We start from the raw sequence: 125,718 nt of genomic DNA, 5'->3' as shown, positions 1-125,718 counted from the left end.
TGGTGCATGCCTGTAATCCCAGCTCCTCAGGAGGCTGAAGCAGGAGAATTGCTTGAACCCGGGAGGAGAGGTTGTGGTGAGCCGACATCGTGCCATTGCCCTCCAGCCGGGGCAACAAGACCAAACTCCGTCTCAAAAAAAAAAAAAAAAAAGAAGAAGAAGAAAGAAAACACTTGGGAAAGATACTCTTATCAGCACCCTGTCACCAAGCAGAACTTTGGAGAAGCCTGGAAGGAGGAAAGTGTCATCTGATCTTGAGGAGTAGGTGGGTAATGTTCAAAGTCATTGGGATTGATAAGACATGTCTGGTTGGAGTAGTTTGAGAGTTATATATGGGTGGAAGCACTGGTCCTTGAGGGTGATGGCCTATTAATAACAGAAGTGCTGAAAAGGAAAATTGGCAGGGGAGGCAGCAGGGAAGTAACTGAATACAAATTATATGCTTCACACTGGTACTTGGGGCTCTCAAACTTATTATATGCCTAAATCCTATCCCTTTCCCACAACAGCAGGCTGGGAAGACCTCTGTCCTCAAAGCTTAAGAAAATATTAAGATTGGGGAAGGCTTGCCTGGCTCACCCAGACCTCACCCACCCTAAAGGTAGCACCATCCCTTTCTTTGCCTGGAGCCAGACACTGGTAGCAGGGGAGGAACAGAATAGTGGTGGGAGTGCGATGGGAGGATGGAGGCTTTATGGAAAAGGTCTATTCCTCAAGACATCTGTGGGATCTCTGGATGAGGCTTGGCATCCTGACAATGAAAAACCACACACCTGAAGTAGAGCTGATGCAGGGCCATCAGTTGTAAGAAGGATTAAGGTCATTACACTGCCCAGACGTTTATCCTTCATGTTTACTCAATGCCAAAGTCCAGAACTAGACTAGTGAGGGGGTCTCTGTTCAAACTAGAAGCACCTCATGTGCAAGCCTGAGGAGATCTGAGAGTAGAGGCACATGGGGCCCTCCAAGTTCAGGGCCCTTCAACCAGTGAAGTCCATACAGTCTACCAACAGGTGAGAAATACGGCTGATTTCAGGTTTAAACCCTTTAGAACTAGAGGAGGAAAGTCACGAAGCCCTCACACTCTGATGCCCAATTCATTTGGGCTCCCCCCCGTGGGGTATGATGGGAAGAAATAACCAGTGTGGAGTGGCACTAAGTTCCTCCATAACCTTACTCTCTATCAATCAAGTGTGCCTTTTACCCCTCTGCTGAAAGAAGGAGCACTATGGAGAGAGGGACCAGAAACAGGACTCCCCTCACCATGAAACTACTGTCCCACGGCTGCTGCACAGCAAAGATGAAGGTCGGCTCCAAAGCTGCATAAAACAAGTTTAATTTCCAACCAGGGTCACAGTCATCGCGTTATCCCACATTTTGAGCAAGGATAGAGAAGGTGAGTTATTAAACATATACAGTCTACATTCCAGAGGAGGAACTGCAGTTACCACTATAACACCACAGACAAACTTTGGGGTGGGGGGAGCGTGAGTCCTCAGGAAGCAGAAAGCTGGGATCAGGGAAAGCATAAAATTAAACCTACCAGAGAGGAGAGGAGAGGGAGTGGGCAGAAATGGAATGAAACACCCAATCCCAAAAGAGCTGTTAAGTGAATGGGAATGTAGAAAGGACCACCCCTGCCAAGGGCTTAGCAGCCAGGGATACTACCAAGATCACTTACTGCCCCCTGCTGGACAGATCTGGGGCAGCACCAAGGCAACCTCCTAACATTTCCAGCCCCAGATTGGTCCCTGGAGCCCCCCAAAAAACAAGGTGAGGGGTGAGGCCTGAAGTGAGGAAAACCTATTTAGGACTGACATCTAACTAGAGAAAGTCAGGGAATGAGGCAGGAGAAGAGGCAAAGTCCTCATGAACCACAAAGATAGAGTGGAAAATCCTAAGTAGGAAAAAATACATGGAAAAGGGCAAATGAGCAACAGCAGTGAATGAGTTGAGATTGAAAAGGAAAGAGTTCAAGGAAGGAGAGGCAATGGGGCAAGACAAAATAAATCTGAGGGAACAGAGCAAATAAAAAGTATGGAGGGAAGCATCTGTGGGGCCAGGGAAATGAATACATTTTTAAATGAAATAGAACCTCCAACACCCCCCCCCCCCACAACCACCACACACAAACACACCCACACCCATATACACACACACTCACACACACACACAGGCCTAGAGAGCAAGATACCTGCACACACCTGCTGCATCCCGGGTAACACATCACTAAGTAACTGGCACTGAGGGAGATACCCCTGGAACCTCTCTTTCACAGTTCAATCTTGGATGGGGTTACTAATATTGATCCACCTGCTATCAACAAAAGTGGCCAGGAAACCTGGCCCCATGGAGTGGGGCTTGGGACAGCCCTACTGGGAAGGGGTCCCTCAGCCATGCTGTGGGGGGCCCTGGGCCCTGACCTTAGCAGGTTATAGGCAGCTGTCTCGGAGCTCAGGGCGCAGCCAGCACACACAGGAGCCCATAGGACAGCCACGTCTTCACAGAAACTACAGAAGTCAGGACCCAGGCGAGGACCTCAGGGACAAGTGCCCCCTGCAGACAGAGAGACGCAGTAGCAACAGCTTCTGAACAACTACATAATAATGCGGGGAGAATCCTGAAGACCACTGCATCCCACAAGCACTGACAACCACTTCAGGATTTTATTTCCTCCACTCTAACCCCCAGATCCATTTATGAGAAGTGGGTGAGGATGGCAGGGGCATGGAGGGTGAAGGGACAGCAAGGATGGTCTGAGGGCCTGGAAACAATAGAAAATCTTCGTCCTTTAGCATATCCTGGACTAGAAAACAAGAGTTGGAGAAGAGGTGGGTTGATACTAAGGTCAGCTATGTCACCCCACTTCCCAGCTCCTCATTAGAATACCCAGTCAGCCCTGGTCAGGCCAGTAGGAGTACTAGGGTGAGAAAATTCTGACCAAGGACAGATGACCCATCCAACCCCTAAGATCAGAAGGGTGGTGGGGCACTGGAAGGCAGGAATGGGATTGGCCCATGCCTCACCTTCTCCTAATAACAAAAGAGAATGAAGATGGAAAACCTGAGGCCTTCGCCTCCCTTCCCCCAATGCCCTGGGTCCCTAACACACACCATGGACTTGCCGTCCCCACCCCCCAGTCAAGCTCCAGAGGAACAGATCTGAAGATGGTGGGGAAGGATCAGTTGAACACTCTAAGCTGGTAAGAGTGAGTGGGTTCCTCTCTCCTTCCCAACAGTAAGGCAGAGCAAAGTGGCATCTCCTTGGGAACAGTCATCTAGAGATAAATGCCACCCTCCAGCCCTAAGAAGGGTGGAGAGAAGAGTACAAGGAAAATGGTGGTGGAGAATCCATCATCTGTCCTATCATCCAGAAAAACCTACCTGCAGAGAGGAGGGTAACCAGTCAAAGACTGGGGCAGTCCGGCTTGACTAATGCCCTCCCACCTTCTTCCCTTAATCTCACCAACACGGAAGGGGCAGATGATAGGCTCCAGTGGGCAGTGTCCTGGCTGCAAGCCCTGAGCTTCACTCCACCCCCTCCCCGCTCCCCCCAGCCCCCACAAATATATCTCTCTATACATCTATATACAGGCGCACACATGCACGCAAACACAGAGAGGCCCGTGCAATTTCCATGTAGTACAGGGAGAGGGTGGCAAAGGAAAGGCAAACAGGGAGTAGAAGGGCTTGTGGGGACAGGGAAAGGACTCAGATGCCAAGAGGACAGCAACCACTGCCAAACAAAGAGAATACCCCACTCAACCTCCCAAAACCCAGAGGGTGAGAGAGAGAGGGGCCACCCCATGAAACCGTAACAACTTTGTTTTTGTTTTAAATCCAGTAAATTGGAATGACTCATCATCAGGACAGCAATTAGGGATTGGTCATATAGGTGGACAGGAAAAAGGAGGGGAGGCAGGGGAGGCAAGGCTCTTGCTGGGCATGCGGACATGATACCCAGGGCCCTGGCCACACTTGCAATGGAGAGGAAGGGGTAGGACTGGGGCAGGGTGACAGCAGGTATGTCAGGGGTGGGTGGGGTGCTTGGTTAGGGCTGTCTGGCTCTCACTTCTTGTTTTTGAGCTGATTGGCCAGCCAGTCCAGGCCTTCGTACAGCCCGTCCCCGCTGGTGGCACAGGTGGCCTGAATGTACCAGTTACGGTGACGAAGGGAATGCAGGCCCAGCTTGTCTGTGATCTCAGCAGCGTTCATAGCATTAGGCAGATCCTGGAGCACGTGGGAGACACATAAAAAGAAGCCTCAGGATTTTTTAAAGGCTTCTAGAACACCCATCTACCAAAGAAATGTGTACCAGCACCTTCCCCTCCTCCTTTATTTTAGGAAACCCAGAACAAGATCCTAAGGAGCTACTTTGGATTTAGTCACCTAGAACTCAAGATCCAAAGCACTAGAGGTCACTGTACTGAAGAATTGGAAACCAAATACGAGGATGGTGGGGAAGCAAGAGACGTGATTCAGACTGACCAAAGAATCAGGTCTGTCTCACAGCAGGAGTGAGGCCAATTCTCCTAAAGTAGATAACAGGCAAGATGAAAGAAAGATTTGAGACAATTCCTGAGGACTGAAATGTTGCTAAATAAAGCTTGGGGTGGGGCACAAGAAGAGGGGCATAAAGAAGCCAAGTGCTCAGTTTCCCACGCTTCTAACATTGAGAGCATACTAAAAGGGTTAACCATATAATAGGCCCAAGAGCCAACAATTTCCACAGCCAGTTTGCTGTCTCCCAGATTCAGGGGTGGGAAGAAGTCTCACCTGTTTGTTTGCAAAGACAAGGAGTACAGCATCCCGGAGCTCGTCCTCCGCCAGCATTCTCATCAGCTCTTCCCGGGCCTCATTTACTCGCTCCCGATCATTGCTGTCGACCACAAATATCAACCCTAGGAAGGCAGAGCATGGGCTGCACTAAGATGACAGGTAACCCCCTCCCCCCAACCAAAAGACCACACCTGCCTGACACCCTCCAAATATTTGCTCCCTTTCCTCCCTTTCTTCTGCCCCCAGGAGCTGCAGCAGGGTAACAGTTGGCCACCCATAAACAAGAAAGACAGCCACACTCTCTGCTCATACCCAACCAACCCACGCTAGGCCTGAGCATACCTTGGGTGTTCTGGAAGTAGTGTCTCCAGAGGGGTCGAATCTTGTCCTGGCCACCCACATCCCACACTGTAAAGCTGATGTTCTTATACTCCACTGTCTCCACATTGAACCCTTTGGAAAAAAAACAGGCAATGGCCACTTGGCCTCAAACACTAGCCCCGCAAACACCACCACAATGAGTTTGGTTCTGCTTTCCCCCAGTGGTGGCCATAACACCAACAATGGAACAAAAGCTAAGGCTTCCTCAGACCTGATAATCGTTAACCTAGCAGCCTGAAGGCCAAAAATGAAAACCTAAGAGAAGTCAAAGAGGATGAGGAAGTTGGTTGAGAGGTCCACAGTTGCCTGGGTAACGTGGGCCAACTTTCCTGACTTTTCCACTCAGTCTTTGGTGCTCCCTCCTACAAAATGACTCAGCCCTACTCTGGTACTTTGGCTACCAGAATCGGCCTCAGCTAAGATGTGGGGCCTGAGAGGCAGAGTGAAGAAAGGGAAATAAGCTGGCATCCTGGAGCCCCAAAGGCAGAGCCAGCTGACAATGCTGACTGGAGCCCCCATCTACATAGCAAATGTAGGGAGACCTCCCTTCAGCAAACTGTAACCAAGATTGGCCACCAAAGATCTAAACCCAAGTAATTCCAAGCCTTTGGCAGGAGCATCAAAGCCTTTTACCTGCTTTCCAAACAACACAGAGAAGAAACCAACTCCGTGCCTGAGGGCAACTGTTGAGTGCCAGGCCATGGAAGTTCCCGCATCAGAGAGAGCCAGGTTAGGTGGGCAAACAGCAGCCTCAGCACCTGGTAGTAAGCTAAACAACACCGCCCTCTTTTCTGAACCCCACAAATTGTATGGACTTGCCTGGGGAGAAGAGGCCAGGTTGGGGAACCAGGAATAGGTCCCTGCCCTGCCTCAGCTGCTGGCGTGAAAGCCCACATCCAAGCTGTGCTCTTACCAATGGTAGGGATGGTGGTGACGATCTCCCCCAGTTTCAGCTTATATAGGATGGTGGTCTTTCCTGCGGCATCCAGGCCCACCATCAGGATGCGCATCTCCTTCTTCCCAATCAGGCTCTTGAGAAGGTTTCCAAAGATATTGCCCATGATCACAGCAGCTGCTTTCTGGGGACAGTGGGGCCCAAGTAGGGGCAGTGGCAGTCTGGTTTTGGCCTGGTCCCTGGTATGGAAGACTTGATCCTAGACAAAGGAAATGTAAAATCATACCATCATTTGCTTGTCAGGACTTCCAAGTAAATAGAATTTCCCAAGGTCATGGCTAGAGTTCATTCATGACAAACGGAGAGCCTGAGGGGACTATAAATACCAAGGCCCACTCAGATACATACTGAGTCTTTGGGAACAGAGACAAAGCAGTAAACACTAAGGATCCCTGCTCTGCCAGTAATCTAACCATGTGACTCTGGGCAAGTTACTTCACTTTTCCATATCTGCACCTGTAAATGGAAGGGGGATTGAACTAGATGATTTCTGAAGTCCCTTCAGTTGTGACATTCTACCCTATACCCCAAGGCATTGCAAGAACATTAATGCCCCTCCCTCCCCTAACCTTACTTACCCTGAGACTTCTGGCAAGGGTGGGAGAGGAGGGAGTGGAATAAGGAGTGGCTCTCTGTGACTCCTGACAAGGTTCAGGCTTGCCAGTTTCCCAAGGTTTATGCTCTCTCCTTTAATCAAGAGACTCTGCCTCTTCCCTTCCTATATTTTTGCAACTCCATCTTTCTTCCACACCAAAATAAATGAGGAATAAGAAAGCCGCACTCTTAAAAGAGGCCGATCCTTTACACTCTGTGGAATGCCAGCTGCTAATGTTGTGCCCTGTTCAAACAACAGTGCACTGGCAGTAAAGAGGTGGGGTATGGCGGAGCTACCCCTTTACTCCTCAGCTAGGTGCATCCTTGGCTTACTGTGGCCCATCCAAGGAGGGGGCTGTCCCACATGGTCGCTGCAATGAGGCAGTCATCTCATTGGTTCTCTGCTTCTTCCCTAAGCCTTTCGGCCTATTCTCCATATAGCATTTAGGGTGGTTTTAAAACCAAACTCAGGTCATATGAGTCCTTTGTTCAAAACCCACCCGTGGCTTCATAGCTCCTTTTCAGTAAAACCCAAGGCCCAAACCATGGCTTACAAGGTCCTACATGACCTACACTCCCCTACTTCTCTCATGAGATCTACTACTCTCTCTTTGCTTACTCCACTCCAGTTCCCCAACACTTTCCTTTCCTGCCTCAAAGCTTTTTTTTTTTTTTTTTTTTTTAAAGAGGCGAGGTCTTACCGTGTTGCCCAGGCTGGTCTCAAACTCCTGGGTTCAAGCAATCCTCCTGCCTTAGCCTCCCAGGGCACTGGGATTACAAGCATGAGCCACCATGCCTGGCCCAAAGCTTTCATATTTGCTATCACCTCTGCCTGGAATGCTTCTCTTCCAGACAACCATCATAGATTACTCCTTCACCCCCTTCAGTTAGTTGTCTGTTTCAATGTCACCTACCAAACAGGCCTCCCACAACCACATGTATAACACACACACACAGATACACACCACTCCCTACCCCATTTATCCCACTTTATTTTCTTCACAACATTTATCACCATCTGATACATTATATATTTATTTCTTGCTGATTGTTTTATTCTGCCTAAGATATCAGCTCCTTATGTGTTTTGTTCACTGCTCTGTCTCCAGTACCAAGAATAGTGCCTAGCACACAGTACTTCAAAAACTGAACTAATCCCCAGGGTCTCTACTGACTTTACTGAAAGCTCACTCAGACTGGATGCTATGCCTGGCATATGGTAGGCACATAACAAATACCTGCTGAGGCCGAGCGCAGTGGCTCACGCCTGTAATCCCAGCACTTTGGGAGGCCCAGGTGGGTGGATCACCTGAGGTCAGGAGTTTGAGAACAGCCTAGCCAACATGGTAAAACCCCATCTCTACTAAAAATACAAAAACTAGCCGGGCATGGTGGCACACTCCTGTAGTCCCAGCTACTCGGAACGTTGAGGCAAGAGAATCGCTTGAACCTGGGAGGTGGAGGTTGCGTGAGCCGAGATCATGCCACTGCACTCCAGCCTGGGTGACAGGGCGAGAATCCATCTCAAAATAATAATAATAATAACAACAACAACAACAACAAATACCTGCTGAAAGGATGAACAGGACCAAAAGAATCATTATGAAGGTATAAAATGTCTATCTGCTCACCCCAGCCATTGCCCCAACAGACAGAATCAGATTCATTCATTCATTCCCTTTCTTCTTCCCTCTCTTCTCTATGGCACAGGATAGCCACAGAAATGCATCTTTGAAACAATAATAAAATGAGGATTCAGAATCACCCATACAAACCAGTTCTCTGTGCCTGCAGGAGGCATGTGTCAGCGGGCAGCTTATTCAGCAATCACCATATGCCAGCTGTTGGCATTCTCTAGAGTCTGGGAACCAGAGACACACACACACCCCAAACTCAGCAGCCAAAGGGACAGGTCAAGACAAAGTGCACCCAAACCCAAGAATGTGAAAGGTGGACGGGAAGGAATCCTATTTACAAGCTAAAGCATGGGGGTTTGGTGGGAATTTGGTTGTTTTTACAAAAACTTCTGACATTTCCCCCACCACCCTTCTCAGTTTGCAGCAAATTCCAGACTAGTGCAACTGAGCCAGATCAACAGTCCCTGAAGACCAAAGTACTAGTTTGTCCGAAAAAACAGAAACAATGAGTGCTTATGAAGTGTTTCATCTTCAAAAGGCCTCCCCAGACAGCCACTAATGAGCCAGGCGTGGCACTCTCAGTAGGTTCCCCAGATGAGCCCTACCCCTGACCTAGAGGGTTCACACACCAGGAAGAAGGGCTAGCTCAACCTTAGGGTTCAACTTCAGTCAAGCCACCCGCTAGCCTTCCTCCCTACTCTTCCTGCCTCAACCCACCCAGGTGGACAGACTCCTGAGGACTCCTGAGCGACCTACCCAGCTAAGAACAGCTCTCACCAACCTTGGCAATTTGTAGTAGTGACTTTTGGTCATACTACTAACACCTCATGAAATTTAAACCTTTCCCAAGTCTTCCTAGTCTTCTAGCCTTTATTCTGCCTCTTGCTCAGGCAGCCTTTCCTTCAGCTCCAGATGACACTTTGCTTTAAAGGTTTGGTATCAGGCTTTGGCCCAGATTCTGAATTAAATTTATGGCACACATTTATCTTGCTGTCCTTTATGACTGAAACTATTGCTGATTAAATGCTTACCAACTGTGAGTATAGTGGTGGCTGAAAAAGATATAAGTAGCCAATATGCCTTGCCCCAGAACACAGGTACACTGTCCTTTGATTTGCCTCTTTGCTCAGCTGTCATGCTGAAGTCCTGGTTCAAAAGCTGATCCCAGTGTTACACCTATTATTTCCTGGCATGCCACATCAAGGCCTTACTTTGAATGACCTTAACCACTCAATGTGGCACTTACTACCTTGTGGAGTTTTTCTTCTTTTATAAGTCTGTGTATTTACTACCTCCCACGTTAAACTGTGTATTCCCTATGTGCAAAGACTATGTCTACTTATTTTGAATCTGTCCTCCCTCTAGTGCCAAGTCGACTGTGGGAGTTCAATTAAGCACATTGGCTGATTTAAGCCTCATCTGAAGATGTCCTTATATTATTTCTTCTGTCCAGTAGGATTTGGTATCTCTATGTAATGCACAGAGAGTTGCTTAGCTATCCTGTCCATTCTCAGCCATTTTCCACACATATTTGACCCAGGACTGGTTTGGGAACAACATAAAAGGACTAGAAGACTAGAATTGGTGGGATTCTCTCTTGCCATTTAATATACAGTGGGACTGATGAATAACTGATAAAATATCTAAATAGCTGGCCAGGCATGGTGGCTCATGCCTGTAATCCCAGCACTTTGGGAGGCTGAGGTGGGCGTATCACCTGAGGCTGGGAGTTTGACACCAGCCTGGCCAACATGGTGAAGCCCCATCTCTATTAAAAATATAAAAATTAGCTGGGCATGGTGGTGCGCGCCTGTACTCAGGAAGCCGAGGCAGGAGAACCGCTTGAATCCAGGAGGCAGAGGTTACAGTGAGCTGAGATCATGCCGCTGGCACTCCAGCCTGGGTGACAGAGGAAGACTCTGTCTTAAAAAAAAAAAAAAAAAAAAAAGGCCGGGCACAGTGGCTCACGCCTGTAATCCCAGCACTTTGGGAGGCTGAGGTGGGTGGATCACCTGAGGTCAGGAATTCGAGACCAGCCTGGCCAACATGGTGAAACCCCGTCTCTATTAAAAACCCAAAAATTGGCCGGGTGCGGTGGCTCACACCTGTAATCCCAGCACTCTGGGAGGCCGAGGCGGGTGGATCCCGAGGTCAGGAGATCGAGACCATCCTGGCTAATACAGTGAAACCCTGTCTCTGCTAAAAATACAAAAAAATTAGCCGGGTGTGGTGGCTACTCAGGAGGCTGAGGCAGGAGAATTGCTGGAACCTGGGAGGTGGAGGTTGCAGTGAGTCGAGATCATGCCATCACACTCCAGCCCGGGCAGACAACAGCAAGACTCAGTCTCAAAAAAAAAAATTAGCTGGGCGTGGTGGTACATGCTTGTAGCACCAGCTACTCCAGAGGCTCAGGCAGGAGAATCGCTTGAACCCAGGAAGCAGAGGTTGCAGTGAGCCGAGATCACGCCACTGCACTCCAGCCTGTGTAACACTGAGACTCCATCTCAAAAAATAAATATCCAGTAGCTATCATGTGTCTCCCTGGCACAGCCCAGGACCTTGAAACTAATGGATGTTATGACTCCTCCTCTTTATTTATTTATTTTTTTTGAGACAGTCTTGCTCTGTCACCCAGGCTGGAGTGCAGAGGCAGAGGTTGCTCACTGCAACTTCTGCCTCCCAAGTTCAAGTGATTCTTGTGCCTCAGCCTCCTGAGTAGCTGGGATTACAGGCATGTGCCACCATGCCTTGCTAATTTTTATATTTTTAGTAGAGACGGGGTTTTGCCATGTTGGCCAGGCTGGTCTCAAACTCCTGGCCTCAAGCAATCCACCTGCCTCGGCCTCCTGAAGTGCTGGGATTACAGGCATGACCCACCACGTCTGGCCATGACTTTTCTTTAAGTATAATCTGGAGCTTGACTTAAATGAGCATTTCAAAGGGGATGCTGGCTTTCTTGTCTTGGTTTTCCCTGTCCCTTGCTAATACCAGAGAGCATGCTGCCCTACCACCAAGATGGTAGCAGCTTTCTGCTTTGTGCCATGAATACAAATCTTTGGCTATACAGCCTATTCTCACTTTCACAATACATTCCTAAAAAAGCACTAGGAAGCAGAATGGCAAAGCAAACAAACCATGAATTGTTTCTCCATGTATTATATAGCCTATAGTTACTCTCTTTCACCACAGATGGTACTCCTGTGTTTATAGGGCAAAATGCCAGGGTTCCATTGGCTGTTGGATACCAAGAATAAGCAGTTAAGACTGAAAGTGAGTGGCTCAAGATGAAAAATGGAATATACTAACATCTCTGTTAAAAAGAAGATATCTCCAGGTTCTGTTTTACAGTCAGAAACTTTATTATCACAGGTAAAAATAACAATAGGAACCCAAATATGTGCTCTAGTACAATCTGTGTGGGACACTGTAGGAATTCAGTTAAGCACATCAGTTGATTTAAGCCTCATCTAAGGATATCCTCACTTGAGGACAACTCACTGCTCCCACCTCATCCCCCCAGGAGAAGCAGGCTGTTGCTGTAACTGGCTACTCGGCCATCTTTCCTTACATATGTTGCAGGAACGTGCCTGCCTCAATCTCCAGGTGCTTTTGAGAGTCACACATCCCAGTCGGCCACACATACTCCCTCTACCTGATTCCAGTGAATGATCCAAGAATGTGCTATGAGACACCTCTGAGGGGACTCCTGATCTGGCACTACCTCCTCCTCTTCAGCATCCAGGGGAAGGAAGACCAGGGTCTCCCAAACCCTCTGCTGCCAGGCAGAGTGCAGTAAAAACAGCTTTGTTCTTAGATAATTTTCAAATTGAAATATCACTGAGATGCTATTTTTAGCACAGCTAACCAAACAGACCAATACAATTTAAGGAAACAAAAGCAGAGTACGCCTGTACTGAGTTTTCTTGGTGCAGCTGGCTCGTGACCTGTGTAAACTCCAAGTTTTTGTCTCAAGAGCACTGAAATCAGAACATAAGAACTCCTAGATTATATCTTAACTATTTCAACTAGACTTAAAGATTTCCCAAAGTTAAGAAATAGCTTCTGATACCAGCTTTCATCCATTCATCAAACTTTTTTTTTTTTTTTTTTTGAGACAACCTCGCTCTCTCGCCCGGGCTGGGGTGCAGTGGCGCAATCTCGGCTCACTGCAACCTCCACCTCCCAAGTTCAAGCGATTCTCCTGCCTCAGCCTCCCGAGTAGCTGGGACTACAGGCGCATGCCACCACACCTGGCTAATTTTTTGCATTTTTAGTAGAGACAGGATTTCACCATGTTAACCAGGATGGTCTTGATCTCCTGACCTTGTGATCTGCCCGCCTCTGCCCCCCATAGTGCTGGGATTACAGGCGTGGGCCACCGTGCCTGGCCTCATTCATCAAACATTTATTGGGCATACTGAACTAGGGATACAGAGAGGGAGACAGTTTCTGCCTTCATGAAACTCAGTCTTTAATGGAAAAGACTAGTGAAGACAGGACTACAAAACAGTGTGAGAGTAAGAGTAAAGCACATAGTATTATGTGGACAGAAAGCTGGAGCAGTAAATCAACACTGAAGGGTAAAGGGTGATTCTGAAACATAATTCTCAGGTCATACCTGAGCTGGCTCCTAAAGGAAGACGAGGAAGTAATCAGACAATAAAGAGGGAGTTGGGCAGGGGAAGTGTGTGCAAAGGCATAAAGACTGAGCCAGGCACAGCAGGACACACCTGTAATCCCAGCACTTTGGGAGGCCGAGGTGGGCGGATCACAAGGTCAGAAGATCAAGATCAGCCTGGCCAACATGGTAAAACCCCGTCTCTACTAAAAATAGAAAAATTAGCCGGGTGTGATGGTGTGGGCCTGCAATCCCAGCTACTCAGGGTGCTGAGGCAGGAGAATTGCTTGAACCCAGGAAGCAGGGGTTGCAGTGAGCCAAGATCACATCACTGCACTCCAGCTTAGGTGACAGAGTAAGACTCGGTCTCAAAAAAAAAGAAAGAAAGAAAATGATGAGGGACGGGGCTGGAGAGATAAGCAGGGACTGGATCATGAAGGGCTTTAAAGGCCATGCTGAGTAACGTGATCAGGTATGTGCTTTAGAAGTTTCAGGAGTAAATTAGAAAGGGGAAAGACTGGAGGCACAGAGACTGCTTAGGAGGTATAGTAATACAGGTGAGAAATCGCAAGTTCTCAACTAGAAGTGGAGATAGAGAGAAGAGGACAGATTTGAAACATCAAAATGGTAGAATCCACAGGATTTAATGAGTGCTTAAATGTAGGCAGAAGAGTAGAATAATCAAAGATGATTCCCAGGTTTCTGGCCTAGGGCTGGGTGGCATTTCTTCAGAAAGAAAATACAAGAGGAACAGATCTGAGGGTGAATATGTATGTTTGTTTGTTTGTTGTTGTTGTTGTTTGAAACGGAGTCTCGCTCTGTCACCCGGGCTGGAGTGCAGTGGCGCAATCTCGGCTCACTGCAAGCTCTGCCTCCTGGGTTCACACCATTCTCCTGCCTCAGCCTCCCAAGTAGCTGGGACTACAGGCGCCCGCCACTACACCCAGCTAATTTTTTGTATTTTTAGTAGAGACGGGGTTTCACCATGTTGGCCAGAATGGTCTTGATCTCTTGACCTCGTGATCCACCCACCTCGGCCTCCCAAAGTGCTGGGATTACAGGCATGAGCCACCGCACCTGGCCTGAACATGTTTGTTTTTATTATTACTGTTGTTTTTAGAAACAGAGTCTCACTCTACCACTCAGACTAGAGTGCAGTGGCATGATCATGGCTCACTGCAGCCTCCATCTCCTGGGCTCAAGAGATCCTCCCACCTCAACCTCCCAAGTAGCTAGAACTACAGGTGTGCATCACCATGCCTGGCTAATTTTTAAAGGTTTTTGTAGAGACGAGGTCTCTCTATGTTACCCAGGCTGGTCTCGAACTCCTGACCTCAAGCAGTCCTCCCACCTCAGCCTCCCAAAGTACTGAGATGACAGGCATGAGCCACTGTGCCTGGCCCCTCAATCTTAGAAAAGGACCTATGGCAATGTTCTCTTGTCCAGCCTTTGGATGATGATGTAGAAGGATGAGAAGCTAGAATAATCTGGAGACCACAAAGAGAGGGAGACAGACATTAAAAACTCCAGGATGTCAGAGCAGAAAAATGGGAAAAACTCAGTTGGGTCCTTAATTACAGTATCAAGCTGGTAAATTAAACTTTTTCTTTTTTAGAGATGGGGTCCCACTATGTTGCCCATGATGAAATACAATGGCTATTCACAGGTGCCCTCATGGTGCGCTACAGCCTCAAATTCTTGGGCTCACGCAATCCTGAGTAACTGGGACTACAGGCATGCACCACCACGCCTGGCATCTTTCGTTTTCTGAGATGGGTCTTGCTCTGTCACCCAAGCTGGAGTGCAGTGGTGTGATCATGGCTCACTGCAGCCTCCACCTCCCAGGCTCGAGCAATCCTCCCACTTCAGCCTCTGGAGTAGCTGGGACTACAGGCATGCACCACCACGCCTGGCTAATTTTTGTTTAACTGAAGTTTCGCCATGTTGCCCAGGCTAGTCTCGAATTTCTGGGCTCAAGTGATCCGCCCACTTCAGCCTCCCAAAGTTCTGGGATTACAGGCATGAGCCACTGTACCCGACTGGCTTTTTTTTAAAATCATAGTAAAATATACACAAAATTTACCATTCTAACCATTTTTTTAAGTATACAATTCAGTAGCGTTAAGTACATTCACACTGTAGTGTAACTATCACAACTATTCATCACCTGAACTTTTTAATCTTCCCAAACTGAAACTGTACCTGTTAAACAGAGGATCCCCAATCCCCCTGTCCCTCCAGCCCCTGGCAACCACCATTTTCCTGTCTCTATGAATTTGTTACTCTAGGTACTTCATAGAAGTAGAATTGTACAATATGTGTTCTTCTGTGTCTGCCTTTTTTTTTTTTTTTTTTGAGACGGAGTTTTTGCTCTTGTTGCCCAGGTTAGAGTGCAATGGCGCAATCTCGGCTCACTGCAACCTCCATCTCCTGGGTTCAAGCGATTCTCCTGCCTCAGCCTCTCAAGTAGCTGGGCGATTACAGGCACCTGCCACCACGCCCGGCTAATTTTTTGTATTTAGTAGAGACAGGGGCTCGCCATGTTGGTCAGGCTGGTCTCGAACTCCTGACCTCAAGTGATCCACCTGCCTCAGCCTCTCAAAGTGCTGGGATTACAGGCGTGAGCCACTGCACCCGGCCTATGTCTGCCTTTCTACTAGATGTCTTGCTATATGATTTAATAAATCCTCTCAGCCTTTTAGACACATGTGTGTTTTCTATTTTTGCAACTAATACATCCTAACTGATATATCTAGGGATAGTGTACACAGTGGGATAGAAGAAAAGGGCAAAGGCAGAAACCTGCCTGACATTTCAACATTTAAAGTAGTGGGAGCCAGGCGCGGTGGCTCATAGCTATAATCCCAGCACTTTGGGAGGCCAAGGTGGGCGGATCACCTGAGGTCAGGAGTTTGAGACCAGCCTGGCCAACATGGTGAGACCCCATCTCTACTAAAAATACAAAATTAGCTGGGCATGGTGGGGCATTCCTGTAATCCCGGCTACTCAGGAGGCAAGACTGGAGGACTGCTTGAAGCCAGGTGGTGGACGGAGGTTGCAGCGAGCTGAGATTGCACCATTGCACTCCAGCCTCGGTGACAAGAACGCAACTCCATCTAAAAAAAAAAAACAAATAAATAAAAAATAAATAGGCCAGGCGCGGTGGCTCATGCCTATAATCCCAGCACGTTGGAAGGCCAAGGCGGGCGGGTCACCTGAGGTCGGGAGTTCGAGACCAGCCTAACCAACATGGAGAAACCCTGTCTCTACTAAAAGTACTAAATTAGCCAGGCGTGGTGGCGCATGCCTGTAATCCCAGCTACTCCATAAGCTGAGGCAGGAGAATGGTTTGAACCTGTGAGGTGGAGGCTGCTGTGAGCCAAGATCGTGCCATTGCACTCCAGCCTGGGCAACAAGAGTGAAACTCCGTCTCAAAAAAAAATTAATTAAAATAAATAAATAAATAAATAAAATAGTGGGCAGAAAAGCAGGCCAGGAAAGAATAAGAAGCAACCAGAGGGGCAGAAGGGAAATCAAGAGAGCAAGACATCATAGACACCAATGGGGATAGAACATACAAAAGAAAAGAGGGAGGATCCAAAGCTAGAGTTTTGGTGTAAACTAAAACGTACCTAACTAAATAAGTTCCTATTAGCTCAATTAGTGGTGTTTAGGCTTAGGCCAGAATTGTTATGCCAGCTTCCCATCTAGGCAAAGAACAATCCTGGAAAAGACTCCAGGACACACAAACCTGAAGGACGCCACAGCTGTGAAGTGAAGAAGGATCCCGAACCGCCCTGTCTGATGGAGACCCAAAACGCCTGGGAAGGGTCTGGCTTTTACCACGGACAACCCTTAGCAAGTGAGTCAGAAAAGATGACAAGGTCTGTTTTAGAATCCTAGCCAGATAAAACAGTGACAAGATAAAAACTAGACTCATTTGTTTCTTTGGAACATTCTGTGGTACTGCCCTCTGCCCAAAAATTTCAGCTTGCCTTGTTCTTAGAATCTGACCAGCTTACAACCACTACAGCTCCTGATATTCTATGGCTGTACCAATCCAATGCCCACCTCTACAGTCTTGGATATCCAGAACACTATAAATTCCTAATCACAAAATCACTGAAAGTCCATCAATAGCCTAGACTCCTAATAATCTTCTGCCCCTAATCTGGTCCCATTGTGCAAGTCAAGATGGAGCTGACAGTAAACTGCTCAAACAGGAAGACATGATGTGGACAAGGCCAACCATTATACAGAGCAGCCTAAGGACACAGAGGAACAGAGAACTGCCTACTTAGGGAATAAGAGTTACCTGCGATCCCTCCGCATCCCAAACACACTTCTACTCTAGGACTTGCTGCAGTATTCACATTTGTCTGTTTTGCTTTCCAGAGCTGGAACTGCCCAATGTGCCTCTAGTGCATTACAGGTCAGCTGGAGATACTGATCCTATCAGCCACTGGATGGCTGGGCAGGGCTTGGGGTGGCTACAGCCCTTGGGCCAGCCATCTCAGATTTCAAGTCTCACTATTACCATTTTTTGTGTATACCATGATGAGAAAAAGGCTGGAAAGTACCTCACTAGACTGTGAGCTCTTTGCCAGCACAGACTATGCCTTATTCATATTTCACGTCTCCAGCATCCAGCACCAATGACTGACCTATAGCTAGTGACTGACATGCGTGTTGAGAACGGTTCTACTGAGGGTGGCAAAACACTTGTGGGGTTGAAGAAGACTGTATTCTATAGGTGGTCTCTGATCCTTTTCCCTGTATCTGACAAACTGAAGAAATGGTTTCCATGTCCTCAGAGCCCACAGGTTCTGCTTGAAGAGAGGAGAGATCATGTGAGGGGCTGTAATTACACCCCACCCCCATTTTCCACCACCAGTAGAGAGTAACTCCACTTTTGTCCATTTTATGTATTAGAATTCAAATAAAATTTTATTTAAGGTTTGACTTTTTTAAAAAAAAAAAGGACATAAACCATTGCAACAGAGAGCAAATGCTCTCCTACATCTTAAGCTCATGCTGAAGTTTAAGCATTCATGCTTGACACTCCTGTGCATAAACTAATAAAGGAAGGATTATGCCAGGCTTTCAGCAGTAATGGGAGAACTAAAAGGTACCAAGAGACCTGCCACACCCAGTCATCTCAACTTTCTTCAGGAATATGGTAATAATGGTGGATCTCTAACATTCTGAGCCATTTCCTTTCTGGTCCACATGGTGTGGCAGATCCTTTGCATAAGTCCATGGTAAAGCTCTAACACATTCATGAAATCCCTACTTTAGTCAGTTCTTTACCAGACTATAATATGAAACCTTCAAACATCTGTGGGACTCTTTCCAAACGCTCCTCATGTCTTTTCATTATCAAATAGTTTTATTAGCACTCTATCTATGTTTGCAACAGATGTTCGAGTGAAGAAGGTATGGTAGACAGATAATTATACAGATATCACAATTTCTAGGCCATGATATTCTGAAACAGATACTCAAAAGCAGACATTTTTTATTAAGATTGGACTAAATGAAAAGAGTGGACTAAATGAAGATCCCCAAATACTGACTGAGACCTAAAATAAGGGCATCTAGGAATCTAAATCCCTGACCCAGGTCATCAGGGTGCTCTTTTCTGGAAGAGTGAACCATTATCTCAGAGTCACACTGACTTTTCTAATATGAATACTATTCTTGTGCCCCCATATCTTCACCCTACATCCAAATTGATGGTTCAGGGCCCCTGCCTTGCTCCAGCTTCACCTCCCACTCAGGCAGCAGGAGCTATCTCTGCGATGCTGATGCTGAAGCTGAAAAAAGATTTCGCTGCTCATAAGCCTACGACCAGCATAGAAACTCATGGTAACAATCATCCCTCTATACAAGCACCTCAGGCAGCAAGTTGTTCTTCTGTAAACCTCTTTTCCTCTAAGGCAGCCCTGAGTGTTCATATTATTAAGATTATGATAATGGATTATTAATAGCAGCTAACAGTTATTTGGTACTTACTATATGCTTTGTACAATACCAGGTGCTTTACATTTATCTCATTTAATTCTACTGACAACCAAAAAAATAATAATTCTCTTGAAAACCATATGTCATTACCTTCTTTACAGATGAAGAAAATAGAGAAGACAAGCAATTTTACAAGAAACATGCAACTGGTAATTAGCAGAAGCAGGATTTGAATCTAATTTTGTCTGATTCCAAGATCCACTCTTAATTACTATACCATTCTGCCTCTAAATTTACCTCAACAAAAATGGTGAGGAGAGTTCAGGCATGGTGGTTCATGCCTGTAATCTCAGCACTTTGGGAGGCCAAGGTGGGAGGATATATTGGAGCCAGGAGTTCAAGACCAGCCCTAGCAACACAGTGAGATCTCTACAAAAAGTAAAAAAAAAAATTCGCTGGGCATGGTGGCACATGCATGTGGTCCCAGCTACTTGGGAAGCTGAAGTACAGGATGGCTTCAGGCCAGCTCAAGGCTGCAGTGAGTTATGATCACACCACTGCCCTCCAGCCTGGGTGGATAAAAATAAAGGTATATAGGGAAGCAGATTCTACAATTTCCTTCAGTTACATACTCAACTTTAACCAACCTGGTTTTAAAGAAGTTCCTCCTTCTAACCAATAAATCCCACCCTCTATCCTGAGTCCACTTCCTCTTATTATGACTCTAGTGTAAAAGAGTAGGGTGAACACACACTACAATATGACTCTTTGTCCACTTAGTATTTCACTCACTTCCACTCTTTCCAGTCTGCTCTCCTTTATACTTGCATTCAGTATAATAATAGCAGCTACCATTCACTGGTACCAATTCTGTACCCGATACCACACATATACATACATTGGTCCCTCCTCCAAACTCTCCAGGATCCCAATTCATATATAACACTTTGAAAGACTTAGGTCTGATGGAGAGACCCCTTTGCCCATAATGGGGAAGCAGGAAATCTGGGACTGCAGATAATGACTCTGTGTTCTAGTAATATTTTTCTTTTTGGGTCTTAAGTTTCCATTATCTATGCCTATTTTGTGCCTCTTAGGAAGGCAGAGACACAAAAACTTCTTAATTACAAAGGCTAAGGGTCTTTGTACCCTTGCTAAGCTATTTCCAGGCACTTTTGCTGACAGCCAAGCCATCTCTTGCCCTTTCCTTAAACTACAGTTAGAAAGCTTGTTGAGTTCTATCCATTTACATTCTAAATTCATCATGGGTACCTACTGTTTGCATGGGCACTGTGGAAGAGGAGATGAAATCCAGTTCCTGCAGTAGAAAAGCGTCTAGTCTCTTTGGAAAAGCAAGATAGACAACTATAAAAATTCTAACTATGCAAGGTAATAATTCTATGCTGGGAAACAGGACGCATGTGAATATGTGATACATGGGAGCCTTTCCTGGCTGAATCCAAGGTCAATCATTCATTCGGTGAAAAGCTGAACCTTAATGGATTAGTTTCTTTCTTAGAATGAACTTTTACAGACATGTTTTTCAAACTCAAGTTCAATGGGCTATGATAATCCACTGTCCCATAACACTGTCCCATGTCTCAAGTCACGGCAATGGGAGACACCTACCCCAACAACAAGCCCAAGACAAAATGGCAGCAAAGACTGTTACTACCTACCTGATTGAGGACAGGGAAGGAGGTATGCAGCGACTAGATTCTGTCCTGTTGCACTGACCCAAGCAATCAGACTCTTGCAGCAGATCTCCTCCCAATAAAACTTTCATGCCATAGACCAGGGGTGACCCAATCCAACAACAGCAGAGACAGGTTTTAGGTTACATTTCTCCCTCACCGGGATGGCCTTACTATTTCTTCTCACTCCTGACCACATACCACAATCCTCCACCTCCACCACCACATTCCTCCTGGCCTGGAAAGATGGAGACCCGCCTTAATGCAATCAAGACGGGAATTCCCCCAAAATAACAGCTACCACTTTGCTAATCAAGCGGCCCGTTTTAACAGGGAACTCCACCTCCCCAACTCCCGCCCCTTCCCTCAAACGATTCGCGTAAGCAATGGCTCCATTTTCTGTTCCGGGAATCCTGGTACTTCCTAAAGAAAGAAAGCGGATTGGAAGACACAAACTGAGGGCCAGTGACAAGATGCTCCCTCCTCCTGTGAGACCGCCCCCGCTCCGCCTGGGGAGGAAGGCCCCACCTCTCTTCTCCCAGGAAGATCAGATCCCCCTCCCCCTTCTCCTGCCTCCTCTCCACCTTCTCCCCACTTGCTGCCCTCTTCCCAACCTGCGGTTCCCTAGACTCGAAAGCGCAACCTCTACCAGAATAGCGCCCATGTGGTGCCCCAGCAGCCTGCCCTGTTGGCTAACCCCCAACCCCCCTACGCACCCCTGCCCTATGATGGGGGAGGGGGTGTAACCACAGCAAGGCTTCTCTCCCGTCTCCTATTGCTAAGGTGGGGGAGGGAGAGGGAGTAGAAGAAAGCAGCATTCCCTAGCCCTTTAACAGAAAAGATACGAACAGCCATCACCGCCCCCGCATCACCTCTCCTCGGACGGTTTTCCTCTCCCTCAACAGCACACCTCCTGCAGGCGACAACCTAACTGCAGCCCAGGTCGCCCCCTTGAGCGAGGCGGAGGACAAATCCGTGTGCGCCCCCCACCCCCACCCCAGCTCTGCGTCCTTCAAATGCGGGGGCAGGCGTGAAGCTGGCCCGACGCCCCCTCTCTGAGCTCTCGGGTGGGAAGGATCCCACCGCCCCACGCCAAGCAGTGCCGGGCGGGGCCCGGGAGGCGCTCTATCTCCTCAGCCCTCACCCTGACCGAGCCTCTTCTCTACCGGGATCCGCCTTCCCTTCCCAGCCTCTCACCTGTTCCTGCTATCAGCTGCGCCGCTGCGGCCGCCGCCTCTGCCCCGCAGGTTCCGCTCCGCTCCCTCTGGCTCCCCAAGCCGACTTCAGCCCGGCTGCTGCCCTGGCCCACTCCCCGGCTCCCTCCTTCCTTCCCTCCACCTAGCACCGGAAGCCGCGACGGCGACTGGAGCTGTGCGGCGTACCCCCACCCCCCAGCCCGGGATACTTCCCACCTCCCCGATCGCGCGAGAGCTGCGCGGTAGCTAGCGGCAGTTCTCGCGAGACCCATCACCATGGCAGCGGCTGCAGCACCGGCAGCCGGGCGCTGGAGCTGGAGTCAGGGCGGGGGCAGGTGTGGGGGCTGTGGGCGGCGGAGGCGGGAGCCGGGAATGGGGATGAGACAGTGAGGACTGAGGTGAGAATCCCAAGCTCCAGGGTTGTGCCTGGAATTTAAGGACTGAGGCGGCAAGTTGGCTGCGTAGGAGACGGGCTGGGCTGAGGGGCCCAGGGGCTCCTTGGGCAAAGCCAGCATCGGGATATGGGTGAACAGTCGTTGCTGTGGCATGCCTTACCCAGCCAGACTTCATCTTTATTTCTTAATCTGGGCTAGCTGCAATCCCCTGAGAGCCCTCACCGCACCATTGTTGTTGCTCACTATTCCTGAGACTAGATTACTGTGGGGTCTGAATCAAGAGATCCTTTCCCATAAGGAAGAGGAAGGAGAGTGATGAACTTAAGAGGCTAAAGGAAAACAGCTGGACTCTGAACCAGTTAAGTTGGAACTTGAAAGACGGAAAGGGGAAACCTAATATTCAGAAGTGTGGTTTCAGGAAGTGTGCCTAGATGAGTAGGGATTTTAGTATCCCAAGGAAAGGTGAAGGACTTTGCACCCATATTTCTTGCTTCCTACCCACTCCTACTTCCCTCACACTCCGTTTTGCACCTGGTCTAGACATGCAGAACTGCCTTGAAACAAAAATAGCTGTGATAGAAGGGCACTAGTAATGCTAAGAACAGAAGGTTCCTTTTTTTTTTTTTTTTTTTTTTTGAGACAGAGCCTCACTCTGTCGCCCAGGCTGGAGTGCAATGGCACCATCTTGGCTCACTGCAACCTCTGCCTCCCGGGTTCAAGCGATTCTCCTGCCTCAGCCTCCTGAGTAGCTGGGATTAGAGGCGTGAACCACCGCGCCTGGCCAACAGAAGGTTCTCTAAGTGCCCTCTCTCCTCATTTACAGCAGTATAAGGGAACGAACACATGGCTCTTCCCTAAGGCTTGAGCCAAAATTGTTGCTCTTATGAATTTATTGCCTTGGTTGGTTTTGTTTGTTTGTTTTCTTGCTCCAAGAAGAACTAAGCTGGGGCCAGGCCCTGTGTTCACACTTGTAATCCCAGCACTTTGGCAGGCTGAAGTGGGCAGATCACTTAAGGTCAGGAGTTTGAGACCATCCTGGCCAATATGGTGAAACCCTGTCTCTACCAGAAAATACAAAAATTAGCCGGGCATGGTGGCACATACCTGTAATCCCAGCTACTTGAACTGAGGCCAGAGAATCGCTTGAACCTGGGAGGCGGAAGTTGCAGTGAGCCAAGACCGTACCACTGCACTCCAGCCTGGGTGACAGAGCAAGACTCTGTCTCAAAGAAAAAAAAAAAAAAAAGCTGGTAGGTGCCATATATGTCGATCTCCTTGTCCTCATCAATCCCTGGTGTATGCACTTACAGTCCCTTAACCCAGTCTGTTTTCTCTCTTATGTTAACCTGATAACATGACCCTAGAATGTCAAGCTAAGGGGACCTTAATTTAAGATGGTAAGGGACGAAGATGGATGACAAGGAAGCTGTTTATTACAAGGAATTATATCTGTCCTGGGCACTGCTATTAAGGGCTGCTGCCCTGCTAATCTCTGTGGGTTGTTTTTTGTTTTTGTGTGTGTTTTTTGTTTGTTTGTTTGTTTGTTTTTGAGATGGAGTCTTGCTCTGTCACCCAGGCTGGAGTGCAGTGGTGCAATCTCAGCTCACTGCAACCTCCGCCTCCCAGGTTCAAGCGATTCTTCTGCCTCAGCCTCCCGAGTAGCTGGGACTACAGGCGTGTGCCACCATGCCCGGCCAATTTTTTGTTTTTTTAGTAGAGACAGGGTTTCCCTGTGTTAGCCAGGATGGTCTCAATCTCCTGACCTCGTGATCCGCCCGCCTCGGCCTCCCAAAGTGCTGGGATTACAGGCATGCGCCACATCTCTGTGTTTTTTTAAGATACGGGGTCTCACTATGTTGCCCAGGCTGGAGTGCAGTGGCTATTCACAGGAGCGATCATAGCACACTTCAGTCTTGAATTCCTGGGTTCAAGTGATCCTCCTGTCTCAGCCTCCTGAATAGCTGGGATTATAGACATGTGCCACTGTGCTGGGTAGTTCTGTCGGGTGTGTTTTTGTTGGTGGTTTTGTTTGTTTGTTTCTTTTTTTTTTTTTTTTCTGTTTTTGAAACTGGATCTTGGCCAGGCGCGGTGGCTCAAGCCTGTAATCCTAGCACTTTGGGAGGCCGAGGCAGGCGGATCACGAGTCACGAGGTCAGGAGATCGAGACCATCCTGGCTAACACGGTGAAACCCCGTCTCTACTAAAAATACAAAAAATTAGGCAGGCGTGGTGGCAGGCGCCTATAGTCCCAACTACTCCTGAGGCTGAGTCAGGAGAATGGCGTGAACCCGGGAGTTGGAGCTTGCAGTGAGCCGAGATCGCGCCACTGCACTCCAGCCAGGGCGATAGAGCAAGACTCTCTAAAAAAGAGAGAAAGAAAAAAAAAAGAAACTGGGTCTTGCTGTGTTGCTGAGGCTGGAGTGCAGTGGCACAATCGGCTTACTGCAGCCTCAACCTCCTGGGCTCAAGTGATCCTTACCACCTCAGCCTCCCAAGTAGCTGGGACTACAGGTGCACGCCACCATGTCTGGCTAATTTTTTTTTTTTTTTTGAGACAGTTTCGCTCTTGTTGCCCAGGCTGGAGTGCAATGGCACAATCTCCGCTCACTGCAACCTCTGCCTCCTGTGTTCAGGTGACTCTCCTGTCTTAGCCTCCCAAGTAGCTGGGATTATAGGCATGTGCCACCACACCCGGCTAATTTTTATATTTTTAGTAGAGACAGGGTTTCACTGTGTTGGTCAGGCTGGTCTTGAACTCCTGACCTCAGGTGATCCACCTGCCTCAGCCTCCCAAAGTGCTGGGATTACAGGCGTGAGCCACCATGCCCAGTCACCCAGCTAATTTTTATGCTATTTGTAGAGACAGGGTTTTGCCATGTTGCCCAGGCCAAACTCTTGAGCTCAAGCAGTCCTCCCATCTAGGCCTCCCAAAGTGTTGGGATTACAGGCATGAGCCACCACGCCTAGCCCAGCTCTGTGTTTTTAAGGGCAAAAGACACCTCCAGTATTTTGTTGTTGTTGTTCATGTCAAATGGATAGTGTGCCAATATAACAAGGTTTGAGGGTGGCACATCTCACATGTGTGTAAGCACCCAGTCATTATGCTTATGAACTACAAAAGGATCTTCCTCCAGTATTATTACTCCTAGAGTGGGTTTTTAGATATTTCCATGTGATTACTCTTTCATTTCTTTCTCTAGAAATTTCTAGTAACACTCCACCAGGTTATCCCACCATGCTGTCCACCAAAACTGTGATTTATAAAACCTCCCTAGTGCCCTTACCACGTGCACATGCCTGTGGAACTCAGACAAGGAGGTGGAACCTGTTGATATTCCTGCCCAGTGCTTCCGATCTTCTCAAGGTTGTATCCCCAGTGCAAAAGAAAGATGGAAATGGTGACAGTCTAATGTAGTAAGCAGCAGGTACCATGGTATGTTAGTCAGGACTGATTAATGGGACTAGAGAATCTCCCAGCGCTTCTGTCCTTCACCTGTCTGGAGTCTGAAGAAGAAAACGTCTGTTGCAGCATCAGAGTGGGCTGCCCATGGAGCAAACAGGAGCAGAGATAGGAGTAGTGCTGCCCAGCTGGCAATTAGCTGGCCACTGCCCCTCCCTAACTTCCCAGCCACTTGGTAAAGGCCAGCAGGAGTAGAACTCATCTGGAGCTGAAGAGGGACAAGAGGCCCGCCTTACAGTTCATCAGCCTTTCTCCCTCCCTCTGGCTGCCACTGGAGCCTAGTAAAAGCTGAAATTGTAGCCACCAGCTCTGTGGGTTGCATACTCCAACCCTGTCACTGACCCCAGTGCATGTGCTAGGAGCAGGGATAGGGAGTGGCGAAGGGGTGTGTTGGCCTTGCTGACAAAATCCATTTGGAATTTGTCAAGGTTGTGGTTTGGGGCTTAAGTTTGCCACACAGTGTGTCTGATGAAAGAAGAGGGAACGCTAGAAAGGAAAGAGGGACCCAAAGTACAGAGGAAGGAAACAGGAAAAAGCTGAAATAATCATGCTGTGACTCTGTTAGAGATTCTCCTTTCTCGTCCTGAGTGTGAGAAGTTCTGATTATAAATACTCTTTATCATTATTCTCTTATATCCTATGCCCATTCTAAGTGCATCCCCTCTTCCTTCCACATACACTAGGTTCAGTAAGTGCCTGAAGTAAGGATGGGATTTCTCCTGTCTCCATCAAATTTCCAAACCCAGAATTCTCAATGCTCAAGTGGAAATCCAGGACATAAAATTTGGCCATAAAGTTCTGCCCTAGAGCCCAGTGTGGTGACTCAAACCTGTAAATCCCAACACTCTGAGAGGCTGGGGCTGGAAGTTCACTTGAGTCAAGGAGTTCAGGGCTGCAGTGATCTTGCCACTGCACTCCAGCCTGAGTGACAGAGCAAGACACTGACTCTAAATTTAAAAAAAAAAAAAAAAAAAAAAAGTACTGGCTGAACACAGTGGCTCACACCTGTAATCCCAATACTTTGGGAGACCAAGGCAAGAGAATTGCTTGGGTCCAAGAGCTTGAGACCAGCCTGGGCAGCATAGCAAGACTCTGTCTCTTAAAAATAAGACAAAAAACAAACAAACAAAACTGTCCTATGGCCAGGCACAGTGGCTCATGCCTGTAACCGTAGCACTTTAGGAGGCAGAGGAGGGCAGATAGCTTGAGTCCAGGAGTTCAAGACCAGCCTGGACAACATAGCGAAACCCCATCTCTACTAAAAATACAAAAATTATCCGGGCCTGGTGGTGCACACCTGTATTCCCAGCTACTCAAGAGGTTGAGGCAGGACGATCGGTTGAGCCCAGGAGGTGGAGGTTGCAGTAAGCCGAGATTACGCTACTGCACTCCAGCCTGGGTGACAGAGACCCTAAGACCCTGTCTCAAAAAACAAAAAAAAGTACTGCCCTAACCTAATACTCCTCAAAATGTCCTCACTACCTTGGTACTACTCTCATTTCATCTGATTTTGAGGGTAGCGGAAGTGTCTACTGTCTAGAGAAGTGGAGAGAACTATTTCTACATTCTCTGGCCAAAGAAATAACCTGTTAGAGTCAGCATCTGGCAGCTGCGTAAGTGTGCAGTCATTTGTGAAGTTCTAAATGTGTGATGCATATTCCTTGTCTGCATTGAATCTTAGAAAGATAACAGCTTAGGCCAGGCTTGGTGGCTGATGCCTGTAATCCCAGCACTTTGGGAGGCCAAGGCGGATGGATTACCTGAGGTCAGGAGTTCAAGACCAGCCTGGCCAACATGGCGAAACCCTATCTCTATTAAAAAATACAAAAATTAGCTGGGTGTGGTGGCCAGCACCTGTAATCCCAGCTACTTGGGAGGCTGAGGCAGGAGAATCGCTTGAACCTGGGAGGCAGAAGTTGCATTGAGCCAAGATTGAGCCATTGCACTCAGCCTGGAAGACATAGCAAGACATTGTATATAAAAAAAAAAAGAAAGAAAAGAAAGAAGAAAGAAAGGAAAGGAAGAAAGAAAGAAAGAGAAAGAAAGAAAGGAAATAAAGAGAAAAGAAAGAAAAAGAAAGGAAGAAAGGAAGAAAACAGTTTATGTATGTATGTATGTATATATGTATTTATTGAGACGGAGTCTCACTCTGTCACCCAGGCTGGAGTGCAGTGGCACGACCTTGGCTCACTACAAGCTCCACCTGCCGGGTTCACGCCATTCTCCTGCCTCAGCCTCCCAAGTAGCTGGGACCGCAGGCGCCCGCCACCACGCCCGGCTAATTTTTTTTTGTATTTTTAGTAGAGACGGGGTTTCACCGTGTTACCAGGATGGTCTTGATCTCCTGACCTCATGATCTGCCCATCTCGGCCTCCCAAAGTGCTGGGATTACAAGCGTGAGCCACTGCGCCCAGCCCAATAAGAGTTTATTTTCAAAGATGTTGGGCTAGGGCCAGGCACAGTGGCTCATGCCTGTAATCCTAGAACTTTGGGAGACTGAGGCGGGTGGATCACCTGAGGTCAGGAGTTTGAGACCAGCCTGGCCAACATGGTGAAACCCCATCTCTACTAAAAATACAAAAATTAGCCAGGCGTGGTGGCACGCACCTGTAGTCCCAGCTACTTGGGAGGCTGAGGCAGGAGAATTGCTTGAATCAGAGAGGTGGAGGTTGCAGTGAGCCAAGATCACACCATTGCACTCCAGCCTGGGCAACAAGAGTGAAACTCCATCTCAAAAATAAATAAATAAAAATAAATCCTGTTCTGTTTAGTTGATGTTATCTCTTAAAAGATAAAGGAATTATTTTACTAAGATGACATACAAAAGAGCTCTAAATGAGGAAGGTCATGGGAGGCTTAGACAGGCATATCGCTTAAGGTCAGGAGTTCTAGACCAGCCTGGGCAACATGGTGAAACCCTATCTCTACAAAAAAATACACACACAAAAAAAAATTAGCCAGGTGTGGTGGCATGTGTCTGTAGTCCCAGCTACTCTTTGGCCCAGACTTGAGCCCAAGAAGTGGAGTTTGCAGTGAGCCAAGATCACGTCACTGCACTCCAGCCAAGGCAACAGAGCGAGATCCTGTCTCAAAAAAAAAAAATAATAAATAGGCCGGGCACAGTGGCTCACGCCTGTAATCCCAGCACTTTGGGAGACCAAGGCGTGTGGATCACTTGAGGCAAGGAGTTCGAGACCAGCCTGGCCAACCAACATGGCGAAAACCCATCTCTACTAAAAATACAAAACTTAGCCAGGTATGGTAATGCATACCTGTAATCCCAGCTACTCGGGAGACTAAGGCACAAGGATTGCTTGAACCCAGGAGGAGGAGGTTGCAATGAGCCAAGATCTCACCATTGTACTCCAGCCTGGGTGACAAAGTGAGACCCTGTCTCAATCAAATAAATAAGGACAAAAAACATGCAAATAATTCCATGAGAGAACATGCTGGTTTTGCTAGTTTCCAGAGGGAAAAACTCCCATTTCAAGCATATGAATCTCTTTTATACGTTTCCCATCAGTCTTGCATCTATATCCCAAGTTCACTCCTTTGGAACCAGAGAAAAAAGTACCTGTTCTTTTGGGTCCAAATTCAGTGTGAGATACATTTAGGACTGAAAAACTCCAGAACAAAGGCAACCTCGTGGTCTAGAATGAGGGTCAACAAACTGCAGCTAGGGGACCAGATTTGGTCTTGCAGCCCATTTCTGTGAATGAAGTTTTACTGGACACGGCCACGCTCATTCGTTTATGTGTGGTCTATGGCTGCTGTTGATCTATGACAGCAGAGTTGAGTAATTGTGGCAGAGTTGAATAGTTGGGACAAAGACCCAAGTCTAATGTATTTACTATCTAGCCCTTTACAGAAAAAAAAAACAAAAAAATTGCCAGCCCTTGTTCTAAGGCAGTGATCAAGGTGAAATCTGGAGTTGAGGCACATAGAGAGTCAATAGGGCCTACCTCTGGAACTCTAGCCCTTCCCACCTAGGAGTCCTTCCTGGTTTTACAAAGGAAAAGTTGCCAACAAAGTCACTGAGATTCATTTCAAATCCTTTGCGGAACTCAGCAGGATATACATAAAGTCATTGAGTGTAGGAAGGTAGGAGAATTCACCTAGAAAAGAAGCTATGGACTGGGATCCCAAGTGTGGGTACATACATCACCATCTGCATCCACCAGTCCAGTAACTTAATTTATTTTAGTTTCAAACAGGAACCAAGAACAAGTCTCAGTATGATAAATTATCCATTCCCACCCTTCCTGCTGAAGAAGGAAAAAGAGGCTCCAAGAGTCATGGGAAAACCCCTTCCTTTGGAGGGTCCCCATTAACATCTGAATGGAAGGAGACAACTTCCCTAAGGGCCTGGACAGACAACTCTCTGAGGATTCAGGGGAGAGTGCCCCTCAGCACTCTGTCCCTTTCCCAAGAAAAACCTCTCTACCACTGTCTCCCATTATCCCACAAGAGGGAGCCCAGGCTGCAGTAAAGGAGTTTGGGGATAGTACATAGGAGTGGGTGATCTCTTTCTAGATACAGATCTTATGGCTCCAAACAGTGCCTGGGGTTATCCCTCAAGGGAGAGGAGTGGTGAAACTATAGGGACTCCCCCGCCAAAAGGAGTATGAATCAGGGTTAAAGGGGCTCTGGAGTTGAGAAGTGGGAGGAGCAATACAGTGCATTTCATCTTAGTCCATTCAGGTGTCTATGGAGCAGAAGAGGGGTGGCAGCTTCCCCTCAAGACCCTCCAATTGTTGGGGAGAAGGCTACACATCCCAGTCCACCTGACCCCCACCACCCCTAAAGCTGTTTCCAGGTAGATACTTTAAGCTTCCAGGGACCAAGAGTGACCTTGGAAGGAAATCAGAGCAAAGGGCTGAAAAGGCGCCCCTCTCACACAGTCCTCTTCCCCAGCCCCAAGGTAAGGCTGACCCTCACTTACACACATTCACCCACTCTGTTACCTTGCACTCATCACACAGCACATAGCAGCACCAGTGGAAGCGGCAATGGCAGCGCTCAACTCGTGTCTGCCGGAGCACGTTGTGCCCACGGCCACAGCACAGGCTGCCACAGCCATCCAAGAGGCGGCTGGTCTTGTTGCAGGCCCGGCCCCTTGTCCCTGGGGAGCCCATAGTGGGGTCTCGCTCACAGAAGTCAGGAGACTTCTCAAAGTAGACCAGCTCTCCTGAGAGGCGACGGGGACGCAGACGGGGCTGGAAGGCTCCAGAATTGCGGTTGTGGGTATCAATGAAGATGGCCCGGCCCAGCCGCTCCCTCAACGCCGCCCCCACTGCCCGGAACTCTGGGGCCGCCCTCCAGCATGTCTTGAACTGGCAGCTGCCTGACGTGCCATGACACTTGCATTTCCGCTTCAGGTTTTCAGTTACCACCTAGAGCATCAGGGGGAAAAGAGGTGAAGCGGAGGGCAGCAAATGGACAGAACACAGAGGCACAGGAGAGGGAAGGGAACAGAGAACACAGGGAGGGACAAATGGAGGCAAGAATAACATGGCATATCAGAACAGAAAGGACATTGCAGTTAGCTAATAGCCAACTTCCTCATTTTATGATGGCAGAATTGAAGACAGAGCAGTGTGATTTGTCCATCTTCCATCAACAGCTGGTAATAGAGCCAAGACTCAACTCAAGTTGTCCTGACTCCCAATCCAGTGCTCTTTCCATTGTAAGCACTTATAAAATTGGGAGTCTGGCCCACAGCACGCCTAAATTCTGCAGGGAAGGTAGCTGTAATAAGAGCTACTATGCAGTCAGCCAACGATGAGGCACTATGCTGGGTATACTATTTGCTAGCTCAGTCTGTTTTTTTGTTTGTTTTTGTTTTTTGAGACAGAGCCTTGCTCTTGTCGCCCAGGCTGGAGTGCAGTGGCGCCATCTCGGCTCACTGCAACCTCCGCCTCCCAGGTTCAAGCGATTCTCCTGCCTTAGCCTACTGAGTAGCTGGGATTACAGGCGCAGGCCACCACGCCTGGCTAATTTTTGTCTTTTTTTTTTTTTTTTTGAGAGGGAGTCTCGCTCTGTCACCCAGGCTGGAGTGCAGTGGCACGATCTAGGCTCACTGCAACCTCTGCCTCCCAGGTTCAAGCGATTCTCCTGCCTCAGTCTCCCCAGTAGCTGGGACTCCAGGGACATGCCACCATGCCCGGCTAATTTTTTGTGTTTTTAATAGAGACAGGGTTTCCCATGTTAGCCAGGATGGTCTCGATCTCCTGACCTCTTGATCCACCCGCCTCGGCCTCCCGAAGTGCCCGGATTACAGGTGTGAGCCACTGCACCCGGCCTAATTTTTGTACTTTTAATAGAGATGGGGTTTCTCCACCTTGGCCAGGGTGGTCTCGAACTCTTGACCTCAGGTGATCTGCCTGCCTCAGCCTCCCAAAGTGCTGGGATTACAGGCATGAGCCACCGTGCCCGGCCCAGTCTGTTTTTATATATATAATGTTTTTAAATATAGAGATGGGGTCTCACAACGTTGCTCAGGCTGTTCTTGAACTCCTGGCCTCAAGCAATCCTCCCCCCTCAGCCTCCAAAAGTGCTGAAATTATAGGCGTGAGCCACCACACTGGCCTGCTAGCTCAGTCTTAATAACATTGTAAGATAAGTATCATTAGGTTCTTTACAGATACAAAACTGAGGCTGGGTGACTTGCTGATGGTGAGTGTCAGTCACTCATCACACTTTATCCTATCATTTCCCTATGCCTCTCAAACTCTAACCAGGCCTCAAAAGCTGGGGAGACCCAGGACAAGATGTACACACATACCTGGCGCCCCACCCTGTTGTTGTGGATTCGCATTCGTGCCTGGATGTCCCGGGGAGCTTCCCTGGAATCCAAGAAATCCCGAGAGAACTTCTCTCCAAAGTCCATGTCATGGTTACAGCCACCCCATTCCCATGTGTCCTGGGGGCCAGGGCTGGGGCTTGAGCCAGGGCCAGGGCTGGGCAGAGAGTGGGGGAAACTCTTGCCTCGGGACAGTGCCTGCAGCTGCAGCAGTTTGGCCCTCAGCCGATCCTGCTCACCACTGCCCTTCCAGCCACAGCCACAGCTCACCAGCTTGCCCAGGCTGCAGGCCGTGGCTACTGCGTGCATGACCCCAGCAGCCAGCATGGAGAAGGAAAAAGCACTTTCTCGGAAACCTGGGGATGAGAAGGGTGTGATGGTGGAGGTAAGGTTGACAGGCAGCTGAGAGTGTGGAGGCAGAAAGAAATAAACAGCCCCCCTCCAACTCCAGAAATTCCTAACTGAATCCTGACCCTGCCATTCACCAGCTGAGTGATTTGGAGGAAAGTCATGGGACAAGGAAGGGTACAAAAAGCACAGAGCCTCAGATTCTTCATTTCTAAAGGGAGGCAGGAGACGATGGGTCAAGATGATCTCTGAGGCCCATTCTCATTCTGTAAGTCTGTGATTTTCAGGTGTAGATGAAAGAGCTAGCCCAGAGGGAGAGACCCCTGGAGTCGGGAGATGACTAAGAGGGAGTCCCTGAGGTCTTTGAAGATGTGTACAACCGAGTTCTACATCTGAAAGCCTTAGAAATTCCCCCAACCCTGCAGGGAGCTTGGGTGGGTGAGGTGGGAGCAGAGCCTTTGTGGTTCTGGTTTTTTTTGTTTTGTTTTGTTTTGTTTAATTCACTTCAGGGTTAATCAGTCTTTTAACCAACCTACCTACCACCATCCTAGCACCCCCAAAGCACTGGAGCTATGGAGCTGCCCTTCCGCTTCCCAAGATGTAGTTTTATATTTGCCCTTCAAGACTGCCCTTTTTATGTTTATCCTAACCTGCTATTACCCTATAAAACACTGAGAGGAGGAGAGAGGTGGGGGAGTGATTTTCCCTAAGGCCCTCTTAAAAGCTTGGCTTCTTTGTTATGTTTTGGGGGTCACAGAAGCTCAGGCTGCCAAGCCTTTCCCAGACTTAAATAAACATGCTCACCATTTGGGTGTCCAAGCCTTCCCCTACACCAGGCCCTGTGGGGAAGGAGGGGGACCCTCACTTCATTTTAGGCAGGGGCTCTCCAGAGCCCTGAGAAGACGAGAGACAGCACCCCCTTAGAGACCAGGCCTCTGCTACCCCAGGATCTAGGGCTCCTGGGCCAGCCTTCTGATCCCCCTAACTCCAACCCTCCAGGGGTGAAGCTGTTTGCACAAGTCTTGGGAATTCCCCTGCAGATGGCAGCTGCCTATTAACCCCATAGTCCCCAGAGCACTGCCCCCATCTCTGGGCTGAGCCCCCATGGGTCTTTACACCTCAGGGAGTGAACTCCAGTGGGAAACCGGGAGAGGCAGCCATGCCTCCCAGACCAGGCCAGCAGTGACCTGTTCTCTGCCTCTCCAGCCGTTCTTCACCTGCTCAGGTGAGCAACACCTGGAGCCCCCACAGCACACAGGAGGGGACTGGCTCCCCAACTTCAAAGTCATCAGGGTCTTTGTTCCCAGCTTTGGCTCCTGGGAACCCCAGCAATTAGGGGAGCAGATTTAACCCTTAAACGGTTGGGGGCGTCACCCCACCCCCGCTGAGACACTGGGGACACCAGCCTGGGCTTGTCCAGCCAAGATGGGGGGAGAGAAAATGGTGGAGGGAATAGGGGGGCGTTTGAAGCTTCCAGGACTGGGGGCATCTCTTGTTCACAGGTGCAACCCAGATTAAGCTGAGCGGAGGCAGGAAAGGGGGGCCCTAGGGTAGGAGAGCAGGGACCCAGCTGCCTCGCTGGCAGCACGCAGGTGGAAGTTAGGCGCGCAGGGGCCCAGACGAGTGGCCAGACCTGGCTCAGAGCGGATCCGGGGGGGGCGGGGAATTCCAGGAGAGGCCCCTCCCGGAGCCGCGAAACCATCCCTTCCCGCCTCCGCGCGCCTCGCCCTGCCCCCCACCCCCTAGCCTCCGCGGCAGCGCCGACCCGCCCAGCCAGGCTCACCGCGCTTGAGGATGGCGCTGTGGTGCGGCAGGCGGCCGCCGCCCTCAAGCGCGGAGCAGTTCCAGCGCTGGTCGCGCAGCTGGTGCTGACACTCGTGGACCGCGATGTGCAGACCCTGAAGCGCGGACGCCGTCACGTCGGGGTTGCGCAGGCACAGGCCTAGCTGCCGCTTGCTCAGGCCGGACAGCGTCAAGCACACGGTGTTGGCCGTCAGCGGCGGCTCGCCAGGCAACTTCAGGCCCAGAATCTCATTGCTTAGAGCCCTGGGAACCAAGAAGGCGTCTGGGGTCTGCGGTCCAGACCCCTCCAACTCTCCCCACCCCGGGTCGGTGTTTCTATGGCCTGGGAGACAAGGGGAACTGCTCACCGACTGCACAACGCCAGGAACAGGAGACCCGCGAGGCCCGAGGGCGGAGGCCGCGGCCGGGGCTCCTCCAGCATGTCGAAGCCCGGAGGCTCCGGTGGACAGATCGATCAGGACCTGCGGGACGGGAGACTTGATGCGGGTTCAGGAATAGGGCGGCTCGCTTGGGGAACCAAGTGATACCCTTCTTCGGGCTCCTAACCCACCGGTGCCACCCTACTGACCCTTCTCATTCCTCCTCAAACAAAACAAGAAGAAACACCCCTTGATTCCCAGAGTCCCTGAGGCTTGGAGGTCTTAAAGAAGAAGAGTCAAGGCGTTGTCCCAGCTCAGGACTCAAGCGAGCACCCCTGGAACCCTGCCCAATCAGACACAACGCCCGGCACACAGACACACACTCACTTGCAAACTCAGACACACAGACTCACAAACACTTGCTCCACAACCTCGCCTGCTGCTCCCTTTTCCAGGGCCCCACGACTAGCTTCCCCGCCCTCACAGGGCTAGGGAGAGGGATAGGGAGGAGGTTCCCCACCACCTAAGGGGGTGTCACCTCCAGGTGTCATCAAGGGCAAGTAGGCTCCATGAGAAAGGTCTAAGAATGAGTTCCCCACTCACACTGCCCCCTCCCTGAGCAGCAAGGAAAGAGGAGAGGCTCCAGGTGCAGGAAAGATGGGGAGGAGAGCCTGGCTCCCTCCTAAAAGGGACCGTGGCACAGACTGAGTCCTCTTCCCTATCCCCCACCTTGCCTAACTACAAGCTCCCCTCCTCCATAGTCGCCCGTCTGGTCCTCACCCCTTGGCTCTCACATTCATTGCATTCTAAATCTGGGGGCACTCCTTTATTCTCTGTGTCTTTATCTCTAGCAATATCTCTGGCTCTCTATGCGTCTCTGTGCTTCTGTGGGTGGATGTGTGTCTGTCTGTCTGTCTGACTACACACGTGCCTGTCTCTTCCTCGTGTGCACGTCCCTGCCCTCCCTGCTTTCCCAGGTCTAATTACCTCCAGTGGTTTGGGTGCGGGGTCCGAGACAGGCACGGTTGGGTTGCCTGGGCTTCACTAGAGCTGCTTAAACCGTGGGGAGACTGCGTTGGGTTCTGTCCCCTTGTCAGAGCCGCATTCTTCCAGGGCCGGGCCACTCCTCTTCACCGCTTCCCCAGCGCCGCCGCGGCCGCCGGGAGGAAGGGAGGGAGGAAGGGAGGGAGTGATCGAGAGAGCTAGCAAGCCGGCGAGCAAAGGACTGGGGGCTCTGGCTTTGCTCTCACCGAGCTCAGGGTGGCTCTGCCGGGCTGACGGAGCTGCAGCCCCTCCCCAAGCCTGGGGCTTCCCCACCCTACCCTCCACTCCCAGCCTTGACCAGGCGAATGCAGCCTCCCCCTCCTCCCAGCGCGCGCGCGCCCGGGCGCGCGCGCATACACACACACACTCTCACACACCCTCTCCCCCGACGCCTGGGTTCAGGCTTGGCCCCACTGAAGAAGGAGGTGGCCAGAGTTCCTCTCACCTGATCTGGGGTCGCCAAGGCTGCAGGAAGGGTGTAGTAACCTTCCTAGGGAGCCAGAATGGGGCCCAAATGGCCACATCTTTCATCACTTCTCTTTGCGTCAGTTTCTCCACCAAGATCAGGGTGGCTGGAAGGTGCCTTTGACAAGATGAGGATGGAGCCGGACAGTCTTTGGGCTTCTCGGTGTGGGACAGTCACATGTGGCACCCACAGCCTGAGTGCACCCGGGGTACTCAGAGTGGGCAGGAGAAGCATACGTCTGGGCAGCTTGGTTCCCACCCTCCTCCAAGCCCTGCGCCTGCCCCTTTGGAGGGGACAGCTTTGGCCTCAGAGTTTGGCCCTAGCAGAGGTTCAGGTAGCACCAAAGATTGTCAGCCTGCCCCGATGCTTCCTTGCCTGGCAGGGATGCTTGCCAACAGAGGTATCCTACCCTTCTCGGGATTCCCCCGGTCTGCACTTTGGGTGGCCTGGATTCCTGCTCCAAGCTGTAGACTTGCTTCTTATGGGATGAGGAGGGCCTTGGGATCCAAAATTGAGCCAAGCCCAACAGCAGCCGGGAAAGAGCCTGGTCTTGGGGTGCACAGGCAAAGGCAAACCGCCTTAGGGAGATCCAGTGGCAGCGAACGGGTTAGGCGCCACCGTGCTCCCGCCTGACTCACCCTTGAAGCTCTAACCACTGTGGGCTATTTTTGCCAGAGAGGGGCCCCAGGCTTTCCAGCCGCCCCCCGCCCCTGCCAGACCGCAGCCCAAGGCACGGCTGGCCCCACGCGCCCCAGGCACATTGACTCAGACTGCCCCCAAGCAAGCAGAGGCACAGGGATGATACCCACAACCACAGTCACCTCTTCCTTGGTGGTGGCGTTGCAGCTCTGCTGGGCAGCCAGCCTCCAGTCTGTGCTGCTGGAGGTCCTGCCCGTGCTGCAGGGGTCACTGTTGGATAGCGGGCACAGCAGTCTGAGACAGGAGATCGAGCGAACTTACATCTGTTGGGATATTTACAGATCACCTTTATGTGCCAGGCTGTGAGCAGTCTGGGGAGGTGAAAGTGCCATGGTCCCTGACACTGGACAGCCTGGACCAGACTGCTTTTCTCTGATTCCCTACCTCTGGGATGGGGAAGAGGGAGCACTAGAGTTCCTGACCCTCCTTCCCATTTAGAGGACAAGAGCCAAACCATGTGTGGTTTTGGAGGTCACCAGAATCTGCAAGCCCCATCTCATAGTTTTCATCCTTACACCTGGATTCATGATCCCCGCCAGTGTCCTTATCCTTTTTCTTGCAGTCAGCCTGGGATTCCTGCCAGGTCCTTGGAAGAGGGGAATGAGGTTGCCTGAGCCTCTCTTCTCCATGGGGACCTCATGGACATTTGTATTTCTCCATGTGTCTCTGGGTCCCCCTTAGGTTTGGGATTATTTTTTGCCTTCTGATTCTACCCTTGTCAGGCTCCAGCATACAGCCAGGTGCCAAGAAGGGGGGAGGGGCAGAACTACTACAATAGGTTTCAACTTCCTAGTGACCCTAGGTCTCCCCAAGCAGGACTGTTCCAAATCCAAAGACCCAGAGTCCTGCTCCTTCTCTCTACTGAAGCCCAACTCTAGGACAAGAGGCCACAGGCCGGCAGACTGGGTGGCCTGAGCTGGCCCGCAGTGCCCTCAGCCCGACCGGCTGGCCTGAGCACTGACCCGCAGGCGGCTAGAGGGCGGTGGGGCAGGCGGGGCCTGGAGAGGGCTGTGGGTGCACACCCATTGCCTAATACCCCAAGCACGCGGCCAGCTCCAAGAAAGGGGAGGGACGGGAACCAGAGAGACCTTGACGTGGGTCAGGGCCAATGACAGGAGGGGGAAAGTGGGGGGCTTTCATCACTGCAGGGAGGGACTAGGAGCAAGCTGGTTCCCCTTCCCCTCAATGAGAAGAGTGGAGGGCTGCCCTTCCCATCCTAGGGATGGAGGGTGTAACGAGAGCAATGTGGGAAGAACACTGGGGCCCTGGAGGGCGGGGGTCAAAGAAAAGAGTGGGGGCCCCTGGAGATTGGGGGATGTCGAGCAACTGAGGCGGTGGCTAAAGCCTCAGAAGCCTCCTCCTCCTCCTCCCCCCATGTTTGCCTTGGCCCGGGGTCCCGGGTGACTCATCTGTTGCTGAGCCGCTGATAGGGGAGGCCAGACCCGGGGAACCCAAATTATAGGCCCAGGAGGGATGGATGCGCCCGTGGCGGTGAGCTCAGCTGCGCTGCCCACCCTCCGCTTAATGCGCCTTCTGCTGCAGCACCGTAGGCCACCACCTGGAGGCACCAAAGGGTCTGTGGGCCGACTGTATACTGGACTCTCAGGAAGGCCCCACTTTCAGCAGTCCACTCCAACAAATCCATGGGATTACCTTAGACAGAATTTTGCCCCCTTCTGTACTCAGGCCTAATGGATGGGCTGTGCCTTCCCAGCCCAAGGGGGCAGTGCTGCCTGCGGGTGCTTCAAAGGAGGGTAGGCTCCTCTGCCCACAAACTCTAAACCCTGGAGCCCTGCTTCCTCCCCAGATCCCAAAGTCAAGGCAAAGCCCCTCTCCCCTCTAACATCTCACCTCTAACCCTATTCCACGGGGGTGGTTTGCTACTGATTTTCAACTTCAAGCCTTTAAAGTCATCCACGGTCAAAATTGATACAGAGAAAAATGAAGCAGGGTAAAGGAGATTAGTAGTGGGATTCTATTTTATAAAGGGGGAGGGAAAACAAACTGAAGGAACAAATACATGGAGAGATCTGAGGAACAGCATTTTAGAAGACAGAAAAGCAGGTGCACAGACCCTTAGAAAGGAGCATGCTTGGTTCAAAGGATTAGAAAAGAGGCCAGTGGGGCTAGTGGGGAGAAATTCGCAAGGAAGAGAGTGGTAGGCAATGAAGCTGGAGGGCTAGGAAGGAGGCCCCTTTACTTTGAGTGACATGGGGTCTCACTGGAAAATTTTGAGCAGAGAAATGAACTAATCAGACTTCTGTTTTAGGAAAGATGGCTCTGGGCTGGGCGCAGTGGCTCATGCCTGTAATCCCAGTACTTTGGGAGGCCGAGGTGGGCAGATCACGAGGTCAGGAGTTGGAGACCAGCCTGGCCAACATGGTGAAACCCCGCCTCTACTAAAAATACAAAAATTAGGTGGGAGTGTTGGTGGGTGCCTGTAATCCCAGCTACTCAGTATTCTGAGGCAGGAGAATCGCTTGAAACCAGAAGGTGGAGGTTACAGTGAGCCGAGATCATACCACTCACTGCACTCCAGTCTGCACAACAAGAGCAAAACTCCGTCTCAAAAAAAAAAAGAAAGAAAAGAAAGAAAGAAATTGGCTCTAGTAATTAAATCAACCCTTTTGATTTTTGCAGTAAAATGGAGCACTGAAATGGAGCAATCTTGGGCAGTAACGTGGGGTCTAATGAAGTTTTTGGGTTTTTCAGATGGGTACTATTGCAGCATGTCTGCATGCTTATGTGTATGTTCCAGGAGAGAGATAAGTGGATGATGCAGGAAAGAAAGAGGGGACAGTTGATATCATGATTATTTGATCTAAATAGAAAGTTGGATGCTTGTTTTGGCAGCACATATACTAAAATTGGAATGATACAGAGATTAGCATGGCCGCTGCACAAGAATGACATGCAAATTTGTGAAGCATTTCATATTTAAAAAAAGAAAAGAAAAAGAAATGTCAGCCAGGTCAAAAACAATGTGACCCAGATCTAGGGGCCTTACCCTCTTGCCCCCTACTCCTGGTGGGTGGAATGTTGGAACAAAGCACAGTGGCTCCTTTCCTCTCTTCCCACCTCTGCTTGACAACAGTCGTCAAAGACAGGGCTTCCATATTTTCCAGCCAGCCTCCCACCCTCACGGTGTTGTATCAATCCACCAGGCCAAATGATGTGACCCAGGCCCCAGTGGGAAGAAACTCATAAGGGATAAAGGACAGGCTCCCCATGGTACATTGTCCATTTACTTGAGCTATCTATGCTGGGTGCTCTCTGCAGGGACTACTGGCCTTTGGGATCTACGGAGTGTGCTGGACCACTACACCTTTTCCCTCCGGGGTGGATCCTTGGAAGGGCCAGATATACTAGGCTGGGCAAAAGGGAAGAAAAAAGGGAAAGAAGGACATTTCTTTCTAAAATAACTTCCATCAGGCTTCATTTGGGTTAATATACATCTCATTTAAAACACAAGTGCCCGGAAATATTAATGAAACTTACCTGGCATTTATTCCTTAGAGTGATTTCCCTGCCTTAGAAGGGAATCCTAGTCATTTCTGGGACTTGAGACTTTAGGTTCAGGCCTGGGGAAATTTCTCAGTCAGAAGGCATCCTAAAAGACAAGGGAGATGAAAAAAATGAGAGCTAGAACTCAAAAGGGAGGCAGGAAGGCCCAAAAAATTATTTTTACCCATCAATTTTGAGAAGGGTTCCCAGCCTGTAATTGCTGCACACTGGCAAGCAGCTGGTAAGGTCGAAAGAGCATGGGCTTTGAGTCAAATTGGTCTGGGTTTTAATCTGGCTCTACCATTGATTCATTTATTAGACGTGGACCTTGGACAAGTGCCTGATCTATTTTTAATTCTGCAAAATGGGGAGACAGAAGAGATCTTCCCTCCTTCCAGGGGCCATGTGTGTGGTGGTGGGGCATGATAACCAGGCTGGCAGTGCCCCCTATTCCCCATATAGGGAAAAGCAGCCACTTCTTTTTTTTTTTTTTTTTCCTCCAGATGAAGTCTTGCTCTGTAGCCCAGACTGGAGTGCAATGGCGTGATCTCGGCTCACTGCAATCTCCACCTCCCGGGTTCAAGCCATTCTCCTGCCTCAGCCTCCTGAGTAGCTGGGACTACAGGTGTGTGCCACCACACTCAGCTAATTTTTGTATTTTTATTAGAGATGGGATTCCACTATGTTGGCCAGGATGGTCTCAATCTCCTGACCCCGTGATCCACCTGCCTCGGCCTCCCAAAGTGCAGGGATTACAGGCATGAGCCACCGTGCCCAGCCTGTCACTTCTTCAATAGGAGGCCTAAATGGCCTTGAAGCTGAGTAGGAGTCCCTGGGAGAGAAGAGAAAAGTGTACAATGGATGAGATGGTCACAGGCACTCTGGGTATCCCAGTGTGGTGGGAACTAGAGCTTTAGGGGAAGACAGAAACTTGGCAGAAACATCCAAAGAGAAGCAAACACATGGAGGCACAAGTTTCCTAATCTAGGTTCAATGCAGCCAGCAACCCTTGTCTTCCCAGTCCTCTCCATCACCGTACATACATTGGACATCTGCACCACTTCCCATCCTTTCTGAGCCTAGGCCTCAGAGACTTAGCCACTTCAGGCTGGGTTCACCTCAATACCATCTTGGTTGTAGGCTCGGCTCTCTCCCCCAATGACATGCACTGGTTGACACATACCACAGTGTGACACGCCATAGGATGCCACGAGGTACAAAGGGCAACAGAATGATGCATACACACATATTTAATCTTCCCATGCACATGCTCATCCACCCACTCCACACAGTCCAGACACTCTGCATCCCTCAATCATGCTTCTGAGTCTCCTGTCGACAGTTGCCACCTCCTTCCTGACACACTGCCCCAGGCGGTGACTGTGACAAGGTGACTACATGACCTTTTCTGACTTGAGCTAAATTCCAAAATTCTTTGGAAAGTTTCCTAACATCCTTCGCCAGAACAAGGAGTTTCTGCACGTACCAACACACAGGAGGATGCACCCTCAGAACACAGCACATTCTCACTCCCACCCATATTCACGTTGTTCCACTTCACACACACACACACACACACACACAGCCACTTGTGCGCTTCTTCTGGCGCACATGAGCAAACTGCCTGTTGCTTTAGGTTTCTCTCCACCGCTAGGCTCCTCTTGGTTAGCTCACCCCCACAACTCATCCCCGGGATTTCCCTGACCACAGCCGCACTCACGCCCCCGTCTCCCCTTTTTCCTTCTCTGTCCAGCCATCGGGGGTTCCTGGGCGGTTAAGCATCTCCCCGGAGTCGCTGCCCAGAACCACAGCTTTCCTTCCGACACTCAGGATGGGGGAGAGAGGGGACGACGGAGGGGCCCGGGGTGACGTCGAGGGGACAACCCCACCGCGGGCGGCGAGGCGGGCTGGGCCCCTGGAGGGCTCTCCCCGCAGCACACTCTCGCCGCGCCCCCTGGCGGATGCTAGTCCTCGACGGGCTCCGGACGCTCAGCTGAGTGAGGCGGGCGCGCGTGGGAGGGTGTCCCAAGGGGAGGGGTCCGCGGCCAGTGCAGGCCCGGAGGCGGGGGCCACCGGGTAGGGGGCGGGGGTGAGCCCCGACGGCCAACCCGTCAGCTCTCGGCTCAGACGGGCGGGAACCACAGCCCCGCTCGCTGCCCATTGTCTGCGCCCCTAACCGGTGCGCCCTGGTGCCACAGTGCGGCCCGGAGGGGCAGCCTCCTCCCGTCACTTCAGCCAGCGCCGCAACTATAAGAGGCGGTGCCGCCCGCCGTGGCCGCCTCAGCCCACCAGCCGGGACCGCGAGCCATGCTGTCCGCCGCCCGCCCCCAGGGTTGTTAAAGCCAGACTGCGAACTCTCGCCACTGCCGCCACCGCCGCGTCCCGTCCCACCGTCGCGGGCAACAGCCAAAGTCGCCGCAACTGCAGCACAGAGCGGGCAAAGCCAGGCAGGCCATGGGGCTCTGGGCGCTGTTGCCTGGCTGGGTTTCTGCTACGCTGCTGCTGGCGCTGGCCGCTCTGCCCGCAGCCCTGGCTGCCAACAGCAGTGGCCGATGGTGGTAAGTGAGCTGGTGCGGGGTCGCCACTTGTCCCGCGGCACAGAGCCAGGGGCCAACCCTACCCAGCTCCCACGCTCTGGGATCCGTCTGCCGACAGGCTCCCTCCCCGCTCTGACTTCCCTCCGCGACACCGAAGGGCGATCTGGCATGAAACTGCCCCAGACTCCAGTTCTGTACAAGTGGGGCGAATGATCCGCCCGCGGAGGCCTAAGATACCCCAGGCAGGGAGCCCACTCTCATCTAGCACCGCCCTTCCCCTTTGAGCGCCAACTCCAGCCTCACGGCGGTGGCCTCACCACAGGTTTCCCCACCTCGGGAAGTGAAGGGCCAGGAGTTCGCCTAGAAAGGAGGGGAGAAGAGGGTGGGACTCCTAAGCATTTCACGCCTTGGGTGGGCAAGAACTGCAGGCCATGATTATCTCGCTCAGGCTGACCGGAAGAGGCTCGGAGATCCAAGGTAGACACTCGGTCTCCGGGTACCTCCTCTGTCCAGTCTTCGGACCTAGGGCTCAGGCGAGCAGCCCTGGGACTACTGGGCACACACAAGTCTGGACGCCCAGTTCTTTCAAATTAGTGACCCTGGGAGAGCGGGGTCATTCGCGTATTATTAATCTCCCGCCATTCTCTCCAGCCACATACCCCCAGGAAGAGGACCGGGTGGCACAGTTTTTATGGTTAGGGTGCGGATCCCCTTCCTGAGCCTGAGCTATCATACGTCCCACCAGGGGTATTGTGAACGTAGCCTCCTCCACGAACCTGCTTACGGACTCCAAGAGTCTGCAACTGGTACTCGAGCCCAGTCTGCAGCTGTTGAGCCGCAAACAGCGGCGTCTGATACGCCAAAATCCGGGGATCCTGCACAGCGTGAGTGGGGGGCTGCAGAGTGCCGTGCGCGAGTGCAAGTGGCAGTTCCGGAATCGCCGCTGGAACTGTCCCACTGCTCCAGGGCCCCACCTCTTCGGCAAGATCGTCAACCGAGGTGGGTGCCCAGGAAGGCGACGCTTCCGGGAGCAGGGGAAACGCGGGGTCACCCCCAGGGCATGGGCGGGCGAGTTCAGAGAAGGTGTCCCAGACGCCTGGAGGGTCACACAGTCAACCTTGCCAAGTGCCTCGTGCCCAGCGCCAGCTCGGGGCCAGACTTCTACCAGGCGTTTTCCAGCCGTGCACCCTGGAAATGAAGCTTAACTTTTCTGAGCTACTGCCCCAGATAAAGAAAGTTTCGGGTCGCGGACGCCGGCTGACCGCCGCTTTCCCCCAGCCTCTCTCAAAAGCGCCTGGGAAGCTGCTCTCTGCAGGCGTGTGTCTGGCCTCTCGCCCAGCAAGGCTTGCATCGCCAAAATGGGCCGAAAGTTTTGGGCTGCGAAGAAGTCTTGGGGATGTATGGTTCTTCCGCTCCCCTCTCTTCGGTTTGTCTCTCTGGGGCTGCTCCACTTCCGCTATCGAGCCAAAATGCGCCCTAGAATCTCCCAGTAAGGTGTGATTACGCCCGTGGACTTGGCTGCGTGCCCACGCACCTGCTTTCTCTACTAGCCCTAGAGACCAGCTTTCCAGCACTGCCGGCCCTGGCTCTCAGGACTCAAAGTGCGGAGTCGGGGGTGGGATTCCGGTCCCAAGCCCTTCATGAGGGTGCTGGCCGCGTCCCGCGTACCCCCTCGCTGATCCCCGCTCCCTTCTCCCACAGGCTGTCGAGAAACGGCGTTTATCTTCGCTATCACCTCCGCCGGGGTCACCCATTCGGTGGCGCGCTCCTGCTCAGAAGGTTCCATCGAATCCTGCACGTGTGACTACCGGCGGCGCGGCCCCGGGGGCCCCGACTGGCACTGGGGGGGCTGCAGCGACAACATTGACTTCGGCCGCCTCTTCGGCCGGGAGTTCGTGGACTCCGGGGAGAAGGGGCGGGACCTGCGCTTCCTCATGAACCTTCACAACAACGAGGCAGGCCGTACGGTGAGCTTTGAGAGGCTCCGCACCCTAAGCGGAGCGGCAGGGGCCAACCTCGGGCTGGGGAAGTGACGGTCGGTGAGATAAGGCAAGGGGCACCAGGAGAGGGCGTCCTGGGAGAGCCGGAGGCTTGGAACGAAGACGGAGAATAGAGGAGACAGTGGCTGAGGGCAAAGGTATGTCTGGCCCGCGGACAGGTAGAAGAGGTTGCAAATCAAGCACAGTCTCTTCGCTGTACAGATTCGAAAAATAAGCCTGAGAGGCCGAGACTGACTCGCCGCTGCGGAGCAGGGTTGGGCAGGGTTTCCAAATCTCAGCGGAACATTTCGCGCCTCCCTTCCCCTGGGCTCAGCTAGGCCTGGGCCTTTGCTGAGGTCCGGCCCCCGTGGCGTCCGGGAGAGGACAGTGTCTGGGAGGGTGACTCTGGCCCGGTGCCCTGGGACACTCTTTCTTCCCCTATCCCCGCAGACCGTATTCTCCGAGATGCGCCAGGAGTGCAAGTGCCACGGGATGTCCGGCTCATGCACGGTGCGCACGTGCTGGATGCGGCTGCCCACGCTGCGCGCCGTGGGCGATGTGCTGCGCGACCGCTTCGACGGCGCCTCGCGCGTCCTCTACGGCAACCGCGGCAGCAACCGCGCTTCGCGGGCGGAGCTGCTGCGCCTGGAGCCGGAAGACCCGGCCCACAAACCGCCCTCCCCCCACGACCTCGTCTACTTCGAGAAATCGCCCAACTTCTGCACGTACAGCGGACGCCTGGGCACAGCAGGCACGGCAGGGCGCGCCTGTAACAGCTCGTCGCCCGCGCTGGACGGCTGCGAGCTGCTCTGCTGCGGCAGGGGCCACCGCACGCGCACGCAGCGCGTCACCGAGCGCTGCAACTGCACCTTCCACTGGTGCTGCCACGTCAGTTGCCGCAACTGCACGCACACGCGCGTACTGCACGAGTGTCTGTGAGGCGCTGCGCGGACTCGCCCCCAGGAACGCTCTCCTCGAGCCCTCCCCCAAACAGACTCGCTAGCACTCAAGACCCGGTTATTCGCCCACCCGAGTACCTCCAGTCACACTCCCCGCGGTTAATACGCATCCCATCTCTCCCACTTCCTCCTACCTGGGGACTCCTCAAACCACTTGCCTGGGGCGGCATGAACCCTCTTGCCATCCTGATGGACCTGCCCCGGACCTACCTCCCTCCCTCTCCGCGGGAGACCCCTTGTTGCACTGCCCCCTGCTTGGCCAGGAGGTGAGAGAAGGATGGGTCCCCTCCGCCATGGGGTCGGCTCCTGACGGTGTCATTCTGCCTGCTCCATGGCTCCAGCGACCTCTCTGCCTCTCTTCTTCCCCTTTGTCCTGCGTTTTCTCTGGGTCCTCCTAAGTCCCTTCCTATTCTCCTGCCATGGGTGCAGACCCTGAACCCACACCTGGGCATCAGGGCCTTTCTCCTCCCCACCTGTAGCTGAAGCAGGAGGTTATAGGGCAAAAGGGCAGCTGTGATGATGTGGAAATGAGGTTGGGGGAACCAGCAGAAATGCCCCCATCCTCCCAGTCTCTGTCGTGGAGCCATTGAACAGCTGTGAGCCATGCCTCCCTGGGCCACCTCCTACCCCTTCCTGTCCTGCCTCCTCATCAGTGTGTAAATAATTTGCACTGAAACGTGGATACAGAGCCACGAGTTTGGATGTTGTAAATAAAACTATTTATTGTGCTGGGTCCCAGCCTGGTTTGCAAAGACCACCTCCAACCCAACCCAGTCCCTCTCCACTGTTCTCTCCTTTCTCCCTGCAGCCTTTTCTGGTCCCTCTTCTCTCCTCAGTTTCTCAAAGATGCATTTGCCTCCTGGAATCAGTATTTCCTTCCGCTGTAGCTATTAGCGGCTCCTCGCCCCCACCAGTGGAGCATCTTCCTCTGCAGAATAAAATCTCTATTTTTATCGATGACTTGGTGGCTTTTCCTTGAATCCAGAACACAACCTTGTTTGTGGTGTCCCCTATCCTCTCCTTTTACCACTCCCAGGCTTGGAAGCTTACCTCTCTCAAACAAATAGAATATGCTGTTGGGGGACTGGTTTCCTAACCTTGCCAGAAGACCCTGAGATTCTGACCCTTGGATGACCCTAACGAGGCCACTGGGAATCCAGCTCTCCTGAGAGAGGAACCTGGTCAGTAGCCAAACAACCCTGCCGGGTTCTTTTTCCTCGTGGAACAGCAACTGGCTGTGTGATATGGACAAGTGCATATACTTGGTGAATGGGGGTTAAACAACCTCAGTGCCTGCTTTTCCTGCCTGGAACAGCTGTTGAGAAAATAGCTACTATTGAATGATAACTGTGACCATCTTCCAAAAAGTAGGAAGAGAAACTAAAGCAGAGTGCTGCTGCCCCTAATGTGGAGCTATTGGTCCCTGAAGCTTGGCTTCTTCAGCTGTGGTCAGGGCATTGGACAGGGGTGAAGCCCTTCCACCAACAGAAAAGTAAATACTAGCCTGGGGCAGTGGCTCATGCCTGTAATCCCAACACTTTGGGAGACCGAGGTGGGTAAATCAATTCAGCCCAGGAGTTTGAGACCAGCCTGGGCCACACAGGCAGCCGCACCTCTACAAAAAAAAAAAAAAAAAAAAAAATATATATATATATATATATATATATATATATATATATATATATATATGTGTGGGGGGGTGTATACACACTATTAGGTATTATATATGTATATCTACCTATCTATCTAATAAATACCTTATTAGGAGCCCCACTCCCAATCTTGGGCTCAGGGAGATCCAGATAATAGGTGATGAGCCTGGTGCTGGACCGAGAAGCTCAGAGATGCTGGTGGGAGAGAAGGGAGCAGGTAGGCTAGAATCCAAATGCAGGCTAGGCTTAAACCAATGTAACCAAAGGAAACCCTAATGTGGTCCATAACCAAACTACTAAGCTAGCCATTCCCATAAAGAACCAGAATGAGGATTTTGTTACTAACACCACCAATGTGATACCTCTGTGTGCACATTCACCAGAGTCAGTGGGAGTTCTAATCCTACCCACGGCCCTAAACCTATCTCTAACTCTAACCCTCTTCCTGTTCCTAGGTCTAGGTTGAACCTTAGCCTTAACCCTAACTTCAGACAAACACTAACCCCTTCTAAGCTCTAATGTCTGTCCCTAATCCTAACCCCTCCCACAGGGGAGGATCAGAAGGGCAAGGGGAGCTGTGAAACACCCAACCTATCCCCTAAGAGCAATAACTGCTCCCAGTCAGCTTGAGAATTTCCCCTTCTCCCCTATTCCCTCCTCTCCTGTTCAGGCCTCTTCTGCTGTTGGTGCCTCCCACCTCTCCCTGGATGTGTGACCTGCAGTGGGCCTTTGGGAAATGTGTAGGGGTAGGGGAATGGAGCCAGGAACTGCTCAATCCTGCAACGACATCCCTTTCCCTTTCTTTCCACCTGCCAAGCTAGCACCATCTCAGTTCTGATTCCTCACCCTAGGGGAAGAAATAAAAACCTATTGATCCTGGGGAAGAGGCACCTGAAAAGCTTTGGGTTTCCATAAAGAGCACCCTGCAGAGAATGCCCAGTCTATAAGCCAAAGGGCTATTAGATCCCTCAACTCCCCAAATAAGAAGTTAATAGGCTGCCAGAGGTGGGAAGGGGGGCTTGGGCCCCTGCTGGACAGTGCCCAGAGTTGGGACGAACCAGCAGGGTAGAGTCAAAGCATTGGCAGCTGTCTCCAACTACTTTTGCCTAAATTCAAACTCCAAGAATTGGAGTCAGTATCAGCTTTCAGGCTTGCAAGCTGGGGCACTCTGAACCAGGTTGACAAACAGGAGCTGGAGGAAGAGCAAGGGAAAGTGGTGAATTCTTTTCTGCCCCTACCCAGACTTTCTACAAATCTCATACTTTCTCAGACTCAGTTGCCTTGCCTATCAAACAGGGATGGTTACTGTTACTTAACCTTTCAGGGAGGTGATGAGGTTCAGATGAGATGATGTACATGAAAGCCTGGGTCATTTGAATACTCACTGACACCTCTTCTATACCAGGCATCTGGCAAATGCTGGCAATACAATGATTTATAAACCACAGTGCCTGCTTGGAGGAGGTTGACAGTCTGGCCAGGGGATCAAGCACATCCTCAGATATTGTTAGCATATGGAGGGAGTGCAATGAAGGCTCAATGAAGTGTAAAGCCTTCTGCACATAAATGAAGTTTAAGGGCAGACTCCCATACTCAAGCCCTCGGCATGGAGGCTCTTCTCTTCCAAGGGCTGGAATTTCAAAGGTGATGGTGCTGGGAAGTGCAGAATTAGGCTGGGCCCTCAATGGGCACTAATAAAACACACACACACATACACACACACACAAACAAGTAAAAGGGCAGAGGGATCTGCAAAGCACTACATAAAAGCTAACCATTTTGTTATTGTGATCATCTATGCTATCCTCACACAGGGCTGGAGCGGGTACATCCTGGGGAGAAGAACAATTGTGCATAGAAAGAAGACTCACAAAGGTCTCAGGGGCCACAGTAGGCTCAGGGTGGTGGCCATAGGATGGTGTCATCAGGACTGTGCTTGATGCGCCACCTCTCACCACCTCTGATCTTCAGGTGCCAGGACGCTGGATACAGGTTGGCCTGAGCAAGTGAGGGAAAGACTAGTCCTGAAATATCCTGGGGGGAGTGGAAAAGCTGAGAAGAAAGGCAGGCTGTGCACAGTCCCCAGGGGGTCAGCAAGCCAGCACCGCACACACCCTGCCATACGCACCCTGGAAAAACCCTGTCAGTGGGGCTGCAAATACCCTAGGGTCCAGCCTCCCCCAAAGCCTCCCCCCTCGCCCCAGGCTGGCTCAGTCCTCCTCTCCAGCGCAGAGGGAGAAAAATAACAAAACGAGGAGAAAATAAGCTGTTTGGCTGTGGTGTGAGCAGGAATATCCATGCAGGGCTGCCCACCACTCACCCTTACTCACTCTTTCCACACCCAGCCGGGGCGCCCAGCATGAGACAGACCACCCCCTTGCCCCCTCCCCCGTCTGGTCTAAAAGCAGACGCTGGTGAGCGAGCAGCAGGTTATAAATATGCCCAGGGAACTGCCGCCAACTCGCTCCCTTGTCATCCCCTGGGAGGGGCAGGGTGGGGTGGCTCCCAGGGAGGAGCCAGGGCTGCCCTGTTCCCTGAGGCCCAGGAGGAAGTGGGGCTTCCTAGAGGCTACCATATTTTTTCCCCCTTTTCAAGGTGAAGGAACCACTGCCACTCCATTTTCCCTGAACATTTGCTCATCTCTTCAGAGATGTGGTCCCTACCCTCCCTGGGCCCTGGCTGGAGGCTCAGAATGAAAGGGCCCAAAGTACTCTGTGTCATGGCGCAGCCCGGTGCTACTTCTCTTCTTCACATGCATTTGCTCTCAGCAAAACAGAAGTTCATTCATTCATTCAACAAGCATTAACTGAAAGCCAGCTGAATGCCAGACCCTGTGCACAGGCCCACCTGTGTGCACAGTGTCTGCACACACAGGTGCAAGCACACACAGCTGCCCCTACTCCATGTGCTCATATCACCTCCAGCCCCCACTAAGGACTTCCTGGCTTCAACCTGGCAGCCTCATCAGGAAAGCAAAGCTTCACGCTCCTGGTTGTGCCTCAGAGTAGGTTAGGGGGCATGGGGTAGGGGGTGGCTGAGAACAGGACCCCAAACACTTCTGCTTCCACTACTTCCCCTGTAAATGAGGGGGTCCTTTCTCTCCTTCCTGCCCAATCATCCTCCCTAAGTAGGTGCCATGTGACGAAGAAAGAGCCATTCTTGGGATGCTGAGGGTACCTGTCCACCAGGCCACCAGAGCCTCCCACCTCCCAGCAACTTGCCAACTAGGTGCCAAGCTGGGGCAAGAGGGGGCAATTCCACCCTGTGAAGCTCCCAGCTCTCCTCCCCCAGGGCTGAACCCCTCCCTTTTCCCTCCTCCCTATTAATCCTCGGAAGTTAAGGGGCCGTCCCTGGCGGCCCCTCAGCCCTATTGTGGCCCCTCACCCTCCTCGGCTGGCGTCTAATTAACTCCTCCTGCCCCTGGTTTTGTATGCCCCCCTTACCCCACCTTGTCGGCCCCGCCCCTCTGCTCGGCCAGCTCCCCCCCACGGACATTCCAGCCAGGCCGGGCCAGTGTGCCAGGGCAACCAGGGCCGGACCGAGGCCTAATCCTCCCGCCGCCTGGCCCGGCTGGGGGAGCCCCACTCACCTCCCCACTCTCTGGGGGCTGCCCGGCTCTGCTGTGTCGGAGACACACAATCGGGACAAAGGCACAGCCCCCAGGGGGCTAACTCAGCCTTCACGCCCAGGTTGTGCGGCATTTGGGGAGTTTAATGAATTGTCCATCACGCCTTTCAGGGCCCGCCCGTCAGCCTGGATTAATCTTCGGAGCCCTGGTGGGGTAGGAGACACTAAGCCTGTATTTATTACTCTCCCATTGTCACTAATTGAGGTAATTATCTGTGACTCTGGCCTGGCCAACAATGCGGCATTCACTCCTGGGACCTCGATGGGCCTGGCTCCCACTCTCAGCACCAGCCCTCCCTCCCCTCCTCTTCCAAACCCTCCAAGGACTACGATGGGCCCTGGAGCATGTTGGGAAAGTGGACAGCGTCCCACAATGCCTCACCTCCCCACCAGCGTCTCCCGTAGCCATCACTACAGAGCTGTCTCCTGGTCCCCCCAGAGAAGGTGAGAAAAGAAGGCAGCCTCTGCCAGGGGATGGATTTGGCTGGCAGAGCCCTCAGGCCAGAGAGGGACCTGTTTCTGAGGACTTTGGTTTTCTGGACTCTCCAACTCCTCATCTCCAGATGCATGACACCAGGGTCTCACAAGGTGCTTTTGCGGATCCATCCTCATGTCCTTATAGCCTCTAGGGTGTTAGGAGGCTCTAGCCTGTACCAGGCCTACTCTAGGGAGGTCCCTAAACCTACCAGTGCTGGCAGAGTGGCTGTGGATGTGATGGGAGATGTTAAGAGAGACAGCAGGAAAGGTTCTGTCAGGGGAAGAGCAAAAGGAGCCAAGTCAAGAAGGAGCAGTCAAGAGTCACAGCATTCCCGGGGGTCACACTAATGTGGCCATGCAGCAACTTTAGGGAGAAACTTGGATTTGGAGGGGCAAGAGTTCCAAAGAGCGGATTTCACGTGGAGACAGCTTTCTGGGTCGAGGTGGTTGGCCCTGGGGAGCAGGTATGTGTGTAAAAGAAAGACAGAGAGAGAGATAAGAAAGGAAGATTTAGGCAGAACTAGATTGTGAACTCCTTGAGGGCAAGAACTATGTCTTTGTGTCTTGGTCACTGTTGCTTTTATGAGAGCTTAACATTGTACCTTGCACGTAATAGGCACTGTCAAGTGAATGGATGAATACAGATGAAGCCGGCACTTGCTTTAAAACTGGGATCTGTGAGCTATTCTCTTCCACAGCTGCACTCAGGCTCCTCATTCTCTCAGGACTTGCTGGAAGGAGATGTCTAGACCATCCCTGGACGGTCAGCGGTGGGCACTTCACCAGCTGTTGACACGACAGACCCTGGCCGAACTCAGAGCGGTAGTGGGGATAGCGCCACCTTGTGGTGACTCTTGGGAGAGCTCCTGGAGAGACGCTGGCCAAGAAGGCAGGGTCATCTCTCAGGAGCAGGGGATCACCCCGTGCTGCAGCCATCCTTCTTCCTGTATGTCTGAACTGCATTGTTATGCCAGCGGTCCTGTGGCACAGTTTTATCATTTGTTCCTTCTTTATTCCAGCATTTTCTGAGAGCCTGCTCCACGCCAAACTTGCCGGGTATACAGAGCTAAATCAGCTAAATCACCTCCAGCAGCTCATGGTCCAGCAGGGGATTCCACAAGGTAACAAGACCAACGAGGTTACGATCAAGCCGCAGGAAAAAAAATTATCCAGGTGTTGAGGAGGCACTAGAACATTCCCAGCTCAAAAACTCCATCATTCACCTCTCCCTCAATTCCTCTCACCGAAGTGCAAATGGTTTATCTTCATTACCAAGAAACAGTCTGGGCATGGTGGCTCACAGCTGTAATCTCAGCACTTTGGGAGGCCGAGGCGGGCGGATCACTTGAGATCAGGAGTTCAAGACCAGCCTGGCCAACATGGTGAAACCCCTGTCTCTACTAAAAATACAAATAAAAAATTAGCCAAGCGTTATGGTGCCCACCTGTAATCCCAGCTACTCTGGAGGCTGAGGCAGGAGAATCGCTTGAACCCAGGAACTGGAGGTTGCGGTGAGCAGAGATCACACCACTGCACTCTAGTCTGGGTGACAGAGTGAGACTCCATATCAAAAAAAAAACAACAACAAAACCCAAAAAGCAAAAAAGACAAGAAATACTTCAAGTTCTGGCTCCCACACATCTTTCCAGGACTCACTCTTCTGCCCCTCTGCATTCCCTAATGCCTCTGCTCCCTGTGAAAGCCACGTGTTTTCCCACCTCTCTGCATTTTCCCACATCCTAGAATGTCCCCCTTCCCTGTCTCCCACTGTTGAAACCCATCTCAGATGTTCCTTCCTCCATGAAGACTCTTCTGATTTCCCTTGGTAGAGTGGTTTTGCCTGTTGTAGCTCCTGAAGCACCATGTTGGTAGGGCTTTCATTAGCAGCACATACTGGGTGTCCCATTGGTGGTTGTCTGTGTATATTACTCATCCTCCTACTAGGCTAACCCTTGCAGCACTGACCTGGGCATATCATATGCCTTTGTTAAATGGTGAATAGATGGATACATGAATAAATGGATGCACGGACAGAGGAATAAATCGATGGAAGTATAAATGGGGCCAGGCGCGGTGGCTCATGCCTGTAATCCCAGCACTTTGGGAGGCCAAGGCAGGCGGATCTCCTGAGGTCAGGAGTTCGAGACCAGCCTGGCCAACATGGTGAAACCGTGTCTCTACTAAAAATACAAAAATTAGCCAGGCATGTTGGTGGGCACCTGTAATCCCAGCTACTCAAGAGGCTGAGGCATGAGAATCGCTAGAACCCTGGAGGCGGCGGCTGCAGTGAGCAGAGATCTCACTAATGCACTCCAGCCTGAGTAACAGAGTGAGACTCTGTCTTAAAGAAGAAAAAAAAGTATAAATGGCCAGAGAGATGACAAATAGGTTGGTGGATGGGTGGATAAGTGGATGTGGAATGTATAGATGGATGGGTGGGTGGATGGATGAATAGATGGATGAATGGAAAGTCTATCCATAAAAGGACTCACAAAAGGCTATGTAGGCTGAGTGCAGTGGCTTACACCCGTAATCCCAACATTTGGGGAGGCCAGGATGGGAGAATCGTTTGAGCCCAGGAGTTTGAGATCAGCCTGGGCAACATAGGGAGACCCCGTCTCCACCAAAAAAAAAAAAAAAAAATTAGCCAGGCATGGTGACACGTGCTGTGGTTCCTACTATTCAGGAGGCTGAGGTGGAAGGATCACTTTTGCTGGGGAGGCTGAGGCTGCAGTAAGTTGTAATCGTGCCACTGCACTCCAGCCTGGGTGACATAGCAAGACCCTGTCTCAGAAAAAGAAAAAAGAAAAAAAAATGGCCAGATGTGGTGGCCCATGCCTGTAATCCCAGCACTTTGGAAGGGTGAGGCAGGCAGATCGCTTGAGGTCAGGAGTTCGAGACCACCCTGGCCAACATGGTGAAACCCTGTCTCTACTAAAAATACAAAAATTAGCTGGGCGTGGTGGTGCGTGGCTGTAATCCCATCCACTTGGGAGGCTGAGGCAGAAGAATCGTTTGAACCCGGGAGGTGGAGGTTGCAGTGAGCTGAGATCGCACCACTGCACTCCAGCCTGGGTAGCAGGAAAGAAAAGAAAATTTTTAAAAAGCCTAGGTAGCACCAGAGGCTTCAAGGGAGGGAGCACACCCCATGCTAGGATATGCAGAGGCAGAGGCAGTATCCAGGCCAAACTTTCCTTCACTAACATCTGCACCCTCAGCAACTTGTCTCCCAGAGGCCTAGATACATTCCGCTCCCCATAAGAAGTCATGGTCTGGGAGCTGCTCCTCTTTTCATCCTCCCTGGTCCCTCAGGAATGCTTTCATTAACATATATTATGCCATCTTCCTGCACTGCAATGACTGTGGGTTTCCTCTTCCACATCTCTTTCCCTATATCATACACACTCTAGCTTGAGAGCTCCCTGAAGGGAGGAAGCATGCCTGAGTCTCTTTTGTGTCCCTAGCACCTGGCATATATGTTTAATGAGAGTAAACAAATGAACAACTGAGTGAGTGCTGCCTCTTCCCCATAGACACATTTTACACACTTCCTGTGTCCTCATGTTCAGTTATCTCTCCTGGCCCTCTCCTCCTCACACACATCACGCTCACACTCCTGACCTTGACACTCTGAAATTCCAGAGTTATATGCTGGGGCTCGGTTTCCTTACCTATTTGTGGCTGATCTAGGGAAGTCCCAGCCCTCCCCTGAGAGTCTGAAAGAGACGGCTCTTGACTCCTCTAAAGCCATATTAACTGGGTCCCATGGAGGGCAGAAAGGGGCTTCCCTAGGAAGAAGCTCTCTATTGGGAGGGTAGCAGGATCCTGCACTAACCTGAGGTCTGCTGCCCCAAATTGACCACATCCTCCTGTGTCTGCTGTCCCTACTCCTGACCAGTGAGGCTGTCCCAAGGTAGGGGGTGGTTGTGGCCTCTGTCTCAAGGCTGGCTGGCAGACACAGCCAGATTTAGAAGTCATTTTCGCAGCAGGGAGCCTCCAGTGTCCCACCCACAGAGCCCTGGAAGGTCAGTCTGAGATATGGCTCACCAGGGGCTGGCCCCTAGACCTGGAGTCACTCCTCACCTTCTTGTCTCTCTCCTTTTTTTGCCCAGAATTTTGGCAGCTGGTGCTGACTCTATCCTTAGGCAAAGATGGAGTAACTTCTGGGGGAAGGGGTGTGCTGCACTGACACTCTAACCACCCAAGCACTGCCAGGGCATCATTCACCCAGGCACTATTCACCCAGGCACCATTCCCCCATTAAAAGGGCTGTCCGTACCCACCCCAGGTTTCCCCCCTCCTCTCTACTGACATCTGCTGCCTGGTTCTCCTCCTCCCCTACTTTTTTTTTTTTTTTTTTGAGACAGTGTCTTGCTCTGTGGCCCAGGCTGCAGTGCAGTGGTACGATCTTGGCTCACTGTAAACTCCGCCTCCCAGAGTCAAGTGATTCTCCTGCCTCAGCCTCCTGAATAGCTGGGATTACAGGCATGCATCACCACACCCAGCTAATTTTTGTATTTTTAGCAGAGACGAGGTTTCACCATGTTGGTCAGGCTGGTCTCGAACTCCTGACCTCGTGATCCACCCACCTTGGCCTCCCAAAGTGTTGGGATTACAGGAGTGAGCCATCACACCCGGCCTTTTTTTTTTTTCTTTTTTTTTAAGACGGAGTCTCGCTTTGTCGCCCAGGCTGGAGTGCAGTGGCCTGATCTCGGCTCACTGCAACCTCCGCCTCTTGGGTTCAAGTGATTCTCCTGCCTCAGCCTCCCGAGTAGCTGGGACTACAGGCATGCGCCACCACACCCGGCTAATTTTTGTATTTTTAGTAGAGATGGGGTTTCACCATATTGGCCAGGCTGGTCTCGAACTCCTGACATCATAATCCACCGGCCTTGGCCTTCCAAAGTGCTGGGATTACAGGCATGAGCCACCGCACCTGGCCGTCCTCCCCTACTTCTAATTCTCTCTGTCCCATCCTCCTGTTCTCATACCCCAACACTAATAAAATAGCCCTAGGGAGAAATAATAATCAAAGCTAACACTTAATCACCTACTATGTACCAGGTGTTGTTTTTTCTTTTCTTTTCATTTTTTTTCTTTTTAATTAAATAAATTTAAAAAAGAGAGAGAGAGAGACAGGGTCTTGCTATGTTGCCCAGGCTGGTCTCTAACTCCTGGGCTCAAGCAATCCTCCCACCTCAACCTCCCAAAATGCTGGTATTACAGGGGTGAGCTACTGTGCCTGGCCAATTGTTCTAAGTGTTTTACATATTGAATTATTTACTCCTCCCAACAACTCTAAGAGAAAAGCACATTGTTTGTTTGTTTGTTTATTTATTTATTTATTTATTTATAGAGACAGGGTCTTGCTCTGTTGCCCAGGCTGGAGTACAGTGGTGCAATCATAGCTCACTGCATCCTCAAACTCCCGGGCTCAAGCAATTCTCCCACCTCAGCCTCCTGAACAGCTGAGAGTGTTCAGGAGTGGGACCACAGGAGAGTGCCACCACACTCAGCTAATGAAAAGCACTTTTAATAACCTCAGTTTATAACTGAGGACACCAAGGCACAGAGAGGTTGAGTAACTTGCCCATACATAGCTAGTATGGGGTAGAAGCCCCAGAAACCATATTCTAAACACATTAGTCAAGTTGTTCAATTATGTTAGCAGTGTGGGTGAGATTTTAGAAACTGGCTTCCTGTGTATTCAACCTCAAAGGGGCTCAGGCAGCATGGTAAAGCCCACCCTCATAGGGCCAGCCCTTCCACTGTTGCATACAGCTCACCTCCTCTACCAGTCCCAGAGCTCTAGAGCCCTTTGGTTGTAGAAAAATCTAGGCAGATGCTTTCATCACTGCCCTGGTCTTTCTCAACTTTCTTTCTTTTTTTTTTTTGGTTTTTTTGTTTGTTTGTTTTTTTAAGACAGAGTCTCACTTTGTCACCCAGGCTAGAGTGCAGTGGTGCGATCTCGGCTTGCTGCAACCTCCGCTTCCCAGGTTCAAGTGATTCTTGTACCTCGGCCTCCCCAATAGCTGGGATCACAGGCATGCACCACTACACCCAGCTAATTTTTGTATTTTTAGTAGAGGTGGGGTTGGACCATGTTGGCCAGGCTTGTCCCGGTCTCAGGTGATCTGTTCACCTCAGCCTCCCAAAGTGCTAGGATTACAGGTGTGAGCCACCACACCCCGCCCTTCCTCAACTTTCCTCTTCACCTGAAGTCCAGCCTCTTCCCAAGCCTGAAGGTCCAAGGCACATACTCCTCAGCTGGACCAGGCTTACCCCAACCTGGCCTCAATTTTCACTCTTGCCTTATCTTCTACAACTGCCATAAATGTACTCTCAACTGCAGGCAAATCAGACCATTGAGCAATTTCCTAAACATACCCTGCTTACCTGCATCCATGCCTCTATTTCGGCTGATCCCTCTACTTGAAATGCCTCTTCACCAAATTCTACCGCTGAGGTCATCTCCTCCCCTCCATGGAGCCTTCCCTTATCTCACAAAATCCATACGATCTCCCTTGTTTGACTCATTGTAATACTTAACACATTGCTCACCTTCACCCCATTGTCGGAAAGGCCTTACTCATCCCTATCCTGGATCCAGCACAGTTTCTTGCTCCCAGTAGGTGCTCAGTACATGCTCATAGTTAGAATTGGTAGTAGGTAGATAGAATTGTAGGTGAAAGGGAGACAGGTCTCAATAACCTTTATTTGTTTGGTTTTTTGAGATGTGGTCTGGCTCTGTTGCCCAGGCTGGAGTGCAGAGGCCCAGTCTTGGCTAACTGCAACCTCCTCCTCCCAGGTTCAAGCAATTCAGCGATTCTTGTGCCTCAGCCTCCTGAGTAGCTAGAATTATAGGTGCACACCACCACACCTGGCTAATTTTTGTATTTCTGGTAGAGACGGAGTTTCACCATGTTGGAGGCTGGTCTGGAATTCCTGACCTCAAGGGCAGATCTCAGGAACCTTTGATCTCTGCCCAAGGTGACACTCCTCCAGCTAGAGCTAACTTGAAACCTGGCAGTCTGGGTTCCTGGAAGTCTCTGGGATGAATCTTCCTGGATAGCTCTGACCAGTGTCTTCCCTCCGGTTCAGAAACCCAAAGAGGAGACCTTCCTCCACTGAATCAAGGCCAGCGGCCCAGCTCCTGTCAGATCGTCGCCACCCCCCACCCCAGGCAGTCCTGCCCCACTCCGAGTTCCGCCCAGAGTCCCTCTGGGTGCGGGCGGGAGTGAGGTCGAGATAATTGGAGACTAAAGCCATAAGTGGTTTGAGAGCCGGGTTGGGGACCTGAACGCTGAGCGGGAGTTGGAGTTGAGGGGTCTGGGTTGGAGTGGGAGCAGAGGCGGGCAGGGGGCCGGGGGCCGGGGCAGGACCGGGCGACTGAGTCTGGGAGAAGCCCCCGCGCCCGCGGAGCCGGCAGCTAAATTTACCCCGGCTGACTCAGCCCTTGCCCGGAATGGGGGGTGGGGGGAGGGCGCCAGGGCAGTGGGAAGAGCCGACAGGGGTGGGCTGGGGGCAAGGAAGGGAGAGTCCCGGCTGGGGGAGAAAAGAGGTGGGCCAGGAGCTCCCAACGAAGAAAGCAGCCCCCTCCCCTCACACAGAGCGGGAAGTAGCAGAGGAGTCCCGGGGGAGGGCCACTGTGGGGAAAGGGTCAGTGAAAGGAAGACGATGCCAAGGCTGGATAAAGGGAAGCTTAGATTTATTGAGCGCCTACTGTGTGCCAGGCAGTGTGCAAGGCGCTTTACATACATTATCGCATTAAATCCTCACAACAACCTTGCGAGGTAGGTGCTTATAAACCCCCATTTGACAGATGAGGAAACTGATGCTCAGGGAGGTGAAGTGATGTGGCCAAGTTCACATGGCTAATAAATGGCAGACAGAGGAGGTGTCCAAGGATCGGAGAGAAAAAAAAAAAAGACTTCGGTGTCTGAGTCCCAAGCCGGCTGGGGTGGATGAGTACAAAGATGGGCCCGGCGGGCTCCAGAAGTCTGGGAAGCCGGAGGCCTGCTCCCGGCCCCGCACGGCTGGAGACTGCAAGGCGGGGGACCCGCGCTCGGGAACTAGGGATCGGATTGAGTGGCAGAGCCGGGATTAGCAACTGGGGAGATCCGCGACCTGCGCGCGCCCTGTAGTGGCTATAGAGAGTATCACACCCCACGCCTGCTGGCTTCTGGTGACCGGCCTCTTTCCTTGCCTGGCGGGTTTCTGGAAGAGGCCAAGATGGGAGAAATTCTCAGGATTTTTTCAGGTGGGCGATACCACCTGGGAGGGAAATCGTGGCCACGCCTCAGAGCATCACTAAGGAGCATTGGGGTGGAGGAAAAGGGGAAGGCCTAAAGAGGTCCCAAGCTGATTCATTGGTGTCCTTCCCTCCCCAGCTCAGACCACCACAGGCCAGGGTCAGTGACAGGGCCGCTATCTTGCCCTGCCTTGGGGAGCCCTCACCTAAACCTGGGAGACTGGGATAGGAGTGCCTCACTCCCTTACCTCTTCTGCAAGCCTTGGGCAGTCTCCTGAATTATCATGACTTCGGGTGACACGGAGGCCGCCCAGAAACACTCAAACTCTGTTCACTTATTCCCAATTCTCATTCTTGGCTTGTCGAGGGGAGGATGAGATAGAGTCCTTTCCAAAGATCTCAAAATGTCAGAGACGGAAGGATTGACCTTAGAATACCATCATTTTATATACCAGGAGGCCTGGAGGCCTGGAGAGGGAAAGTGACTGGCCTCAGTCAACCAGCAACTCAGTGGCAGAGTTGGGATTGAAATCCAAGACTTGTGACACCAAGGTGAGCCCTCCTTCTGCTTTGTTGGTTGTTGCTGGACCTATGCCTCTTCTGCCAAGAACCCCTCTGTCATCTGATCACTCTGTCACCAGGTCCAAAGCCTCTCCTTCACTTTTTCCCTCCTCCTCAGAGGCCCTGCCCTACCCTGCCCTCCTATGGCTGCCACCATCCCTGCCCTCCTGCCTGATCCTGGTTAGGCCTCTCTGCTCAGCTCCACACCCAGTGCATCAGCCCCTGCGAAGAGCTCACCCTTGTGCCCTGAACATAACAGACATTAATTAAATCTGCTCATTCTCACCTCTCCTGAAACAAAATCATTAATGGGCATATGCTTCCCTTCTTTTCATTTATATTTCAAGGATGAGAACAGGTATGGGTAAAGATACAAGGAAAAGAGAAGCAAAGGAAGTCTGTGGGGAAGAATGGGGACCAGTGGACCCAAGGATGGATGCGTTGGGGACACAAATACAAGAAGGGGCCTCTCACTGCCTCTTCCTATTTGCCTGTTGGGTCCCTCTGATGTCCCTCACCCCGAAGAGGACCTCCTCGGTTTGGCTTATGACATCTAGGATCTCCCCGACACTGTCGCTCAGTTCCGCTGTCTTCCCATCTTCCTCTGGCGAACTGTTTCCAACCCCGGGCAGGGTCCTCTCATTCCGCCAGGAGGCGCCCGGGGCTTCTGTGTCGCTTCCATCAGAGGAGCCGCTATGGACGCTGAGCTCCTCAGCTTCGTCCGTGTCCGAGTCAGGGGCTGTGTGGCGGCGGATACGGGACACGGCTTCTCGCAGGGCCCCGGCGTAGGGCCCTGGGGTCCGCGCCCAGCCCCGGCCGGCGCGCCGCTGGACCATCGCCACTTCCGAGCCCTCGGCTCTGCCCTGGGCTCCCGAAGCTGCTGGGCCTAAGGCTTGGTGCTCTGGGCTACCTGGCTGCGTGGGGGCGTCCCGCAGGTTTACTTCGGGGGCCGGGAGCCCCAAGATGCGGAAAGTGCGCTCCTCCAGTGAGGAGTCCCCCGGCCTCCCGCCCTCAGCTTCGCCCCCGCGGCCCCCGCCGGGCTGGTGTAAAAGGCGACTGCTCGACAGCCGCTTTTGGCAAGGGGAAGGAAAGACCGTGACCCCTTCACCCTCCTCCTTGCCGGGCTTCGATTGGCTGGGGGAATCCCCCACCACGCGTGTCACCCCAGAGGGCAAAAGCTGCACCTGCTGGGTTCGGGGGGTTGGAACATATTGGGATCTTATCACTACGCACGTGGCGTCAATGACAAAGACGCCTTCCCCACGGGACAGGCCCTGGGAACTGCGGGGCAAGGTGTGGGCACGGCGGGTCCCCTTCCAACCCTCCAGGGTCTCCGGTCCTGCCCCCTCTCCAAGACCCAGAGATTCTCTCCATCCGGTGCCTCCGGGAGCCCAGGGTCTGGGGAGTGTCTGGCTATGGCGGGGCGGCTGCTTTTTAGGGGAGGGAATCCAGCATTTGGGAAACCAGATCTGTTCTCTTCCTTCTTTCCCTTCCCTCGAGCCCTTGAGGTGGTGCCTGGATCTGGGAGCGGGACGCGGGGCACAGGGAGCCGCAGTTGCAGACCCCGCAGGAGCTATCTCGGTGCCTGCGCTCCCTGTAGCTTTGGCTTGGGGATGGCTGTCGCTACCACTGTTCAGGTCAGCAGCAGCCAGTCCCAGGCTTTTCTCCACGACCCCCTTGCCGGGCTCTGGCCTTGCTCTGGCCGCTCCACAGCCTGGGGATCCCCCTAAGAGACCTTGCCCCTGTCGGAGACCCCAAGCCCCGAGGACGTCCCGGTAGATCCGAGGATCCAGCCTCTTCTTTGTGCGCCCTCCCTCTGTCCTGGCTGGAGTCGCAGCTGGGGCTGATGAAGTGGGCACCTGAGAGTTCCCGGGGCCTCTCTTAGTCCCCAAGGTCCTATGGGGGCCTTCGTAAGAAGGTGGAGCCACGTAGGGTGGCGGCCGGTCCCAGCGGCGTCGTGGGGCCGTCCCGGCAGAACCTCTCAGCAGCAGGTGAGCCTCGTAGCTTGGGGGCCCGGGCCGCCGACCTCCCCAGGGCCCCGCCCACGCCGACCCTGGGTCGCTCTGCGGCTGCGCGGATGGACGGGGCGCTCGCCCCACAGGCGCCAGGCGCTCCGGCCGCAAGGGAGCAGGGATCCCTGCCAGCTGGGCCGCCCGAGGGGCGTTGCGGGGCTCCGGGCGGGGCCGACCCGGGGGGCTCCGTCGGGCCCCACCAGCCTTGCGCCTTTTTCGCTCGGTCTCCTTGGCCTCCCGCTCCTGCGACGCCGCTTTCCTTTTCTCTTGCTCCCGAGCTCGGACCTCGGCCAGGGGCCCCGCCCGCCAGTTGGTCGCCTCCTGCAGCACCCTGGAGGCCCAGGGCCGGCGGGGCGGCGGCTGTGGGGATCCCGGGCGCGGCCCACACCTGGGACAATGAGCAGGAACCCAGGTGAGCAGTTTGTGGGGGAAGGGAGCCGAGGTCCGGGGAGCTGGGAGCACTGGAGACCACTTGGGGCAGCCATGTGAAGGGGTGTGTGTGAGTGTGTGCGCGTGTGCACGTGCGTATATGTTAGGACTGAAGTCGAAGCGGGACTCCTCGCCATCTCTCCATGCACACTTTAACAGCGTCTGCCCCATCTCACCTCCTGCCCTTTCTCACACCCACTTCTGTTCCCCCAAACAACGGGATGAGTCAGGCCCCAGCCCTCGGGAGCGGGCAGGGGTGGAAGGCGTGGGAAAGAGAAGGGGGACCAGCAGTGCTCGCTGGTGCCTGCGGGGAGGTCCGGACCCCACTCCCCGCCCCACCACTCTCTTCCCCTCACCCCTGCTTCACTCACGTGCGGTTCTGGAACCCGCGAGCCCAGTGGCTGGCCTGGAAGTCCATGGGCTGTCGAGAAGGGGCGCGGCGACTATAATGACAGGAAATAGTCTTCACTTCTATCACCAATAGCTTGGACTTCTGCACCCAGAGGCAGCTGCCAGACTCCTCATCCTGGAGCTCCCGGGGGCTGTCAGGCCCCTCGGAGAACAGTGGGCCATCCAGCATCCTGCCCCACCCCACCCCGGCCCCCCACCCTCCCACCCGCCCCAGGAGCCCCCTCCCAGCCCAGGGAGCCGGCGCCCACTGCAGAGCCGCGGGCCCGGGGACTGGGAACTATATATACCCGGGCACACGTGTGTGTGCCTGTCTCTGTGTGTGCGCGCGCATGTGACACCGCGCGGACTGCTCCGCGCTGCTACCTCCCCCATGTGCACGGCCGCCCCCTGGGGCCCGGGATTGGACGCCCCTTCCCACTGCTGTTGTCCCCCAAGCCTGATGGGATCGCACGAGTGGGCGGGGGAGGGACTTATGATTCTTGCCAAGCTGACAGTGCCCCCTCCCCCGCCCCTATTTCTTCAACCTTCCTGCCGTTTTAACCCTTTACTCTCCTGCTTGTCAGGTTGCCTGACCACCAGGGTTCTGCCCCTGGCTTCCTGCCTCAGATTTCAGTTTCCCCAACATAGAGTGATGAGAATGGAACTCAAGGTCTCTGCCTGCCACTCTGCTGGTTTCCATGGGGCTGGAGTGCAGGAGGGGCTGGCCCACGGCTGGGGGGCTATTTTTAGCGGCAGTGGCTGTTCGGGTGCAGAGATGAGATGAGTAACCAGCTCCCATGCGGTGGAGAGAGGAGGCGGTGGCTTTTACCAAGCTTTTGTGCGACTCTGAGGGAGAGCTGCCTTCCCTAAGCTCAAAAAGGGTGACCCCTACACCCGTATCTCCTTGTCAGCTCAGTGCTGCAGCCTAGGACTGCTGGTACAGCAGGACACAGGCGTCTGCCTTGGCCACCCAAGCTGCCCTACCAGTTCCATTCTACATGTTTGTCCTTGGGCAGCCAGGGAGCCCTCCCACAGCAGCAGGCTTTCACCTCCAATCCAGAAGCCAGGATTTGGGGGTTATATTGTTCTGTGCCCACACAGCCTGCCCAGCTTTATGGAGGACAGAGTAAGTGCTTATGCACTCTCACCCTTCCAGAGGGGGATGGAGGAGAAATGATGTGTTTGCTTGGCAAAACTAATCCCCTAGCAACTGAAATGATAAAAGTGGCCTTTAGTTTTTTCAATGTAGAACTCCCCCTCACCACCACCACACTGCCTAGTTCACTCAGCCCCCGCCTTAAGTGGTGCTCCAGATGCTCACCTTTTGGGCTGCCTCTGTCCTGGGGGGCTGTTGCTTATATCCACATGATCCCTCCTCCTAAGCTCATACCAGGTGTCCCCTGATTCACCATGGTAATGTTAGTGGCAGCACAGCCCACGCCAACCCTTCCATGCAGAGACTTAGCAACCATGCTTGGCAACCATGGCAGCAGCTTCAGTGGAGGGGAGCAGTGCAGAGAGAGGGGAAAGAGAGTGTGTGGGGCATGGTTCCTCGGGAAGAAGGGATAATTTGCCTCTCTGGAGAGGAATAGGTAAGAATAGAAGCTTGTGAGTCTCCCAAATTTCATCCCTTGTCTCTCCCTCAGCTTCGTCCTCACACTGAGACTGATAGGTTGGGTTTTAGAGGGAAATGGGAGAAGCAAGAGTTCCCAATTAGTTTTCCACTAATGTACATGGAGCCCTTTGGGTCCAGACCCTTCCTTTTAAGGGGATGGGGAACAACCAGAAAGGTTGTGGGGCAGAGACTGACAGACTGAGAACTCAACAAAACCAGGCCTCTGCTCCCTAACACAAACCTTTAGAGAGAACGCAAACATCCCGTCCCATCCACCCTACCCCCCTTGATTCCACACACCTGCCAGCTGCACTGATGACTTGACTCGAAGATGCTTTCTTCCACCCTAGGTCCCACTAGAGTCCTGAGGCTTTTTAAAGCCCTTGCCTCCTCCCTAGGCAAATCTTCCTTAATGAGGGGAATGTGACATAAGGGGCCATCTGTCCTTTCCACCATGTGCTTACCCTCCTGACACATAAACATACTCTAATTCTAATAACTTGGAAGCCTTCCTCCCCCAGGGTTGAGAATGTGCTGTGAGAGCTGTAAAGGGGTGAAGGCAGAAGCAGGGGCTCCTCCACAGCCATGATGCAACACTGAAAGCTGAGCTCTGATGAGGGCCACCTTCTTTTTTTAAAATAAGCTTCCTCAGGTCGAATCTGATGAGGGCCTTGATGCTTTTCCCTGTGTTCCATCAGGAGAACCCAGTATGCCCTGGCTGGAGGGTTATCAGAGGGGTTAGGCACTGTGGGGCAGGGGCAAGGAATGACTCTGAAATTGCTCCTGGCTTGGATGGGAAACTGTATCATAACTGCAAGGCTGGGGTGAGCTGGCACCCAAATTTAGCTCATACTCCCGTCTAGCAGTTCTTCTGATGTTGGGTGCTGACTGCTGTTTGGGTCTACATGGTTTCAGTACAGGGAATGGATCTGATGGAGTGACCACTGCCCTGCTGTTCTCCTACCATCCAGCTCATTCTCACCTTGGAAGAAAGGCAAGGGATTTGTAGGTTTAAAGATAGTGCCGGCCGGGTGCGGTGGCTCATGCCTGTAATCCCAGCACTTTGGGAGGCTGAGGCAGGTAGATCACAAGGTCAGGAGTTCGAGACCAGCCTGGCCAATATGGGTGAAACTCCGTCTTTACTAAAAAATACAAAAACTAGCTGGGTGTGGTGGCGCGCACCTGTAGTCCCAGCTACTCAGGAGGCTGAGGCAGGAGAATCACTTGAACCCGGGAGACAGAGGTTGCAGTGAGCTGAGATTGCACCATTGCACTCCAACCTGGGCGACAGAGTGAGATTCCATCTCAAAAAAAAAAAAAAAAAAAAAAAAAGATAGTGCCAACTCAGCAAAAGCCAAACAGTCCAACCTTCCCCAACTAAGAAAAGCTAATAATGGTGGCAGGATTCTCTGCCCAAAGGAGACCCTCAAGTCTGTCTACTCGTGTGTGTGTACGTGTGTGTGTGCGTACACACATTATTATTGTTATTAATGACCAGTTGAAGAAGCCATATAAAGTAGGAAGGTAGTACCCATCAAGTGTAAAAATCAAACACTGCAATATCATGAAGAGATTCCTGTCATTTAATTAGATTTGCCACAAAAAGCAATAACCTTAGCTAACCACGCTGCCCTCCTCCTCCACCTAACCCCCATCTCCCTTCATATGCACAAACACAGGAACCCAAAGCCCCTCCTCCCCACAATCCTCCCCACTCACATTATGGGAAGAAATGTCACTAAATGGACTTGGCCTCCTCCATATAGCATGGAACAGGTGAATAAAAATATCTTAATGAAGAATTTTGTTGTGCTATTATCTTAGGGTTGAATCAGGGCCGAGATGGAGGCAGAGGCAAGTGAGGTCTGGGGATCTCTTAGAGATCAGAATTTGTCTGAGAGGCACAGAGCCTATAGTTCACCCAGAAAGGGGGATATATCTAAGAGGACAGGGGCTAGAACTGGCTAGGCTGAAAGTTTTTTCAAGTGTATGTGTGAGGGTAAGGGTAGCTATAAATCCATTCTCTTTCCTCCCCCATACCTTCCCTAGCTCCCAGATAGAAGGGCAGGGGACCCTTAACAGGGAACAGAGTCACAATTCCCTCAAGTTTCATCTGATTCCCACAGAGCTTCCAGCAGGCAGTGAGTTGGGCATATCCCCTGGTGCTGCGTGACCCCTTCCCCCAGCTCAGGGCTTCTTCTCTCCACCTGTGAGCACCAGGGCCTGCAGGATGTCAGACAGTGATACAATTCCCTTGACCACATCATTTTCATCCACCACTACAAGTCGGTGAACCTGACACAGAGCAACAAGGGAGAAAGGGAATGTTTAGTGTTGGCCTCAGGGGAAGCCCCTCTGCCCCTACTCTCCTTGCCAAACCCCACTCTCAAGGCTGCTCTCCTCAGCTCCTTTAGGGTTGCTGGCCTCCCTACCTCTGCTTCCACTAGCCTGTTGATGATGGTCTCCAGAGTCTCATGCAGGTAGCACTTGAGAACACCCTCAAAGTAATGTGATCGATGTTGCAAGGCTTTAGTCACAGATACATCTAGGTTGTTGTAGGTCTTTTCTGCTGCCAGATTCTGGGGAGACAGAGGAAGGAGCTTGCAGGGAAGCAAGAGAGCCAGCCTCCAAACCCCGAACCCATCCAACCTCAACCGAGGGATTCAGGGCAATTGTCAGCCACAAGCCATACCCAACTCATTCAATTCCTTTTCAAATAGGATTTGAAAGCCTGGAAGCTTCTAAGACCCTTAGATCACAGAAGAGACTCCCTTCTCCCTCTCCATATTTAACAGTGCCCCCCCACCACTTCCCTACCTCCCAGACCCTCCACAATCACTCACGATAACATCAAACTTGGAGTAGATGTCCACCACACGCCCTAGGGGGACAGAGGCAGCTCAGTAAGGAGGATCTGGGATCTAAAGCTCCCCCTACTCATAGAATCACCCTCCTGGCTAAGCTGAGGGGAAAGCAGATCTTCCCGGAGCCACCCTGACTTGCCTGGATCTTCCCTCCCTCTCCTTCTGCCCAATCTCTCACCCTTCTCATCCACCACTGGCAGGGCTGAGACTCGATGCTGTACAAAAATCCCCAGAGCCACATAGACGGGGGTGGTAGTGCGAACCATAGCAATATTGGCATAGGTGCCAATCTGTAGCTCTTCCAGAGACTTGGACATGAACTCTGGCTTGGGGAACTCAGTGATCTGAGGAAAGAACCATCAGCTTAACTTTCAAGGCACCCAAAGCCACCCTTGGATACCCCCTCCAACCCAGTATATTAGAAATAACGGCTGGTAGCGCCGGCTTATGCCTATAATCCCAGCACTTTCGGAGGCTGAGGGGGACATATTGCTTGAGCCCGGGAGTTCGAGACCAGCCTGGGCAACATGGCAAAACCCTATCTCTATAAAAAATACCAAAAAATTAGCCAGGTGTGGTGGTACACACGTGTAGTCCCAGCTCTTCTGGGGGTTGAGGTCAGGGGTCACCTGAGACCAAGAGGTTGGAGGCTGCAGTGAGCCATGATAGCGCCTCTGCACGCCAGCCTGGGCAACAGAGTAAGAACTTGTCTCAAAATAAATTAATAAATAAATAAGAAGTGGGGCTGGATGCAGTGGCTCACACCTGTAATCCTAGCACTTTGGGAGGCTGAGGCGGGAGGATCACTTAAGCTCAGGAGTTTGACACTAGCCTGAGCAACACAGTGAGACCTCGTCTCTCTTTTCAATCAATCAATCAATCAATCAATGAAAAAAGAGAAAAAAGAACTGGGCTGAGGAGCACTTACAAACAATTTGAGGAACTTCAGAATGCGCTTGTGGGTGAGGATGTACAAAGTATTGCCTGATTCTGGGTCAATAACTGGCAGCCTGTGGATCTTGTTCCGAATTAATGAAGAGACAGCATCAAACAAGCTGTGAGAGGGTGGGAGATAATAAGTTCCACAGTGCTGGGGCTGAGGGTGATTAAACAGGTCCATATGGTGTATTGCTAAACAGGGAAAACTGATGGTTAGGGAAGGGGGGCAGTGTACAGGCCAGACTTAAAGAGAAAGAGAGAGAGAGAGTGAGAGTGAGAGAGAGAGAGAGAGAGACTGTGTGTGTGTGTGTGTGTGTGTGTGTGTGTGTGTGTGTGTGTGTGTGTGTGTGTGTGTGTGTCTTTTCTCTCTTCTTCCCCTTTCCCTGGGTGTCTAGGGCATTAGCTAGGCTGATGGCAAAATCTCTTCCGCTTTTTGGACAGATGGGTAACTGGAACTCACCTGGCATTAGGAGAAATGCAGACAAGCGGTTTAAAGGAGTCCTGGAGATACACCTCTGAAGGGAAAAGGGATGGGTCACAAAATACCACCATGGAAAAGTGTTTCCCAGAAACCCGCCATCCCTTTATCCTTTTATAACCCCAATTTTCTACATACCTCTCCAAGTTTCTATCTTGTGTTCTTCTAGCTCATAGATCTGTACCTGAAAGCAGAAGCAACAGAATTTGAGACCTGATCTCTCTGCTTCCTTAAGCCCTCGTGGCTTGCTTGGAGAAAAAGAAATGAGAATGAGGGATTTAGGGCAGGGAAAGTGATTTTGGTCATTGGGTTAAGGTTCCTTACCAAGGCTGATTTATAGTAGCGGTGCAGGATATTGATGAAATCAGTGATGGTCAGCATGCCTAGAGGACAAGACAGAGCCCTCAGCACTGCCTGAAGCTTGTCTCCCTGCCCAGCACAAGATGCCAATAATATTGTGTTCCAGAAACTTTTGCTTACCCACAAAACTTTGCTTCTTACTATCCCATAAAGGGGCAGCTCGTACACCGTTAGTCACCAAAGCAAAAAAAGCTTTCTTCACCTGTAGCCAAGACAGTAATAATCATAAAGGCAAATCCACAGGGGCAGGACTGTAAAAAAAGAACAGTGTTTGGGCATGTTGGGTAAAACATGAGACTAACTTCACAGAAGGATAAGGATATTACCCTTAGGATGAGATAGGATGAGAGGTATTAAACCACAGGCTCCAAAGGGGGAAGGGAAAAGAGGATTTCACCCACCTGCAGGGACGTATCAAATACAACCAATTTGGAGCTTGTGGGAATCAGGTCATAGCAGCGATGAGACTTCATGAAGGAAGTATACACGCTATTGTTGGATTCTGGGGTCTCTGCATAGGGTGGGATAGTTAGTAGCTTCCTTCCACATAAAAACTCCCAATCAAAAGAGACAGAAAACAAAATCGTGTTCTAGTATCTCAAATATTTAGAGCATTATTTTTTAATAAGACCCCTTATTTTATCTGTCTTGTTCCTATTATTTCCACAAAACCTGGATAAACCTCTTAGAAACCATTTCATCCAACCCCTGTCTCCAGGTTAAGACTTTATCTATTGGTCCCTATAGGTAAAAGAAGTTGACTAAAACATAAAGCCTATAGTATCTCTCTTTAACATGTTATAGTCTAAAAATGTTTCTCATCTTTAATCCAAGCTTTCCCTTTCATATACTTAGCACATTTTCACTTTCCTCTTTTTTCAATGAAGTAAGCTTCTTAAAATTCTTCCAAGACTGTGCTGGGGATGGTGGCAAGCACCTGTAATCCCAGCTACTCAGGAAGTTGAGGCAGAGGATCACTTGAACCCAGGAGCTCGAGGCCAGCCTGGGCAACACAGCGAACCCCTGTCTCAATTAAAAAAAAATTATTCTAAGACCTGCAAATGGGAAAGTCATGGTCCAAGTTGGGCCATTTCTCATTAACAATAAGTTGGAGCCCAGTGCTCAATCAACCTGGCTCAAAACACCCTGATAGTCCATTCTGGGATCACCCTGTAAATCAGAAATCATCCCACCTACTCTAGACAAATGGGAGATCCTGGCTAGTTTACCTTTTTCTATTCCTGTGATTTTAATTGCTTGCTCTAAACTAGGGAAGTCATCTCCCAAAATAATAGCTTGAATGTGCTACATACTATACTACGTGCACTTAAAAATATTACATTGAGGCTGGGCGTGGTGGCTCATGCCTGTAATCCCAGCACTTTGGGAGGCCAAGGTGGGAGGATCACCTGAGGTCGGGAGTTAAGACCAGCCTGACCAACATGGATAAACCCTGTCTCTACTAAAAATACAAAATTAGCCGGGCGTGGTGGCGCATGCCTGTAATCCCAGCTACTCGGGAGGCTGAGGCAGGAGAATTGCTTGAACCCGGGAGACAGAGGTTGCGATGAGCCGAGATCGCAACATTGCACTCCAGCCTGGGCAACAAGAGTGAAACTCCGTGTCAAAAAAAATAAAATAAAATAAATAAATTACATTGGCTGGGCGTGGTGGCTCACACTTGTAACCCAGGACTTTGGGAGGCCAAGGTGGGTGGATCACCTGAGGTCAGGAGTTTGAGACCAGCCTGGCCAACATGGCGAAACCCCGTCTCTACTAAAAAAATACAAAAATTAGCCAGGCGTGGTGGCACGTGCCTGTAGTCCCAGCTACTCAGGGGGCTGAGGCAGGAGAATTGCTTGAACCCAGGAGGCGGAGGTTGCAGTGAGACGAGATTGTGCCTCTGCACTCCAGCCTGGGCGACAGAGTGAGACTCCGTCTCAAAAAAAAAAAAAAATTACATAATTTAATCCTTACAACAAATGTGTAAGTAATGTCCTCATGTTTCAGATGAGAAAATAGGTGTAGTTAAATAAACTGCTCAAGGTCACACCATTAATGAGTGGCAAGAAAGACTCAAACAAACCCAGATCTGTTTCCAAACTTCATGCTCTTAAGTCTTTAATCAATTTGGTTTTTAATATTTAATTTTTTAACCAAAGTTATATAGACACACAGTTAAAACATTCCAACAGTTTTACAAATTTTATTAAGAAAAAAATGCACTCCTTGCAACCCACCTCCCTGTACTACCCTTCCCCAGAGATGAGAACATCTATCTACCTTAGTTGATTATTTTGGTACTTAATTCTATGTCCTTAAATAACATGCTTGTATTGCTAGTTTCCGATTTTTTTTTCATTTTGGGGCATTATTTATCATCTATCTACCAAAGAAGATGAGAATTTCTAGTTCTCTCTCCTACTAGGACTCCACCACAAACACGTACTTCCCATTCTCCTCATTATTCCAGGAGCTAAACCATAATGTTGGTTATATCCGTATTTCAATCTTTTTTTTTTTTTTTTTTTGAGAGGGAGTCTTGCTCTGTCACCCAGGCTGAAGCGCAGTGGCACGATCTCAGGTTACTACAACCTCAGCCTTCCAGGTTCAAGCGATTCTCCTGCCTCAGCCTCGCAAGTAGCTGGGATTACAGGTGCCCGCCACCATGCCCGGCTAAATTTTGTATTTTAGTAGAGACAGGGTTTCACCACATTGGCCAGGCTGATCTCGAACTCCTGACCTCATGTGATCTGCCCGCTTTGGCTTCCCAAAGTGCTGAGATTACAGGCATGAGCCACTGCACCCGGCCAGTATTTAAATCATTTTGACTGAATATTTATTATTCAGAGATAAGCCAAATAGTAAACTCTGATTTTTTTTTCTTCCTTCACAACTTTGTTTTACCTGGAGTTAATGTCTTGTCCTTTTGTTTGTTTAATTTTCTATGTATAATTCTTATAACTAATCCAACCCCCAAATGCTTCACCAACTATTTAAATCTCCTTTCAAGAGGTTCAAAAGCATTAGATAGCCTATCAAAATTTAAACTACCCAAAGAAATCTCCCTGGAGCCTTCTGACCTGCTCAAATCTGGGCTGGTTTGTGTGGTGTGCACTGCTGTCATCCTGGGATCTTTCTTCATCACCATCCTGGGTACCCCTTTCACGTCTCCCTTCTACTGGTGCTCCTATATCCTATATCGCGTTTTTATCTTTTTTGATTACTCCCTTATTTTGGTGGAACACATCTTCCAGTAGCTTCCTGAGAAAGGGTGCACGGGAGGTACATGTTTTTGAGACCTTGCAGCCTGTAGATATCTTTATTCTACCCTCATCCTTGGATTTATAATTCGGCTGAATAGAGAATCTGCAGGAAAGCTTGGAATGTGTTTTCCTGCAGAATGTTGAAGGCATTGCTCCACTGCCTGCTAGCTGCTGGTGTTGTTGAGAGTCCAAGGCAATTCTGACTTTTTGTATGTGACTTTTTTTTCCTCTCTCTGAAAACTCATAGGATCTCTGTTTCCAGTGTTCTGAAATCTCAGGATGACTGTGCTTTGGGTGGGTCACTTTCATCCATTGTGCTGAATATTCGATGGGTCCTTTCAATATGAAAACTAATGTCCTCAAGTTCCAATAAATGTTCTTGAATTAGTTCCTCAATTATTTCCTTCCCTCTGTGTTGCCATTTTTCTTTTTCTATGACTCCTATTTAGATACTGGACCTCCTAGACTGATCCTTTAAATGTTTGTTTGTTTTGTGGGTTGTTGGGATCTTTCCTCTCCTTTTTTTTTTTTTTTTTTTTTAAAGAGACAGGCTTTCATTCTGTTACCCAGGCTGGAGTACAATGGCGAGATCATGGCTCACCTGCAGCCTTGACCTTCTGGGCTCAAGCAATTCTCCTGTCTCAGCCTCCTGAGTAGCTGGGACTACAAGTGTATGCCACTATGCCTGGCTAATTTTTATTTTTTTGTAGAGACAGGGTCTTGCTGTGTTGCTGAGCTGGTCTTGAACTCCTGGCCTCCTGCCTCAGTCTCCCAAAGTGCTGGGATTACAGGTATGAGCCACTGCACCTTCTCTCCTATTTTCTACTTTGTTGATTTTTAACTCTCCTTTCTGGGAAATTTCCTCATGTTGATTTTTGAAACCTCCAGCTGGGTTTAAATTTTTGCTATTATATTTTTAATTTCCAAGAGTTCCTTTTTGTTTTCTGAAAACTCCTTCTTTAAAAAATTGTATCCTATACTTGTTTCATGGTGGAAATAAGGTTTTTTGTTGTTGTTGTTTTTGTTTTTTTGAGACAGAGTTTCACTCTTGTTGCCCAGGCTGGAGTGCAATGGTGCAATCTCGGCTCACAGCAACCTCCACCTCCTGGGTTCAAGCGATTCTCCTGTCTCAGCCTCCCGAGTATCTGGGATTACAGGTACATGCCACCATGCCCAGCTAATTTTTGTATTTTTAGTACAGACAGGGTTTCATCATATTGGTCAGGCTGGTCTCAAACTCCTGACCTCAGGTGATCTGCCTGCCTCGGCCTCCCAAAGTGCTGGGATTACAGGCGTGAGCCACCGTGCCCGGCTGTTGTTTTCTTTAAAGATATACTACTTTCACAGGTATTGAGAAATATGTTCCTTTACCTAAGATTATATTAATGTTATTAAAGTTTTCTTCTCACCTTTTCCTTCCAGTTGCTTTTTTCCTGTTTGTTTCTTCTGTGTGTACATGAGGTTGGGAGAGGCAGTTTGCTTTTTCATTTTTATTTATTTTTTACCAGGGAGATACAGCCTTCAGAGTAAAACAAAGGTACATTCCAGAGTGGGGTGGGGGGCAGTTTGGATCACTTTTTTTCACAGATCCTTTCTTTAGATGTTTGGTAATCCCTAGTTTAAAGGAGAACTTAAACCATAACTTAAGAGTGGAGGCTTTAAAGCTGAGTGGAAGCTCTAAGTGTGTAAGTGAGCCTTGCTGACAGTGAGTCATTTGGATAGGGAACACTCAATACTTATATATTTTAGGACTTCCCTTCAAGAGGATTCTGGAGAGAAGGATTATTCAATTTCATGCTTGGAGGGTGAAGGCTCTTCTGCCAGCGCTCTGGAAACTGAAAAGGGGAAAAGGGCTGGAGGCTCAGCATCGAGTATAGTTCACTACATGCTCCTGTTTTCAGTGCAGTACTTCAGCCCTAAGCTGTGCCCGAGTCCCTTGCCAGATTTCCAGTCTCTGCCACAGTTGGGAGGCGGAGTTGCCCACTGTACTCAATGAGGTAGGGTGTCTTGGGATCTGACTGTTTCTTAGACCTTCAATGCTTCTTGGCTTTCCTCACGGCTAGTTATAATTCAGTTTTCTCAGGTCTAAGTCATTCATCACTCTTTTGTCTGCTTTTCAGCTTCCAAAAATTCATTGCTATTATCTCCTCTCCTGTTTTCCCTATGGTGTGTTTGTGTGTTTTTCTTTAAAAAAATTCCTTTATGGTGGTTTTAGGGGAGTTTTTGTGAATATATATTCAATGTACCACCTTTTTTTTTCTGAGACAGAGTCTTGCTCTGTCACCCAAGCTGGAGTGCAGTGGTGCGATCTCCACTCACTGCAACCTCCTCCTCCTGAGTTCAAGCGATTCTCATGCCTCAGCCTCCCAAGTAGCTGGGATTACAGGCACGTGTCACCATGCCTGGCTAATTTTTATATTTTTAGTAGAGACGGGGTTTCACCATGTTGGCCAGGCTGGTCTCAAACTCTTGTTCTCAAGTGATCCACCCGCCTCAGCCTCCCAAAGTGCTGGGATTACAAGCATGAGCCACTACGCGCAGCCCAATCAACCAATCTACCGTCTTTAACTGGAAGCCTACCATTGTTATTCAAGCTTGAGAATTCAGACTCCCAAGAACACGTCTTTGGACACCAGTTGAAGATACATACACTACACTGATAGTTAAATACTATCATTCAGGCCACAGGCCCACAAACATATTGGATTTGGCTTTCTCAGTGTTTGTTTGTTTATAATTGAGACAGGATCTCACTCTCTGCCCAGGCTGGAGTGCAGTGGCACAATCACGGCTCACTGCAGCCTCAACCTCCTGGGCTCAAGCAATCCTCCCACCTCAGCCTCCCCAGTGGCTGGGACTAGAGGTGCACATCATCATGCCCGGCTAATTTTTAATTTTTTGTAGAGACAGGGTCTCACTAAGTTATCCAGGCTGGTTTCGAACTCCTGAGCTCAAGTGATCCTCCTGCCTTGGCCTCTCAAAGTGCTGGTGTTACACTGTGCCCAGACTTAAAATAATTTAAATTAAAATTTTTAAATCTAGAAATTTACATAAAAATCTAAATTTCTAGTGTCTTTTCAAAATCAGAAGATCTGGCAAAAATAGGTCTTAGTTGACCAGACCTAGATAGTTGTCGCCTTTTTTTTTTTTTTTTTTTTTTTGAGACGGAGTTTCGCTTTTGTTGCCCAGGCTGGAGTACAATGGCATGATCTTGGCTCACTGCAACAAAATCCGCCTCCCAGGTTCAAGCGATTCTGTGATTCTCCTGCCTCAGCCTCCCAAGTAGCTGGGATTATAGGCGCCCACCATCAAGCCCAGCTAATTTTTTCTACTTAGTAGAGATGGGGTTCCACCATGTTGATCAGACTGGTCTGTAACTTGTGACCTCAGGTGATCCACCTGCCTTGGCCTCCCAATGTGGTGGGATTACAGGCGTGAGCCACCACACCCAGCTGCCTTCTTTAGTTTTTTGAGACAGAGTCTTGTGCTGTTGCCCAGGCTGGGGTGTAGTGGCACAGTCTCGGCTCACTGCAACCTCTGCCTCCCAGGTTCTAACAATTCTCCTGCCTCAGCCTCCCGAGTAGCTGGGATTACAGGCATGCAGCTCCACGCCCAGCTAATTTTTTAATTTTTAGTAGAGACAAGGTTTCACCATGTTGGCCAGGCTGGTCTTCAACTTCTGACCTCAGGTGATCCACCCACCTTGGCCTCCCAAAGTGCTGGGAATACAGTCATGAATCACCATGCCCGGCCCAGCTGTCGCCTTCTTTTCATGTGTAGTTCACTTCACTGCTTGGTCCATGTAGGCAATTTGAGTTTCTAGTTTCTGCCTTGGTGCTAATGCAAATGTACTCAGAAACATAAAATAGGCACTGGCCAGCATTGGAATTGTCTTCCCTGTGCTCTGGATTTTAGAGGTTTAGTGCTTCTATTACTAGATTAGTTCTAAGAGCCTTTTCCTAATTTTTTTCTTTCTTTTCTTTTTTTTTTCTGAGACGAAGTTTCACTCTTGTTGCCCAGGCTGGAGTGCAATGGCACGATCTTGGCTCACTGCAATTTCTGCCTCCCTGGTTCAGGCAATTGTGCCTCAGCCTCCCAAGTAGCTGGGATTACAGGCATGCGCCACCACACCTGGCTGATTTTGTATTTTTAGTAGAGACAGGGTTTCACCAGGTTGGTCAGGCTGGTCTCAAACTCCTGAGCTCAAGTGATCCACCTGCCTCGGCCTCCCAAAGTGCTGGGATTACAGGCGTAAGCCACTGCACCAAGCCCTTTGCATAATTTTTGGTGTACATTCAGTGGCTTTAGTGAGCTTGCTGGGTGATAAAATCCTGGTAGCACTGTTTCTGGACTATGCAGAAAATACCCAGGACTTCTAAAACATGGTAGCCAGCCCAGAGTTGCCTATGGAAGTTTTGCCTGTACCTCAGATGTTTCTCTCAAGTGGTTTGATAATTGAAGATATTAATCATCCCCACTCTGCCCAAGATTTATTCCTGGGTGATCTTGCCAAACTACTGTCACTGATTTTTGTGGTTTGGCACATTATCTGGCCCTGCTTTGATTTTCCCAGGGGAGAGATTCAAAAGCATTGTTGAAGACATTGTTAGGGTCAGGCTATTGTTTTCATGCCCAGTTTCCTTTCTTCAGTAAACTTACCTTGAGGATGCTCATTTTCCAGAGCTGGGGAGCTATCTGAAGAAATGACCTGGAGAGATAAGAAAACAGATTCAGCTTAACCTGGTTCCATCCATTTTAGCCTAGCAACATTAGGGGAAGGTGAACAAACAATGACTTTCTTTAAAGCACTATAAAGCCACTGCCCCCGCCAAACCCTTTTATTTTTCTGTTTTTGAGACAAGGTCTCGCTCTGTCACCCAGGCTGCAGTGCAGTGGTGTGATCACAGCTCACTTCAGCCTTGACCTCCTCGGGGTCAGGTGATCCTCTCTCACCTCAGCCTCCTGAGTAGCTGGCGCAAGCCACTATACCCAGCTAATTTTTGTATTTTTAGTAGAGATGGAGTTTTGCCATGTTGCCCAGGCTGGTCTTGAACTCCTGGGCTCAAGTGATTGCCCTCCTTGGCCTCTCAAAGCACTACGATTACAGGCACGAGTTACTGCACCCAGCCTTATAAGGCTCTTCAGAAATATGATCTCATTTAATCTTCATAACAACCCTGAGGTAAATACTATTATTAGCCTTATTTTCACAGATTGTCTCTGAGGGTCAAGAGACATTAAGCAACTTGCCCAAGGTCACATGGCTGATAAAGGGTGGAGAAGGCATTCAAACACCTATCTTCTGGTTCCAGAGCTTGTGGTTTGCTTTTGTTTACATCAAAATTTTAATAAATAACATACTTGAAAAAACAAATTTTTAAAAAACTACGTATACCTAACAAAATAATTTCTTATAACTGATGAAGAGTTTGGTTGGGTTTATCTTGGCAGTGTTCATTTTTGTAAATTTTTTTGTTTGTTTTGTTTTGAGGCAGAGTCTCGCTCTGTTGCTCAGGCTGGAGTGCAGTGGCATGATCTTGGCTCACTGCAACTGCCTCCTCCTGGGTTCAAGCAATTCCCGTGCCTCAGCCTCCTGAGAGCTGGAATTACAGGCGTGCACCACCACACCCACCTAATTTTCATATTTATAACAGAGATGGGGTTTTACCATGTTGGCCAGGCTGGTCTCAAACTCCTGACCTCAACTGATCTGCCCCCCTCGGCCTCACAAAGTGCTGGGATTACAGGCATGAGCCACCACGCCCGGCCATTTTTATAAAATTTTTGAATGTATTTACTCCATTCTGATGAAATTCTACCTCTCTGGAATCACAGAAGAGAAGAAACCAATACTGCTACAATATTGTGCCTTCCAGAAATGCTTCTATCCACTTCTGAGCTGAACGAGCATTATCTGCAAAGCTCATGTTCTTGTACACTATACTGCCTAATGAAACATTAGGTCCTAAAAGCTAAGACTAAAGATCTGAGCTTAGGGCTAACCCCTACAAGATTCTCACAGATCTACTTTATTAAAACATGGAAGCCAGAGAGACAGCATTGTCTTCCCCAAACACAGACACTCACTAGGCATAGTTGTAGGCACTAGAACCACAGACACTGGTTCTACCATTGTCTATCTCCATAGCAGAGAGAGAGCCACAACTGGGGAGGATCCCAGTAGCTGACTGTCAGCCAGTCAAAATCTGAATGACTGAGAGGTGGATAAGGAACATGAATGTTCTGAAACTGGGAACTTGAGTCCACTCAGCACCCTTGTGAGTCAAAGGCTGCTATAGCCAGGGGATGCTGGTTTTCCAAGTTTTCCTTCCCAAGATAGTCTAAGATTAGAGAGTGCTTTGACTAGACAAAACTTAGAACCATTTCTGTGCTCCCTCAAGTGGGAACATTTGGAAATGCCATTGTTATTTAGGAACCCAGAAGGGATCACAACAATTTTCATCTGCTAGCATCAAAAGTCTTGGCTCCATTTTCTCTGAGTGATATCTCCAAAATAAAACCATATTTCATCCCCATAGCTTCTGTAGTAACATGACATTAAAAACTTCAACCTGGGAGGTTGGCTGACAAACTTCCTAAACCAGGGAAGTTTAAGACAGCCCTAAACTTTTCTCCCTTAATGGGCTAGGGGAGAGTGCAGGGAGTAAGGGGGATAATCTCCCTCTCTTCCCTCCGGACTGCATAAGACTGTCAGCTTGGCCTGCCATTTTGGCAAGACTATCAGAACAACAGCCTCATCACTTATAAGTGGGAGAGAGGGCTGTGATAAAGATAGACACATGATATATCAGAGTCTCACAAAGATCTACACAAAGGCACAAAAACAGCTACTTCTGTAGAATTTACCCATCATATGATATATACTGTACTGTGCTACAGTTATTTTGTTCATTATCTATCCAAACAGATTATAAATTCCTGGAAACCTAGAACTATCTTATACTTTGTATCTCCCATACCACCAAGCACAGGGTTTTGCATATAATTCACAGTTGTTTTGTTTTTTAATTCTCAAAGAATGATGCACACTGATATGAACAGATATGCCCAAGACTAAGTTACAGAGGGAGGAAAGAAACATATAGCTAACTAGAGATACAGATACCAACATAAGAGAGTCAAACACAACTGAATATGTGACTTTTTTCTTGGGCGGGGGGGCAGAGTCTCGCTGTGTCTTCCAGGCTGGAGTGCAGTGACGCGATCTTGGCTCACTGTAATCTCCGTCTCCCGGGTTCAAGCGATTCTCCTGCCTCAGCCTCCCAAGTAGCTGGGACTACAGATGCCTGCCACCACGCCCAGCTAAGTTTTTTTTTGTATTTTTAGTAGAGACGGGGTTTCACTATGTTGGCCAGGCTGGTCTTAAACTCCTGACCTCGTGATCCACCCGCCTCGGCCTCCCAAAGTGCTGGGATTACAGGTATGTGCCACCGAGCCTGGCCGTGACTTTTAACTTTCTGCCTGTTTCACCATATCAGAGGGGGGATTATGTAATTACATCTACTCCTTTCTACTTTTTTTTTTTTTTTTGAGACAGGGTCTCACTCTGTCATTCAGGCTGGAGTGCAGCGGCACGATCACAGATCACTGCATCTTCAACTTCCCCAGCTTCTCCGACTTCTGCCTCCCGGGCTGCTGGGACTACAGGAACATACCACCAGGCCCAGCTACTTTTTGTATTTTTTTGTAGAGATGGTGTCTCGCTATGTTGACCAGGCTGGTCTTGAGTTCCTGGGCTCAAGCGATCCGGCCACCTTGGCCTCCCAAAATTCTGGGATTACAGGCAAGAGCCACTGCTCCTGGCCTCCTTTCTACTTTTAATAACATAAGGGACCTGAGAAAGTACCACTGTACCACATAAGTACAAAATATTACAGAGACACAGTCTACATCTGACAAATAGACTGACAATTTCTTCCAAACTTCTGATCTACATTTCCAATTATTTGTTTGACAACCATAGATGTCACAGAGACTCCTCAAATGCTTGAATACGAAACAAAACATTTGTCCCTCCAATCCTATTATTCTCGCTGTGGTTCCCATCTTGTTTTTTTGTTTGTTTTGCACAGCTGTCTTCTTAACAGTTATCAGCTAAGCTGGTATGTTAGAAATGCCTCAGATCCATCTCTCTCATTGCCAATATCACAGCCTTAATTTAGGCTTTTACCTCTCACCTCTGCAACGTTGTTTAAACTGGGGTCCTTGGCCCAAATCTATCTGTTCTGCAATTTATCTTTCATGCTTTCACCAAGTTTGTTCACCAAAGCATCTCAGATTTGGAAGGGACTTTCATCCCCATTAACAAGAAACTTTACTTTTCGAAGTAGCTCAGTCCATGTACAGAAAGCTGCTATGAACATTCCTAAAGGACATTCACTGACTTGCTCATAAATCTTCCATGGGTCCCCTATTACAAAACAAAGTTCAAATTTAGCATGGTGTGTAATACCTTCAACCTGATCTTAGCCTGCTTTTCCAGTCTTTTCTCCCACTGTGACCAAAATCCAAAGCCAGCAACATCACGCCGCTGGCTCACCCCCAGTCCTCTACATACCCCAATTTCAGTGCCCTTGCTCACACTGTTCTCTCAATTTGCAGTGCCCTCTCCTAGGTCCAAAGTAATTTTTCTCTCAGCTATTCTGTCACAGTCCTGTTTTCATATTGATGATAGCATTTATTACAGTCTACCTTTAAATAACAGCTGTTGCTAGCTTGCCCTCACCCTCACTCCAGTTAGGCTGAACATTTTCAAAGCAGGAGTTTTCTTTCTTTTCTTTTTTTTTTTTTGGAGACAGGATCTCACTGTGTCACTCAGACTGGAGTGCAGTGGCATGATCTCAGCTCACTCCAGCCTCCACCTCTTTGGATCAAGCGATCCTCCCACCTGAGCCTCCCGAGTAGCTGGGACTACAGGCACACACCACCACCACCACCATGCCTGCGTAATTTTTGTATTTTTGTTTCTGTCGAGACAGGCTTTCATCATGTTGCCCAGGCTGATGCTGAACCTGAGCTCAAGCAATCCACTTGCCTTGGCCTCCCAAAGTACTGGCATTACAGGCGTGAGCCACCACACCTGGCTGAGTTTTCTTTTTCCTCTTTTTAGCTTCTACCCCAGAGCCTAATCCAGTACATAAAGTGTAAAGGCTAAATTAGAAAATCTATATAAAAATGCTTTGTAAACCATAACACATTTACAAGTAAGTAGAATATGACATGTTATTTTAAATTTAATGGAATTAGACTCCTTATTTTTGTTTAAGATTATCCTGATTAGTCAGAATTGGCTCCCTTGCCTGGGAGACCAACTGCGAATCATTTTAGTACTTTGGTCGGTTTTCTTTTTGAAAACCTGAAAGAAACAACCTCTCTGTGAGCAGAGAAACGGTGTGGCAAAGAATTACTCTGGGCATGTAATCCAAAGCAAAGTAAACCTGCAGTCCTTTCGTAACTACAGTAGCAGATGATAAAAACCAAGATGGAAAGAGTTACTCTGCCTGAAAGAAGACACATGGTTAAAAACTGTGGAGAGGGAAGTGTATAGGAGGGGTTACAGAGCGCTAGAAAAAGACTCCTGAGAGTGAGGGTGGGTGCAAACATGTAGCAGGCAACCCGCAGCATCTGTGGGAGGGTGACAGGGCCCTGCCACAATTGGTCAATGCCTGCTCGCCAAGAATGAGCTATGCCAAAACCCCTGCTTAGAGTCGCAGAGCGGGCCATGACCTAAAATTGTCCAGGGACACATCGGCCTCTAACACTGCAAGATTTCCTCTTTCAAGCAAACCTCAATTCTCGGTCTTATTAAGGGAATGTGACTTCACTGGACGCAGTATAAAGATCTTCAGATGTCCTCCTGCCGGGGATTGCAGGGATCACAGAAAGACCATCGAGGTCCAGGAGCTACCTGCAAGCGGAGATCCCTCTGGACGCCCCATGCCTCACCCAGCAAAGCCGGCTCACAACCCTGCGCTCTCAAACCTCTAAAAGGGCTTGAGGTGCCAAGAGGAAAGGAGGCCCGAGATTGACACAGCATACGTGGGCTCCAAGGAGGGAGCCAGGAGTCACTGCCTGCTTGGGCTAAGGGTACCGCGTACGGAAAGGCGGCGGGGGCGCGGCCCAGTTCTAGGAGATGCGCCCAACGAAGAAGCGGAGGGACAGGGTCACGGGATAGGGCAGACACCCGGCTGCTTTTTGTTTGCTAGACACCAGCGCCAGCCCCTGCCCGGCCCTCCCGGTCTCCTAAGCGGGTGGTCTTAGGCTCCACAGCGCCCCCGACCGCCCTCCTGCACTCCTCACCGTCTCCATTGCAAGAAGCGCCCGGCTTGGTTTCCTCGCTTTAGGAAACTCTCTTGGGGCAGGCCCCGCCCCACATCCGGTGCGGCGACGCCACTTCCGCCTACGTCATGGCAGTCGCCAAACTGGGGCGGAAGGCAAGGAACCCACCCTTCCGGCGGTGGCGGGCCTCGGTAACCGCCCTCCCCCGGGTCCTCACGGACCGCACGGATCCGGCTGACGGCGAGGGTCATGGGACGGAGCCGCTTGTATTTAAAATGTTCTTTTTTTATTTGTCGTTTAAAAACAAACTTGGAAGAAGCAAAATCCAAAACTTGCCCTTTGCCTCTCGCAACATAAATATGTACAGTTCAGAATGATCGCTGATACAAAACATGCCAAGGACAGGGGCGCTGAGGGTGGAGGGAGAGAGGGCGCTTTAAAAAAGGGAACCATTTCATCCGTTGTTACGAAGGACCAACCTTGCTGTACAGGATACACACAACACAAAATAAAGTCTTCACGGGATTCACACTTGTCAGCGATTTATTTTTTAAAAAGGGGGAGGGTCCTGGAGGTGAGGGGAGAAGACTGTAAAGGGGAAAACTGAAAATTGAGTATGTGCGAGTGTAAACCAACCCAAAATACAAACACGGGGGCGGGGGGTGGGGTGGGGGATTCTGATGCAATTATACAGGCAGGGTACTTAAAAAAAAACCAACCAAAATTCCAACCTTGTAGCTTGGGTCTGAGTTATAGTTTATATAAAAATTAAAAACTGTATAAGGTTTCTTCGCTAAATTCTACAGGACTATCGGATACCTAGCATATGCTTACAAAGTCTGCCCCATCCCCTTTTCCCAATCCCAGGGCCCAAGCCCCAAACACAGCCTGACTCACGGGAGCCAATCTCCCCCTCCCTGTAGCCTAGACCTTCTGCTCTCGGAAAAGGAACATCCAAGGGCTGTGGCTTTGAGGGCAGCAGCCCAGTCTTCCTACTGTCTGATTTAATTACAGCGGTTCCTGTGGGAGTGGGGGGTGTTATTCTCTTAAACATTTGCAGCTTGAAACAGTTGAGGAAGCAGCTTTAAAAAAAAAAAATCTCCCTACCCCCAACAATCCACAACCCCCCAAATTCAAAACAAAACAAAAACAAACCTAAAATCACAACAGCGACCAAGCTCCCTCTCCAGCAGGCCCGCCCGTCCACCACCAAGCCCACCCCTACACTCCAGACATCTGATTCTTGAAAATATTAATTACAAAATGCCCTTTGCCCACAGCCCCTAGAAGAGAACTGCATATAAGCTTCATCTTCATCCCCATGGTTCCCTACCAGAGAGGGGTTTGGGGCCTCACCCACCCCTTACCTACTCCCACCCCCAGGAAGAGGTTCAACTGCAGCACAAGCTTGGGCAGAAAGGGGAAGGAAAGGGAGGCAAGGAACCCATCACCCTCTGGCTCCCCCTGGGGTCAGCTCTCTTTTGTGCGTTATAACATAGTCCAACTATACAACAGGGGGTGGGAATTGCCCAGCCTCTATACCCCCATCTTACAGCAGTCACAGCCAGGGGGTGGGGAGTGGGGTGGGGGGTGAGGAAAAGGGCGGTAGGTCGGGTAATGGAGGGGGCCCCCCCACAAGGGGAGCTCCATGTGTCCGCCCCACACCCCCCTACCATTTATAAACTGGTTTTGTAAAAAGAAAATAGATATATTTATATAGAATATATAAAGCACAAAAATTAGTAGTTTTACATTTGCTCTCCCCGGGGGGTGGGGGGAGAGGGGAGGGTTCTCACCTCCAGCCGGCTCCCCCATGCCCCACAAGACTATGTACAATCCCATGTATAAATAGATAAATACCCCCCACCCTCCCCGCGCTGACACTAAGCTCCCCCACCCCCACATCACCACCCCTTCCCACCAGACCAGCAGCAGTTTGGTGACTGAGGGAAAGTGGGAGCTCCGGGCCACACCCTGCCTCACTAGGTATGGGCATGCCACTCAGGGATAGCCCTCACCCTACCCCCCACCCAACCCGTCCAGGGGCTGGAGGGCAAACAGGCTCATGATGAGGTTGGGAAAACAGGAGGGAGATATCCTGGTCCTAGGTTTAGCTCCCTCCTGCCCCCATGTCCAGATGGAGAAGGAAGTCCTAGGGCAACTAGGGGCCAGTCATCCCCAATCTTCATCATCATTTGCCTCAACCACCATCCCATGCCCATAATTAAAAACAAAGATGGATTTTTTGTTGTTGTTTTTCTTCCTCCTCCTACCCCCCTTCCACCCACTCAGAAGAGGGCAGTGAGGTGGGCGAGAGGGTTGGGGCAGTAGGGGGCTTGGAGAGGGTCTCACATTTCAAAACAGCAAAAAATCCAACACTTAAATGAGGTAGGTGTGGGTGCGGGGTCTCCTTGCCCGGCTTGCCCAGCTTGCCCTCCTAGGCAGCTGGGCGCCTCTTTCCCGTTCATGTTGCATTTGTCAGAGTGGAAAACAAGGAAACACAACCCATAGAGAGACAGAAACACAGAGGAAAAGAGGGAAACAGAGACAGATCAAGAGGGAGGGGGATGGGGGTGAGGGTGGGGGCAGGACCCGGCAGGCAGGGCCAGGTGTGGGACCCGGCCTTTGGGATTGTCAAGCTTAGTCAAGTCTCTTTGCAGCCGTGAGTTGGGCCGGAGAGGTCAGTGGGAGCAGCAGGGCTGTGAGGCCCGGCCACACATCCTCTTCCCCCACCCTGCTGCCTCCCAGATGCTTCTGGGTAGTTCCCGGCCCATATCCCCCTCAAACCTGAGATGCCCAATGGCTGCTTCTGTCTGGCCCCTCCTGGAGCTGGGGGCAGAGATGCCAGCCTGAGGGCCGGTGGTGGGGAAGAGGGTTGTCCCTGGTGCCCAGGGTGGGCTTGGCCTAGGGCCCTCTGCCCCAGCCTCCTGCTCCAGGGGCTCCGGGTCAGCCGGCAGCCCCAGCCCTGGGTCCTGGCTCTGGCTGCTACCTCTCTTCCCCCTCATCCCTTTCAGGGAAGAGGTTGTGGGTAGGGGGACTCCCCTGCCTGGTAGCCTCAAAGCTTCTTAGTTCATCCATTTCCGACAATTCCAGGCTCCACAGTGGCAGGGGATCTTGTGCTGATCGTCCTCAAAATCAAACTGATAGTCATAGGTTAGCTGAAAAGAGAAGAGGGCAGAATCAATGCTAGTCCCCCACAGGAAGAGGGGAGGCCAGAGAAGATATGATCTGAGGTGCCCAGCCTAGGAATCCACATTTAGGGAATGGCAGAGAAGGGGTGAAAGGAGGAGGAGCTGCTTTGTCACTCACTCAGGATACTTCCTCTCACCTCCTCTCCTTTGGGGATTCGCCGGCTGGAGATGATGATGATTTTGTCCTCTTTGTCAAATGTCACGACTTCAGCCACACAGTTAGGGGCACAGGAATGGTTAATGTACCTGGGCAGTGGGACAGAGTCAGGGATGTCAGGCAACTAACTTGGGACAATTTTGATTCCTTGTTCGTCTATCCCCCAGAGTGCCACTCTCAGGGACCACTAAATCCCTCCTTCCTCGTCATCTCTCACCTGGCAGGGCCGCCGGTCAACGTAGCATCAATCACATGTTCATTGTTTATTCGGAACATGTAGATGCCTCGATTCTAGAAAGGCAGAGGTTGCAGAAGAAGGGACAAGAGTATCAGAGAGTGGCAGCGGTGGCTGTGGGATCAGGTAGGAGACTCCGGCAGTGGGGCTTTTGTTGCATGTTCTTCATTTCTCCTGCCTTTCCCTTCTCCCCACCACAGCTTTCCTCCTGCTCTCCTGTGACCAATCCTGCCCTTGCTCCTTGGTTGAGTGCGGACTATGCACCACAGTGGCCCCTCTGCCAGCTCATACCTGCTCTTCGTAGATTTTCTCCCGCCGGTTGGCCACCTCGTTCCGAATGATGGTGCCAATGTACTCGATAACCATTGTGTGCTTTTCTAGGTCCTTGGCTGCATAGAGCCCCAGGCCCTGGATACGGGAGCGAGCCAGGTACACGTTGTTCTTCCATTCGGTGCGCAGCCGCCGGTACTGAGATGACTTGGAGTGCACAAACTGCTTGCTGTAGGGGGTGTTGGTCTCGCCTGTGAAGGTGCTCTGATATGCCTTAGACATGCTGGTGCTGTTCAGGGTATGGGGCCTGGGAGGTGATATAATCCATGACAAGACAGCTCTCCCTCAGACCAAGTACACACCACCCACCTCCTCTGCCACCTCCTGGGATGTGCAACACACCAGTTAGGGGCGTGTGCTGCTGGCAAGCACTGGAAGTGCAGCCTTGGGAAAGGAGTAGAGGCAACTGGGTCTCAGCTCTGGTGAAGAAGCAACTAGCTACAGGGACCCTTCTGACACCCTGGGTGGCACAGAGAGCCCAGGGTGAGGGGTGGGGTGTGGAGGGAGATGGGGGGCACCAATTCCCCTACACTGAGCCTGCTCTCCCATCTCCCACTTCCTACCACTCTCCTGCCAAACCATTCTCAAGGCCACGCTCCTCTGGGAAGTTTTCCGCAAGCAGCCCAGGCCTAGAATTTAAGCTGATGGTTTGCTTGAATGTCTGAATCCTACCTCCTGCACATACTGGAAGCCCTGAAAATGGGGACTGTGCCTACCACGCTGGGCTAGATTTGAATTAAAACTGGCTGTGAACTCACAGCCTAAAGGTGGTATCCTTTCTTTGGACTGTCCCCTTCTCTGACATAACATTGGGCTCTGTGCAGATGGCTCAGTGCAGGGGAATGACGGCTGCCTGGCAGGATGCCTTTTACCACCTTAGGGCACCAGCCAAATTCTTGCCATCCCAGAGCAGTGGTTTTCAAACGTTTCTGGTTCTTTTTTTATTTAGCAGAAATCTTTGCTTTTTTCTTTAACAAAATGTTGACTGGAACTCCAATACATAAACTAGATGACAATGGAGCTCTTCTGGTTTAATCCAATTTGGGGAAGGAAGAGATATGCATGGGAAGGAAAAGTTCAACCCATCAGTTTAAGTGATCCAGGACTTTTTGGAACACATGCACTCACAGTTTGAAAACCACCATTGCAGGGCATCAAGGACAAGGCTGGCTAGGGATAGAGTCTCTGACATTCTACAACAGCCTAGGAGCCACCAAAGACCTTCGAGAAAGCCCTGCTACCACAGATTCTGCCTCCCTCTACCCAGGGACTAAGGTCCCTGGTACACAGAAAGAACAAGGACCCGCAGTGAAGAAGTAAGGGTCTGGTCCCAGCTGTGTGACCTTTGCCTAGTCATTTAATCTTTCTGGGTCTCAGTTTTCTCAGCTGTAAAATGGGGGTCATACCACCTGCCCTACCTACCTCATAAGGTTGTTGTGAGGATCAAATGAGATAATGGATGTGAAAACGCTTTGAAAAAAAAAGTATAAAGTGCTATACAAATGTAAGGTTTTATTTTTCTATTATATCTCTATTTATTTTTGACACCAACACTCATGGGGAAGGGAAGGTGACCCTAGCACCCATGGGGTATCTGAGGTTTGGGAGAATCACAGGCCCTCCCCCAGAAGTAAAACAGAAGAAAGAGGTGACCAAGTCCCTTATATATTTCATAAAATTTCACCAGTTTACCCATTACCTCCCCAGGGTGCCCAAGATAATTCTGTCCTATATCCCAAGTGCATCTGAGCAGGTTGGGAGAGGAGGAAAAGGATACCCTACTAATACCTGCATGCCCTCTAATTAGGAAGTCTAAGAGTGATTCCCCAGTTTCTCCACGGGAACTCTGATCTGTATCCTAAATCCTCATAATGGGACCAGAGGATCCCTATCAACACCCACACCCACATCCCTTGGCTCCAGCATCACAAGCTCACCGTTTGTAGTGTGTGAGGATTTTAGGCTCTGATCGGGCACAGCCAGTGGGGTTGATCATGAGTGGCAGCTCCATAAGGGGGTGGCGCCCATAGCGGAATAAATAGTTTTGACAGCTCTCCACCCCGGGCAGCTGTGGGCACAGTTCATACTCACCTTAGCCTGAGTTTTTTTGGGGTTAGGCCAAAGTTCTCAGTGCCCGCCAAGCCCCCCAGCTCCCAGCCCCTTCCTTACTGATTCAGCTATGCGAAGCACGGCATGCACCGTCAGCCCAAAGAGCTCCTCGCCCTTCAGATACTCAGGGAAGAGTCGCAGCATGTCAGCCTCTTTTCTCATGGCAGCCACAGGCTCAATGATGCGATTCCACACGGCTAAGAAGCAGGGAAGAGAGCAGTCCTCAGAGGCAACTTCTGCTCACTGACCTCCAGTCCCTAACCCCAATCCAGAACCGCAGTTTTCTGAGGCCTTCAAGCCTCCCTATCATGAAGTTGTGTTGGTCTTCCAGATCCTCTCTTGGCCTCCTAGTCTCACTCTCTCTTAAGAAGCAGGAGGTTTCCAACCCCAAGGGGTCATCACAGAGACTTGAGATACAAACCCAGGGCCCAGGAGACCCAGCATAGGCCATGGAAGGTCCCTAGTGAAAGAGCAGGCATGCTTTGGAGTTGGAAAGACTTGGGTGGGTTCAGGTTCTAGTACTGGTCATGAGACCTTGAGCCAAATACAGTCACGTGCAGCTTAACAACATTTCATTCAATGAGGAATCATATATACAACAGTGGTCTGGTAAGATTATAATACTGTACTGTATTTTTACTGTATCTTTTCTATGTCTAGATGCACATACTTACCATATGTTACAACTGCCTACAGTATTCAGTACAGTTACATGCTGTACAGATTTGTAGCCTAGGAGCAATGGGGTATACCACAGAGCCTAGGTGTGTAGTATGCTACGCCATCTAGGTTTGTGTAGTACACTCTATGAAGTTCACACAATGACAAAATCACCTAACAATGCATTTCTCAGAATGCATCCCTGTCATTTAGCAATGCACAACTGTACTGAAATCTGAGACTCAGTTTCTTTATGAACAAACTGGGCATAATCGTAGTATAATACTTACCTCATAGGGTTGTATGAACAAAATAAACTACACAAATCACTTAGCTTAGTTTGTGGCTCACAGTACACACTCAAAAAAAGGTACCTGCTCTTACTGTTATTTTATCATTAAAACTAAAATCAAAATAATTCTGATTTCGTCCAGGGAAAAACAACCCCAAGGAACTTGGTTAGGATTAGGTTGGGTGAGGCAGATGATAGTCTCAGAACTGTTTCCTTTTGTTCCACTGGGGATAGCAACAGAACTGGAATATGTGAGATTAGACCAGCAAAATATTTTCAACTACAAGGGAATTTAGGGTGACAGAGAGGCTCAAACACTTTCACTGGGAATTTTTAAGAGACCCCCTGCCTGCCTGAGGTGGGGGAAGGAGGATCACTCACATAGAAGCTACAGGTCCTCTTATAGACATTGTAACAGTGACCCTGGGAGAAACTTTTCCCATTCTATATTATCCATTTCAAGGGCCCGCTGCTCACCCTGGGGAGAGGCGTCAGTGAAGACCAGGTCCTCCAGGCCCTGCTCGATGACTTTGATTACAAACTCCGGCCGCCCGTTGTTCTCACCAATAGAACAGCGATAGCAACAGCGACGATTGTTGGTGCGGAGGCTCCAATAGATGCGCGTGGCCTCGTAGCCCACGGGATAGAGGGCAGTGGCACTATGAAAGTCAGCCATCTGGTGAGGCAGCAGCTGTCCGATGGCGTGGAACACAAGGCCCCCCACACGGAACATGTGCAGCCGTTCTCCCCGCTGAATGATGCTAGCGATTTGCTTCACCTCGTCCCGCTCAATGTAGACCCGCCGGAAGACAGCAAAAGAGCTCAGCTCTTGCTCACAGGGCCCCTTGATCTTATGCATTGGACACAGCATGGTCTTGTCCTTGAAGAACATGCACTTGGCACGGATGGCACAAGCAAAATGGTAGACATTGGGGCAACGCATGCGATTGCAGCTGCTGGTGGCACCAGTTCGCTGGCACAGGGAGCACTTGGTTAGCAGTCCTCGGTGCAGGGCAACCTCCACATTCATCAGTGCCCCGCCCTGGGTCTCATACACCTCCGTGGACCAAAGGGCACAGTTGAGGTGCACCCACAGGTCCAGGTCCAGGTTCAGCAGACGGGCAGGCCCATCAGTGGCCCCGTCACCCTCCTCATGACAGAAACAGCAGCGACGCATGTCTCGCGGTACCTTGTCAGGTCGCAAGGCTGTGCCAAGCTGCTCCATAAACTCTGCCACTTCCCGCTCATCCTCCTGCCGCCCACTGCCCTTCTGGATGGTCAGCAGCAGCCGAAGCCGCTTCCAGCGCACTCCTTTCCATTTCTTGAGGCGAGGAGGACGGGAATCTTCACCTTCTTCAGGGGGCCGGGCACGGGGCTTGGGTCGGGCTGATTCAGGGGATGAGGCCAGTGGCAGAGGTGAGGGGACGGGTGGCTCAGCCAAGGGTTCGGCGGGAAGTTCAACCAAGGGCTCAGTAGGGGGACTGGCAGGAGAAGGTGCCAAGGGGGAAGGGGGCGGGGAGGGTTCTTCAGGAGGTGGGGCTGAGAGCTGTCGCACATCCAGATTGGAGACATTGTAGGTATAGCTGTGCTGAGTGGGTGGCTCTGGGGCGGGGCTCTCCTGTAGGAGGGTGCCCTGTATCATTAGTGCCAGCTCCTCATCTAACTAGCTCCCTCCTTCCCCTCACCCATATCCCACCCTCCCAAAAGGCCTCCACATTCTTTGCCCTAAACAGCCTCTTTTTTCTTTTCTTTTCTTTTTTTTGAGACACAGTCTTGCTCTGTTGCCCAGGCTGGATCCAGTGGCACAATCTTGGCTCACTGCAACCTCTGCCTCCTGGGTTCAAGGGATTCTCATGCCTCAGCCTTTCGAGTAGCTGGGATTACAGGCACGCATCATCACGCCTGGCTACCGTTTTGTTTTTGTTTTTAGTAGAGACGGGGTTTCGCCATGTTGGCCAGGCTGGTCTCAAACTCCTGGCCTAAAGTGATTCACTTGCCTTGCCTCCCAAAGCACTGGGATTACAGACGTGAGCCACCGCGCCTGGCCGGCAGCCCCTTTTTTCTAACACCCACCCCTTTTTCTCCCCCAGACCTACCTGTTTCAGGAGGCTCAAGATGTCTAGTTGGCTCTTCAGGGTATAGCCAGGCAACACTGCATCAAACTGCTTCAGCCAATCAGGGCCAGTGTCTGGGCTCTTGCCTCCCAGACCCTTTTCCTTCCCACCTGCAGAAAGGAGTGGATCAGAGCCTCCCACCAGAATCACTCCCCTCAAGTCCCAAAGGGCTTCCCTGCCACACTCACCAGGACCCTCAGCTTCCCCCTTCTTAGGCTCAGTGCCTGCCCGGGCAGGGCTCTCTGGGAACAGCACCTCATAGGAGTTGGGGATCTTCATGCTCAGCAGCTCTGCCACTGCCACCATCACGCCATTCAGGTTCTGCCAGGGCCAGGGAAGGGATGGGAGAAACATATCAGCCAAGTGTCTGAGGTGAGCTCTACTACCAGCTGGGTGGGGACAAGGACACCTAGAACCCACTCCCCAGGGTAGTTCTATCCTATGTCACCCAGCTCTTTCCATACACTTCCCTCACAGCAGCCTTTCCCAAGCTGCTGTGGGCACTGATAGGAGCTCCACGAAAAGGGAACTACATCAACTACGTTTAGGAAATGATGCATGCTCTATCCATGACTTGGAGGCTCATGATACACGTTAGCAAATTAAAAGGACCTGAGGACTCTTGTAGTAAAGAAACCCATATTGTCATTTTAACTGTGTTTTCCAACTTTCTTTGACCACAAAAGCCCGTTAATATTTTCAAAACAGCTGACAGAGTCCCACCAAACATGACTGGGGCAATGCTGTCATGTAGTACCTGTGTCATTACACACACAGGTGCTCCTTAGTTGTTGACTTATCTGTCTTTACCATGGGACTATGAGCCCCGTGAGGGCAGGAACCATGATTCATTTACCCGAATCTCACAGCCTCTAGCCCAGGCTTTCACATACAATAGGTACTCAGTACATATGTTTGAACGACTACATTTTTCCTTATCCAGACAAATTCCAGGGACTGCCCTCTGATCAGGTTCCCCTCAGCCTCGAGGTACCCCTAGGACACACCTTGGCTGCAGCAGCAGAGACTGTGAGCATGACTGACACCTCACTTCCTTTGCCCTTTTCCCAAGTTGTGGCAGGCAGCTTTCCAGGGACCTCCAGGTCAAGGGCCCCATAAGGTTTGGTATCTGGGAAGACTGAATGAGAAAGAGGGATTTGTGTAACACTTGGCCGCCTCTCCCCCAGCTTCGGACAACCCAGGTGAACTGGGCCTGGCCCACATCCAGAGTAGCACATACCTGGGATGCTGGCCCGAGGAATGAGGGGGATGACAGGGGAGAGGGCCCGGTCCTCTTGCTCCCACCGGCCTGAGCCCAGATGAGGGAAACGAGGGGCCTCCTCCCCCAAGATGCTCTCAGGGGATGAAGCTGGCACAATGCTGTCAGGAGAATCGCTATCCTCATCACTCTCCATCCTGGGGACCAAAAGTAGACATTTGTTGCTACAGCCCTGCAGACTCCCCTCCCAAATCTAGAGATGAATAGATGTCTTACTTGAAATCTCCATTGGCCAAAGGAAATATGAGGCAACCTGTACCCCACCCTTGTTCCTCATCCCCATTTCCGGCCCCGCCCCTACCTGACATCCTCAGTCTGATTGTGAGGGGGTGTAGGCAAGGCAGCCAGCAGGTCTAGACTCTTCACCTCTGAAGTATCTGAGGGGTGGGTAGGGAGAAGAAAAGTCAGGTGAGGGTGGCCAGGGCTGATGGTACCTTCTCCCAATATTTTAGGCCTAATTAGCATGAGATCTCAGCTATCATGATTAGCTGTCCTCCCACCTACCAGTTTGGGGCAAACAAGGTATATTTATTGAGTCTGTCCTGCATGCCAGGCACTGTGTTTTTTTTTTTTTTTTTTCCGTAGAGATGGGGTCTTGTTATATTGCCCAAGCTGGTCTCGAACTCCTGGCCTCAAGCAATCCTTCCATCTTGGCCTCCCAAAGTGTTGGGATTACAGGCATAAGCTACCAGGCCTGGTGGCAGCTGGCTTTAGATATACTCTTTGGAGTTTGTTTAGTCATTTAATAACTCCATTAGGTGAGTACTACAATAGCCATTTTACAGTGAGGAAACTGAGGCTCACACAAGTCAATCAAGTTACTTGGATACAGTAACACAGTTGAATGAATGCAGGAACCAGAATTCAAATCCAGATCAGAGTCTAGCTCCACACTCACTAAAGCTGGACTGTTCCTTCTATACAAAGCTTCATAAAGATGCTCCCTGCCACCCACCTCTCCTATTGCATTTGCTCTAGACTCCAAATGTCCATTCTGGCCCCCAAGAAATCAGTCCTGAAGGGGCCCTTCCTACCTCAGGTGCCCTGTTATGTAAACACACAGGACAGCAGGCAACCCACTAATTTCTAAACTGTAGAGCATACTAACTGGTTTGGACTCCAGCTACCAAACTCCACCAGGGGTGGCATCTGCTCTTGACTTACCCCTCAGTGCCCTTTCACTATCCCGGGCAGAGGCAGCATCCTTGGGGTGCTCCCCCAGCTCTTCAGATGGGGTGACGCCATTCACCATCTTCTGCTGCACCGATGGGGGTGGGGTGGGAGGCAGCGACGAGGGTGGTGTCGGCGGGTTACTCAGGTTATTCTGAGGGGTGGGGGGTGGGGTGTTGTGTGCAAGATGGCATAGGGAGACTGATATAATCTCCTGGCCCCACTCTACGTCAGCAGTTCCCTCAAGTTTTCTATTCCCACCCTCACCTTCCCAAGAACTTCACTATTCCCAAAAAATATTGCCATTTTTCTGACCTTGGTAAGCAGCTGGGAATAGTAGTCAGGGCCAGTGGGCAGCGCCCCACTTCCAAAGGCCCCCCTCAGCTGGCTCTGCCCATTGACTGGGCAGCCACTGCCAAAGGGAGCAAAGAGGCTAAAATTGGCGGTGATAGCAGGCTCCGTTAGGGGCAGCAGGGACAGCTCCTACAAGGGGCAAGATGACAAAGTTCAAAACCTGCAGCGTTTGCATCGCTGTCTTGCACAGCTGGGGGACAGGGTGCCCCCTATCCTGGGATGGGACCAGGGGACTGTCTCCTGGGGGGTCACCTGTTTCAGCTGTTTCAGCAAGGCCTCGCTGGCCCTGACCCCGTCCTCCTTCCGCAGCTTCTTTCGGGAGCTCACCAACCTGTCGCTTGCCTTCTGTACCCGCTTGGGCTTCGGTGTCAAAGGCTTCCTTGCTGCTGCATCCTAAGCCAAATAAGCCCATTGAAGGCTGCTACCCTCCTTCTCAGAGGCCTCATCTCTTCTGTCTGACCCAGGCTCACTCATTCTGTCCCCCGCTGGCTCTACGCCCCACTCTACCTGCTCCACTCTACCCAGAGTACTCACCTCCTTGTTGCTGGGGGTACCCTGTAGTTTCTGCTCCAGCCCAGCCAGCTTGCTGTCAATGTGCCCGTTGATCTCAGCTCGCAGCCCCTCGGACCCCCGCCCAGTGCTGAGTTGCACATTCTTTGCCCGGAGTAGCTTCTGCAAGAGCAGATGCCCAGCTTCTGAGCGAGGGCCTGCCAGCAGGAGGTGGTTGCTGGTTCCTGGTGCCCCTATTGGCTCCCCATTGGCCTCCCTCTTCACTGACTGGACTCCCAGGGCACATGGCTCTTCCCGAGGTTCCTGCTTGATGCTGAGTTGGGATGCCTCAGGCACCACCTGTCCATTCACCTGGTCCAGATGCCCAGGTACCAGGCTGCTCTGCTCTGGCTTCTGGGTTTCTGCTAGGTTGTCTGGGGGATCCCAAGGTCCCAGACCCTTGCTAAACAAGGTATCTGCAAGCTGGGCAGCAGCAGGTGAGACCCTCCCAGGAGGCAGCTCCAAGGTTGGCCCCTGGGGTTTGGGGGTCCCTGGATGGGTGGGAGGGAGCTGGGCCTCAGTGGGAAGCTGGGAGCTGGGGGAAGGTAATTGTGAAGGTCTCTTTGGCTCTTGAGGGCTGGATGGTGGAGGTGTGGGATGGACAGGGCCAAGGACTGGTCCTGTAGATAAGGCTCCTGGTGGGGCAGGGAGCCGGGGTGGGCCCTGAGGTCGAGGCCCTGCCCCTAGCTCCTGGAGGGGGCCTGTCTGTGGTCCAGGGAAGCCCCCAAGTTGAGGTTGGCAGCCCAGGGGGCCCTGGATGGGAGAGGTCTGGGTCCCAGGCTCCTGGTAGGGTGGGGTCTGGCGTACTGCCTGACTCTGCTGCAGCTGCCGCTGCATGAGGAGTGCCTGTAGCTGCTGCTGCTGCTGAGGACTTAAGTGCCGCAGCTGTGGGTTTTTGGCCAGGACTCCTTGGAGCTGTGCTCGAAGCTGACCCACCGTAGGCATGATTCCAACCCCAGGCAGACCCTGCCCAGACTGGAGGACAGGTCCTGGTTTGGGAGGTTGTGGTGGCCCTGTATTATTTTGCATGGGCCGCTCTAGCATGGGCTGTTGGGGGCCCAGAAGGTTCTGGGTCATGGGCCCAGGCTGATCCCCTAAGGAAACAGAGGGCTGAGCCAGCAGGTGGGGCACAGATGAGGCCTCAGAAGATGATCCACTGCCTAGCTGCCCATGGCTTCCTCCACCTGCTGTGTGGAGCAGGCTAACTTGCTGCTGCTGTTGTCCTGGAAGCCTCAGAGGTGGCTGCAGCTGCAGAGAGCTGGGCTGAGGCTGGGGCTGGGGCTGGACAAGCAGGAGTTGTGAGTCCCCAGAGAGTGAGGGCTTTACCTCTCCTGGTTCAGTGGCCATTGACTCAGGGGTAGTTCCTATTGCTAACGGCCCTCCCTGATGTGTAGAGGGCCCCTCAGTGGCCTCTGAAGAAACGGCTGGGTCTACGGTGTTTTGTTCCTTGCCCGTCAGGAGGAGGGTTGGGCCCAGGGCTCCAGGGCTAGAAAAGTGTTGAAGAGGCTTTGCTGGCATGCCAGGGCCAAGTGCCACTTGCTGCTGCTGTTGTTGCTGAGGAGACAGTAAAGTTCGACTCTGGTTTAAAAGGCCCATCTGCTGCTGTTGTTGTTGCTGTTGCTGTTGTAGCTGCTGTTGCTGCTGTTGAAGCTGCTGCTGCTGTTGCTGTTGCTGTTGTAGCTGCTGTTGCTGTTGTTGAAGCTGCTGCTGCTGTTGCTGCTGCTGTTGAAGCTGTTGCTGCTGCTGTTGTTGAAGCTGCTGCTGCTGTTGCTGCTGTTGAAGCTGTTGCTGCTGAAGTTGCTGTTGCTGTTGTAGCTGCTGCTGCTGCTGCTGCTGAAGTTGCTGTTGCTGTTGCAGCTGCTGCTGCTGCTGAAGCTGCTGTAAAGAGCCCATGGGCTGAGCGCTCAGTTTGGGCTGCCCACTGTGTGACATCAGACTCTGCTGAAGATGGGACAGCCCTGCCATGGACCCTTGCTGTTGGTGCTGTTGTTGCTGCTGCTGCTGCTGGGCTGTGACCAGCCTGTGTCCCATAAGGCCCTGACCCTGCTGTGCCAGCTGGGGGGAACTGAGCACCCGGGACTGGGTCATAAGCACCTGTCTGTGAGGGCCCTGGGGGCCCAAAGCTCCAGGGTGCTGCTGCTGCAACACAGCCACCTGGGCAGGGCCCAGCATGCCCTGGGGCCCCTGGGGTGGTTGAGGGGACAGCTGCTGGACCAGGAGGCCTTGGTGGCTGCTGGGAGGCAGAAGCCCCTGGGGCTTGGGACCCAGAGCTTGGTTTGTCTGTACTCCAGGACCCTGCTGCTGTTGCTGCTGGACTGCCACCTGTCCTAGAAGGTGCTGCTGTTGCTGTTGCTGCTGCTGCTGCTGCTGCTGCAGTTTCTGGGCCAGCTGCATACGCTGCTGCTGCAGCTGCAGCTGCCTTTCCTGTAAAAGCCTTGAATCAGGTCCGAGGCTTCGAAGAGCAAGGTTGCCAGGGAAGAAGCCCCCTGAAGGGCCAGCCAGGGATCCAGCCCCACCAGAATGTTGCTGTTGCTGCTGCTGGGCCAGAGCTGTATTAAGGAAGGGGCCACCAGGCTGTCCAGGTAGTGCCATACCCCCAGGGGGCAGGCGAAGACCTCCGGCTTGCCCACCCGGAGGCCCCTGTGGTGGCTGCAGCCCATGGCCAGGGAGCAGCTGACCAGGGAGCTTGGTGAGCAGCCGGGGACTCTGGGAAGGGCTGAGAGCCAGCACAGCTGAGTGTTGTTGCTGTTGCTGCTGCTGCTGCTGCTGTTGTTGTTGCTGCTGCTTGTTCCGATATTCTGCCATGAGATTAGTGTGCTCCTTCTGCTGTTTCCGGACCTAACATGGGAGGGTCGGAGAGGTCAGGCTGGGGCATGCTCCCCCCATGCCAACCCTCTTCCCTGCCTTCTGGGTGCTAGGCTGAAGTTTACTTTCCCCCACCTGATCCAGTTGTTTCTGGATCTTGCTCTGCTGCTCTGTAACCAGCTTGAGCTTCTCAGCATCAGCTTCTGGGAACTCACGGCCAGCTTTTTTGGCAGTGCGCTGCTTGGCACACAGAGCCTTCCGGGACTTGCGGTGTACACCAATCTGCTCCTCTAGCACCTTCAGCTGCATCTGTAGGAGCTGCTGGGTATGGAACAGCCACTCCTCATACTGCCGCTGGTCAGCTTCATCTGGGAAAAGAAGCTGGGTGTCAGGACCTGCAAAAGGGTAATCCCAATCCCTCTTCCTCCATATGACCCAAACCACTCCCCTGCACCTTCCTCCCACGCCCCATACTCACTGATCACTCCCTGAGCAAAAGTGGGCGGGTTGGGACGAGGCTGGGAGGGATCACCAGCACTCCGCTCCTGCAATGAGAGAGGCTGCTAAAGGGTCATTGTTCCCTGCTAGGCCCTAAGAAGGGTGGCCCAGTGGCATAAGACACAAGTTCCTACTCCCACCTGACCACTTACCTGGCTACTCCCAGCTGCCACATGGTTCTGCAGATCACTGCCAGGTCCCCCCGAGAGCCTCTGGGCTAGCAGAGACACTTGCTGTCTGGAGTCCACCAAACCACAGAAGATAAGTGTTGGCAATAAGAAAGTTGGAAAGCAAAGAGACGTGGGACAAGTAGGGAGGGGGGCCAAGAAGGGGTGTGACTGGGAAAGAAAAGGGCCAACCCCATTCCAGCCCTGAGTCTTACCTGTTCATACCAGGTGCCACCCCAATGCTGCCCTGAGCCATCACTTTCTTGATGCCTTTCAAAGCCACCATCTTGGCCTTTGCAATGGGATCAATGATATCTTCTGCAGCAAATCTGTCCAGGTCTGGAGAGGGGAGAACCAAGTGAGCTGGGCTATGGGGCCAATGCTCCAGTGAATATCTGCGATTCCCTTCAACATCCTGACTTCAACCACGCCAGGCAGAACAATGGCATGGCAAGGCAGAAAGACCACTGAATTAGGAGCCAGTCGGCCTGGGTGAATCAGCTCTATTATTCACAGGACATGTGGTCCTGTTTTTACTTGCACCGTGCTACAAAAAGGGGCTCCGTAAATATTTGTTGAGTCAACCTGTGTTATTTCACCTCAGTTTACCCTTTTATTTGATACAGATGATGATCCCTACCCCGTCTACCTCACAGAGGTGTTAAGAGGATCAAATGTGACAAGAATATAAGTACACTTTATGACTCGGAAAGCATTCTTCAAAGGTAATGTTCTTAGTGCAACTAGCACAGCCCAAGCACCCAAGATGCTGGCACTGTTGCAAAGCCCTAGATTCCAGAGCTGTTTTGGGCATCACCTGTAGTCCACTCTCCTGTCCGTCTAGAATGCTGGGCAAAAAAGAAGAAACAACCAACCACCAAAAACTTACATCTTCCTAAAATCCCACACTTTGTATATTTCTCCACTGCTCAGAAAACTTAACTGAGCGTCCACTTTCTTTTTTCTTTTTTTTTTTTTTTTTTTTTTTTAAAGACAGAGTCTTGCTCTTGTCACCCAGGCTGGAATGCAATGGTGCAATTTCGGCTCACTGCAACCTCTGCCTCCTGGGTTCAAGCAATTCTCCTGCCTCAGCCTCCCGAGTAGCTGGGATTACAGGGATGCACCACCGCGCCCGGCTCACACCCAGCTAATTTTTGTATGTTTAGTAGAGATGGGTTTTCATCATCTTGGCCAGGCTGGTCTTGAACTCCTGATCTTAAGTGATCCACCTGCCTTGGCCTCCCAAAGTGCTGGGATTACAGGAATGAGCCATTGTGCCCGGCCTCAACTGCTTTTTTTGCACCACTTCTCTTCAAGTCTTAAGCTTTCAACTTCACTACAACCACAAAGGCTATGCTAATTAGGCTTCATTCATACATCCATTCCATTTATTCAAACATCTGCTACATGCCTACTATATGCCAGGAACTGTTCTCTCTCTTCTTAAAAGCTACAGTGTTTCTGCCTCTACCACTAGTATGATATTTAGCCAAAGTTCTTTGTGTCCCATCTTAAGCAGGGATTATTTGAGGTCTCTAGCCTCAGTGCCCATTTAGTGATAACAATGATCACCCTGAGTAACTTGGCTATGTTACCAGCTGAGGTTACCTGTATCTGGGAAGAAGCTGTTTGCCAGCTGCTGCTGCATTGCCAGTTGCTGCGGCTTCATGCACATGGAAGGTGGCATGGTGCCCATGGGCTTCTGTGATAGCACTGGCTGTGAGCTCTGCTGGGGTACCAAGCCTACCTGCCCTCCATGCTGCCCACTTAGCATATGCCCTTGATTGGACACCATAGCCATGGATGGAGCCAGGCGTTGCTGGAGGGCATGAGCTGGTGGCTGGGTGGGCATCAGTGGTTGGGGCAAGCCTGGCTGTCGGGCACCTGCAAGACCCAGGGAAAGCTGCTGTTGGGACCCAGCCAAACTGGGAGAAGAGCCCTCATGTGGCAAAGACATGGCCTGGGCAGGGCCTGGTGCAGACAGTAGGGAATGCTGCTGCTGCTGTTGCTGCTGCTGCTGGGCAGGCTGCAACTGTGCTGAAAGCTGCTGCTTCTTCTGCAGCTCCTTCTTCTCATGCTCCAACAGGTCCTCAATGAGCAGGGGTAACTCGCTGGCTACCAGTGAGCTCTCCATCTTGTCTAGCTCATCCCCAGATGCTGCAGGTCCACCAGGCAAGGTCAAAGCCCCACTCTCGAGCTCAAACTTTTCCAGCAGGGAGGATCCTCCTGGGCCACTCAGTGGGCTGGGGGTCAGCAGGTGAGCTGGTGGTCCTCCTGTGGCCCCAAAGGAGGCCTTCTCAGCTGTGTGCCCACTGCTAGAAAATGGCCCTGTGCCCATCCGGGTATCCCGGCTGCCCATCATGCTCTGTCCTGGCTTTAGCCCCAGGCCAAGTGAATTGGCAGCAGGTGCGGGCTCTACCTTGGGGGTAGCAATGGTGAATTGGCAAGGAGAAGGGTGGCGTCCACCCTCCTCCACCTTGGGCTTCACCTCAGGGAGCACAGATGCCAGGCGGGGTTCAGAGGCATCAGCAGCAGCGGGAGGGCGCTCCTCAGGGCCCAAGGGTCCTGGCTCCACCCCCCGCAGCAGAGCCTCCCGTTCAGCCTTCTCATTAGCCGATTCTACCAGCCTCAGGTGCTCATTGAAGATATCCTTCTTGTCCCCAGTGTCCAGCTCAGGATCAGTATATGCCAGCAGGTCAAACTCGTCTCCATTGAGCAGGTCATCCAAGTGGGGGTCATTGGTCTCCAGGTTTTCTAAGGTGCCAAGTTCATCATCACCCTTGGCCACATCCACACCCAGACCCAGGTGAGCAAGCTCTTCATCATCCTCTAGGGCCTTGTGGGCATCAAAATCGTCATCCAGCTCGGGATCCTCACAGGGCAACTTCCCAGCTTCCAGGGCCAGAGGAGTGGGGCGGCCAAGCTCAGTGCTCGATGGGGGCCGGTTGACCAGCTCCAAACCAGTTGGCAGGGTAGGACCCTTGGTGTGGGGTGTCGGATGAAGACTGTTGTTCAATTCAGGGGCCGGTGGGGCTGAGGGTTTCTGTGGGGGAAGACCTGATACCGCCAGGCCCCGAAGCCCTTCAGGAGCCAGTCGGTGGGGGTCCTCACTTACAGGGTAAAAACGGGGTCTCTGAGGTGGGCCCTGACCAGGAAACGGAGTGCCCCCAGGTCCCAGTCCTTTCTGTACATTGTGCCGCAGCTCAATGAACTGGGCAGGACCAGCCGGACCAGGCACTGGCTCACCAGGGCCTGGCAGACGGGTGGAAATTCCCGCCAATGGGGAACCTAGGGCTTGGCGGCCAAGTTCAGGTCCAGGAGTTGATGGAAAGCGAGCTGACATGGCAAATCGCATGGAGGTTGCTGCTGTCGCCTGTTGTTGCTGCCACAGTTGTTGCTGTTGCTGCTGTAAGGGCAGGGACCCAGGATAGGGTGCTCGCTGATAGAAAGCTTGGGAGCCTCCTACCAGTTGCCTGGAAGAATATACAGTAGTCAGTAAGATGAAATCAGATGAAAAGGAGCAAGAACATGGGCTTAGGGCAGTGAGGAAGGATAGAATTAATGCAGTGAGGGAGAAAAGGAATGAGGAAGAAGAGAAAGTGATACTGGAAAAGGATTAGTGATACAGAAAAATCACAAGAGCGTCCAACAGTGATAAAATCCATCCCCCTTGGTTTACCCCCAGGGAACCTCCTGGAGCCTCACCGGCTGTTCACATCCATAGAGGAAGGCGTGGCTGGTGGAGGTGGCCGGGAGAGTCGGTCATCGCTAGGGAAGGACCCTGGCCCCAGGATGGGGCCACTCAGCTTGCTTGGGGGCAACCCCACAAGGCTGCTCTTGTCCTAGAAGAGACAAGGTAGATGAAGGTGGAGCAACCTTCAATATCCTGGCCCCACTATCCCTTGCCACTCTACCTACCTGTGTCCCAGCAAAGGGGGTCTGGCCTCGACTCAGCTGCTCAAAGGCAGGGCTGCTGGGCTCAGCACCCCAGCTGCCTGGAGGCCCCACTGCTCCTGCAGCTGCTGCAGCTGTTTCCTTCTCCTGCCGCAGGGTGTTGCGCTGGATCTGCTGCCGAATCAGCAGCTCTCGTAGTCGCTGGCGCTATGCAAAAAAAAGAGAAGAGGAATAAGCCCATTCTACTCCAATCATAGGGCTGCCCCAGAGACAGGAGCGATATAGGGGGCTTAGCTCCAGGGTGTCAACTTACCTGCCGTTGCTTCTCCAGCTCTGTTTGGCTAAGGCCAGACATGCCTGGGTCCTGGGTACCTGGGAGTTCAGCTGTCGCCAAAGAGCTACCCATTCCAGTCCCTGGGTCTTCTCGCTTTTCGACAGGAGAGGTGATGCCTGATCGCTGTGAGGCTCCATGGGACAGGTAGGGGAGGGATCCGTCGGGTGCAGGTGGTGGCAGAACCGACGGAGGGCGTAGCGGGGACAGCCCATAGCTCTCCCCTGTGGACCCGCTGCTGGGCCCCAGGGGGCTTCCCGATGGGTGGAAGTTCCCTGTGGCTACTGTGTAGTTTGTGCTTTGAGGCTTGCCCAAGGTGGGGCCGGGCCCAAAATGGCTGTTGATCCCATGGGGTGGTGGGAGACCAGGCTGAGGGACAGGGGGCTTTAGGGAAGGCTCCCCTACTGCCTGAGGGAAAGTGAAACGCATGGGAGAGGGGGTGCCCACAAATGCACCCGTCCCAGGGGACCGGACAAAATTGGGGGGCTGCCCACTTGGGACCTTGGCATGGAGCTCACCTGCTGGCCCCGAGGGCAGGGCTGCTGGGAAACCCCCAGCCCCCAGCGAAGTGTGGGCTAGAGACCCAGCCTTAAAGGCAACTTCAGGGGGCTGGGGTCGGGGTGGCTTATGCAATGGGGCAAATGGGTCACGGGACTGAGGGCGTGAGGGTGGGCGAGAATAAGGGTCAGGGGACTGGAAGCGAGGGGTAACGGGGGATGGGCAAAAAGCTTCAGCAGACAGAGGACGGGGTGTCAGTGGAGACTGGGAGCTGGACTGGGACTGAGGACTGGCAGGCACTCGGGAGAAAGGGTCGGAGGGCAGTGAGCGAGGGGGCAGAGCACAGCAGCTCTCAGGGGGCGGAGGTTGGGGCCGAGGAGTCAATGGGGGCTGAGCATATGGGTCAGGGTAGGAGCCAGGGCGAAAGATGTCCGGGTGACTTGGAGGAGAAGGTGCCAAAGCCTGGGCAGGGGGTGGCTCCTGGGGCCTTAGGCCCAAGCCCGGGCTCTGGGGCTCTACCTGAGATGCCCGAGGGGTCAGGGGGGCTTTGAAGACATCAGGTGTCTTTAACTCCAGGCCACCCAGGTGGGGGCCTGAGGAGGGTGAGTCAACAAAGCCCAGGTTTGGGGGCCCATAGCTAGGAGAGGATGCCCCAAGCTCTTCCTTCTTCACCTCTAGGGCCTTCCGGGACTCCCCAAAAGGTGGGGGCGAGAGCAGGGGCTCGGAAGCTTTGCCTCCCCCTACCCCAGGGCTCTCAGGCACAGCCAAGTTATCCAGCGAGGGGCAGCGGGGTTTGAGGAATGGGTCAGGTGTGGAGGGCTGGTGTCTGGGGGTGCCAGGTGGGGTAGTGTGGAATTCCCCTGGCTGGCCAGCCCCAGAACGAGATGAGGCGCCCAGCATCGGGGGCTGCGCAGGGGCCCCCGTAGGACTAGGATAGGGGGGATAGGTAGGTGGTGCCGTGGGGAAGCGGGGCTCTAGGGGATAGGCAGGGGCCAGTCCAAAGGGGTCCTGCGAAGGCACTTGGGCGGGCACCTGGGGTGGGAGCTTGAGGAAGAGCTCACCAGGCGAGTCAGGGCCAGGCACCGAGCCCGCCGGCGGCTTCAGGAACCCGTCCGCAGAGGTAGACAAGCCGGCGGGGGTAGTGGGGCTGCCAATGAAAATGGTGGGGGCAGCAGCGGGGGGCGGGCTGCCCAGTGCCCCTGGCTGCGGGGGAATGCGGAGATGTAGGGCCGGTCGGTCAGTCTTACGGGCTATGTCGCCCACCTTGGTCTGCTTGTTGATCTGGCTCTCAGCCTGCTACAGGGGGAGACCAGGCATAGGGCAGTCAGGCTGCTGCAGGCAGGCCCCATGGCCCTCCACCCTCAAGAGAGGCCACCCACTAGAGGACTGCTACACCCCAGCCCAGCCCCACTCACCTTCTGCACCTTGTTGATGCGGTGAGCTGCCCGGTTATCTTTGGCCTTTTGCTGAGGGATATGGGACACAGCCTTAGGGCCTAGTGCTCGGTCTCATGCCCCGCCCCCATACTGTACAGTGTTTTCACACTCCCTACCCAGAAGCGGATCCCTTCTGGCCCAGCTGCTTTAGGAGTGGGGAGCGGAAAGAACTGAGGTAAATTGCCCAAAGATCCCTCCCTCCCTCTCAGTTCCCATGCTAATCCATGCTCCTTTCTGTCTCACCAGGTAGGGGGCTTTGTCAGCTGCTGGAACCTTTCTCCAGAGCTTCATGATTTGTTTGCAACGGCTTGACCAGTCTGGAGGGCAGAGGGAGTGAGTCAGAGAAGACTTGGCAGGCGACTCCTCCACCTGCCATGTTGCCAGGCTGTCTCCCTTGCCCTCATCCCACAGGTACCTGGGTAATCTTGCTTGAGATTAGGAAAATTAATGTTGGCATAGAGCACGGGTGAGATGGTGGACAGCTGACCCAACTCCTCATCCTTCTCCCAGCGCTGAAGACTCCGCTGGTTATAGGAGAGTCCGTCGCCCTCACCCTCCGTGGTGGGGGTTGTGGGGGTGGAGGGCGTGGTGCCACCTGAGCCCGTCCAGGGGCTGTCGGGCTCACCGGGTTCCGGGCTAAAGAAGCCCCCGCGCTCCCTGGGGCGCAGGGGCAGAGAGTCACAGGGCGCAGGGATGCCAAGTCCCACCCCAGACAAACTGCCTAGAGCCCCAGGCCACTGCCCTGCCCCAAAAGAGGAGGGTCACTAACAAGGGAATGGGGAGGAGCAGGGGAAGTGCTGCAGGAGTCCGAGGGAGGCAAGGCATGAACTCAGATGGAGGGAAAGGACAACGAGGACTGCCCACGAAGGTTACGCAGAGACACCAACCTAGAATCCAGGAACGGGGACTGGCAGAGGCCTGGGTAGGAGTCCATTGGGCTGCTGGAGGGCAGATTGCCCAAAGGGAGTCCACCTACAAGACGGACAGGATCAGAGAAAAGAGCAACTGGCCCATCCTGGAGGCAAGCTTGGTTATGTCAGTCTTCAGACCACTCCCACCTGTATTACCTTGAAGAAAGGGCCTCTGCAGTGGTGTACGGCTGCCTTCTAGGCCAGGGGTTCCGCAACCCAGATGCTGTTCTCGTTCAGAGCCCAGAACATCCTTGAAGAGCTGCTGCAGGTCCTTGGATTCCATCTTGGGCAGTTCTGTGGGGGAATGAAGGACACTGTTGAGGAAGACTGGGAAGTTCAGGTGACACCACAGGTCTACAAATGATCATGGCCAGAACAGTGTCCAGGACTCCCCACCAGAGAAGCTGTACAGATCACAGTCCCAAAGAGAGGACCTCCTCCTTCTCCCATAGAAAACCCTTATACACAAAGAGGTACGGGTCACAGCCTCACCTTCTGTGGAAATCCTGTCTAAGTCAGAGCTAAGCATCCCTTCACCTGGGGTGCCTGGCTTCTCAGGGTCACTGGGCACTGGGGATGCCTTCACGCCCCCATCCTCAGGTCCTGTAAATGCCAGGAGAAACCCATGGGTCAAGGCCAGTATGGGTCATGGCCACTCTGAACCACAGAGGACCATGGGACAGTTTCCAGCCTCCAATACTGACAATGCTCAGGGGCACAGCAGAGGGACAGAGGCAAGCAAGGCCAAGACAGGACACAGTAACCCCGGCAGCCCTCACCTGGTGTATCAGCTTTGCCCTCGAGGCCACGGGATTCTTCATCTGCAATATCTGGACCATCATCTCCTATGAGCAAGAGTCCCCCCTCCAATCAGAGATGTCCTACATCTGATGCCCAGAACAGGTCTCCAGTCCCACAGCCCTACAGGCCAGGACCCTTGACCCCACCCTTGACTCCTGGAGGCCAGTCCATTTCCCATCAAATAACTTGCCAGCTCCTAAGCCAGAAGAAAGTTGGATTCCCTCACACCACTCACTCCCACATAACTAACCTTTCTGCGATGTGGGGAGTTCCTTCCTTTCTGAGCCTCCATCTCCCTTGGCTTTTGGGGTCCCTAGTCCAAAGCTTGGCCGGCCCACCCCAACTGCAAAAAGGGCCTTACGGCTCAGGTCCAGCAGCTCCTTCCCAAAGAAGGCTTCCTGTGGGGCAGTCAAGGAGAAACAGCTTTCTTCATGCCCTGCAGGGCACAGACACCTCCCTCACTGCTTGGAGCCTGAGACCCACCTGCAGGTAAGCAGGGAACATGTCCTCCAGTTTGCTCTTCTTGCGCCCTCGCCGCTGTTGCTTCTTCTTCTCATCCCCTTCAGCTAAGCTCTGCTCCACGGCGCCCTCTGCAGGCAGGTCAGCAGGTATCACTGTGGACAGAACGGAAGTGTCAGACTCGGGGTTGAGAGCATGCTGCTCCCAACTTGCAGGGTGACACTTTGTGCCTACTCTCTCCCACAACACCAGCTGGGTCTACCACCCTCTTGGCCCTTTCAATGAGTCCACCCCCTGGGTCTCTCTAGCATTGCCCCACCTTCTCCCAGGCCCCACTGGTGCCCTCACCCGTCTCACCCTCGTCGGGCTGCCCATCCCCACTCAACACCTCCGCCTGTGCAGCAGGCCCCTTTTTCGTGCGTGTGTGGGATTTCCGCTGTCGCACCATGAAACCACCAATGCCTATGAGGAGGCAGAGTTGTGGATGAGAAGCCGCTGGGGGACCTATTGAGCTGCCCCGCACCACCCCACCACCCCACAACCCCATCCCAGAACCTCACCAGGCCGATACGGTTTACGCTTGCGTTTTTTGCTTTCCTCGGTCTCCTCTTTGCCAGGCTCCACATCAGGGCTGACGGGGCCCTCCAGTTTAATTTCGCACTCCATGTGCTCCACACCACCTGCGTATGGTGACAGAAGAGATGGAGGCAGATCAGAACTATAGGCCCTTTTAACCTTGTCATCCTGCCACTGAGAGAGCTGAATACCTTGCCTCAGAGCCACTTAGACAAGACAGCAGTGCTTAAGGGTAACTGAGTGGCAATGTAGCCCCCACCCAACATCCCACTCCCAGAGTCACGCTCCCCCTACTCTGCCGCTCCCTAAGATTCCCCAAGCTAACCTTCACCCTTGAGCAGCTCATCGGTGTCCAGGTCCCCATCCTTCTTGTCATCAGGGCCAAGGGCATCTGAGGGCTCAGAACCCTCCAATCCTGCCTCGCCCGGGAGGCCAAGCCGTCCTCGCCGTTGGCGCCGCTTGTGCAGTGGTGACATGGTCAGGTTACGCAGCAAGGCCATGCCAGTTTCTGTCAGCCACACACCTTCGAAGCGAAAGTACTGGGGCTCTGCATAAGAGGAAAGAGTGTGTGATCCCTGGATGGAAGCCCCAGGGAAACCAGAACTGCAAGTTTCAACCTATGTCCTTAGCTGAGACAAAGGCAGTGACAAAAGTCCAGCTTAGGGTCTAAATGCTGAGGAGAACAGGCCACCAAGGGGCACTGGCTGAAGCCCGAGTTCTCTGTCAGTGACCCAGGGAGATTCAGAGAGGAACTGTAACTCAGAAGCCTGCCTTTGCTCATGATTAACCCTAGGTTCACTAAATAGATTCTCTTGCTGTCTGGGGCTATGAGGGCCCCTACTTGCTGAATGCCAGCACACAGTGTCCTAGACGCCAGCAGCAGTGCCATATCACGATGGAGATGTCCCTGGCCCCTTTCACTTAGGAAAAAGAGTTATGTTCTCAGCCGGGCGCGGTGCTCACGCTTGTAATCCCAGCCCTTTGGGAGGAAGAGGCTGGCAGATCACGAGGTCCGGAGATCGAGACCATCCTGGCTAACACGGTGAAACCCCATCTCTACTAAAAAATACAAAAAATTAGCCGGGCGTGGTGGCGGGCACCTGTAGTCCCAGCTACTCAGGAGGCTGAGGCAGGAGAATGGCATGAACCCAGGAGGCGAAGCTTGCAGTGTGCCGAGCTTGTGCCACTGCACTCCAGCCTGGGCAACAGAGCAAGACTCCATCTCAAAAAAAAAAAAAAAGAGATCTGAAGATGAAATCCTGGCAGTGAAGAGACCATGGTGCCTGATGAAAGGAACATTGCCCGGGAAGCTGGAGACCTTGGTTCTAGGCATAACTTTGCCACTAACTTACTAGGTGACCTTGGGCAGGCCACTTAACTTCTCTGGGTCTGAGTTTCCTCCTCTTAAAATAAGGAGAGGAAGCTAGGGGGTTGGAGCTAGACTAGATGATGTCTGACGTCTGGTCTGGCTTTGGCATTCAAAATTTCTGTGACTCACCTGGCTCTTTCACCTTCATGGGCACCAGCTCTGGAGGTGCAACAGGCGCTATGGAGAGAAGGATAAACGGAGGTGGCTGAGGTCCTGTCCCAAAGCAAGGTACCCCTGCCCTGACTCCTCCCCCTACCCAGCAGCTGGTACTCACCCACAGGCTTTACCACGTAGGGCTGGCAGGAGACACAGTCAAAGCCTTCATCGGCTGCCTGCTCCACATCGTCCTCTGTGAAGAGGCTCTCACAGCCTGCATGCATCCACCTGGAGAACAGAGACTGGAGGAAATAAGCTCAGGCAATGCGAGGCTGGCAACAGGGCCAAAGTGAGGAGAAAGGGATGTTCTCACCGTTCACAGTGGCGGCACTGGATTAGTAGGTCCTCTTCTACATAAGGAGCATGACAGATAGGGCAGGTCACCAGGCTGGCACAGGGCCCACAGTGTGTGTAACTATTCTGCCATTCACAGTGGAAGCCAGGGGAAGCAGCCCCACACTGCATACAGGACACACACCTGGTAGGAGCAGGAAAACAGAGCTTTAGCACCCAACCTACCCAAAGTACCCAGAAGTCCCCTCACCGGAAACCCAAGCCACCAGCCTGGCCTCCTAAACCCAGTCTCTGTCACATACTCAACATCATATCCACTTTAACATCTCAAGGCCCCAGGGCTCCACTGAAGATCCCAGTCTCCTTACCACTTGCACTTCCAGCCGCCCTTGGGGACGGTGAGCAGTGGGGGGTCCAGGCAGTATGTGTGGTAGCTAATATCACAGTCATCACAGAGCAGCAGGCGTGAGGGGTCGGAGGCCTGGCCACACACCTCACACACAATACACTCCACACAACGCCAGCCCTTGAGCAGCATCACCTTGGTGATCTGGGGCAGAAGATGGGAACTTCTCAGGGTGTGAGGTGGAAAAGAGGTAGAACTTCTTTTTATTTTTTTTTGGAGATGGAGTTTTGCTCTTGTTCCCCAGGCTGGAGTACAATGGCGCGATCGCAGCTCACTGCAACCTCTGCCTCCCAGGTACAAGTGATTCTCTTGTCTCAGCCTCCCAAGTAGCTGGGATTACAGGCACCTGCCACCATGCCCGGCTAATTTTTTTGCATTTAGTAGAGTCAGAGTTTCACCATGTTAGTCAGGCTGGTCACCAACTCCTGACCTTAGGTGATCCACCCACCTCAGCCTCCCGAAGTGAAGTGCTGGGATTACAGGTGTGCACCACCGTGCCCAGCCTAGGAAGTGGAACTTCTAAGGGTGAGGCTGGAGGAAGCCCAATGCAGAGACTAGGCCTCCATTTGAGCACACAGAGACTTAGGCAGAGCACCCTTGTCCCCAAAACAGTGACTCTAAACTTAGGCTCCCAATGATCTCTGCTGATCAGAGAAGAGCTGCACTAGCCACTGCCTCATTGTGAATAGAATAGCAATCTTTCCACTAGCCAAGCCCCTAAAAAGAGACTGTGGACCGAATTAGGTCCCCCAGTTTTTCTTTTCTTTTTTTTTTTTTTTTTTTTTTGAGACGGATCTCACTCTGTTGCCCAGGCTGGAGTGGAGTACAGTGGCGTGATCTCGGCTCACTGCAACCTCCGCCTCCTGGGTTCAAGCAATTCTCCTGCCTCAGCCTCCTGAGTTGCTGAGATTACAGGCACGCGCTACCACACTCGGCTAATTTTTGTATTTTTAGAAGAGACGGGGTTTCACCATGTTGGCCACGATGGTCCTGAACTCCTAATCTCAGGTGATCCACCCACCTAGGCCTCCCAAAGTGCTGGGATTACAGGTGGGAGCCACCATGCCCAGCCATGTTGTTATTTTTTACGATGGACTGAATTATACCAGCAAGTCAGGGCCTACCACAAAGAAACTATCAAGTCCACCGTGAGTTCCAAAGTACTTTTCCCCAAGAGAAGTTTGATAACCACTGGTGACTAATGAACAACCATGACCGATGGCCACTTTAAGAGGTGGTATGGCCAGGACAAGGAACTAGGGTAAGAAATAACTGACCCTATTCCCCAGCCTACACCTCTTGGGCCCTGAACTCACCTTGCTGTTGACACAGTAAGGGTGATAGCACTGAGAGCACTGCGAACAGGCAAGGAGGTGGCCCTCTGCCCCCCGGCCAAAGCTGCCACATACCACACACATGTCCTGGGGAAACACAGAGAAACCCAAATATCCAACTAGATCTCCCCATCCCACTCAGATCCAGTCTACTATGATGCTACAACACTGATTTGCGACCAGAGTCAGGAACCCCATCCCACAGTGTTAGGACGCTGTAAGCTACCAAGGGACCCTGCTCCTTCCTAGGATGCCTTACTCACCTAATCAGGTCACTTGAATTTATAAAGCCTGACATGGGTGAAGTTAAGAAGAAATTAAAGGAAGATAAGATGGAGTAAAGACTGGTCAGGTGAGAATCACATATGTGACAAAATTCTATCAGCTTCAAGATTATTCAAGTGAGGACACATGTAAGTTCCCTAAGCTATAAACTTCAATAAGGCAAAGACTTTTTCACTGCTATTTCTCTAGCTCCTAGCTTAGTGCCAAGCTCAGAAGAGATACTCAAGAGAAATGTGATGGATGGACAAACCAATGAATAACATGATTAGAATTCATGGTCTGTTTTCTCATTAGCTGGGTATCCCCAAAAGTAGGTCCAGTTTTCCCATCTATCCTCTCACCAAACACACACATACACAGTGTTCAGTGTGCCAGGTCTCACTGTATGGTACCTGCATTAGGACAAATTTGTCTGTGTTGGAGAAGAGAACCACGGTATTCTGCATGGTGTCATCATCTTCTTCCTCCTCCTCCTTACTGGGAGAGCTATCAATGTCAGCAACCTGATGGGCAGAGAGTTATGGGAAGTGAGGCAGATAAATCTGCCCCCACCAAGCTACTTTCCTCTTTGGTGTTGGGGGAAGACAGTGTGAACCCTTGGCTAAGATGAAGGCCAAAAGCCAGGAATAACAGACAGAACACCCCAGCTCCCAAACTGAGCCTCAGCCTGATAGCAGAGATTTCAGAAAAACCTGCGGGCCAAGTGGACAGGAATTCAGACATAGCCAGACAGGCCCTAGACGAGCAGGCAGGTAGGCAAGCATGCAAGGGACTGGCAGGACTCAGAGGGTGCTAAAGCATGGTTGGGGGATGGGAGGAATATGAGGCATCTCCTTACTACCAGAGTCTCAATGGAAGAAGCAGTTGACTTTAGCCGGGCCCGTCCTCTACCACGTCCTCCATGGGCTCCTCCACGAGGCCGGCGTCTTCCTGGGAAACTGCTGCTGCGACCCTGAGTGAAAGAAGGGGACAATGACAGGAGCATGTCAAGGGCTAGTGTGTTGGGTTTACACACTTGAACAGAAGAAGTGACAAACAGACAGAGTAAGACAGGTAATAAGCCCAGGAGTCCCACTTAGGGCAAGGGAAAAGGCCAAACTCCCAGATATCAACAAGTGCATAGCTCTAGCCCAAACCCATTCTTCCCCTCCCAAGAGTGGTTGACATGGGCAAGGAAAAAAAACAATGGCTTGAAAGAACCAAGTTTCTGGTCCCAATTCTATTACTGAGTAACCATGAATCTGGGCAAGTTACTTGTCCCTTCTACGTATTAGTATTTTCTCCTTAATAACTGGAATAAAGGATCTCCAAGTCTAGGATTCACAAAGCAAGGTGGGAAAGTATCAGTGACACAGGACTGTACCTCTGACCTGGGCTAACTCTAATCACATCCCGCAGCTAGATAGCCCCTCACCTGTTTGATGCGGGAACGAGCTGGGGAGCTGCGCCGCCGCCCCTTCTCCCCCTCAGCTTTGCCTCCGCTGATAGCTGTCCCAGCATCGCACAATAGTGAGTCATCAGTCTCTGGCAGTGAGTCGGTACAGAGCCGTAGGGAGCCCTCATCTCGGGCTGGACTAACATCCGTAGAGACCCCCAGCTCCATGGACAGGGAGCCACCCCCCTCTGGGTCTGGAGAGCCCAGGAGGGGCTCTGAGCCAGGAAAACTGGCACTGGCATCACCCTGGCTCAGATTAGAGATCTCGTTAACGATGTCGGATTTGATGAGAGTGGGTGGTGTGGGGGCCACCGGTGCACGTGGCTCTTCCTGTTCTTCACATGGTGAGCCCTGCCCTGCTGTCTGCTTGCATTCGGGGTAGACCTCCATAGGGGTCACAGGGGCCAGCTCCTCGGGGTCCAGGAGCACAGGGGAGCCTTTAAGTTCACTAGCCAAACTGCCAGGGGTCTGTCCAGGCTCTGGCTGTGAACCCTGAGCATCAATCCCATCCAGAGGGGCTGTGTCTTCCCCTAGGCCAGAGAAGTCATCCAGGGCTGGGGCAGGGCTGGGGGCGGGGCAGGAAAGGTCCCCCATTGGGGAAGGGAGAGGACTGGTGGCACTGGGTTCCAAGGCTGGGCATTCAGGTTCTGAAACTTTCTCAGTCTCCATCTCGTGCAGCTCAGCCTCATCTGAGACCCCCACTACCTTCCCTATGGGACTCAACGGGGAGGGAACGGACAGTGGTAGGGCAGGAGGAGAGCACTGGGAAGGAGGGGAGTTTTGGGGAACCAGGGAATGCTGAAGGAGTGGAGAACACTGAGGAGGAAGGGGCTCCATCAGGATGGGAGAAGCCGGCCCCACTGGGGAGCCTGGAGATGGGGGAAGGATCATAGGGGGGACAGGCTCAGGGTCAGTGCAGTTAGCTTCTGGTGGAGGGCTGATGGGTGTCTCCAGGATGGGGGCAGCCAACGGTGACTCAGGGTCACTGTCCCCTTTGGCACCAAAGGGGTACTCTAACTCCCCCAAAGGAGACAGGGCCGGTGGGGCCGCAGCTGTGATAATGGGTGAGAGTGGAGGAGGAAGGGGATCTGGAAGGAAAGAGAAAAAAGAAGGGCTCTTAGATTAGATGTGCCATGAAGAGTCACAGCTGTTCCAGAGTAAGAGTACTAACATCCCCTTACCTGGTGGCATCAGCTGAGGCGACAAGGATGGCTCCCCAGATGGGGACAACGGCAGCTCCTCGGGCAGAGGGGACAGAGGTGGTTCCCCAGGCTCAGACAGGGCTGGCTCTCCAAGCAAGGGAGATAAGGATGGTTCCCCAGGGGGAGGGAACAAGGGCAGCTCCTCAGGTGCAGGGCATTGGCCTGGCTCCTCAGGGGGCTCTTCAGGCCGAGGGGACAGGGGTGGCTGCTCAAGCTGAGGGGACAGATGCGATTCCTCAGGCCGGGGGGACAGGCATGGTTCCTCAGACTGGGGGGACAGGTGTGATTCCTCAGGTTGGGGGGATAAGCATGGCTCCTCAGGCACAGGAGACAGGTGCAGCTCCTCAGTCTGGGGGGACAGGTGCAATTCCTCAGGCTGAGGGGACAGATGTGGTCCCTCAGCCTGGGGGGACAAGTGTGGCTCCTCAGGCACAGCGCACAGGCATGGCTCCTCAGCCTGCGGAGATAGGTGTGGCTCCTCAGGCCGGGGGGACAGGTGCGGCTCCTCAGGCCGGGGTGACAGGTGCGGCCCCTCGGACATGGGGCAGAGTTGCGGCTCCTCAGGTAGTGGCGACAGGGGTGACTCCTCCAGTGGCAGGGACATGAGCGAGTCCTCTGGTGGTGGGGAAGCAGGTGAGTCCTCAGGTGGCGGGGATGTGGGGGAGTCCTCAGGTGGTGGGGAGAGGCGTGAAGCCTCAGGTGGAGGGGACGTGGGAGACTCCTCAGGTGGTGGGGACAAGGGAGATTCCTCAGGCGGTGGAGACAGGCGTGACACCACAGGCAGGGGGGATAGGCGCGATACCTCAGGTGGGGGGGACATAGATGATTCTTCAGGTGGTGGGGACATAGGCGAGTCCTCAGGTGGTGGGGACAGGCGTGATGCCTCAGGTGGTGGGGAAAGGGGAGACTCCTCAGGTGGAGGGGACAGAGGAGACTCTTCAAATGGTGGGAACAGACGAGATGCCTCTGGTGGTGGAGACATGGGTGACTCTTCAGGTGGAGGGGACATGGGTGACTCCTCAGGTGGTGGAGACAGGCGAGATGCTTCAGGTGGCGGGGAAGTGGGCAATTCCTCAGGTGGCGGGGACAAAGGAGATTCTTCAAATGGTGGGGACAGGGGCGATGCTTCAGGTGGTGGGGATAGAGGCGTCTCAAGTGCAGGAGATGGGGGTGACTCTTCCGGTGGAGAGAAGGGCGACTCCTCCAGTGGAGAAAAAGGTGATGATTCAGGTGGGGGAGACAGAGGAGACTCCTCAGGCGGCGGAGAGAGGGGCGATTCCTCCGGCGGCCGGGACAGGTGCAATGCCTCAGGAAGTGGGGATGCGGGCGATTCCTCAGGTGGTGGGGACAGGCGTGATGCCTCAGGTGGTGGGGACGTGGGTGATTCCTCAGGTGGTGGGGACAGGGGTGACTCCTCAGGTGGGGGCAGCAGTGGCATCTCCTCATTTAGGGGGGCCTCCAACTGGGGCTCAAGTTGGACCCCTGCTCTCCCTGCAGACACAACAACACGATGCTCCTATCTAGCTCAGATCTACTCCACAGAAAGTGTGGGGTCTGGGACAATGCACAAACTGTCTCTTGCCATAGAATAAAAGGGGATGAATTTCAGGGACCCTCAAACCCTACTCACCTAGTGGTTTGGCTTCACATTGCAGGGGCCCTGGTTCCTTGGGTTGCATAGAGGTCACGTGCCCACCCTTTGGCTGCCCTTGGCATGCAACGTACAGAGCATCGGGCTCGTCAGTGGGGGTATCGCCAGGCTCTGGGGGTGAAAATCTGCAGAGGGTACAGGGGAGCAGGCACTGTGGCTCTCACCAGCTAACAAATCCTAGAGAGCACACTGGGGCGAGGCATGAATGCTGTGGATGGCACTGCCCACCTTAGGGCTCTCCTCTCAAAGTCCACTCAATTTAACAAGGCCCCTGCCAATCTCAGTTCTTCCAACCTGCCAGCCCAATCTCAGTCAGTCCCCACCACTTACCTGCTACACACCGGGGTATGCTGCTCAGCAACAGAGCGGATAGGCTGACCTCCCTGGGCTTTGTGACAGCGGTGACAGAGAGAGTAGTTCTCAAACCACTCCGAGTTGGGATTCAGTTCTGCTGAGCCCACCCCACAGGCCCGGCACACCCGGCACGCCTAAGAGAAGGGAGTGGGCAAAACGGGCGTTGGTCAGACAGCAAAGACTAAACAAAAGTACACAACTTGTCAAGACAGAGAATGCTGTAGGAGGCACAGTTAGGGACAATAGGGCAGAATCAGGGTACACTCACCTTGCACTTCCAAGAGTGAGCAGGCAGTTCCTCCATGGGTGGTTTTAGGCAGAAAGTATGGTATCCTTTGTCACACGTCTCACAAACCAACATCTTAGAGTCATTCCCAGGTTTCCTGCAGGTGCACAGGGAACATTACAGTGTCCTCTCTGCCCTCATTTCCTTTCTTTTTTGTTGTTTTCATGTTAACAGGCCTTCTCCGACTGCCCTCATTTTCAACCCTAACCTGTGTTGTGCCTAAGACTTTCCTCCTGCCCTTCCATTCCTACCTGCAGGCTTGGCACACTTTGCATTCAGGGCACTGCCAGCCAGCACGTTTGCGGGCAGTCAGAGCAGTGTCCAGGCAGGCCCCATGATAGTGATGCCCACAGCTGGTACAGAAGAACAGGTCACACAACTCCCCCGGCCCCTCACACACTGCACAGCGAGCCTCCTCTGCAGGGGGTAGAGACACCACAGGTCAGCTATGGATTCCTTGTAAGCCTCAGCACATTGCTGTACACAAAACAGGCACTCCATGGGCACAGAATGAACAAACAACAAAGTTACTGAGTGCCTGCCCAACGTCTGCCAGCTACTGTTCTAGGCACTGGAGACAAAATGATAAATGAGACAGGCAAAACCCTGGTGCTCACAAAGTTCACACCTATTTTAGTGGGGCAGACCAACAGTAAATAATTCTATACTTTGATCAGTGCTCTGTAGAGTACAAAAATCCAAGGCACACTTGGTCTCTCATTTGCCCTATGACCAAAGATCAGGACTTCTCACCCAGATGTGCAGCCCCCTCACTGTGCTCTGGGCATAGCAGCTGCAGTGTTTTCATGGATAGGAAGGAACCGCTGGCAGTCGCGCAGGGGAAGTGGTAAAGCCGTGGACATCCAGGTGAGCGGCAAGGGATGGAGGCACCGAGCCTGGTGCAGTGGGAGCAGCGCTGCCAGGGTGAAAAAAGAGCCTCAGTGTCAGCCAGCTCTCCCCAGACAAACAGTTCAGGCACTAGCTCTGCCCCAGTATACCCATGGTCCTTCTCATTCCAACCTGACTCTCAGAAGCCCACCAGCCCTGCCCTTCACCTATGCAATCCCCTGGCCCAGCCCCACCTGTGAGATCCCTGAGAAGATGGCCTTGTCCACACCACATAGTTCTGGGCCCTCCTGCCCCCATACGCCTGCCGACCATGCAGCACACCAATGGTGAGCCCAGCAGGACCCTTTACAGGTGGGAAGAGGTAAACAGAAAGGAAAGAATTAACAAAAAGAGGATCGCTGGCTCAGGACTACCCAGCCCTTATCCCATTTCCTGCCCCATTCTCCGCACTCACCTCCAGGTTCTCCTAGGTGGGCAGGTGTAAGGCCCTCAGGGAAACCAATCTGTGATAGGTCCTCACTGGGCAGCACTGCCTCATTGGGCCCTGGGCTCCCCCCAGGGGACACCACTGGACACCGGGGCCAATCAAATGGCAACTCAAAGCGCCGTAGCTCCCGCTGCCCGTGTAGACTGGGCTCCCCGCAGTTACAGAGAGCACAACGCCGCACCGGACCCCCACTGTGGACACACAAGCATCAGTACCACGCCAGGCCCCCAGCAACCCCATGATTTGGCATGCCCATGCTTCCCCAACACTCATTTTCCTAAATTCTCTTCCTTGAAAGCCCTAGACTCTCAAATCAAATCCTCATGTGCCCTCAAACAAGCTACCTGCAGTCCTGAGGAGTCTCCTGAAGCCTGGGACTCCCAGAACTAAGGACAGAGACCTCTCCCACATGCGGGTTGGGCAGGTCTGACTCAGTGGCACTTGGGTCCTCAGAAGCTGCAGGTCCATCAGCTGAATAAACAGACAAACAGCATGTGTCAGCCATCATCCCTACTTAACACAAAGTCCACTCACCAGACGCATGAGATTATCCAAAACCTGAGTGGATCAGAGTGATGATATTTCAACTGTTGTCCCAAAAAACAAAGTTGTTCCATTACTTATCTGCTACATAGACTTAGCTCATGTCCTTGTGCCAGGACCAGAAATGTAAGGTTGCCAATGAAATCTAAAAGCAAACAAACAATTTGTCCTACTCACCTGCCGGTTCTGAATCTTTATCCTCACCAGCCAGCTTCTGGCTGTCCATCCCTCTCTCCGACTGGGCAGGGCCCTCTCGGGGAGACCTGTTGGTGCCAAGAAAGAGATCTATATGCCTACTAAGTCTTCCCAAGAAGCATTTTTCCCAGAATCCTGGGAAGAAGGCATCCAGACCCTCCAGACATCAGAGCAAAGCCATACTACAAACTCCTATACTGACAAGAAAGTCATTCTCCCTAACCTGTAGGGTCACTTCCTCCCCAGATAAACACATACACTCTTCTCACACTCTGGAGAGATTCTCAGGGGATCCATTTGACTTTCCCACTTCCAGGCTCCTCTGTAAGAGTTCCTGGGGCCATAGCATCCAACTAGAAGCATATCCATTTATATCTAATACTGCTCTTTGGCTTGCCTCTGGGTTTCTGGCTTTTGGTGAGCCCTATTCCCACACCTTTCCCTCAAGTCTCAAGTAAGCTCCCATTCTAGAGGCCAGTCTGTGCCAACCCAGGGGTAGTCATGACCCAGGAAGCCTGAGTCCAGCAAAAATCCCTCTCCCAGAGCCAGAGTCTGAGGCACTGCAAGAGATGTAACACACTACTGGAACTACAGCCTAGCTATGGATGGATCTCCCCCACCGCCACTTGTTTCTACGAGGACATCACCATTACAAAAGAAGAAACTCCCTAATTTCCACCCACTTCCAACCCAAATCCAGCTCAGACCAACCCCCGGCCCATGCCCTAACTGAGCTCAGGGTCTCACCCAGCCTGAAGGTCTCAGGTCATTGCCCTTGGCAACACCAACTGCCCTTCCTCTTCAGATATCCCTAGTAGTTAACAGAAGTGGACCTTGAGAGTTACTGAGCATGTGTAGCCAGGCCTGAGGCTAAGCATGCTGGGAGTTGTAGTCTCAGGAAGCATAGAGCCACTCAGAGGAGTTCTAAACAGGGCAGGACATAGCACAGCACAGCGGAGTAGCTTCCTTCCTCTTCCCTCAAGCAGGGTTTCCACACACATACATGGGGGTGGGGAATAACGGTCCCTTGTCCCTTCTTCTAAGAAATGCGTGCCTGTATCAGAGCCAAATGAAACACACTAAAGTTATACCTAAAAAAGTTGAGACTTACACCTTTGGACATTATTTTCCTAGATCTCAGAGGCAATTAAGCACAGTGGGAAAAAAAAAAGAACAATAATTACAGACACGAAGAATAGGAAAGGGATCCTATAGAAGGAGGGAGAAAGTGGTAAGTGTTAGCAGCTTGTAGTGGGAAGTGTAGACCCTTTCTCTTAATCAGAGAAGGTATACAGTGTTCCTAGAGAAAGTGGTGGTGAGGTGGGGGAAATCCCTAAAACAGAACTCAAACAATAAAAGTTTGAGAAATTCATCTCTCGCCTTTTCCACTCTTCTTGACTAACCAGAGCGACCACACCACCCTTAGCAAGGACAGCCCGTCCTCCCAAACTGGAAGGCAAATACCCCAGTCAGCCACTTATGGGTGAATGACTGGGACAGATGAGACAGGGGGAACCCTCAAAGGTGCCCCAAATCAGTAAATCAATTCCCTAAGAACTACAATATCACTCTTCCTGCCCTGAACTCACCCTTTATTTCCAGATAGTGGCTATGCCCCTCTGGAGACATGTCACAGGAAAGAAAATTCCTTTTTCCCCTAACACTCTCAGAACTCACTGGATAAAGTAAAGCATCACCTGATACACATCATCTCCATTCCCAAGCCATCTTTCCCAAACCTGCCACACAACCACACTCGAAAGGAAAGCAGGGTGGGTCACCTGGCCGGCTCATACAAAAGCTGCTCCAGAACTTCAAGGAGTCCTTACAAGCTACCATGGGAAGTGGGAGGTGGAGGTGAGGGCAGCAGCCAGGCCCCTCTTCCATTCAGTCATTCAAGGCCTGGCCACACCCGGAAGGTCCAAGGGGCCCTTAAAGTTTTCTAATTCTTTGCATCTTACTATATCTTACCACTACATACCCCTAAAGATCCTCTACCCGCTCTGGTCTCAAAGTTGAGGCCAAAAGAGTCACAAACATCAAGAAGTAAAAGGCAACAATGATAATACAGTGGGTAGGAGGAGGGCTGCCTCACACAAGGCCAGAGGGGCAAATTCCTCAGCCCTCCCCCGAGCTCAGCCCTCTCAGGCTGGTAAGGCTGGTACTGCTCAACAAGGTACAGAAACCACCTTCATCTGGCCTTGAGAGAGTATTAACATCCTCCAAAGCCAGAGCCCATTCATGGGGCCATGGAAGATGAGAGATTAAGAAGCAAAGAGAAGAATGTCATACAACTTGTACCAAAAATAATCTAGGGGGCACCTCCAAAAAGCCTGAGCCCTCAGTCCCTATTTCCCCATCCCTGCAGTCCAGCACAGGGATCCCAATGCTGATTCCCAGTTAATAGGCCCCTGAACATATCTAAACAAAGACCCCAGGTTCCCCAGTCCCATCATTCACAGCCAGTAAACTGACACACATACACACCAACGATTTTTTCCCTGGATCTAAACTGGGGTAGTATCTCGCCAGGCTTTCTCCATAGAACTAGAGATCCCAGACAGTAGGTACAGATCTAGGGAGTAAAACTGTGCTGGCACCCCTCAGTCCTATACCTAAGAGGTCCAAAACAGCAAAGAAAAGGACAGGGATTTATCTCAACCCACTCTCCTTCCTGCCTCCCTCCCAGACCAACAGCTTTCACTCCATTTTCCCAGACAAGGGGGAAATGGACGCTTGGAGAGGTGTAAGGCTGAAGCAGGCCCTTGAGTGAACAGCTCTTCAGTAGGACTCAGGACTTCCTGGTTCCCAGCCTGGACTCAAACCACACCTCTTCCCACCCCCATTTTGGGTCACCCCTCCGAGATGGATCCAAATGGAACACTGGCCCTGCAGACCCTCTGAACTGTGTCCCTGGCTCATCCTGAGAGCAGGCACAGCTAACAAGGTGCAGTCCTACATAAGGAAGTTGTTTCGGGACAAACGGGAGGGACTCTCCATAGAATGCAGGAGTGGAGAGCAGGACTGACAGCTCACCTCACTCCACTACCCCTGTGCCACCTCTCACCTTTCAGAAATCTTTAAAAGGCAAAACCCCTATTTTCTCCTTTCCAAAACCAGACTCAAAGAAATCTAGTGTATGTATGTTGGAGCAGATAGAGTGAGGGAGCAAAATGCACCAGCCAAATCCCTGCTGGGTAGCATGACAGGTGTGAGAAGGGCAGTCCCAGCCCAAGCAAGGCCCACAGGATTGAGGCTCAAGCTGCATGCACGTACACACCCTTTCTCCCCAATACCTTCTGCCAGGGGTGGAATCACTGGTTTCCAGGAGAAAAGAGCTCTGATCAAGCCATTTCTCCTCCAGAGAGACACAGGCCACCCCATTCTGCACAGTTGGTACAGGATCAGAAAACCAGTTAACAATCCCTGGTCAAAAAAGGGTTGGAGAGGTCTGGGAGGGGCTTGCAGGACTGGCCAGGGACTCATGGGCAGCCAGCTCTCCATACCAGCCCGGGAGAAGGCAAAAGACAAAAGCCATTTTTTGCAGCCTACATTCGCAGGGAGCAAATCTCAACGGCCTCCTCTATAATCCTCTGGAGATTAGATCCATCCCAAGAGGAGGGGAGGCAAAGCAGGCTAAGACAGCACTCGGCCTCACTGGGGTCACTTTGCCAGGCAGGGGCAGTTTAAAGTTGAACAGCAGGGCCAGAACTGCCCCAGCCCCGCCTCCTTCTTGCCCCAGCTACCCCCTTCATCACAACTAGTCAGTTTCCACACACTCTCCCTTTGCCCAGTGAAAGAAGGCCTGGTGAAGGATCTGGGGTTCCTTGAGTTTTCCAGGGACTGCTTTGGGTGCCCAACTCGGTAGGAACAACCTTAAAGTCCAACTGGCGTAAGTCTGACCTGGCAGTGACACCCTCCCCCACCATCCCAAGTTGCTCTGTCCCAAGGCCCACAAGGAACCCTGAGGGGAGAAGCAGCAGCCTGGGATTGGTGCTGGCATCAGGGCCTGGGTCCTAGTTTAGTCGAGCTCCCCCAACACAAAAATAAACAGGCAGAGAGGCTATCTGGCCAGGTTCCCAAACTCCCGTGGTTCCCTGAACCCCCAGTCTTTAAAGAGGCACACCCCAAGACACCAGGCCTCAGTTCTGCCCTGGTGACTGGCTCAGGTTCCCTTGACAGACCCTGCCAAAGGAACGCTCCCCAGCTCTGGCACCCCCTTCTCCAACCTAAAGGCCAGCTCCGGCTAAGATAGTCCATCTGGCTGTGCCCCCAGTCCAACCCTTTCTGGGCCCTGGCCGGGCGGACTTCACTCACCTCTTCACAGGGCGATCCAGAAATCCTCATCCGAGAACATGGCCAGAGCCCGGGCCGCTCCCCGACCTCCAACCGCCAGAGCGATCACAGCCGCCCCCCGCACGGGGGGGCTTAGGGGGGCCAAGAACGGTAAATCCAGGTCGGAGTGGCCACCCTCCCCCCACAAAAAAACAGCAAGAAGCCAAAGAGGGGTTCTCTGCCTCAGGTTCCAGCAGTTTAGGTTTCCATGGACAGCCCCAGGGCGGCGAATCCCGAGCGGACACAAAGAGAGCACCGGTGGCTTTGATCTTGGGCGAGCAGGCTCCGCATCCGCGTCGCCGGGCGGCCTCTCAGTCCTAGGGCCCGGCCAGCGCCCCGGCCGCCCGCGCCGGGCTCGGGCGGAACGTCGAGGCTCTCCAGATGGAACGTCGAGGCGCCTCCCCAGCAGCCCGGAAGGAATGCCGCGCCGCCCCGCGCCTGGCCCGGATGGAACGTGAGACCCTCGCAGGAGCGCCGAGCCCCTCTCCCCGCCCCGGCCGGCGCCCGGGGCCGCGCGAGCTACGGCGACGCGGGGCCGGCGGGGCCGCGGGGCTGAACCTGACACACACCCAGCGCCGGGCTTCTCGACCCCGAGCGCTCACCCTCGGCGGCTTCGAGCCCCCCACCTTCTGCTCCCCCCGGGGAAGGGAGGAGGCTAGGTAGGCGAGGAAGAGGAAGGGGCGGGCGGTGCGAGCCCTCTGCCCGCTCCCCTCCGGCCGCTCCAGGCCCTGCGCTCGCCTCCCTTCCCCTCTGGCCTCGGGAGCTGCCCCGCCCCCGGCCTGGCCGGCTCTGGTCGGTGGCACCCCCTCGACCCCCGGCTGACTGTGATCGCAGGCGGCCTAGAGGTGCATGGCCCAACCCCGGCTCCCGGCACCGGGGGGTCAGGAAACTGAGCGGAAAGTGGGGAACGAGGCAGCCATTTGCAACCGGAGAGGAAAGTAGTGCAGCGCGGCGCCGCTCCGCCTCCCCCCCTCCGCCTCCTGTTCGGCCGGTAGGGTGGTTCCTGCGAAGGGGCTATTTCCTGGCCCAAGAGCTGGGCAGCGGTCGTGAAGATTCGTGAAGCCTTCGGCGCTAGATCCGGGGGGGCCTTTTGCCCGGGGCACCCCACTCGAGAGGGGGAGAAAGGAGAAGAGGCGGCCCTATTTTGTGTTGGAGCGGAGCGGCGGAGGGATCCCGCCCTCTCGGAGGAAAGGCTGTGACTCTGCAGTTCTACGCACACGCTGCGGGATCCTTCCGCTGCGGGTTAACCCCGACCGCGCCGGGCCGGCAGCAGGGCAGACACGTGGGAACGAAGCCCCCCTCCTCTCCGCCGCGGCCCTGGAGCCGCCTCATTTACCGCCCAGGCCGCGAAACTAGGACTCTGGGCGCTGTCTAATTCCATACCCTTGCAGTCATTGGTCCCTGAAATTCCAACTGCCCCTTGCTTTGGCCAGGGGCAGTCTTTCCCGGGAGGGGGATGGAAGAAGAGCCAGGAGATTGGCCGCTGCTCAGCATCCTGGGAACTGGAGTCCGCAAATGGAGAAAGTGAGGTAGGGCGCCTGGCGCTGCAGAGGGTGGACTCTTGCCACGTTTGGGGACCCGAAGAAAACTGGACGAGTCCCTAGTCGTTCCTCCTGACTCCCAGTCCCCCCGTGTGAGGAAGGACTGTCGGTGCCCACACAGTCACTATACACACCTCCCCATCGAAACATAAAGGTAGAGCCTCCCTTTTCAGGGTGCCCCCACTCCCACCTCCAGTCCTTCCAGATATTCAGTACCCGTGTCCCTTTTTTAGTAAACTGAGGTAGCCTCGCTGCTACCTGGCCGGAGTACTGTCCTGGACAAGATCGCAAAACATACTCTTTGCAGGCACCACCCCCCCACCATAAGTCTGGATGAGAAAACATTGGAATGCCTCTTCTGCATCAACGCACACATGGGGTGGACAAAAGGAGACAAATTAACTATGCCCAGATACTTTATATATTCTTAGTTATTCCTCACCTTCATTATGAGTTTCATGGAATTATCTCCGTATTACAGATGAAAATTAAGGCTACAATAGGTAAAATTGCCCACAGAACTACATCTAGTGAGAAGTTGAGCCATTATTCAAACCAAAGGCCACGTTTTTCCTAGGATTACAAATAATAATACTACATTTTTTTAAAAGAAGATGTGGAGAAAGAGGCAGGCAGATTCGATCCAATGCCAGCTTTGTGAGGAAAGCGTTTACGATGCTGTCCAACAGAACTTTTTTTTTTTTTGAGACAGAGTCTCGCACTGTCGTCCGGGTTGGAGTGCAGTGGTGCGATCTCGGCTCACTGCAACCTCCGCCTCCCTGGTTCAC

General features: G+C 51.9%; 6 protein-coding genes, 1 long non-coding RNA gene and 2 other non-coding genes across 18 annotated transcripts; 3 read left to right on the top strand and 6 right to left on the bottom strand.

Annotated features, from left to right (window-relative positions):
- Positions 1-1,320: 1,320 nt before the first annotated feature.
- On the bottom strand, positions 1,321-22,065 carry ARF3 (ARF GTPase 3). Of its 3 annotated transcripts, XM_055357317.2 has the most exons (6): positions 21,494-22,024; positions 20,607-20,859; positions 6,073-6,313; positions 5,121-5,231; positions 4,776-4,900; positions 1,321-4,229 (listed from the first exon to the last, which is right to left on the bottom strand). In XM_055357317.2, exons 3-6 carry the CDS (start codon positions 6,218-6,220, stop codon positions 4,068-4,070), a joined length of 546 nt encoding a protein of 181 aa, XP_055213292.1. In that variant the 5' UTR covers positions 6,221-6,313; positions 20,607-20,859; positions 21,494-22,024; the 3' UTR covers positions 1,321-4,067. The 3 variants fall into 3 exon arrangements, with proteins under 3 accessions (XP_055213292.1, XP_030856971.1, XP_055213290.1); XM_031001111.3 differs by lacking the exon at positions 20,607-20,859 and having other exon boundaries at positions 21,819-22,065; XM_055357315.2 differs by lacking the exon at positions 21,494-22,024 and having other exon boundaries at positions 20,607-21,048.
- Positions 22,066-25,237: 3,172 nt separating this feature from the next.
- Positions 25,238-25,336, bottom strand: LOC115930360 (small nucleolar RNA U13). The gene has a single exon (XR_004066995.1). It is a non-coding gene; the product is annotated as a small nucleolar RNA U13 (small nucleolar RNA).
- Positions 25,337-29,853: 4,517 nt separating this feature from the next.
- On the bottom strand, positions 29,854-44,099 carry WNT10B (Wnt family member 10B). 2 transcript variants are annotated; one of them, XM_055357310.1, is made up of 8 exons: positions 44,011-44,099; positions 40,692-40,803; positions 37,304-37,456; positions 35,972-37,043; positions 34,973-35,086; positions 34,606-34,868; positions 32,457-32,830; positions 29,854-31,065 (listed from the first exon to the last, which is right to left on the bottom strand). In XM_055357310.1, the coding sequence occupies exons 5-8, from the start codon at positions 35,044-35,046 to the stop codon at positions 30,607-30,609; spliced, it is 1,170 nt and encodes a 389-aa protein (XP_055213285.1). In that variant the 5' UTR covers positions 35,047-35,086; positions 35,972-37,043; positions 37,304-37,456; positions 40,692-40,803; positions 44,011-44,099; the 3' UTR covers positions 29,854-30,606. The 2 variants fall into 2 exon arrangements, with proteins under 2 accessions (XP_055213285.1, XP_004053109.1); XM_004053061.3 differs by having other exon boundaries at positions 37,316-37,456.
- Positions 40,031-40,134, top strand: LOC115930259 (U6 spliceosomal RNA). The gene has a single exon (XR_004066912.1). It is a non-coding gene; the product is annotated as a U6 spliceosomal RNA (small nuclear RNA).
- Positions 43,152-46,835, top strand: WNT1 (Wnt family member 1). The gene is made up of 4 exons (XM_004053062.4): positions 43,152-43,255; positions 43,980-44,233; positions 44,936-45,201; positions 45,664-46,835. Exons 1-4 carry the CDS (start codon positions 43,152-43,154, stop codon positions 46,150-46,152), a joined length of 1,113 nt encoding a protein of 370 aa, XP_004053110.1. The 3' UTR covers positions 46,153-46,835.
- Positions 46,836-59,619: 12,784 nt separating this feature from the next.
- On the bottom strand, positions 59,620-63,850 carry DDN (dendrin). The gene is made up of 2 exons (XM_004053063.5): positions 63,553-63,850; positions 59,620-63,140 (listed from the first exon to the last, which is right to left on the bottom strand). The coding sequence occupies exons 1-2, from the start codon at positions 63,759-63,761 to the stop codon at positions 61,211-61,213; spliced, it is 2,139 nt and encodes a 712-aa protein (XP_004053111.1). The 5' UTR covers positions 63,762-63,850; the 3' UTR covers positions 59,620-61,210.
- A 2,898-nt stretch (positions 63,851-66,748) lies between these two features.
- On the bottom strand, positions 66,749-83,643 carry PRKAG1 (protein kinase AMP-activated non-catalytic subunit gamma 1). Of its 2 annotated transcripts, XM_004053064.5 has the most exons (12): positions 83,414-83,525; positions 77,753-77,801; positions 70,229-70,338; positions 69,948-70,029; positions 69,792-69,850; positions 69,606-69,651; positions 69,450-69,504; positions 68,979-69,105; positions 68,229-68,394; positions 68,030-68,067; positions 67,619-67,765; positions 66,749-67,481 (listed from the first exon to the last, which is right to left on the bottom strand). In XM_004053064.5, exons 1-12 carry the CDS (start codon positions 83,420-83,422, stop codon positions 67,374-67,376), a joined length of 996 nt encoding a protein of 331 aa, XP_004053112.1. In that variant the 5' UTR covers positions 83,423-83,525; the 3' UTR covers positions 66,749-67,373. The 2 variants fall into 2 exon arrangements, with proteins under 2 accessions (XP_004053112.1, XP_018894143.1); XM_019038598.2 differs by lacking the exon at positions 70,229-70,338 and having other exon boundaries at positions 83,414-83,643.
- Positions 73,649-83,921, top strand: LOC109029166 (uncharacterized). The gene is made up of 2 exons (XR_008670157.2): positions 73,649-73,884; positions 82,924-83,921. It is a non-coding gene; the product is annotated as an uncharacterized lncRNA (long non-coding RNA).
- On the bottom strand, positions 83,918-124,546 carry KMT2D (lysine methyltransferase 2D). 6 transcript variants are annotated; one of them, XM_055357306.2, is made up of 56 exons: positions 123,372-124,546; positions 119,037-119,122; positions 118,661-118,787; positions 118,284-118,507; positions 118,063-118,172; positions 117,734-117,896; positions 117,238-117,397; positions 116,963-117,083; positions 116,671-116,828; positions 116,320-116,465; positions 114,669-116,180; positions 113,467-114,575; positions 112,891-113,004; positions 112,445-112,555; positions 111,750-111,854; positions 110,396-110,577; positions 110,047-110,211; positions 109,852-109,961; positions 109,707-109,754; positions 108,534-108,755; positions 108,193-108,312; positions 107,981-108,094; positions 107,657-107,787; positions 107,424-107,571; positions 107,152-107,217; positions 106,865-106,975; positions 106,529-106,666; positions 106,349-106,433; positions 105,877-106,097; positions 105,705-105,778; positions 105,441-105,491; positions 103,510-105,321; positions 103,221-103,403; positions 103,008-103,144; positions 100,911-102,775; positions 99,518-99,641; positions 99,288-99,372; positions 99,116-99,182; positions 98,773-99,005; positions 95,818-98,670; positions 95,536-95,676; positions 95,245-95,412; positions 94,924-95,083; positions 94,061-94,136; positions 93,721-93,896; positions 93,488-93,618; positions 92,669-92,801; positions 92,463-92,590; positions 90,844-91,984; positions 89,475-89,611; positions 89,243-89,373; positions 88,728-88,775; positions 87,267-87,552; positions 86,958-87,031; positions 86,721-86,829; positions 83,918-86,550 (listed from the first exon to the last, which is right to left on the bottom strand). In XM_055357306.2, exons 2-56 carry the CDS (start codon positions 119,083-119,085, stop codon positions 86,458-86,460), a joined length of 16,686 nt encoding a protein of 5,561 aa, XP_055213281.1. In that variant the 5' UTR covers positions 119,086-119,122; positions 123,372-124,546; the 3' UTR covers positions 83,918-86,457. The 6 variants fall into 6 exon arrangements, with proteins under 6 accessions (XP_055213281.1, XP_055213277.1, XP_055213280.1 ...); XM_055357302.2 differs by having other exon boundaries at positions 105,877-106,118; positions 123,372-124,545; XM_055357305.2 differs by having other exon boundaries at positions 105,877-106,118; positions 107,990-108,094; positions 123,372-124,545.
- Between the last annotated feature and the right edge of the window lie 1,172 nt (positions 124,547-125,718).

Source organism: Gorilla gorilla, chromosome 10 (assembly GCF_029281585.2).
Source record: "Gorilla gorilla gorilla isolate KB3781 chromosome 10, NHGRI_mGorGor1-v2.1_pri, whole genome shotgun sequence".
Classification (NCBI taxonomy): Eukaryota; Metazoa; Chordata; class Mammalia; order Primates; family Hominidae; genus Gorilla; species Gorilla gorilla.
The sequence above is the reverse complement of the archived record's forward strand: the minus strand, read 5'-3'. Positions and strand labels throughout refer to the sequence as shown.

Bases quoted from the DNA above. Each gene is read 5' to 3' on its own strand.
- ARF3 (XM_031001111.3), bottom strand. From the start codon at position 6,220: ATGGGCAATATCTTTGGAAACCTTCTCAAGAGCCTGATTGGGAAGAAG. The intron at 4,901-5,120 runs GTATGCTCAGGC...CTGCCTTCCTAG, and splicing joins CTACTTCCAGAACACCCAAG to GGTTGATATTTGTGGTCGAC. The intron at 4,230-4,775 runs GTGAGACTTCTT...CACGTGCTCCAG, and splicing joins TTGTCTTTGCAAACAAACAG to GATCTGCCTAATGCTATGAA.
- WNT10B (XM_055357310.1), bottom strand. From the start codon at position 35,046: ATGCTGGAGGAGCCCCGGCCGCGGCCTCCGCCCTCGGGCCTCGCGGGT. The intron at 32,831-34,605 runs GTGAGCCTGGCT...TCTCATCCCCAG, and splicing joins CAGCGCCATCCTCAAGCGCG to GTTTCCGAGAAAGTGCTTTT. The intron at 31,066-32,456 runs GTATGTGTGTAC...CTGATGCTCTAG, and splicing joins ACAACAGGGTGGGGCGCCAG to GTGGTAACTGAAAACCTGAA.
- WNT1 (XM_004053062.4), top strand. From the start codon at position 43,152: ATGGGGCTCTGGGCGCTGTTGCCTGGCTGGGTTTCTGCTACGCTGCTG. The intron at 44,234-44,935 runs GTGGGTGCCCAG...CTTCTCCCACAG, and splicing joins CGGCAAGATCGTCAACCGAG to GCTGTCGAGAAACGGCGTTT. The intron at 45,202-45,663 runs GTGAGCTTTGAG...CTATCCCCGCAG, and splicing joins ACAACGAGGCAGGCCGTACG to ACCGTATTCTCCGAGATGCG.
- DDN (XM_004053063.5), bottom strand. From the start codon at position 63,761: ATGCTGGATGGCCCACTGTTCTCCGAGGGGCCTGACAGCCCCCGGGAG. The intron at 63,141-63,552 runs GTGAGTGAAGCA...TCATTGTCCCAG, and splicing joins CGCGGGTTCCAGAACCGCAC to GTGTGGGCCGCGCCCGGGAT.
- PRKAG1 (XM_019038598.2), bottom strand. From the start codon at position 83,643: ATGACCCTCGCCGTCAGCCGGATCCGTGCGGTCCGTGAGGACCCGGGG. The intron at 69,652-69,791 runs GTAAGGAACCTT...TTCTGCTTTCAG, and splicing joins GCTACTATAAATCAGCCTTG to GTACAGATCTATGAGCTAGA. The intron at 67,766-68,029 runs GTGAGTGATTGT...CTGTCTCCCCAG, and splicing joins ACTCCAAGTTTGATGTTATC to AATCTGGCAGCAGAAAAGAC.
- KMT2D (XM_055357302.2), bottom strand. From the start codon at position 119,085: ATGGACAGCCAGAAGCTGGCTGGTGAGGATAAAGATTCAGAACCGGCA. The intron at 110,578-111,749 runs GTGAGTTCAGGG...CTTCTGCCCCAG, and splicing joins CTTACTGTGTCAACAGCAAG to ATCACCAAGGTGATGCTGCT. The intron at 105,779-105,876 runs GTACCTGTGGGA...TCTGCCCTCCAG, and splicing joins TCTCAAGCAAGATTACCCAG to ACTGGTCAAGCCGTTGCAAA.